General features: G+C 34.1%; 11 protein-coding genes and 1 pseudogene across 29 annotated transcripts; 2 read left to right on the top strand and 10 right to left on the bottom strand.

Moving 5' to 3' along the window:
- Nucleotides 1-7810: 7810 nt before the first annotated feature.
- LOC127811597 (F-box protein SKIP16) lies at nucleotides 7811-17971 on the bottom strand. The gene is made up of 5 exons (XM_052351600.1): nucleotides 17484-17971; nucleotides 12415-13131; nucleotides 9699-9917; nucleotides 8802-8908; nucleotides 7811-8123 (listed from the first exon to the last, which is right to left on the bottom strand). Exons 1-5 carry the CDS (start codon nucleotides 17685-17687, stop codon nucleotides 8045-8047), a joined length of 1326 nt encoding a protein of 441 aa, XP_052207560.1. The 5' UTR covers nucleotides 17688-17971; the 3' UTR covers nucleotides 7811-8044.
- Nucleotides 17972-19461: 1490 nt separating this feature from the next.
- LOC127810874 (flowering time control protein FPA) lies at nucleotides 19462-42944 on the bottom strand. Its single transcript, XM_052350451.1, has 6 exons — nucleotides 42487-42944; nucleotides 35330-35575; nucleotides 34748-34882; nucleotides 33417-34432; nucleotides 31329-32680; nucleotides 19462-19850 (listed from the first exon to the last, which is right to left on the bottom strand). The coding sequence occupies exons 1-5, from the start codon at nucleotides 42751-42753 to the stop codon at nucleotides 31345-31347; spliced, it is 3000 nt and encodes a 999-aa protein (XP_052206411.1). The 5' UTR covers nucleotides 42754-42944; the 3' UTR covers nucleotides 19462-19850; nucleotides 31329-31344.
- Nucleotides 42945-43920: 976 nt separating this feature from the next.
- Nucleotides 43921-55630, bottom strand: LOC127811342 (3beta-hydroxysteroid-dehydrogenase/decarboxylase). 2 transcript variants are annotated; one of them, XM_052351103.1, is made up of 12 exons: nucleotides 55278-55628; nucleotides 53811-53900; nucleotides 53573-53706; nucleotides 53285-53455; nucleotides 52566-52682; nucleotides 52391-52470; nucleotides 51292-51493; nucleotides 48829-48946; nucleotides 46704-46878; nucleotides 46049-46202; nucleotides 44347-44413; nucleotides 43921-44265 (listed from the first exon to the last, which is right to left on the bottom strand). In XM_052351103.1, exons 1-12 carry the CDS (start codon nucleotides 55510-55512, stop codon nucleotides 44066-44068), a joined length of 1743 nt encoding a protein of 580 aa, XP_052207063.1. In that variant the 5' UTR covers nucleotides 55513-55628; the 3' UTR covers nucleotides 43921-44065. The 2 variants fall into 2 exon arrangements, 1 of the variants encoding a protein (XP_052207063.1); XR_008025652.1 differs by lacking the exon at nucleotides 43921-44265 and having other exon boundaries at nucleotides 46049-46231; nucleotides 55278-55630.
- On the bottom strand, nucleotides 47566-48818 carry LOC127811344 (uncharacterized; annotated as a pseudogene).
- A 1454-nt stretch (nucleotides 55631-57084) lies between the features above and the next one.
- LOC127811343 (probable hydroxyacylglutathione hydrolase 2, chloroplastic) lies at nucleotides 57085-65010 on the bottom strand. 2 transcript variants are annotated; one of them, XM_052351104.1, is made up of 8 exons: nucleotides 64764-65007; nucleotides 63957-64139; nucleotides 61900-62103; nucleotides 60239-60362; nucleotides 59889-59989; nucleotides 58209-58283; nucleotides 57998-58096; nucleotides 57085-57530 (listed from the first exon to the last, which is right to left on the bottom strand). In XM_052351104.1, exons 1-8 carry the CDS (start codon nucleotides 64818-64820, stop codon nucleotides 57384-57386), a joined length of 990 nt encoding a protein of 329 aa, XP_052207064.1. In that variant the 5' UTR covers nucleotides 64821-65007; the 3' UTR covers nucleotides 57085-57383. The 2 variants fall into 2 exon arrangements, with proteins under 2 accessions (XP_052207064.1, XP_052207065.1); XM_052351105.1 differs by lacking the exon at nucleotides 63957-64139 and having other exon boundaries at nucleotides 64764-65010.
- A 3027-nt stretch (nucleotides 65011-68037) lies between these two features.
- LOC127811853 (uncharacterized) lies at nucleotides 68038-75871 on the bottom strand. 6 transcript variants are annotated; one of them, XM_052352044.1, is made up of 7 exons: nucleotides 73021-75871; nucleotides 72829-72917; nucleotides 72099-72233; nucleotides 71194-71941; nucleotides 70557-70874; nucleotides 70070-70161; nucleotides 68039-69291 (listed from the first exon to the last, which is right to left on the bottom strand). In XM_052352044.1, the coding sequence occupies exons 3-7, from the start codon at nucleotides 72194-72196 to the stop codon at nucleotides 68439-68441; spliced, it is 2109 nt and encodes a 702-aa protein (XP_052208004.1). In that variant the 5' UTR covers nucleotides 72197-72233; nucleotides 72829-72917; nucleotides 73021-75871; the 3' UTR covers nucleotides 68039-68438. The 6 variants fall into 6 exon arrangements, with proteins under 6 accessions (XP_052208005.1, XP_052208004.1, XP_052208003.1 ...); XM_052352045.1 differs by lacking the exons at nucleotides 72829-72917; nucleotides 73021-75871 and adding an exon at nucleotides 72492-72754 and having other exon boundaries at nucleotides 68038-69291; XM_052352043.1 differs by having other exon boundaries at nucleotides 72829-75871.
- A 156-nt stretch (nucleotides 75872-76027) lies between these two features.
- LOC127811854 (60S ribosomal protein L38-like) lies at nucleotides 76028-78168 on the bottom strand. The gene is made up of 3 exons (XM_052352046.1): nucleotides 78070-78168; nucleotides 76997-77180; nucleotides 76028-76305 (listed from the first exon to the last, which is right to left on the bottom strand). The coding sequence occupies exons 1-3, from the start codon at nucleotides 78070-78072 to the stop codon at nucleotides 76283-76285; spliced, it is 210 nt and encodes a 69-aa protein (XP_052208006.1). The 5' UTR covers nucleotides 78073-78168; the 3' UTR covers nucleotides 76028-76282.
- A 1930-nt stretch (nucleotides 78169-80098) lies between these two features.
- LOC127811285 (protein SHORT-ROOT-like) lies at nucleotides 80099-81723 on the bottom strand. Its single transcript, XM_052351011.1, has one exon. It carries the CDS (start codon nucleotides 81608-81610, stop codon nucleotides 80309-80311), a length of 1302 nt encoding a protein of 433 aa, XP_052206971.1. The 5' UTR covers nucleotides 81611-81723; the 3' UTR covers nucleotides 80099-80308.
- A 5685-nt stretch (nucleotides 81724-87408) lies between these two features.
- Nucleotides 87409-89412, top strand: LOC127811768 (uncharacterized). The gene is made up of 3 exons (XM_052351935.1): nucleotides 87409-87642; nucleotides 87750-87830; nucleotides 89072-89412. Exons 1-3 carry the CDS (start codon nucleotides 87529-87531, stop codon nucleotides 89090-89092), a joined length of 216 nt encoding a protein of 71 aa, XP_052207895.1. The 5' UTR covers nucleotides 87409-87528; the 3' UTR covers nucleotides 89093-89412.
- Nucleotides 89413-92056: 2644 nt separating this feature from the next.
- On the bottom strand, nucleotides 92057-97609 carry LOC127810964 (uncharacterized). Of its 2 annotated transcripts, none has more exons than XM_052350609.1 (11): nucleotides 96927-97609; nucleotides 96258-96394; nucleotides 95788-95921; nucleotides 95479-95678; nucleotides 94652-94933; nucleotides 94514-94572; nucleotides 94134-94170; nucleotides 93977-94048; nucleotides 93676-93826; nucleotides 92979-93110; nucleotides 92057-92768 (listed from the first exon to the last, which is right to left on the bottom strand). In XM_052350609.1, the coding sequence occupies exons 2-11, from the start codon at nucleotides 96385-96387 to the stop codon at nucleotides 92352-92354; spliced, it is 1614 nt and encodes a 537-aa protein (XP_052206569.1). In that variant the 5' UTR covers nucleotides 96388-96394; nucleotides 96927-97609; the 3' UTR covers nucleotides 92057-92351. The 2 variants fall into 2 exon arrangements, with proteins under 2 accessions (XP_052206569.1, XP_052206568.1); XM_052350608.1 differs by lacking the exon at nucleotides 96927-97609 and adding an exon at nucleotides 96569-96658.
- A 13195-nt stretch (nucleotides 97610-110804) lies between these two features.
- Nucleotides 110805-113030, top strand: LOC127811582 (probable peroxidase 26). The gene is made up of 4 exons (XM_052351573.1): nucleotides 110805-111112; nucleotides 111219-111398; nucleotides 111488-111647; nucleotides 112422-113030. The coding sequence occupies exons 1-4, from the start codon at nucleotides 110849-110851 to the stop codon at nucleotides 112841-112843; spliced, it is 1026 nt and encodes a 341-aa protein (XP_052207533.1). The 5' UTR covers nucleotides 110805-110848; the 3' UTR covers nucleotides 112844-113030.
- On the bottom strand, nucleotides 113022-133701 carry LOC127811581 (uncharacterized). Of its 11 annotated transcripts, XM_052351572.1 has the most exons (14): nucleotides 132934-133249; nucleotides 132630-132828; nucleotides 131519-131614; nucleotides 127873-127976; nucleotides 126507-127306; nucleotides 126274-126396; nucleotides 126060-126148; nucleotides 124936-125136; nucleotides 116652-116910; nucleotides 116494-116561; nucleotides 116316-116359; nucleotides 115476-115559; nucleotides 114597-114846; nucleotides 113022-113244 (listed from the first exon to the last, which is right to left on the bottom strand). In XM_052351572.1, exons 2-11 carry the CDS (start codon nucleotides 132762-132764, stop codon nucleotides 116318-116320), a joined length of 1917 nt encoding a protein of 638 aa, XP_052207532.1. In that variant the 5' UTR covers nucleotides 132765-132828; nucleotides 132934-133249; the 3' UTR covers nucleotides 113022-113244; nucleotides 114597-114846; nucleotides 115476-115559; nucleotides 116316-116317. The 11 variants fall into 11 exon arrangements, with proteins under 11 accessions (XP_052207532.1, XP_052207526.1, XP_052207524.1 ...); XM_052351566.1 differs by lacking the exons at nucleotides 116316-116359; nucleotides 132934-133249 and adding exons at nucleotides 133256-133450; nucleotides 133560-133701 and having other exon boundaries at nucleotides 116494-116910; XM_052351564.1 differs by lacking the exons at nucleotides 116316-116359; nucleotides 132934-133249 and adding exons at nucleotides 133256-133450; nucleotides 133560-133701 and having other exon boundaries at nucleotides 116494-116910; nucleotides 132630-132812.
- Between the last annotated feature and the right edge of the window lie 6105 nt (nucleotides 133702-139806).

Here is a 139806-nt window from a genome sequence, read left to right as displayed (position 1 = left end):
TTACAACGGATATGTGGACTTCTAGTAACCAAAAAAGGGGTTTTATGGCTGTTACAGGACATTTCATTGATAAGTCTTGGACATTGCATAGCAAAATTTTGAGGTATGACAAGTATTTTTTAACTTAGTATATTGTTTTATTGTTGTTAAATTTGATAATTGTAGTTCTAAACTTTAAATTTACTAATAATTTATAATTGTATGTCATTTAGGTTTATCTATGTCCCTTGCCCTCATACAAGTGATGTGTTGACCGATGTGTTAATTGATGCTATGCTTGGGTGGAATGTGGACTCAAGATTATCCACAATTACAGTGGATAATTGCTCTACCAATGATAGTATGATTGGTAAGATTGAAGCAAAATTGAATGTTGGATGTCTTTTGAATGGTGGATCTTTATTGCATATGCGTTGTTCTGCCCATATCTTGAATCTTATTGTTAAGATTGGTTTAGATGTGATTAAGCATGCCATTGATAATGTGAGGGAAAGTGTAATTTTTTGGACAGCATCTCCAAAAAGAATAGAAAAGTTTGAGGACGTTTGTCGACAAATGAAAGTGCCTTATACTAAAAGGTTGGGTTTGGATTGTCCTACTAGATGGAACTCTACTTATTTGATGCTTAAAACTGCTTTGGTTTATAAGTCTGTGTTTCCTCGACTTAAATTATTTGAATCACAGTATAAGAATGTGCCAAGTGACGGGGATTGGGAAACTGCAAAAGATGTTTGTGACAGATTAGAGTTGTTTTATAATGTAACTGAGTTATTTTCTGGGACAAAATATCCAACTGCTAATATGTACTTTCCAATAATTTGTAAGGTCAAGTTGACATTGAATGAGTGGGTTAAGTCTCCCAATGAAGTGATTAGTACAATGGCAAAAAGCATGTCAGATAAGTTTAATGCATATTGGAATGTGATTCATAAGTTGATGGGTGTTGCTGCAGTGTTAGATCTTAGGTATAAGATGACTTTTCTTGATTTTTACTCTCCTAAGGTCTATCCTTATGACCATGATGAACAAATTAGTAGCATCAAGTACCTTTGTTATGATTTGATGGAGGAATATCACATTAAAAAGAACAAAGTGAATGATGTGAATAACCAAGAATGTACATTGGATGGGAGCGTCACTCCAAGAGAGAATTTCATTTCTTTTGATGATGAATATCAATCTTTTCTTAAAAAGAGGAAAACTACTAAAGTTACTAGTTTCAGAACTGAATTGGACCTTTACTTGGATGAAGATGTTATAGTAGATAATGGTCAGTTTGAAATTTTACTTTGGTGGAAAGTGAATGGGGTGAAGTATCCTACCTTGCAAACTATTGCAAGAGATATATTAGCCATTCCTGTATCTACTGTTGCTTCGGAGTCGGCATTCAGTTCTAGTGGGAGACTGATGAGTCCTCATCGTAATCAACTTCATCCAAAGATAATAGAAGCATTGATGTGTGCCCAAAGTTGGTTGTCAAATGAAATGAAAAAAGGTGAATTTATTTCATTTACTAGTTATTTTTTATTGTTAAGACTTTAACATTTTCATATTAATTTATTTTCTATATTTATAATTTTGTTAGATGGAGTTGGCTCATTCATTTCAGATGGATATGCATCAATTTATGAAGAAGATATTGATGTTGTTGATGAAGGTATTAACTTTCATAGCTAAATTTTTTTAGCTTAAATTACAATTTAATTATGCAAATATTAATTTATTGATCTTAACAATTGTAGGTTTGGAGATGTGATTTTATATCCAATAAGTTTTGTAACTTTATACAAGAATAAGGTAACTTTATTAGTATTTATCTTTATTTGTTGTGAAATTATCAAAAAATTTATGAATGTTATTTGTCTTTGTTTGTTGGTATGGATTAAACTAAAAAAATCATGATTAAACCGAAACCGAACTGAAACCGAATGGTTTGGTTATGGTTTTAAATTTTTAAAACCAAATGAGTTTTGGTTTGATTTTGGTTTTAGGAATTTAAGTTTGGTTTGGTTATGGTTTTGGCAAAAACCGAAACCGAACCGAACCATTGCCAACCCTACTAGCAACCAACCACTTCTCTGATCAACCATTTTGGTGTGATGGCCATAACCATTTTGGCGTGACGGCAAAACATTCACACCATTTTGGGGAAATTCTATTCGGTTTTACTCCTCGTAGCCTTTCCCCATCAAAATTTTTCATCATTCCTTAAAAATCATATTTTATCATTCTGTCACCCCACCATATCATCTTCCTTCCCATTTTACTCTGCACAGTCACTCTATCTCTTTTTCTCTGTTGTTATACCTATTTTTTTCTCTTTCACACCCATTTCTCAATCTCTCTCTCTCAATAAGCACACACACAAATATGTATATATATATTTACAAACACACACACAGATAATTTATTATAATAAAATAAAATTTAAAAATATAAATAAATAAATTATTTTTAAATATATGTATTTTAAATAATTATAAATTAACTAATTATAAATTTTTTAACTAATTTTAAATTTTAAATTATCGTGAGTTAAATTTTTGATACTCAAAAAAATTTAAAATTAGTTAATTTATCTTATTAAATTACTTAAAGATACATATAATTAATTATTCAATCAACTAATTTAATAAGATATATATCTTTAAAAATTAGTTGAATTTATTTAAAGATATATGTATCTTTCTAAAAATAATTTATTAAATAAATTCAACTAATTTATTTTTAAAAAGAATTAACTAATTTAATTTATTTAAAGATAGATGTATCTTTTTAAAAGAATTAACTAATTTATTTATTAAATAAATTCAACTAATAAGATATATGTATCTTTTTAAAAAGAATTTAGTTATTTATATTTTTTATTTTTTTATTATAATAAAAAATTAATTAAAATAAAAAAAATTCCCCAAAAGCCAACTTTCGGGAAACATTAGGTTCCCCGAAAGCCAGCTTTCGGGGAACAATTTGATAGTCAAAAAAAATTAAAATTAGTTATTTTATTTTATTAAATTACTTAAAAATACATATATTTAAAATTAGTTATTCAATCAACTAATTTAATAAGATATATATCTTTAAAAATTAATTGAATTTATTTAAAGATATATATATCTTTTTTAAAATAATTTATTAAATAAATTCAACTAATTTATTTTTTAAAAAATTAACTAATTTAATTTATTTAAAGATGGATGTATCTTTTTAAAAGAATTAACTAATTTATTTATTAAATAAATTCATTTAAAAAGAATTTATTTATTTGTATTTATTTATTTTATTTTATTATAATAAAAAATAATTAAAATAAAAAAAAACTTCCCTGAAAGCCAGCTTTCGGGAAATCCAGCGTGCCCCAACCTCTAGCTTTCGGGGAACCCAGCGTTCCCCGAAAGTTGGAGGTCGAGAACGCCCCCGAAAGAGCTTTCGGGGAATCCAACGTTCCCCGACCTCTAGCTTTCGGGGAACCCAGCATTCCCCGAAAGCTGGAGGTCGGGGCACACTGGGAAGTTTTGTTTTTTTATATTTTTTTATTATAATAAAATAAAATACAAATAAATAAATTATTTTTAAAAAGACACATATATCTTATTAGTTGGATTTATTTAATAAATAAATTAGTTAATTCTTTTAAAAAGATACATCCATCTTTAAATAAATTCAATTAGTTAATTTTTTTAAAAAGATACATATATCTTTAAATAAATTCAATTAATTTTTAAAAATATATATCTTATTAAATTAGTTGATTGAATAACTAATTTTAAATATATGTATTTTTAAGTAATTTAATAAAATAAAATAACTAATTTTAATTTTTTTTTTACTATCAAAATGTTCCCCGAAAGCGGAACCCAATGTTTCCCGAAAGTTGGCTTTTGGGGAATTTTTTTTTTTAATTAATTTTTTATTATAATAAAATAAAATAAAAAATATAAATAAATAAATTATTTTTAAAAAGATACATATATCTTATTAGTTAAATTTATTTAATAAATAAATTAGTTAATTCTTTTAAAAAGATACATCTATCTTTAAATAAATTAAATTAGTTAATTCTTTTTAAAAATAAATTAGTTGAATTTATTTAATAAATTATTTTTAAAAAGATACATATATCTTTAAATAAATTCAACTAATTTTTAAAGATATATATCTTATTAAATTAGTTGATTGAATAACTAATTTTAAGTATATTTATCTTTAAGTAATTTAATAAGATAAAATAACTAATTTTAAATTTTTTTGAGTATCAAAAATTTAACTCATGATAATTTAAAATTTAAAATTAGTTAAAAAATTTATAATTAGTTAATTTATAATTATTTAAAATACAGATATTTAAAAATAATTTATTTATTTATATATTTTTTTATTTTATTATAATAAATTATCTGTGTGTGTGTGTTTGTATATATATATATATTTGTGTGTGTGCTCATTGGGAGAGAGAGATGGGGAGATGGGTGTGAGAGAGAAAAAAATGGGTATAATGAGAGAGAAAGAGAGATGAAGTGACTGTGCAGAGTAAAAAGGGAAGGAAGATGATATGGTGGGGTGATAGAAGAGTAAAATAGAATTTTTGAAAAATGATAAAAAATTTTGGCGAGAAAGGCTGCGAAGAGTAAAACCCTCGTTGTGAATAGAATTTCCCACCATTTTGGTGTGATGGCCAAATTGCCCCTCTCATTCCCATGTAAAAAAATGTTATCCCTGTTATATCCTCACTTAATTTTGTTTTAATATGTATAATTATTGATTTTGGTCTTAATTTATGTATTTAATTTGACTATTATTTTTAACAACATAATAAATTAAAATTAAGCAACAAATATTATAATTATTTAACAACATAAAATAAATTAAATAATTTTTTAAAATAAAATAATTATTTTGAATTAAAAAAAATAACACTAGTCATTTGATATAAATTTTGGTGTAATTGATTGGAGATGGCTTAATAAGATAGTGTAAAAGTTATACCATTTTAATGCAAAAGTTACACCATTTTGAAGTTTGATATTCTTTGAGTTATAGTTTGGCATACAAAAAGTAATTGGAATGACGAAATTACCCTAATTTAGTTTATAAAATTATAAAATGTCATGTTCTTTCTCTCTTTTCTCATCAACGACCATGATGGTCGCTTCTTTCCTATCTTCCTCCTTCCTATGGTCATCTTCAGCAACTACCTATCATCATCTTTGCCTTATCGCCTTGCACCCTCTGACCTCTTGTGTATCGATTGTTGTTGCATTCTTAGCAATAGTTGAGGTGCGAAAGGTTGGGTGGCACCAGGATAGTAGCGACGAGTGATTTTTAGAGAAAATTATGGAAAAAAAAATGAGAGGAAAGAGGACGTTGGGTGAGAGAAAAAATAAAAAGGCATTTTGCAATGGTAGTTTTTATCATTTTAGTTGTTTTGTGTAACCCAATATGTAGGTTAAAAAGTACAAACAAGATAGTATGATCTTTATTTATTTGATTCTTTTAAGAGTACCAATAGCATTTCCTTCTTTTAATGTTAAAAGCAAAACCATTAGATATTTTTTACGTTTAAGATAATTGTAAGGATTATTCTTAAAGATCGAAAAAAATATATTAAATATTTTAAAATTTTAACGATGTGTTATAATTTTTTTATGCAGGTAGTAAATTTTAATTAAATATTTTTATATAATTAAACATTTTTTATATTTAAAATATGTTTTCTCTCTTATCTCACTTGTTCTTTAACAACCATTTGGTCATGATCATAGCCACCATAGCGGAAAAGTTGTTACCTCTATTATTTTTAGATATTTTCTATCTCTCTATTCTCTTTTTGACTATCGAATAACTATTCCTATTATTATTGTCGTTGAGTTTTTATTTTTCTTCTTATGACCCAATTATATCTACGTTCTTGAATTGAATCTAAATGTAAGAAGATTCAAATTTAGTAGTTGTTGATGGTTGAGACCACTTATTGTTTATATTTTTTTTTAATTTTTCTAAATTTAGATATAAGAGGAAAAAAAAGAGATAATAAAAGGTAAAAATAATTATTTTATAGACAAATAGCAAAAAAGACTTAAAACATTTTTGTGAATTTTCAAATTTATCTACTTGTTTCAATTTTTTCAATTGGTTCAATTGAGTGCAATTTTATCTAACAATTAAATTAATTTAGGAGGCATGTATTATTATTGATGTGACACACAACTTGTCATAAAAATGTGTGGAATTCACATGTATATATATATGAAAAAAATAAAATTATACAAGTAAGTCCCACTCTTATGTATACACATGAGTTCCACTCATATTTTTTATGATAAATGACTTGTCATGTCAATAATGGTACACGTCTTCTAAATTAATTTTAAATGTCAGATAAAATTACACTCAATTGAAATATAATTGACAAAATTAAAACGTTTGAATAAATTTACAAATTCACAAAAATGTTTTGAGTTTTTGTTGTTGTTGTTGTTGTTTGCCCTTATTTTATCTATTTATTTAACAACAATAGATATTATTGTTATTTTTAAAAAATGAGATGTGTTATTTCATAATCTGGCATGTACATAATGAAAACTTCATTCTTGATTTTACAAGAATTTTTATGAAAGCCTTTCATTTGCTTCTCTTTGATGGAAGTTTTATTTTCCCATAATATATCCTATTTTTTGGCCTAATTATTCTTTTAATGATCGATTCAGCATTTGATAAAAAAGATATACCTTGATTATATTTTATCTCTTCAACAAATTTAGTAATGGGCATACCGATCCTATTGTTCCGCTGGAGAGAAGAACCTATGATTAGCTTTTTTGGAAAATTTTCAAACGAACAATTTCAATGAAATCTTTCAATTTCTTATTTTACTATGTTCAACACAATTTCTTATTTTACTATGTTCAACTCTATGTATTCCTCTATCCGTAGAGTACATAGATGGCTATTACAATTTAACCCATTAATTAATGATGTAAAAAACTAATTTAATAGTAAATTTTGATGGGAATGTCAATTTAAAAAACCCTAATTTTTTATGCCAGACAAAATGAACTTCTTTGAAGAATATTTTGTTTGACCGTGTCATGAGATTGTTGCATATTTGATACAAAATTAAAAGTTAATTTATCCTTACTAAGAATAATAATGTGTGTTTATATATATATATATTTAAGTACATTTTGAATCTAAAAGGTGGCAGCTCTACCCAAATTTATTAAGTTGTATTTAATAAAAAAAAATTACATTTTATAATTATCATTGACATTTGACCCAATAAATTTATGCCTTTTTAGTAATAATAGTCGTGTCAAGATTCAACATATTTAGCTTTAATTTTATAAGTTGTATTTACTTGAGTTGATTATCTTACATTTCAAAACGTAACGATAATATCTTATTAGAAGAGGTGATGATACAATGACTACATTTGAATCAAGATAACACATGGGTTATTATATATTAAAAAAATAAGAAAAAAAAAAAAAAAGACTCCACAAGCTAGGCCTATGGGCTTGCTAAGTCAAACCCTTAGTCTAGGCCTCAACACGACACAACCAAGCTTGAACAATACAAACCAAGCTGTTCAAACCACCATGGGCGACAACTCTATGGTTGACTCGCAAGTCTCTCCCCACCTAAACCTTGGTCGCTATGGCATAAGAGCATCCCAACACAGTCGCATCTCCCATCTCGATTCAAACCTACAATCTTGGACTTGAAAAGTGATGAATCCATCTCCTTCTCATCACTAAACTACCACCATTGGTGGCAATTCGACATCTTTCTAAGGGCAACAGTTCAACCATTCCATATCAAAATATGCATTTCATGTCAAAGGCAAGTTTAGTCAGCCTTGAGAAATCACTAATCTTGGCACATCACAAGCTCCCTTCAGGTAAGATTATAAGAAGTTACATAGCCATTGCATGTAGGGAAGACAACGTAGGATGCAAAATAAACACAGAGCAACCAAACATTCAACCAGCTGATGATACTCTAATTTTGACTAAATAGATATTGCAGAACAGTCAGCATCGGATTAGTATATGTAGTCTGGTAACTGGAGGGGAAAATGAGCTACTGCAACACCAAAAGACTCGCCCATTGGATCTGCCAAGCTAGAAAACCAACAAGAACTTATCAGTCAGTAAAACAAGGAATTGCATCAACATGTTGCCTCGATATAAAGAGAAATAATGTAGAAAACTGGTCGAAATGAAAATCTCAAATACAAATAAGTGGAATGTCTAAGCACAGACAAGGCTTGCATTTACAGATTGAGTTTCACAACCATAGTGCATGAGATAAGGCCACCAAACAACCATTCAATCAGAAGAACATACCTTTCGTCTTGTTTCCCTTTTCTTCAGTGGATCACAGTACAAATAAATAACCTATAGAAGAATTCCTAAACAAGGCTAACAAGTCTGATGAACTTTTCTAGGTCACTCTGGTATTAGGTAGTGGCAGAAGGCTTCATCCTTCGGAATAAATAATCAACCAATTGATCAGCAAATCAAAGCACAAAAATTTATAAAAAGGGCAAGTTACTATGACCTGATGTACAAATGTGAATTAAGTATGCTTAGAAAAACAGTAATTTCTTAACGATGAAAATCAGTAATTCTGCTGATAAACAAGAAACTCACATAACCCACATTAGTGCAGTGGTGTAGTAAAAAACAAAGAGAAAACAAGATTATATAGGTGAAATAGTAGAGATAATGCCAGAGTACATCCAGAGTTCTATGATAAAAAACCAGAGTTTTTAGAACTAGCAGGTTTATATACCATACCTGCCAGGGACAAAAGTGAAGGACCCTTCAATGGAGCCTGAAGGGGATGGTGAAAAGGTGCAACTCTCATAGACAAATTCTCCCTCACCCGGACGTAAGAGGGGGAACTGCAAATAAGCAAAAAGGAAACATGTCACAAAATCACACCAACCGTGCTCCCCCATACAAAGATCTCATTTGTGGGGTCTCCTCTGAGAATGATCTATTGTTAAAGCTTTCACACTGAGAAGATAGTGTCTCTTATCATACTACAAGAAACCCATTTCTGCTCTGACATCACAGCATATTATAAAGAGAACTAAAAAAAACGTACTCAACATGCATGTAGCTCAGGGGCATGTGACTAATGGCCACATGTAGAGAAACCATATAAAGTAGCCTAATTAGTAATAATTCACAATCTTCTAGTATTGCTATACCATGCAGATTTCATGACAGAAGTGGACATGTGTAGACTTGATGGGCCTGTTTATTTTAACCACAACCTTTTCTGAATGCACTGCCTCATGGTGCCAACTAACGAATACCCTTGTTAAAGTACATCTAAGGAAAAACATTGCCCTTGCTTGTCCAAACCAGATTGGGTTTATGTACTCAGAAGGACACTGATATATGCTTTCTGAATGATTTCCCAGGCAGCAGAATCTAGAGTAGTCACAACTAAAAGATAGACTTAAGTGTGAAAGCACAAAAATTGTTAAAGGGTGTCCTCACTGCATGAGACTCCAGCACGCTGAGGGTCAAGAGAGGTTATTTTTTCATACAACCTTACTCTTATTTTGCAAAGAGGCTGTTTCCACAACTCAAAACACATGAAAGCACAAATTTTGCTATCATAAAAAACAAAAAGAAAAAAAAAGGGGGGGAGAGAGAGAGAGAGAGAGAGGAGAAGTGTACCTTTCCTATTACTGCTTCTCCATTTGCTTCAGAAATAATGGTATCATTGGCACGGATAGTCCACTGTCTCCGGTACAGTTGGCAAGAGGTAAAGGACAATCCATTAATAATGCATCCTCCCGGCAGAAGGGACATGCGAATTGAATAAGCAAACAAATACTCTCCAGCTACACGTTGAAAAGAACTATGCTCCGGAACGAACACAGCAGAAGCACGAACCTTCAAGTAAATTATCATATCTCAGTTTTGAAATAGCAATATAGCAACAGGAAATTGTTTGTAATGGTAACAAGTAATAACTAAAAGGAGTAGAGAGCACTAACAGCCCTGTCTATTGTGTTGCCATTGCATCTTTTTAACAACTCAGCATATACATAGCAACTAAAAAGATTTGGATCATTAACAAAATAGCTCATGGCAGCATATCAAAATCATATAATAGTGGCTCAGATAAAGTGCTTAAAAGATTCCAGTTGAAGCAGTTGCTTGTAGGCTCAATGAGTTTATCTCTGAGGTGGTGTCACACTCAGAGAATAATTTTATGAAATTGTGAACTAGGCAAGTTTGGAATATAGTACTTATGCTTAATCAATGTCTAGAATACAGACATTGCAGTACGTAATCTGGAGTGATGTGCAAATTAGATATTGAGAAGGCTTATGGCCATGTCAATTGGGAGTTATTCTCCCCATGTGACAATGGATTCCAGTTACAGAAAGAGAAAATGGGCTTCTACTAATTCTCATTGCTGATTGAGGGCTTCAACATGGATCTATTTCATTCTACTCCAGGTCTCAAGTAGAGGGGCCATCTTTATTTTGCTGATGGAAACTTTTGAGCAGGATGCTCGATAGAGGCATACAAAGGGATATTTTAGAAGGTTTTGAGGTGGGCTGAATTGAAGGCAAACATAAATGGCATCCTATCTTATATACCATACATTTTGTTAGCCTTTGGCTCAGCAGTTTGGACAAGTGGTATTTAGGGAGTTTGGCAGAGTCTAAGGAAAGGGTTAGTTTCTAGAAAGTATTTGTAGATGGTAGACCCTCATACTAGAGAAGCTTCCCATCTCTAATTAGACTTGCTAGAGGCAGAAAAGGGAATAATCAATGACTATCACAATATGCATGATTGGCAGGTCCAAACCAGGCAAGATCTCAATGACAGGAAGGCGGGAGAATTTTTGAATTTATTTTGTGTTCACAAAATTCTTACCTGGTTTGAGTGGGGGTAGGATGTTGATTTCTGTGTTAAGAGAAATCTACTTTGGGATAATTTGAAGTACAATCTTTTCAAGCATAAAGTTGGGAAGCCTTTCCTCCGAAAGAAGTTTGGAATACTAAGGTGCCTTCTAAGGTCACCTTTTTTCGCATAAAAAGATCCTGATGCTTGACAATCTCACTAGAAGGAAGGATGTCACTGTTAGCTGGTGTTGCGCATGCAAAACCCATGAACCATCTTCTTGTCCAGTATCTCATTGCCAAGGAGTTACAGATCCTCAAATTTGGCTTGTTAGAGGTAGCTAGGATGTTTCCATGCTGCTGATAGACAATCCTTTGGGCTTGGAGATGTACATTTATTTGCGAAAAACAAGATGAAGAAAACTCTACTTCCATGTTTGGGTTTTATGGAATCTTGAGGAATTGCATTAAGAATCTTTGCATTTTCTGTTTTCTATTGCACAAAGGTTGGTAACTCCTTAGTCCGCTTTTTGAATATATATGCTCTCATTCATCACAAAGGGAAATATGGGTGTGCCTTATTATAATGGAGGTTTTGAATATTATGAGAATAATTACAAGTGAAAGAAAGGAAAAAAGTTCCGTTTTTGATTAACATGATTCTTATAATTCTATGAGTGGACAAAAAATCAGTTAAGAGATGAAATAGAAAAACAATTAAAACTTAATGCTTCCCTGGTCAAGCACCCAACAGTAAAAAGTTCTCCGTAGAGTACTAGTTTCTTGAATACTTCTACACCAGCACCTAGCAGAAAGCAAAGAAAAGGATAACTACCTCAAGTTAATGCTCGTAATTAATGCATCCACAAATTCTTGTGTTCCAAGACTGAACAATTTGAAGCCATCTCAAAACCAGATGTCCCCATCAAATGAACTTCATGTTAGTTCTAGGGTACTTCAGTTGGTTATTTACAAGAAAGGTCACTTGCCAAACATGTATCGCCCTACTTAGGATTGACAATTCAATTACAAATTTAGCTACAAAAGAAAAATCTACTATAATGGCCTTATGAAGCTACCAATGATAATAGAGTTCTAAGTACCACACAGTCAACTAATAATAAAGAACCTTTTTGCTCTTGGGCATGTGTCTGTTGAGACTAAGGCTGCTCTCTTGTGACTGGAAGCTCATAGGTTCAAGTTGTGAAAACAATCTCTTTGCAAAAACAACAAGGGGAAGGCTGCATGCAAATACATCCCTCCCCGACTCTCACAAAATGGCAAGCCTCGTATTTTGAATAACCACAAAGTTAAAGTTGAACTTGAAATTGTACCCAACAACAGAAGAATACAAAATACATAATCAAGTCTCACTTAAGACATCTGACCTGACACAAAAGTAACTTCCAGTTGGCTTATATACTAGCATGCATATGAGCAGCATGCTATGAGAATCAGCCCCAACAACAATGCCCCAATAAACCGTGAGAGACAAAACCAAAGGCTTTTTGAACCAAAGGTAATTGGCGGATTACCTTAACACCGTTTGTTACAGCAGTAGTGCAATTAGGAGCTTCCTCTGGAAATAGATTGATGCTTCTAACTCCTCCTTCTTCACGAACTTTAATAATGCCATCATGCAAGCGGCGACCATGTTCTTCTAGCCATAGTAGCATGCCATCCTGTTGTTGATTGCCTCTTTTAGACAAATTTATAAATGAATTAGGCACACAAGGCATCATTTCCCTGCCCACTGTAAGATTCCGAGTACCAACATATAGTCGACCATTGGCACAATCAAGGAAGAAAATTTTGCCCCTGTATGTGGAAGAAGCTGCCACAACAATAATCTTGGATCTGCTACTAAATCCAAGTTGGTCTATGACATCCCTTGTTTCATTGATTACTTCACGTAAAGGTAACAAATACACATTCACTACGTGGTCATAAAAAGAGTAGCCACCAATAAGGCCAAAGGGACTTCCTGGCATACTTTCACCAAATTCTTCACAATTTACTGCCTGACCATCGCAGAACCGGTACAAAATCCTTGTAGGAAGAGGAAGCTTTACTCTCAAACAATCTTCCAATTCCTTTATTTGGTCCTCAGTTGCACCGTTACGTAGTGTAGCCAAGGCCTCAGGGAAATTAACTGACAACCAGCTTTTAAGTTTGTCCCAACATCTTTTAACTCGTCTAACAAGAGACCAAGGATACATAGCAAAAGTTTCACGCCATATTTGATAGGCTTCCTGTATATATATAGAGACAAGAAGGGAGGGGGCATTGTAGTTAGCAAGTCTTGCATCTAAAAAAAAAACATAAGCTAAAGGATAAATTTCAATAAAAGGATGGAAAAAGCCAAAAAACACAAGCTGATATCAAGTAAATTATCAAATGGAAATGACAAGGTTGAAAAATTAGCTACAACTATAGATGAGAATGTTCATTAAGTTAAGTAATCATATCAACGTTGCAAAATGGTGTTAGTGACAGGTTTAAACACTTTACCATCAAGCTGTTCAACTAGATTAAGAAGAAAACTGTTTAATCTTGACATTAACCCACCAGATACAATACTTTTGATGTTCGATGACAATTCTTTGGCACCATGTTGTCCAGCAAGAATAAGTAGAAAGGTGGCCATATCTTCTTTTAGAAAACCAAGGAGATGTCAGGGTTCCAGGCAATATTAGGCTGATCAACCCAACATATTAATTGTCCATTTGGGACACATATAGTATTGGAGACATGAGCAAAGGTAATGGGCAAATCTCCACCTTACAAGGAATTATGTTTTCTTTTTTCTTTTGAACACACACACAGATGTATTTCTCTACTAGTGAAGACCATCCAGCAATATATATATATATATATATATTCCAAAAAAAAAGAAGACTGATTGTAATGAATATCCATGCAATTCCTAGAACTTGCTAACCCAATTCCATCTGGCAGTTGTATGTTTAGCAACACAAAACTTACTGATTACCATAATAATGCGTCCTAGACTTTAGAGAGCCAGGGGTGCAACCTTACTTTTGCTTTAAAAAGAGGTTGTTTTCTCAAACTTGTGACTTGCTCAACCTCTCTCATAATCTTGAATAATATTAAAAAAATTCCACCAACTCTGTTATCTAAGAAGCACTAGTAAAGTTTTTAGATCACACTATTGGAGAACTCATGGCAACACTAGAACTTTTTTCCCTTGCTAAAAGAGACAGAAGTAACACAAAACCAAAACGTTACTCACCCAAGAACAGAGCCGGCCCTGGGCCAGGGCTACTAGGGCCACAACCCAGGGCCCACAAGTGAGGGGGGCACAATTTTTTTTTTTAAACTTATGTATATATGTGTATAAAAAATTATAAAAAAATAACAAAAGAAGTTGCCACTTGTACCATTTCAAAAGAAGATTTCATTGCTATTTTTATTTTGTTGGTACATGTGATGATTGTTTTTACTTCGATTAATTGTGGAGGATAAAAGTAGGGGGGGCAATGGTTCAGATTTGTCCGGTTCTATAAGAATCCAGTAACCGAACCATTTTTAAAGGTTCCGAAAAAATAAGAACTGTAACCGAACCATTTTTAAAGGTTTCAAAAAAATAAGAACTGTAACCGAACCATTATATATATAAAACCAAGCCATGACCAATCCGTCACACCGGACCGGTTTCGGTTCGATTTCGGTTCTATCCAATTAACATTTAACTTCTCAACATTTTCGCAAAATATGAAATTACAAACAAATTTGTTAATTAAAATAAACCCATAACTTCATTAATGCTTCAAGTCTTGAAGTAAAAGTAGAACAAAATAATTCATAAACTATCTCATCAAATGAGATTACATTGACCATTTAGTATAGCAATAGCGCATAAAAGGTTAGAAATAAAAGAGTTCATGAATATCGCTAGTTTCTTAAGAAGTGATACTATTTATGCATATGTATATATATATATATATACTCAAAAAATTATAATATATATATATATAAGTATAATATCGGTTCCAGTTCAGTTCAAACCATGGTTTGAAAAAAAAAAAATCAGTAACCAAACTAAATATATTGGTTCTTAATTTTTTAGAACTAGAACCTAACCATTGAACCAATCCAAAAGGCATGGTTCGGTCCGATTTGGTCCAGTTCACCGGTTTTTGGATATTTTTTGACAACCCTAAATAAAAGGAAGATTGATCAAATCAAGAAATGTTTACGAAGATTCGGGAGAAAGTATGTAGACTCAAATATGATGTTTTTGTTTTTTAATGCAATATTTACAATGCAAGGTACTATTTTTCCTTCATTTGGGGTTTTGTCCCATTGGATTTTCCCCAAATAATGTTTTAATGAGGCCCCAAATTATTTTCTTATCTTTTGTAAATTCTTATAATTTTAATAAAATTAATTAATTAATAATTTTTATTTTTTATTTAATTTGTATAAAGCGGCACACTTGAAAAAATTTGCCCCGAGCCTCCAAAAACCTAGGACCGGCTCTGCCCAAGAATTCAGGTGTTCCCTAGGGCTTTGCTTGGATATCTAATGTTCCTGAATGATGTTCATTGGTGGTTTTCACCATGGTTTTTGCGTCCACTTAGATGTTGCGATTGAATATCTCTGTCCACTTCAGTAGATTGAATATTGAATAATCAATCAGAACTCCTAGAATGTCAAAACCATGCTCAAACATGATTAATTATCATTACAATGGATGGCCACAATTGCAACCCTGAGTCCCCAAAGTTCTGCAGTTCTCCAATTTATCAACAGGTTGGTTTTCATGTTCTTGGCCATTTTTATCATTGAGTTTGATGTGGGGTCCAAAGTCTTTTGACTGTTTGTCAGAGTGGATAGTTGGCAGTGGGGGTTGCAAATGCAGAAGACACTTTCTCCTGCTCACAAAAACATATGGCACTAAACCATTACCACCAGACTACATCTCTCAAGTGACATCATTATAACTTCCAAGAGAAGAGTACATAAATTAGCTGAGCATTACCAACAGTAAAGGAGCTGTGAAACATAGGCATCCAGAATCCTAAAGCCAAAAAGACTATAAAAAGAAAACAGAAGTTGGAGGCAGAAAACTTTAGCCCATTAAGACATAGAGAAATATATATTTATATATATATATATATAATCATTTCTATATTCACTATGCTCCATTTTGGCTTTCAGAAAATGGCAGGAAAAGAAGATACGGAAAAGATTGAAACTTTAAAGCTTCTGTTGTTACAATCCCAAAAGCATGTATATCAAAATTTCTCACAAATACGAAGTTTATGTAGAACTGTTGCTTACATTCGAGCTTTCAATTCTAAAACCAAAGTTTTGATCTCTTCTTTTCTTTTTTGGCTGAAGGAATGGTCTTGTATTTCCTTTTTTCTTTGTCAATTTTGTTGTTTTTTTTTTTTACTACTCTAAAAAGTTTGCCTACCCTTTACATTTTACCAAAAAGAAAAAGAACTAGGAATTAGATGTTTATTTCATATAAAATCTTCATTATCCCTCAGAATCTAGATTTGTCAGGATAGAGAAAAGGAAGGAAATTGAAGGAAAATTAAAAAATCCAGGAAATTCAGGGTGCCTTTGCTTGCTTTTCTGGTTATAGGAAAAATAAAAATTCATCTGGAAAGTTCTTTCAGTAAACTGCTTTCCAAACACTATTGGGATAGGTAAGAATTTGTTTCCTGAATTTCAAAAAACCTTTCCCGGACAAAAATAAAGATGATAAAAAAGTATGGTATTGTCAAAATAGTCATTTTTAGTTTAGAAAACAAACACCATTACATTTTTTATTCCTAAATGCTCCAAATTTCCAAAACACCAATGAAGCCTCGTTCTTTTTTTTGTCAGACTGAAAAAAGGAAAAGAAAATGACCAGGCCGCTCTCAAAAATCCCTTCTTCATTTGCTCCACATGAAAGGCATAAGGAGTTTCATTTAAGTTTCTTTTCCCTTTCTCCCATTAACACAACGCCTCGAATTAGTGTTGAATAATAAAAATTCAAGACAACCAGGAATATTGGCTTCACTCCCAAATCACAGAATCCAAAGACCCACAAACAAATTCTTCATCAAAATTCAAGAAAAACCAGCGCAGGAAGTCCACATAAAACTCAGAGCCCCTCAAGTAAATTCACCGACCATCAACTACCATTCAACCAATCTTTTTTTCTTTCCTTTCTTAGGTCTAAAAAATCCAAAATTCAGTCATGAACTTCAGCCTTCTCTACATATTGCCACATTTTCCAAGCAACCAAACAACGCAGACACGTTTTTCTACTCAGATTAAGGACACAAATGCTCCCAGGAGGTCGCATATCCGACTTCCCTGAGCAACTTCGCTCTACAATCAGGTGCTCGCAACGAGGTTTAAGAGCAAAGGAATTTTATGATGTTGACCCTAATAAAAATACTGTTTAATTTATTGGATAGCATCGGAATACAGTGGAAGCATAATCTTGTCGATATGCCGACAACCCTGTCGAGGCCTAACTTCGTAGATGGGTAGGGGCTAAAACACGGTCCTTATGCTCTGTGTGTCCCTCGACTTCTAGAAAAAGACAAGAGCAGGAATTAGGGAATCTGGTGAGTACCTTGAAAGTGGAGGTAGGAGTGCCGGAAGGGTCCTGAGGGGAGGAAATTTGTAGCTCGTCGGCGCAGAATTTTGACCAGAGAGAGTCGTCGGCAGCCACGTCCTTGAACTTCTTGCTCACGCACGCCACCGACGCGGTGTCCGCCGGACCCAACTTCGACAGAATCTCGTGAATTGCCAGACTCTCCAATCCATCCAAATTCATCTCTTTCTCTCCCGCTCTTTCCGCCGGTGGCTGCGGTATCCAATTGGTACAGAGTGAGAAGGAAAGGGGAGGAAAATTGACGGCGAGATCGAGTAGAATCGAGCGACTGTTCAATTGGGTCGGAGGTGGATATGATCTGGTGAAATGGGTCGCTGTGATTCTGAGTTGGTGATGTGATCGAGAGAGGGACAGTGGGGCCGGAAAAGCAAGCCGCTTTGCAATGAAAACGCCGGCGAAGCGTAGTGAAACGGAGTGCCACCTAATCAAACACAGGCCAATATGTCTAAGCTTCCCTCACATCCAATTCCAACGCTACATTCTACAATGTAGAGATATTAATATTTTATATATATAAAAAAATTATAATTTATAATATGAATTGTGTATTAATTTATTAAAAGTGTTGTTTATAAAATATAATAATAATTTTTTTTAATGTGAGAGATTATCTCAATCATGATTTATGAGTGATTTGTAAAAAAAAAAAAATTGATTAGGAGCATGGGTGAACTTCCCTTCTAACTTTTTCGATGACTAAGCTATTCTCGTGTCTGAATTATAGAATACAAAAATCAACTAGAGTTATTGTCAGTAACAAATCCATGTGAGTTGTCTTGAGTTGAAGTTCACTGTTAAAAATAATTTTTTAATGTAAATAAATATTTTTTAATAATAATTTAAAAAAATTATAATTTACTCTCAAAATTTGTGATGTGAAACTATACATATAAAAAGAAAAAAATTTAGTCTCCCCCACGAAGATTTCTGAATTCACCCTATCATCTTAATAAAGTAAAGAATATACATTTATTAGAATATGAGTTTCTTATTTATGAGATAAGAGGATTGACAAGAGGGAAAGTTAAAATTTTATATAAAAGTTTTATGAATGATTTTTAATAATTATGATTTAATTTATTTTTTATAAAATTTAAATAAAATAAATTTTAGATGAAATGTCATAATAATAAGATATAAGCTTTACTTATGTAAATATTTAGATGGATGGTCCATGCCATACATGTCTAAAAAAAATTAAAAATCATAAGCTCGTTTATCAAGTGAGATTTGATAGTAATAATTTTTAAAATAAAATAAAATTTGATACAGTCGTAAAATTGTTTAAAAAATCAATTATTGCAAAGAGATCATAAGTTTAAATTTTATTAATAAAAATAATTTTTATTTCCTTAAACAAGATATATATATAATGGTATTTTTAAAAAATAATTTATTAACGCCGACTTCACTTATATAATAATATAGATGGATAATATATTATGCATCATAAATTTTGTATTTCACAAGGTACCATTGAATTTCCCCAAACATCAAAACCGAATAATTTTAAGTTCGTTTGGATAGCATCATTTGACCTATGGTGTTAATTTTTCTCAAATTCACTTTAAATTTGAATTAAAAAATTCATTGAATGACAATTGCCGGTGACACATTATTATTAATAAACTTTATGGTAAAAGCTATATTTACAGTGAGCATTATTATAAAAAAATTATTTTTATACTTCAACTTATAAATGTCTCAATTTACAATAATAAATAATATTAAATAATTAGTCCAAAAATTTACTGAACTCAACTAGAGCTTTCAGACTAATACATTAATAACTAGCTAATAGCTCCAATCGCTCGTTTAATTTGTTACAAAACGATTTTAAAACAAACAAGAATAAGTTTACTATTACCTTCTCTTCTTGTTAACTCTCACATTTGAAAGCATTAAATGACGACAAAAAAAAAAAGAAAGAAAGAAATGAAAACTGCCGATAATTAGAAATTCTTGAGCAGAAATTTGCAAAAGAGGGTGGTTGTTCAATTCATAAACAAAGCAGGAGTCAACCAAATCTTTCAACTATTTGCAAGTCCTAAACCCAGAAGAAGAAGGAGAAAACGATATATATATAAAAAATAAAAAAAAAAAAGGGAAAAGGAAGAACAATGAAAATTTCTTAGTTGCTGCCACTTTCCTGAGAACGCGAGAGAAAACCGTATATAAAAGCCAAAGCCCCCAATCAACCAAACGAAACGAAACGAAACGAAACGATTGCCGCCCAAGATTACGTGAAATTGCCGGAATTTTGCAGTTCAGTTCCCACTGCATTTAAAGCGTGCCCCGCATGTGATACCATATGGTCTTAACTGCCTACAAAGTTCGACAAAAGAAAATAAAATAAAAAAAGCAAAAAATTAGGAGTCAATACATACATTTATATATATGTAAGTATTAAGTATTTACTAATTTGATTTTTTTTTTGAAAAAAAAGAATAACTCCGAATTGTATTTGATTATTTCCCAAGGTCTCGAACCCATATACAAAAAAAAAAAAAAAAAAAAAAAATTACTTAAAACACTTAGTTTGACACTTGAGATAACACTATACATTGATATATTATTTCGGGAAAATCAGGTGATAATGCTTCATTTGGGCAAAATCTAATTTGTCAAGAGAATACTTAACTGGGTACCAAAAAATTAAATGTTTTGCGAGTCAAATTGCTAGTTAACCCAAAAAATAGAAATTAGAATTAACAAACATGAAATGCATTAACGAATCTAAGATAGATCTATAGCGTACCCAATTTGTTCTAATTCCAAGGGAGGAAAAGACAAAAAGTTGAAATCAGGTGATTAGTCTTCAATTAAATTAATGATTTACCTTGCCAAGTTTAACAGATCTGTAAAATAGATAAGAACTTGAAGATTATTATTATTATTATTATTATTATTATTTTTTTTTTTTTTTTTGTTGATTCGATATGATTTATCGCTTACGCATCAGAGTTTGACCCCTATACGCTTCGAATTCATTTTAACTTCTTTCATTTTAACAGTCTCTAAGCCCGTCTATGACCAAGTTGAGAAAACAGTGTAAATCAACAACATATCAAAGTCTTAAACCCAACTAAGTCAATTCGCTAAATGAATTCATGTCAACCCGACCATAGCCAGACCCATGTCCTCTCGGTATACCACCTGACCCTAGCAATCTCCGGTTCAGGCTCTAAACCTACACAGCTTGGCCACCGGCAGCAAAAACTTCAAACTGACGACAAGCAACTTTGCCCCTTCAGAACAACAAAAACGTCAGTTGGCACCAATCGGATTACCACTCTATATCAGCCAAAATCACCGCTAGGTTGCACCAGAAAACACCCACCCAATACTAACAGCTAACTTTCATTCCCAGAACCATTGCCAAGTAATGACAATTGCCATCCCAAGCTACACTACACTAACACAATCTCATTCTCACCTCGAGCACATTTCTGCACCTCCAACTGTTAAAAACAAGAGGCTCGTACAAACAACACAACAGGTTCGTTGATGGGCAAAGTCAAAATACGACATATCAAGGTTAGGATTGCATGCTGAAACGAGAAACCCCATGGATCAAACCTTCTCACATCAATATCCTACTAATCTGTACTGAACCGTCATTACTGTAGTAGTAAAGTTCAAACAAATGTAAAATTAGTAATGTTTTATTCACACCTAGGCCAACGAGTAGGACTCGCAGAGTAGTCTGTTCGTTTATTGTTATCAACGTCATTTAATCACATTTTTGGGCATTGTGGCAGGGGAGTTGTTTCCTGGTTAACGGCGAATACAAGCACAGCATTTTCGCGAGTGATAAATGATAAGAGCGATAAATGATAAGAGCGTATTCTTTTCACTTATGTTATTTTCAGTCTTTCTGTGCAGCAATAATAAGTTGTCCAGTTTTCGCCCCTCAAGTCAACTCTAGTAGAACTCGGCTAAGTTTCCAGCTGCTAATCGGGAGGGGCTCATATAATTGAGAGGAGAAATAATTTGAGAAACTTTCTAACTGTTATATTGAAAAACTAATATGTTTCAGCATTATGGCAACGTAAAATTTTAACTTTGAAGAGTAATTGAGCCCATAATAGAAACAGGTGTGCTTATGACATCTTAGTATTTGTTGCTTCAGGCTGAGTTCAATTCTAAGGACGATCATTAATTTCCATAGATTTATTATTCCATTAGATATCATGGTTCTTCCAAATGAGAAATAAACCCCATTTGGAATACCAAGACAGATAGGATGTTAGCTAAAGAATTCGATATTAATAGTATTGCCGTCTATGACCAAGCATCTAGTTTGCCAGCCATCACCAGGGAACTACACCAAATCCTTGGAACAGTTTTACCTAAATCCACTCTCTCATCATTTAAAACAGTTGAACTGCAAATCTTGTAATCAGAGAACTAAGAGTGATAGTTTTATCAACTTACAGTTTAAACCAATCAAATGTGATAAATCTCAGTTCCTTGAATCAGCATACAAATTAATATCATGCCATATAAAATTATTGTTCTCCACCCAGCTTGAAAGTAAGACTCTTGTGTTCATTCTGAGTACATCCAATATATTTCATCTTATGATTCCCAATAAGTTGACTTCAAAAAAAAGGAAGCGTTCACCAGTTATTGTTATTGTGTATTAATTAGAAAGAAAGATAACATGGTTTGGAAATTTAGGTGGAGGATTAGAACTACAAAAATCTTTAAAATGAGAACAAAAGATTCGGTGTGTCAGGAGCTTAAAGGTCAAGTGGTTTCATTTACCGAGGCTTATTCTGTGAGTATAAAGATTACTAAGCAGATGTATGCATAGATTCACAAGTTTCATTCAGTGTTACCAATAAAGCTAAAAAGTGGTAACCTCATTTAGAGGGAGCCATTTGACAGAGCTTCCAGTTCTCCACTTTCAGTTTTATATTTTATTTTCTTGGGTTCAGTTACTTTTTTTTTGTTAAAAAATGACAGTTGAACCTGTCAAAATACTTCTTTTTTCAAAATTTTGAAAACAACAACTTAAGATGGTGTTTCATACAATTAATATAGAGAAAAATGCCTTGAACCTAAAATATATGAATTTAGTTCTTTTGTCCATTGGTTTGCAAGTTGAAATCCAGATCAGAGTTTGGTCAGCTACTCTGGCGTCACTGAACCAGAGTGAAAAAGAAAGCGTGCATGGAAGAGGATAAAGATGATGAAGAAAAGGTGGGGATCTATCTGCAGTGTTCACTCTGCAGTGAAGAGGTAGATGAAAGGAAGAAAACGTAGTGAGCAGCAGGATTTGCAGGGACACTAGATGAAAATGCAATGATGAAGGCTTAAAAAGTTTTGGTTGGGGGGGGGGGGGGGGGGGGGGGGGAGGGAAAACAAAGAGAAGATGTAGAGTCGTCTGGGGGTCAGGGACAGAAACAAAATGAAATAGCACAAAATACACACACACAAAACACATCTTTGAATGTGTCTTCATTATGTTCCCCAAAACTTAGACCATCCAAATGCTATTCTTCATTTTCATTTCCATAATTTAACAATGAAAAAGAAAATCCTACCAAACTAACCCTGTAAGAGTGGACTTAGCACCTAAAGTTAAACCAATTTTTCTTTCATATTTACAATTTCCTCACGGAGAACCCAACATATAGTAACTTAAATCTACTACTAAAAGTAGAGGTAACAAATAGCTATGTTATCTGTCAACATGACTCAAAAATAATACGATATAAGTGGGTTTGATTTTAGGTTTAATGGGTTAGGATAAAAAATAAGTCAACATAAATTGACACAAAATTAATTTTGCTATTCTTTGACAGACCCCTAACATGAAATTGGCACGCTTAACCCATGCAACTCATGTTAATAAATGTCGAATAATTAAAAAATACTATGAGGCTGTTAATTAATAATTACAAAATATTAATAGCTACATAACCCCCTTTTTTTTGTTTTGTGTGGGGCTGCTTTTCATATTACATTTTGCATTGCTAATGTATTTGTAATTCTTTATGTATTTAATTAAACAAGTAGTTGGATTTAATAGTTTTTATTTTTCATTAATAAATGATTAAACAGCTTAGTTGTGTAAAATCATGTAGATATGAGTTTTTTGTTTGTTTTTTAGGCTAATAGGATATGAGTTATTTGTTAAATGTGGATCGTGTCGATTTACACATATAAAGGGGTCGCTTTCGAGTTTAAATGTCTAGCACGCTTAATTACTTGTGTCATGTTTGGGTTGACCTGTTTTCTCTTATAGTCACAAGTTAACAGCTCACAAACACGAATTGCCACTGCAGACTAAAGTGGGGTTTTGGGAAGTAAATTGTAAAACCACCACTCACTTCAAAAAAAAAAAAAAAAAACAGCAACATTAATTTGCCAAATGTCTAGTTAAAATTGTATTGGTAATATTGTACATTCTCATAGTGTAACTCATACAAATCTACCATTATGATATCACCTTAGAACATTAATATATTAAAGTAAACTGCTCATTTCATGGCTCAAAACAATTTGAGTTTTCAAGTAACATAATTCTCATCTGTCCTAGATTTGTTGGTTGGATGTACAGTTTTAACCTTTCATGTGCAAAATTTCAACTTACTTAAGAGGGATTGCATTTTTTAGTATTACTTATTTTTATTAATTATTCATTGATATTTTTTTGTCATAAGCTCCCTTTGACATCCTTACTGGCTAAATAAGTTAACCAGTCAACTTCACAAAGTAGATGGATTCGATGAGCGTCATTGATGATTGTGTGGATTTTAAATCCTTATAAAACAAATTTCTTTATTGCAGTAATGTTACAGTTGCCACGGGCAGAGACGAAACCTATAGTAAGGGATGCCATAAAACGGATGGGTTTGTGTGTGTCGCAACACAATTTAGACTAGTAACAAGAAGGCAAGGCAGATTTGACCCATTAATACATTTTTTTTACTCCACTAAGGGACCCGTACAGTGGATAAAAAGATTTATAGTCCCTTCATTTTGTAAATTTGATTGGGCAAAACATGCTAATAGGATGCTTTCAACTCAACAAGCAGGAGTCCTTAACTTCAAGGCATAGTGTTCCAGTTGAAAAAGGACTATGGGCGGTTTTTTTTTTTTTTTTTTTTTGCGGGGGAGGGGGACCATTGATGATTGACCTAAAACAATCATCAATCCCGTAGATCACCTAGATCATATAGCTCAAAATGGTGACATCTCTCTTAGAAAAACAACAACGGTTTTCTTCTCAAGAAATTGATTATTCTAGTAAATTACATAAAAAACTTATTATACAAACAATAGATTCCAGAAAGGCGAAGACGCTAAACTAATGTTTTCAACTTTGTAATCCATATTTTAATACTAAAAATAAAGTTGGGAGTTTCAGAATTTTCCAGAAATGATTAGTTGAAAATCGAATTGCTAGAGGAATGCATATGCTGCGCAATTTTTGGAATAGATAAATGATTCCTTGAAAGTCAAAATGCTAGCGGAAAGCATGACATGCAATTCTAACAACAAAAAGGACTTTGTTGTCAAGAAACCCGAGGCAGCATTCTATATTTATTTGCTTCACTCGTATATTTGTTGTTATGCTTATATTCATTTGATATTTTGGTCTTACACACATCCAGTTTCAAGTATTTTATTATTGATGAAGTCAATTCCAGTTGCAATTATCTGATATGAAGCCAACAATTGCCAATATATACTTTTTTTTTTTGACCCGTTAAAAGATCTTGTGCATATATATGAAAATATAATTCACAGTTACAACTTGAAAGGTCTTAGCTCACCATAGACAATTGATAGATAAAAAGACGACTAGATGAAAAGGCTTCAGATTACACAAGTCAGCTATGCAAATCCACATACGGAATAAAAGACTAATCTAGGTTGCAAGCAAAGCATATCAGTAGCGAAGGGAAAACAAACAAAACAACGCAAAAAAGAACAAGATATAGGAAAGGAACATAAAAAGAATTAAACAGAAAGGAATGAACTTGGAAAAAATACTGAAGACACTGCAAACTTACTAAATTAACATATATGCAGCTTCAAGAAACAAACTTTAGAAATAAATAGCAAAACAAATACCCAAAAAATAAAAAAATAAAAAGACTGGTTGATCAGTCAAGTAGGTCTGTGCATCATTGATGACATGGACGGTCAGGTTTCAATAGCATTCAAATACCACAAACAAAGGTACACACAAAACAGAAACAATTTAACCAAGAAACAGCTAAACCTTGGCACCTTATATCTAGAGTGTGGAAACAAACACTTCAGTATTTGATAGATCTCTTAATTGACCTGTAAACATTCTTGCAACAACTACCCACTAACCAAGACTCAGTGAGAATTGCAAGCTCCAGGTAACGTGCAACTGCTGCTCAGTCAATAAATTGGTCTAACCTCGATACAGTTTCATCTATTAAGCAATCCAACAAACTTAGCTCACTAGATCATATATGCTACTGCTGCCCCAAACAATAAGTTAGTACAATCTCGATAAATTTTTTTGTACCAAGAAATCCCACAAACTTACATTCAAACTCCAATAATCTGGCCTCAGATAACAAACACCTAAAGTCCAATGAAACTGACATCTAATTTGACATTGGAAGGTATTCAAATATCCAAAGAACATGCCCATTCACAGTAAAGGCCATCTAGCACTGCTTCAGACCACACTATAAACCAGCTACCTTGGAACAACAGTTTCACTGATTTCACTGCTTAAGTTCTGACTACTTCATACAAGCAGAACATTTCAAATCATGTTAACTATATTGCCTGTTACTATAAAAGAATGACAAGTCACAACCAACAAACGATGCTGAAGCCAGTCTCAAGCAAGCCATGAACACATATAGCCTTGCCAGGCAAACACAATAAACTATAAGACAACAAAAAGGCCTGTTACCTACAGCTTTCCACGTACATCATTTTCCAACCAAATTTGCCTAATTAATAGAATTGTCAACATCCTAATGTGTTACAAAAAGTTAAATGGTTAAATGTCACACAACTGTACAACACCCCCCCCCCCCCCCCCCCCCCCAAAAAAAAAAAAAAAAAAAAAAAAATCATATCATGTCTGGTGTACGGAGAAAAGAATCACCAAATACCAAACACCTCTCACTTTCAACATGCACAAGACCAGACTTAAAATGAATGGAAATAAATATATATGTATGTATTCATGTATTATGCATATCAATACATCCAAAACAAGATGCCTGACCATGATTTTTCCCTATTCACTAATGATATGCACCATCATTGACAGGTTAACAGGAACATTCAGGTGCACCTCTTAAATGATGAGTCAACCACCTCAAGTAAAGCAGCAGGAAATTGACAGCAAACTCATCCAACTAGTCAGGATATTCATTCCATATCTTGCATAGACAGAATGGAGCTTGGAAGAGTCATCAGAACTCAAGACTAGATGGTCAGTCAATCAAGCAATTAACCATGGCCTTAGCACAAGGCTAGGAAATGGACAATCAACTATTGGATTGATGATTGGATGTATGGAGTGCACAAACTCCCTCTTTGTGAGGGTTGAAAGAGGGTCATTGTTTAAGCAGCATTAACCTCGTCTTCTTTCATAAAAGATTTGTGTCCACAACTTGGCCCTGTGACCTTCTAATGGCAAAGGAGCAATCTTAGAATTGTTACCAATGCCCGCCCTCCTAATAACTCTAATTATAAAACAATTTTGGAATTCAAAATTTTTAAATTTAAATTGGTTAAAAGAGTAAGGCCTAATATATATACATATCATCATCCATTGTACCTAATGGGTCATTAGCACAACATTCATAATGCCAATTGACTTATAAGTGTCTTATTAACAATACAAATCCGTGCAACAAAAACGTGGCAAAATTTTATGTTGGAGTTCCATTGTTTAAGCATTGAAGATGCAAGATATCATGATGGGCACACAAATGTCCATTAAGTGCTTATTGTAAAAAATAATAAGAAGAAAAGAAAGGTTAAAAGTTTAATGGAGTTGAACGTAATAAGACACCTTTATAAAAGTATATGTGCTTTCTTAATTTGGAGTTATGGTTATAGAAATCACTTTTTTCTTCATCATATAATGGAAAGAAAATTCTCTACAGCCCCAGTTTGTTTTCCTCTCATCTGGAATAGAAGAATATCATAGTGACTAAAATTTCCTGTTAGAAGACATACACATAATAGCCTGCACATACATGAACAAATTGAATGAACTACTTCCCTAAGTACAAGAATTTTGAAAAGGAAGTATTTTAACTCCAAAAAACAGCCTTACTATTCCTTTAGTAAAGTTGAAAGTTTCCAAGTCTGTTAAAAGATTTTTTCTATAAACTTCAAAAAGTTTCATCATTAATAATAGTAGTGGGATACTCACTATCACATTTACTAGTTCTACAGATTGTTGTTTAAAATTGGTCAAAATGTTGAACCACCAAAGTGGGAATTTTTTTCTTTAGTTTCTTAGTATCCCTGAGCTCGTCACATGCTTATTAACTTTCATATAATTCATTTAGCATTTCAAACTACTCATAAGAGCCCAAAAACAAGGTGAGACACAAGAGATCAATCAAACGTGAAGTTCACTTCAAGACCTCATATTTGCTAAAGGAGTAGACCCTTGGTTTTGCATTATAACGTATCATCGTCAATTTGAAACATGAACACACCCTTCTCACATGCAAGGATAAGATCATGTGCCTGTGTGGACTTATGATGCCCCATTAACTTGTAGCACGGAGCAACAGGCACCAACTTACCCTTACCCTTTGCTCAAACTCTTATTGCTCACGAGTCTGTCATGATAACTTTACAAAATCCTAGTATCTATTAGTAGGAATGTACACATGAAATAATCACTTCAGCAATATTAGATTATTTCAGCAATATTCAGATCTAAGCCTTACATATTTCCATCTCATCATCCCCAAAACCCATAATGTAAAGCCTCATGCACCAAGTTGCTTTTATCATTACTTGAACTCCTGTTGCTCGATGGAGCTTGCCATGATGGCCTTATCAAAGCCTTTATCTATTAGTGCAATGAACACATGGAAAATAATCACTTTTGTGATATTAACATCCAAGTCTTGCCTGCGTGTACATCTACTTCTCCCTAAAAACCTCTAGCATGGAGCCTTATGCTCCAAGTCATAGTTATCTTTGCTTCAATTCATGACAGGCACATGAAAAATTATCACTCTAGTGATAATAACATCCAAGTCATGCCTCGTACATCAAATTCTCCACAAGACTTGTGGCATCGAGCCTCATACACCTAGTTGCTCTTATCATTGCTCAAACTCGTGTTGCTTGATGGTATTTGTCATAATAGCCTTACCGAAGCCTTGAATCTATTAGTAACACATGGATGCATACAAAAAGTTTTCACTTTGGTGATATTTGCATTTAAGTCTTGGATGTTTTAATGACCATAGCCCCCAATGGGATATGAATGGCATTTTACACTGCCCTTCAACAACTCAAAACATGTTATTTAATCAAAAACCAAAAACAGATGAATTAAACTAAGATTGCCAAGCCCCCTTATCATAATTCTCTAATTTGCAACAACTATACTATTCAGAGATACTCAATATCAAACCCATATAAGGGAAGGGGGAAGGTATAGGTCTAAATTTCAAACTAGTACACTTCAAAACATTACTTGTCCTTTGTCATACACCATAGAGGTTGGATGGTTACAAACCAAACAGCCAACATTACATGTAGTCACCTTTACGCTTGAGATGAATTCCTTCATTTTTTCTTATAGTTGCATTCCCAAGGCTAAACAACACAAAATTTCATTATATCAAACAACTACCACCAGTCCACCAACTTCCCCCCCTCTCTCATGCATGTGCTCACATAAGCCAAGTGCTATGCAAGATGTCCATTCTACTCATAGCATACATGACCACCGCACAAACATACTAATATTGAAGTAGCATCTCAATAACTCACCATCCACTTCTACCATTTAATTTTGCCTTTCACATCTTACTTCATTTAGACTTCAGACTCTTACAACGTTAAAAGAGTTTCATCTCAATGAAGGAAACTACAACAAAGGAATGCACTTAGGGAACTTGAACTAACTTCGAGATCTGACTTCATTTATAAAAGTTTCCATTTATACCACAATTACTATACCCGTGATAAAATTTAAGAAGGAAACTACAAGAAAGGAATGAACTTAGGGAACTTGAACTAACTCAGAGATCTAACTTCATTTATAACACGATTATCCATAAGACCTTCCATAGACCATCTTAACCCTCAAACAGCTCCATTCAAGCTACCAAGTTCATTTGAACAAAACGCAATGCTTTGAACAGTGCCCTGTTAAGGATAGATCTATTCATGCTGTCCACATATAAGAAGACGACACGAAAGAAGATGTATTTTACTATTAGCAGTAGGCAGTTTAGTCTCAGTTGCTTAAGTGGCTAGTCAGTTTTAATTCAGTTTCAACAAACAGCAATATTCACTCAGTTTGTTACTACCAGCTGTCAGTAACAGTTAGTTTGTAAGAGATTCTATTGAGCAATATTTAAACTCAGCAAGTCTCATTGTCATTGTGATTCAGATTAAGAGTCTGACATTCAGTCTTTTATCTAAAATTTTCTCTCTATTTTCTCTTCTTCTCTTTCTTTGTCTTCTTTACACGCCCATGCGTCTACAGAGATAAACCAGAAGTCCCAATTAGGTTAGTGATGACAAACACAACACCTATGCAGGAGTCAATGACAACCACAATCACCAAGAGAACAACCAAGTTACTAAGTAATCTTGAACAAATAGCTATATATAGAACAAAAACCAAAAAAATAAATAAAATCAAATATAGAATATGAATTATTAATTTTTGTGTAATAAATAACATCTTTTTCTACTTTTTTTATTTAGTTATCTAACAAGCACTTTTAATTTATAATATTAATTCAATATCAAAATAATTTATTTTAAAATGGCTTATTTAGTATACTGGCCAACCACCCATAGAAAGATAAAGGCTTTATACAACATAGCAATAAAATATTAACCAAAATTTATATACTTGTTTTTAACATCAATAAACACAGCATCATATTCAATTACCAAACATTAACACTACTTCGACAACATAACACAAGAAAGGACGACATAACACAACACAGCAATGCCAAACAGGCCCTAACTAGCAGCAATACAATAACAGAACTTGTGTGAGCTCAAAAAAAAAAAAAAAGTCCTAACCCTACAATTCCAATTGCTACAATGTATTCTTCTAAACCTAGACTGCTCAATTCTTCACAATCTATAAAAATACAACAATAAATCTTAGGAAAATTCATCAAAATTTTAGCCCAATAAACACTCATCCACTTCTATAGACCAATCTTTGTATGCCCAAAACATGTTCTCAATTCTTCAACCTTCCATGCCAAAACTACTTTGATACACAAACCCCTTGTAAGAAATCAAGACATCACTTCTTCTGTCCCCAATCTTATAACATCAGGAAAGTACAAAAACCATGATTGATAATTCATCTTTTATGACCTCTAGAACTCCTTGGCATGAACTCCTGTACTCATATAGGTGAAACTTAATCATCTCATCAACCCCACCTAAAGTTTTCTCCACATCAAATGAACTACATAAACAAGTTGGAGCTATAAGAGGGCACAGAACCACAGAATGTTTAGTCATAAAACCACATTTTAGCAGATATAAGACTGTCCTAGAAAGTCAACTAATCAAATGATAACAACCTGGGGCTAGAGTACTTACCACTTTGAGAGAAATCTCATTGCTGATTAGCAGACCCTTGTCCTCCTTCAGTGCTTGCTTGCTGCTGCTGCTGCTGTTGCTGTAGCTGAAAAAGGAGGTTAGCTGCAAACTGCAGTGTTGACTGGTAGCGTTGATTCTTATCTTCGACCTCTGATGTTCCCTGATTTGCAACATAATTGGTGGACTTAAGTTGCTGAACCTGATTCACAAGTTCAGAATTCCCTTTATCAGCTCCCAGCGGTGTGACAGGGTAGGGCTGAGTAACATCACTGCGAGGAACCTGATTGGACAATGTAACAGAATTTGAAGCTAGCTGATAGGCAGATGGATTGTAAGAACCAAGAGAATCTGCAGAATGTGCCATCCTCGAGCCATTCTGTAACTGATTAACCTGTGGGGGAACTTCAAGCTGTCCACCATCAGAAGGAATTCCATAGTTACTCAATGGCCAAGAAGAAGCTGCATTGTGTTGTGGCAGGTGAGATACAGGATTTTGAATTTGGGAGTCAGCAGTTAACACCAGAGCAGAATTGCTTGATGGGTTTAAGCCAGTAGTGTAAGCTGGAAGTGGAGCAAGTTGTTGTCTTTGTGGATCATATTGATTCTCCACTTGATGCATTGAATGGCCAATCTGTTCAGCGCCTTGACGATCATGTACCCAAACCTGTGGGAGGCTTACTCTATTGGGTTCAATACTAGGCAATGTGGTCTGCATGGAGGATGAGCCCATTGGTGGTTGGGCAGAGTCTGAACCAGAAGATTTTGCATTGGCTAATGAAGCCAGAGTTGCAATCAGCTCAGGGGTCAATGCAACTCCAGCTTGAGGCACTGCTGGAGCTTTTACCAAAGGGGGTGGCTGCATGATAATGGAATCAGTAGTTGAAGGAGCAAGCTGCATAGTGTGAGGCAATGCATCTTCCCTCAAAACCCTACCGTAATCCATCTGTAAAACTTTCTCCTCCCTTTGAGGAATGCCAGTGTACTCATTTTGAGAAGACATCTGCTGTCTATCTATGTAATAAGATTTCAGGGACTGTGGCTGAACAGGTGTGCTACTAGGTTCATGCTGTGGGAACTTCAGAACTACACCATAAAGGCGTTGGGGACCCACAATTTTTAGCACCTTAGAAAGGAAATCTGATGGAGGAACCAAAAATAACATGGTTCCATCATCAAATTTGGCAACCCCAGCCCGCTCTTTTACCCCTAAATACTGTAAGAATTCAGTGTATGAAGCAAAATCGTCTTCACTATCAGGGAGAAAGTAGACAGCACGGTAATCAATAGCATCTGCATAGTGCTTTGTTAACATGTCCAGGCCTGTTCTGGCTGAGCAATTAACCACTTCAGGACTGCAAACAGCAAGGGTTACCATTAGAAATAGAAACGACAAGAAAAATAATCATATCATACATCTATCGTATCACAATTGCAATCTTTTGAATCCAGCAGAAAAAAGAACCAACCACAAAACTCTTTAATAACAATGAGTAAACCTGACATCAAAAAAATAGGAAATACAAGATGGAAGTAACAATCTAGCTAAACTACAGAAAGCCTCTATCCGAACAAGTACAGAAATAAAAAGGTGGATTCTACACATGAATAGAATTTGAGTTCTCCAAACCAATAAGAAACAAATACAAAACCCCATCAAAAAAAAAAAAAAAAATGTAGCACGTACAAGATAACTGTTGCCACTTTGTGATGCTACACCAACTGTGGCTTATCTATGTGACACAGCCAGCTTGAGGAAGACAGTTTATTCACTTACAACTCACAAGCAACAAACAGATAGAGCTACTAAGCAAGTTATTCATATAAAAGTTAACAGTCGCATAATGGCATTTCTAACTGATGTCCATCCACGAAAATTCATGTACAGTACAAACTCCAAATAATTGGACATATCAATGGTAAAAAAAGTAAAAAGAACACAGCAACATAGCTAATTCTAGCAAACATATGGTGCTAAAAGAAGCTTTGATATGAGCTAATCAAGCTATAGTTCCTTTCACTATGAAGCCATCAAACTAAAACTCTCCCTGTAACGGAGGATAATTGCATAAAATGTGAAATAACACTTACATTTCAGACTCTATACCCTCCCCAATAGAGACACAACGAGCACGACAAACCGGTGTTCCACCCTTTGCAATAACACCACGCCATATGTGACCACGATCCAGGTGGCCCTGACCAGCTCCACCAGTAGTCATCCTGAAGTCTGCTGGACTGAAGCGACTTTTCTCTTGAGCATTGGCCAGTGTCCCTGAAATGCCTCCATCAACTTCTGCACCAAGCCCATATAACCGGTCCAAATTACTCAATCCACGATCTTCCATTTGCTTTGAAGAAAAAGGAGACCCATAAGCAGGCAAAACAGTCTCAATCTTTGACCGTTTAGATTCCCTCTCAAGTTGACTTGCATCAAATATATCCCATGCACCAGACATAGGTCTGATTGGTCGCTTTGCACCCTGTGAAGGAGATGGGAGAATCAAAGGTGCAGGAGATGATCTTCTCCAATTTGGACCAGCCACCAGATTGTTGGCACTAGCATCAGGAAATTTGTGAAGTGCATTCAAATCATTGAATTCTGAGCCCAAGAGCAGAGGTTCATAGCCATCTTGAAGACCAAAAGGCCTTGTTAGCATATTAGGCTCAAGACTACCACCAGATGGCAGAGCACCAGAAAGATTATTTGGCATCATTGGGCCACTATGATTAAAAAATTCCACCTGTCGAGGTGGAAACGCAGGTTCATTAAAAAACACATCAGGCCTTGGTCCTTTAACCCCTGGATAGATTCCAGGGTGATCTTTGCCAGTTGCAAGATCACTGTAATACATTATTGAAATCCTCGGATCATTGAAGAGCCGACCTTGCAATCCTTCTTTGGCACGCCTTGCCTCATCAACACTTCTAAATTCAACTAATGAAAAATGCTTTGAAGTAAAACTTTTGATCCCCTCTATCTCACCAAATAATATCATTGCATTATGCAACAGCTGCTCATCAATGTGAACTGTAGGAGGGTAACCAACTCGCAATACATTGCTTAGCTGTTCATCCAGTTTTCGCGGTCCAGAAGATTGGGAATGCTACAGGACATGTAATAGGACGAGTTCAGAATTGTATCAAACTCACTCAACTATAAAGTTAAAGAACAATCTTTAAAAGGAGTAAAATTCACTGCAAATGGTCTGCAGAACTACAAATTTCTATCAAACATTTATTGTCAGTTACGTAAAGGATCTATCTATCAGGATGGTACTCTTTATATGCATAAAGCTTAATGTGCAGAGTGCGCACCATACCAGCATACTTCAAAATTTTCCTTGATTGATGTTCTATTTGAACACTAATGCCAAGTTTTACACTGCCTAGCAAAGTTAATAGTTGATAGTAGAAATTACCAGTAGTCTTTTTGATCCAGAATGCATAGGATCAAAAAGGTTTCTAACTGTCTCTTGTGGCATCCATGGTGAATCAGGACCCATGCTTGCTCTGAGAAACTGTCCTCTTGCATCACCGTGGTCAGGCATGTGTTCCTATTCATTAGAAGAGAAGTGCATTGACAAATTACCAAATGAAATTACAAGAAAGTATAAAAACGAGACAAAAAACAACAGTCAGATGAGCAAAGAAATAGGATTTATCCGGCAATTTTTCAAGAAGTTCCTTATTTTTTTCTATTTTTGTGGGGGTGGACGGAATGGACAAGTAATATTTGCAAAATAAAAGAATTGATTTAATTGCAGTCTTAGAATGATGACCCAAGACTGAACCAAGGACTAGATGCAAAAATATAAAATACACAGTATATGCATATGCATTTATCACAAGAAAAATTAGGAGATAAAATTCAACAGCATCTAGCAAGCCTATCAAATGAGAGTAAACACCTCATTCACTCTTCAGCTCATCCAAGCATAGAGCTTCTGGAAGAAACTAGAGATTCAAAGAGCATAAGAAAAATGATTGATTCATTAACTTACTTTCCTTGAAGTGTGTGACCTGAGGAAATCAACACGTATTTGACTACCACCCATCCGCTTCCCATTCATACTCTTCAACGCTTGAGAAGCATCTTCCAATCGAAAATAGTCAACATATGCAGTGTTACGGTCCCTGAGGAACTTGAACTCCTCAATTTTGCCAAATTTCAAAAGTTCTGCTTCCAGTATTTCCTTTGTAATTGATGGGCTGATTCCACTCACCCACAAACTTTTGCATGGTTTAGCCTGCCAAACGGGGGGGGGGGAAAGAAAGTAATTAGTAAGAAGTCCATGATGATAGAGAAGGAAGAAGATAAATTAAAAACAAAATAAACCCACTGCAGAGAAATAAAAATGCCTGCATCATATGCATGGATGTTCAGAAATTTTCATCCATAAACCTCTTATATCAACAATAATAAAACATGCAATTACAATCTCTCTCCCCCTCTCTCTGCCTACCCCCCCCAATGTGTGCAAGAGAGATGAGAAAGAACAAAATTTTCAATATATAGTTGAGTTCTTGTTCACCCTTCTTTCTAAATAAGCATAATATGAAAGTTAATACCTTACTTTTCAATATATTACTTATTTATAAAGTAAACCAAAAAATAGCATTTCAAAAAAAAAAAAAAGTGATCTTAAAAAAGGTTAATAGTTATATATGCATATCAAACATATACTTATTCTTATGTCCCTAACTTGAGATATCCAAATTCTTTTATAAATTATCATTTTCTTGGTTGTCTAGAATGCATGCCTAGTGTTTATACTTATTCTTAAATAATAGCATTATTTTTAATATCAAAATAATCATTTGCACCAAATCCATTTAAAGACTCTCCTTAGTAATAAAATTTTGGTAAACCTAAATAACACATTTTCATCTACCAAAAAGGAAATACACATTTCCAATCATACACAAGGCAACAACAAAGGATATTCAAGCCTGATTCTTCAGGATTGCCTATTATTTCAGCCTATACTTTAATTTCACAAAGCTGAAGCATTTTTAGACAAGAATTTCAAGATGCAGACACAACTTTGGTAAATAGACAAACAAATATGTCAAGAAACAACAATTTGCCACTTGGCCTAGGTTTATGAAAGAAAAGATCAAAGATGTGTTCCTCATAAAGTAAAACTTCTATCTTATATTTTCTTGCACTATCAGAGATCCTAAATGTATATTTACTTAAAAGTTGCTAAATTGAAATGTGATTTAGACCATGCATCTACAATTGGAGAGATTTCATTGTATATCTATTTACCAAATCCTCTTAAGTAATATATCGAAGAATTCACCTTCTTAAGAATGTACACATTTTGCTCTCCTATCAAAGTTAAGGACAGCATACACACTGACAAACAGCTTCCTTCAATTACACATCACTCTTTATGGTTCACAAATTGTTCTTTAGTTCATGTTCTTCATATTGCAGATTGTGCAAAAGATTATAAGGCTGTGGCACTAATTGCTTCTAGAGACTTTTAACAAATGAGTAGTAACTCAATTTTGCATATGCATGCAGGAGGCAAAATTGATCAATCATATTCTCAGTCATTATAAACTTAAAAGCTTTAGTCTTGGACCTCCTAATTGGATTGTTGAAATTTTCAAGACCCAAACGCGCTTTATACACATGAAGAACATTGCTTCCAAAAAAAATTTAAAGAAAACAACTTCAGATCCAAAGAAAAATACAAATGTTTATGCTGTTGAGCCAACTTGTTATATTATATTTATTTTAAGATTTTGATAATTAACAAAAAAGACCAATTTTGAATTATGTACAAATTGTTAACCCCCAATTTTATTTTCTAATAATTTTTATGGCATTAATTCAAATAAAGTATGCTTATTTATTCAAATCATTTTGCAAATATATTTTGATGGAGAAAACTCATTTTCAGCATTTTTGTTTCATTAGTGGACTATCCATATAGCATTTGTCGACTAAGCAGAGAGCATCTTTGCATAAATGTTTTCTCTCTTGCAGCATTAGTCGACTGGGCCGAGAAGTAATTTTTCATTAATCAACTAAACGTGAGGTAAGTCAACTATTGATTTATATTAGTCGACTAAAGATTCAACAATAGTCGACTAAAGGTTCTGATTAGTCGACTATTCGAGTCTAACGGGCAAAAAAATTTAAAAGGAAAGCAAGTCACCCTAAGGAGTATATAATCATCTTAAGCACGGATTGAAGGCATATGAATCACACTCTGAGCATTCAAAGAGCCGTCAAAAAGAGCCTTCAAAGCTTTCACTGTTTCATTCGAGATCCGCAAGGTTTGCATGCACCAGTGTTCAATCAATATTGAGCCCAAGGCAATCGGACTTTAAAGAGTTGAGAAGAGATCCATTTTCATCTCCATCAACTTATTTTCTTATTGCCTTGTAATATTTTTTTGAGATTTACTTGTGTCCCTGTGAGGATAATCTTTGTAATTGTTAAACTATTGTGTAGATTGTTTCGATTTCCTAGATCCAGTGAAAATCTAGGTGTTTGTGTGTAGTTTTCAAGGTGAACTAAGGGAAAACATTGGCGTTGATTGGTTAGTGGAACCCCAAGAGTGATTGAGATCTTGGGAGAGTGGATTAGGTGTTTGTGATACGCTGAACCACTATATCTCGTTGTGTTCTTTATCGCCTTCATATTTGTGATATTATTTGACACAATATAGGTTCAATATAAGATAAGATTGATTTTAAATAATCATATAAGTAGTTAAATAAGAAAATACTTTTTACTCAATTCACCCCCAACCCCCCTCTTGAGAGGCTATTACCTCAGGGCAGTGTTCTAAAAATCGGGCTAGGCGCCACCTAGCCACTAGACGGCCGCTGGCCGCCCCGAAATTGCCCTAGTCGAGCCTCCTAGGCGCCGGCCCGAGTAAACGTCCGGCTTGGGCGCCCAGGTGGCCCAGGCGGTGCCTAGTCAGCCAATGCGCCTAGGGCTTTTTAGGGCTTTTTTTGCTAAATCATAAATCGAACCTGTTAGCGTCTCCCCCTCTTCACTCTCTTCTCACCTCAACACCGCTAAGCTTCATCGGCCCGCTAGTAGCTCACCGTTGTTGCTACGTCCATCCTCGCCGCCAAGCTTCATCGTCACCGCCTCTTATCTGTCGCGTCCTCCTCGTCCTCGTTGCCTCAGCGTCGTCGCCCCCGTCCTCGCCATCGAGCTCCATCTCCGTCGACTCGTAACCTCTCTCTCTCCCTCTCTCTCTCTTTCTTTGTGGGTTGTGCGTTTGCTGCGTTTCTAGTTTCTTTTTTATGTTTTTTATTTTATTTCATTTTCTTTTCTATTTATATATAATTATTAGATTTATATTTAATTTTTATTATTAATTATATATATTCTATAACATTTGCAAAAAATCTGCTCCTTGCTTATAGTATATTGATGTTTTTATTATTGGTTTATGTTGCATTATTAATGCTTTTCAATTTTGATTTAATTGAAAATAACATTAAATTACATTACAAAATTTAAAAAATAAAAAAAATAGCAGTTTTCTAGGCCCTAGCCTGGCGCCCGACTAGCGCCTAGCGCTTTTTAGAACACTGCCTCAGGGACCAACATATGCAACTAACACCTTTAACTTTAAATGGAAGTTCACACAACTTTACAAAAAGGACAATTACAAACTAGATATTTAGGAAATTTCATCCATACTTATCCCCGTAATATAAAGGCAACCCGTGCACAAGCTTCCAACCACTGGATGGCCAAGGAAGATGCGTACAACCTTATGCAATAGTTTTTTTTGCATTTTAAAACCATAAATACCATGACACACATCAATTGCAGAAGCAACATGTCATGTACCTAATAACTAAGGGGAATACATTCTTGGGTAGAAGGAATGGACAGATGAAAGGTCATTCTTATAGAAAGAAGTTAAATAGTTGCAATATTTTGAAAGCTATAACTTTGAAAAAAGTGGGGGCCCACCCTTTTGGTGCCAAAAGCTAGCTACAATTAGTATATAATTACTGATTGCATTCGGTGTGGAACAATCAAAGAAATTAATAAAAAAAAATCTGATTTCCCTCTCAATTCTCTCTTCTCTCTCAGATTTCTCTCCTCTCTCTCTGTCTTCCCTCCCCCTCTGGAATTCTTCTCATTTCCCTCTAATTTCTCAACCGGATTCTCACCGATTCAGTGAGAACTTCCTGTTAGATTCAAGGATCTGACATTTTGGTATCAAAGCAAGTCCTAAGCTGGCAATCTCGCAAGAATCTTCCCTTCCAATGGCAAAAGGCACCAGAATGAAGTAAATGGAGTAGCAACTGCAGCGGGTGGGTGCAACAACGGCAGAACTGCAGAATCATATGGGATCCATGAAGCGATTCATGGAATCAAGGGTGGAGAAGAAGCTGGACAGTGCAATCGAAAGGTCGAGGAACGATATTGGAAGCCAGATGATGGAACAAAATAACCAAATGTGGGAACACATGCAACAGTTCATGCTAATGTTTGCAAGACAAAACCAGGTAAGTCTCTCTCCCGAATTCCCTCCTAGGGAGAGATTGGAACCAATATTACATGGAAGTGGGGCAATTCAAGGGCCTATTGGGACTTTTGAAACTAAAGAAGAACCAACTAACTGGAAACTTTTGAAGAAAGAAGACAAAGGGTGCAAACTACCCAATTCCAATTGTGTATGCCCTTACCCCTAAAATGGAAATCCCACTATTTGATGAACAGAAACCTAGGTGGCGGGTGTGAAGGTGCGAGAGAATATTTAGTATGTACAACATTTCAGAACAACAACAGGTGACATTGGCCTCTACTTACCTTGATGATGTAGGAGACACCTAGTTTCAAGGTTGGATTCGAGTCAAGGTCGACTGTCAATGGACAGAATTTGCAGAAAACCTTTGCGAAAGATTCGAAGACACATATTTGATGGAGGTTGTCAAATAATTTAACAAGATGAAACAGGAAGAATCGATGTGGGCGTATCAGTCAAAGTTTGAGGAATTAAAATCACTTATGCTAAACCTTGACCCATCTAACTAAAGCATACTTTGTCTCAAGCTTCATCAGCAACTTGAGCAAAGAACTGAGGGGCATGGTTAAAATGTTGAGGCCAAGAAATGTAAAGGAAGTAGCAGAAAATGCTAGGTTACAGGAAATGACAGTAGAGGCTTTAATAAAGAAACAATGACTGCAAGCAAAAGGGACGAGTTCAGAGGCCTTCTAGCAAGGAAACAAGGGATATGGCAAGGAGGCAATCAAATTCAACCTGGGGTTGATAGCAAAATCCACTAATAATCTAGCTCAGGCACAAGGAGGAAGGCCTATGGAACAAAGAAGGCAAGCAAGGCTGTGTTTCTGTTGTAGAGACAAATACACTCCTGGACATCAATGCAGAAAACAACTACTTTGGCTAGGAGGAGAAGAAGTAGTAGAAGAGGAAGAGTCAATGGTTAACCCTACACCAGGATAACAACGCATGAGAATACTTGCCAAACCTACTCCAACAGTTTCCCCAAGCGACCCGACTTCTCTACATTTCTTGAGGACAAGAAAATTTTAAGGGGGGGGGGGGGGGAATTGTCATGTATCTAATAACTAAGGGGAATACAATCTCGCGTAGAAGGAACGGGCAGATGGAAGGTCATTCTTCTAGAAGGAAGTTAGATAGTTGCAATATTTTGAAAGCTATAACTTTGAAAAAAGTGGCAGCTCTTTTGGCGCAAAAAGCTAGCTACAATCAGTATATAATTACTGATTGCATTCAGTGTGGAACAATCAAAGAAATTAATTAAAAAACTTCTGATTTCCCTCTCAATCTCTCCTCTCTCTCTCTAATTTCCCTCATCTCTCTATCTTCCCTCCCCCCTCTAGAATTCTTCTCATTTCTCTCTAATTTCTTAACCAGATTTTCACCAATTCGGTGAGAACTTCCTGTCAGATTCAAGGATCTGACACAACAGTACCTCAATGCTAAAGCTTGTTTTTCAATTCATGAAATTATTTTTTTATAAATTGATATCTTGAATAAAAAATGTTTTCTAATTATAACAAATAATTACAGGTGATTTTGTAATAAGGAAGTAAAAGGAACAATTATTATTTATAAACGTAATTACATTTTCCCAACTCCCAATAATCTATATCGTGTCACATTTGTGTCATGTGGATGATCCATTCCTATTAGGGTCAAGGATTTCTATTTTTCGTATAGATATACACTTGAGGAATATGCAAAAGAAGTCAGATTTCCAGAAAGGAATACAAGGAGACGATTGACTTTTTTTCTATTTGGTTGGGCAATTGAGGCAAGATAAATGAGAAATCCTTATCAATGTATATAAATAATAGCAGTATTGCATCATGTTAAAGAGAAAATGATTTTGTAAAGCTAGCAAGTTGGGGCCAAAAGGATTGATTGAACATGAATAATTGTTTTGAATCTTCTATCTAGCATGATACAAAAGGTAAACTGTATCCTTTAAGCATAGTTTGGCACCATCCCTTGAACGGTGTCATTTGAAGAAAAAGCAACCATTGTGTTAATTCACATTCATATGAAGATATGTATAAACTAATTGCTATCTGTCATTTTTATGCATGTCAAGTTTTCCTCCCATAAACAAAGGGATTTGATTTGAAGGAGTTGGCAGTTGAACACCCCCTAAGCCTAATAAATGCTTCAAACAGAGGTGCAATTACGATGCTAGAAGGTTGGTTAGCATACTAATTTCAGATTACTGTTAAAAACATAACAAGCTTTTTTGTAACAAATAGGATGATTGCAAATTGTGTAATACCATTGGAGCAAGGATTCAACAATGTATTTCCACTCAATTTTAGTATAATCCATCTGAGACTCCATTTGCGGGTGTCAGGGCAACTAAAATCACTTTGATTCATTAAAAATCAAATAATTTAAAATTTAAAATTTCAAAATTCCCAGATCAAGAGCATGAGACATAATTCAGCTTACGCCAACACCATGCCACCAAAACCCAAATTTCTTCGATTTCAGAAGGCATAATTTACCGAAAATACATGCAAATAATGATTTCACCCCTATCACAGAAGCCAATCCATCGAAGGAAAAAACAACAAATGGCACCTAAAATTAAAAATACGCTCAGTAAAACCTAAAGAGTCACAGAGGTGAAGGTGACAACAAACCGGTTTAGCAAACTCGATCTTCAACGAATTCCCACGGAAGGGCGTTCCCCGGAGGGCCTCGCAAGCCGCCTTCGCGTCCTCAACTCGCTTGAAGTGCACAAAGGCGTAGCTTCTGGATGCGTACGACGTGACACTATCAATCGGCCCATACTTTGAGAAGAGATTCATCAAATCAGCATCAGTTACATCAGTTGCCAGGTTTCCTACCCACAGATTGCTCGAAGGCGGTTCCGAGTCCTGTCTGGTCGATTTTCCGATATGCGCCATTGTAGCCGGTCAATCAAAGCCCTAGAGTCCGGAGAGAACCAGATTTCAACGCCGAATCTGAGCGAACTCGCACAACTTTAAGCGTATTCCCGCGCCTGCGGCGATGAATTCGACGTCAAACCCTAGAAATTAGGGCACCGAATATCCAACAATCTAAGTTTCCAGAAAGAGAGAGAAGGGGGAGGGGGAAAGCGTTTTTCCCCCACGTTTCCACAGGCCACATATTTATAGCCGGCAAATAAATGCATATTTAACATATTACCCAAATGTTTTCAAAATTTCTGTATTTCCCCTTCTCTCTTTTTTTTGTGTGTAGATTGCACCAATAATTTGACTCAATTACACTACCCCTCCCGGTTTACAATTTTCACCCCATATAAACCATGTTGAGTTATAATGTATTTAATATATCTTTAAACAAAAAATGCTCAAATAAAGTCGGATTTTTACCAACAAAAGTAATATTTTATTAAATTTTATAAAATTATCACAAACTTTAATCCCGTCAATTAGAATCAATCAATTATATAAATTAAATCTCGTTAATTATTTTTATTTGTAATTATGCATGTTGTAAAATCTTCCTAACTTAAATTATATATAACAATCTGTCACTAAATTTTTAATCAAATTTGAAAACAATGTGAAATTTTAAATAATTTTGTATGTGTCCTAAAAATGGCGTAAATAATAATTATTATGAAACAGGGTACTTTTGAAATTAAAAATTTTGACAAAACTTGGTGTGTAAAATAATTTATTTTATTTTAATAATAATATTTATATATAAATATATAATTAAAAAAATACCAAACATCATTCTTAATCTCACAGCAAAAATTTTAGGGTCAAATGGACAAAATAACAACGGAAAAATGAACATTTACCCATTTTCAGCTCCAAACGTTTGGACCAATATACCATTTGTTAAACTCAAAACAATATACATTTTGCTCACTTGACCCGACATATGAGCTAAAGTATCATTATTCTAAAACTAGGATTCTATCAAATGACCGGAGAAAACAGCGCTCATACAACTATAGGAGGTTAAAAGGTAGAGAAAATTCATGTTCTCATGCATATATTTATAAAGATGCATCTTTGATACCTGTCAATAACAAAGAGGAAACTATGCAATTCACCCTAAAGAAGTGAAGCAAGACATTCATCAAGTAAAATGGAAGTTTAAAAAGCTTGTACAAGAATTTCAACCGGTTCGCACATCGAATATCTACACTTGGAACTAAAATTTTGTCGAAACCCTCCCCTTTGTCTTTAATCCAACCCTGGAGGAGGCCTTTTATTGTCGTTAATCCGACCCTAGAGGAGGCCTTTTATCTGCTTGCCAAGCGTTAGAGTTGTGCGAAAGCGAGGGTACCGAGATGGGTAGATTCTTCACCAAAAGTGTTAGGGCTTCCTTCATAGCATAGAAGAAGAACTTTGCAATTCCATCAATTACCTCTTCGTATTGCTCGTAAACACATAATGCAGTGAATGCCAGGGCCAGCCCTGCATATTAGCAGACAGCCTCAGGTAATGAATAGTAACAAGTCGATCATCATCTCTGAAATAGCTAAACTGAAACTTTACCTATGCCAATTGCTGCTGTTAAGTAGTAGGACACTATCCACTTGAGAATATAGAGGGAACCAGCCACCTGAGATGAAAAGAATGTAAACAGTTACTTAATTAGGCCAAACCTATATTTTTGTTATTGTACTTTCGTCTTTTTTTTTTCGTATGACCATTCGAACTTTTCGTTATTTCGATTATACTCTTATACTTATATTTTGGAGTCAATTTAATTCCTATACTTTGACTTTTTTTCGTTTGGCAACCCAAACTTTTCATTGTTTTGATTACACCCCAAACCTGCTTTTTCAAGTCAGTTTAACCCTTGTATTCTGATGTGAACAGATTGTAACATGTACTTTATTATATCATTTTACCTTCTTTTTTTACACAAAAAAATACAGGAGTTAAATTGACAAAAAAATGCAGGTCCAAAAGTGTAATTGCAACAACGAAATGTTTGAATTGTCACACGAAAAAAATATCAAAGTACAAAAATTAAATTGACTTGAAAATCAGGTTTAAAAGTGTAATTGAAATAACAAAAAATTCAAATGATTACAAGAAAAAAAAAGAAGTGAAAGTACAAGACAAAAATATGAATTTGAACCTTTGAACTAATGCCATGTGAAGACAGAACAAAAATATGAATCTGAACCTTCGAACTAACATCATGTGAAAGTGAAAGTACAGGACAAAAATATGAATTTGAACCTCTGAACTAACATCTTGTGAAGACAGAAGGGTGATGTATCCCAATGGTTTCTATAGGCTATCACCTAACAAAGATGCTTTATTCATGATCTTAGCCAAGTTGGAGGTCAAACCAATACATATTCGAATGAATGCAATAGGACCACTTTGATTATCTAAAATGTGGATGGAATCCACATGTCGTTTCATCAAAATTGTTGCAATCACTTTTTTATCTTCATTTTTTCCGAAAATTACTAAACATCCTTAGACAAGAAATTAAAGATAATATTTTATTAATACTCAAAAAAAAATATTTCACTAGCACCAGAAAAATAAAGACCATATTTTATTAACATCCAAAAATAAAAATAATATTTCGCTAACACCCAAAAAATAAAAATAATATTTACTTGACACTCAAAGAAATAAAAATAATATTTAATTAACACCCAAAGAAATAAAATGAATATTTTATTTTTTGGCCCGAAGACATTTTTTTTCATTCAGTTACTTTTTTGTTTAATTCCATCCAAATTTATCATACCAAACATAATAATGGAAGAAAATGAAATGATCATTTCATTACTAATAGTACCAAATATGACAATGGAATGGAATAGTCGTTTCATTCTATTCCTATTCTTATACCCATGCCCATTATCATTCTCTCTACTTCTATTCCAATGAACCAAATGGACCCTTAGATGACTGTTTGCTATAGCTCAAATATGATTTGATCAATAGAAATCATTATTAGGATCCAATAACTAGTAGAATATTAAAAGGCTCAAACCAAGGAAAGGGCTATATTGAGATTTTGTTTAATTTATTAGACAAACAAAAAATAAATCTTGAATCAGTGGCTTCTAAATGCGAAAATGCTTGGATATACACAAATGTGACTGTTCTTTGGCATGGGCTGGCATTAACCTCCAAAAAGTGGCAAAGCATAATGAATGTAACAAAATTCAAAATCAGACTACCTCAATAGCACGTAGGATGCAAGTTTACAACAGCCATGTACCTTGAAGAAAAGATTCCAGTCCTCTCCTTGGGCCAGTGCTCTTGTGACATGAACCGCTTTGTTCCACATGATTGTTATGGTTTTAACTAAGTTCATCATATCCACTTCTGAGATCTCAAAACAAGATAAAGATATCCTCTGATTGAAACCGAATCTGTTGCAAAGGCATCACAGTCAATAAACCTGAAATAATTTGGAAGAATACATTTTAATCACTAAACACAAATACAAATCAAGAGCTATATCAATATTAAGCATAAAAACCTGAAAAGAGAACTGCATAACTTTTAATGGCAGGATTATGCTTCACTACTACATTAACCATTCTCTATTTAATAGGTATGTGACATGACAAGTTCAGATGATCTTTACACATTACCAATAAAGCAAGGACTCAAATACAATAATCTGTGAGTGTAAAAAAAAAAATCATGAGCAGCCTTAGCATGCACTGGAAACTTACTGTCAGAAAAATAAATGAGCAAAAAAAAATATAAAATCACATCAGAAAGCATGTATTGAGCAAGACCAAGCCAGTATACTGATAACAATAAGCAGTTTGAAGAAAACATTGTTTCTTCAAACTCAGAAATATCCGTTCTCCTGTCTTCATTTGTTTCACCAAAGAGAGAATATTTATGTACCAAATACTCACATATTTGTTGACAAAATTCCATATCCAGATACTGAAACTGTAATGACCAAAAGAAGCAGAGCTGCAGAAGAGACAAATGTTCTTCCAGAAAAGAAAAACCAGTAATACAGCAGAAGCAGAACAAGAAAACACGCAAATGATTTCCTGTCATCCCTCCACAGAAGAATGTCCGCAACTGCAACAATTATAATCACAGGTCATTCTTCAGAAGGAAAGAAAATGATTTACTGTGTTATTTCAGAAAGTCTCATAAAGGAGATCATAATTGCATGCATATTACTGAAACATGAATATTACCTAGAAAATATTTTGAATACACTCATTTATGTCAAAAGGTAGACAAAATTGTCTAAAAGATGTAGCTACCATAGTGGTTTTGACTTGCTTCAGCAGATCTGAAAAAACTGTAGATGCATGCCTATCATGAATTACTGAAGGATGTGGGTCTCAGGAACAATGGTGACAAACAAAACTGTCATTAATGTTCCTTCAATTGCATGTTAAAGCAGACGGCTTTTGCAAAACTCAGGCATCAAGGCCAAACTACAGCTAGCTAGGAATCTGTAGAGTGAGTACCATGATGGCCTAAAATTACATGCTAACCTGTATATATGTTTATTGTTAAAATACATTCACATGAAACCCATAAATTTTAGAGTCCAACACATAATCCAAGCAAAAACCAAAATACAGTTTGGTTAAATTGCTCCCACACTCCCTATGGTTTGGGCCTTTTGCCCAGAAGCACCAGTATTTTCCCTTTATTGCCAGGAAACCCCTCTGTTACATTTTGACAGAAATGATGTTAATTAGATTAAGTTAAAATAACCAACTTCATAATCTCTCTCTATCTAATTAAAGAAATAAAAAAGACATGTTCCTTTGGCCAAAGTTGCCAGCAGTGGCAAAGTCAGGAAGAAGGGCTGCTGGGGGGGAGCTGCAGGAACTGCATTGTGATGGGGTTACAGAACAGTGGTTGAAATTGTTCAACGCCTCCAAACCATGGTCACCACTCCCTCCTTTGAGAACCCCAAGCCCAACAAATACTCTGGCTTTAGCATCAAGGTCTTCTCCACATTAGGCACCAACAACATTGGATCTTACAAATGCCAAAGCCTCCAAATCTTTAAACCACAGTCAACAGCAATCTAGAACTCCCCGTCGGGGGGGGGGGGGGGGGGGGGGGGGGGGGGGGGGGAGCTGATCTCTCATCCTGGAAATGAGCCATGTTGGGCACTTGTTGATTACCTGTCTGGAGCTGTGATTTAGGCTGAGATCATTTTGAGAGGAAGCTAAAGACTGGATTGAGGTCAGATTTGATGTAGAAGGTGAGGATTTTGAGGTAAATGCTGAAGATCGTGCTTACGTCTTGATGGATGCCCTTTGATTTGAGGAAGGAGATGATGGAGTGTAAAGAGGCCGTGTGCAGAGATGGGTTGAGGGACAGGGCTCTGCCTGAATCAAACCCCGTTATTTTGAGGCAGAGGATCTTCTCTTTGATCTCTCCCCCTCCCTCCCTCCCTTGCAGATGCCACCAGCAACTTTGGCCAAAGAACAGTGTGAACAAGAGAGAGACAAAGATATGGAGGGAAAGAGAATATCTGAATTCTCTATTCACAATTAGGTACATATACAGCTCTACAAAACAAACTCACTCACACAAGGTACAACTAAGAGAAACACAGCACGATGTACAACACTACAAAGCTGCATCCTTCTAATGAATAGAATGGAGGTTCTATTCTTTGGTCTTTTAAAAAAAAAAAAAAATCATATAGAGAATTTAATTAAAGGTTGGTTAATTTTAAATTTTTAATTAATTTGATTTCAAATAACGTCGTTTGTGCCGAAATGTAACAGAGAGGGTGTCCTACCAATAAAAGGAGTGTACAGGGATGGCCATGGCAAAAAAAGTGCAGGGACAATTTAACGAAACAGTTTATATGTCAAGACATTGCAAGATCATAGGATTTTAAACCTCAATTAAACACAATCAGGTCAACTCAATGATGATTCCACCCAAATGCAATTTTTCTAAAACAGGTAAAACATAAACTTCAGTTATAAATATAAGAGTGTTATCATTAAACAGCTCAATGTAAATCATCATATTATAAGGCTGTACCTTTCCCACTGCCTAAAAGCTTATCCACTTTTGAAGGTTCATCAAATTCACTGTCCCTTGAAAAGGTTTTGTCACTGGCTAAGTGAGAAAATGATTGGATGGTGAACATGATACCTTCCTGTATATTCAGCAATCACACACAAGAAGAATTCAGGTCTATAATTTCCATAGTTGCAATGACCCTTCAAATGATAACACCTTTCTTTGATGTTTTCTAAAGGCATATAAAAAGACTGGAAACAGCATTTGCATCAGTGAGATCAGCCATCTGCTGGTATTGACCAAATTAATGTACTTCAAAAGTCAAAAATAATTTGTTCAAGCAGATCCATTAGCAACCAATCTAGCAAATATGTTCAAGAGGAAAAGAAAAGGGAACCTTCATGTGACCCAATGGAATCAGCAGAACCACCAGAGAAGCAATGTGATTAAAGAATCTTGAAAATGTGGTTCTATGTTACAGGAACTTTTCCAAATTATTTTTAGTCCTATCCAGATAATAGGCATTTTATTAAGGATGGGGAAATATAAGCCAAATGGAATATATTTAAGTTGCAGACATTGTTATGAGGCTGGTGAACAATGCTCCCATTTATGCATGAAGAGCAATATGTTGGATTGGAACACACCATTTTAAATGAAAAGCTCTAGGCATGTCCTAATGTCACTGGACTTTATAATATCAAGAAACCATTCACACGCATGGGCCTATCACAGCTTGGTGTTTTGGTTTAAAACACAAAACAAGTGAACATGTTCATGTTGACACCCCCCCCCCCCCCCCCCCCCAAAAAAAAAAAAAAACAAACAAAACAAAAAAGAATTTAAAAATTATTTTCAACTTGAAATGGTATGATACATTTTTAGTTTCCATAAAATTGTGCCAAAACAAGAAAACTGAAGACAAAAATATCAGACTGTGCCCAATTCTTCATAAACTCTTACCATCCTTCACCAAGTAAGGCATCTCTAATCAAATAACAGAAGCATTGTGTACTTATGAACAAAATAAAGCGCTACAACATAATTCAATGTGTCCATAGAAAACTACTCCTCAAAATCTTTACTTGTATGATAAGGGAAAGTACTAGTAAATATTTTAGTGATTTTACTATTTTGCCTTTAAATTTTTCATAAAAACCCAATATATTTTGAAAGTGAACAGATATAATTGTCACTTATTTTGATTACTTTATCATCTTGTCTGCTTCCATTCTCTATTCAAACAAAACCCTAACTAAATTTATCCACCTAAATTTAGTCTACAGCCCAGACTATTTAGTGTTCCAACAAGTTAAATTCTTCAATTTCAGACTAAAACCAAACCTTCATTATGTCAAGTAAAAAAACTAATCCTCAAACCAAAATCTAAACAGAAACATTAGTTAAAAGTTAAGTCATATGCCATTATGAGGTTGCATAACCCTTGGAAAGCATGTTATGAACAAGATAATCATTGACTCTAGCAATTGTCAAAAGTAAATAAAGTAAAAAACCATTCTTGCCCTGTGTAATGAAATCCCACCACCTATCCCCAACCAAAAAAAAAAGGGAATTAATAAAGAAAAAAAAGAACTCACTGAAAATTTTATTAAAAAAAAATATCATGTTAAATATATGAGCACAATTGAAATGTGCAGTTAAGGTGGAAATGTGGCCATACAAGAAAAGAAATTAGAAATGATATTATTCATAATAAGGTAGCAGTGACACCTGAAATAAAATGTGTGAGATGTGATTAGGATAATTTAGACGTGTGAAGAAGATTAATAGAAGCACCTGTGAAACAAGTAGATGGAATGGAAGACATTTGTAATAAAAGAGGTGGAGAAAGACCAAAGAATACTTGGTGAAAAATTCTTTGGCATGAGAACATAATGGCCTTACAGAAAAATGGATAGAAATGACTGCACAACCAAGATTCATGCTACCACCCTACTTAGTGGGATTAAAGCTTGTGATAATGATGATGATAATGAGAGTTGCAAAAGCAGGAAATTTAAAAGTTAGTCATAGTCCATTATTATGTGGTTGGAAAACTCTTGGAAAGCATGGTCCCCAAAATATGGTCCGTACTCTAACAATGTGTCAAAAGCAAATAAAGCAATAACTTATCATTTCCCTATGTAATGAAAAAGTCCAATCTCACAATCTGCCCCAACAAAGAAATAGAATGGACCTAGAGAGCGAAGAGAAAAAAAAAAAAAATTCCTTTCAGATTATATTAAAACAGAGTTGCAAAAGCAAAATTCATATTCTGACCAGAAGAGTCATAGCAGGGAAAGCCAACAGAAATGGGTTTATACAAGGCACAAGATAGACTAAAGATCCTAACTGACCACAAAGCAAAGTGTACCACTAACACCTCAGACCTAAATTCCGTCTCTTAAGGGGCTTGGCCACCAGTTTTGTTATAGAAGAGGAGGGTTAAATATCCAAGAACTATCAAACCAGTAAACTTACTTCCAAGGATACGACTGGTGAGTATCCAAGATGTGCTTGAGCTGCAGAGCAGTTAAAAGTTCTTGTGCGCAAGGCTAGTTGAACAAACTTATGAACTAAGGGATACTTCTTAAAAAGCCTTCTGGAGTCCATCCTTGCATCCATCCATTTAATGAACAAAACAACATACCAAACCAATCTTGATGGAATTTTTATCATAGCCCTGTAAGTAGAAGAAAGGGGTTACTCATGTTCAGAAAGCATTGAAATTTCATCACAAACTTATAGATGAAAAATAATCAATATGGATGTCCTTTAGCTTCTATAAAGATTATGAGAGCATTAGGTGTTTAAGGACAGATACAAACAGTTGACAGAGAACATGCCCCATCAAAAGCACAGAAGTAACTAAATTTAAAAATTTGAAACTGCTGGATGTTACAATCAGTCATGCACAAACTTTAAAAGCACTGACATACCTGCAATATAGGCACACATATGAAAATAAGCCCCCACCCCCAATGCTAAAAAGAAAAGAAAATAATAAAGTCAGATGACACAAAACGATTAAAAGAAAGATAGTTCGGATACCACTTCTGCAGTACTGCCAGTACTACAAGTACCAACTGACGAATTAGGCAGAATGGAATTTTTTATTTTTGCATCCTAGTTTTGTTTCAATATAATACGGAGACAATACCCCTCTATCAGCTTACACATTTAGATGAGACAGTGATTCACAATTCAACATTGGAACATAGAAAACAAATGTCCGTAGTTCAAACCCAATATTTTAATAGTTGCACATGTTTGGTCCAATCATATGGTGAAGCCTAGTCACATGTGAGTCTATGAGGTGGCATGTGGAGAGTAAAAATAAAATATAAAAGTTAAAGTACCTCTCTTCCTATGAACTTAGGCTTTAGAACAATTCAACAATTACAAAGATGATGATAAAGGTAATGGCAGATTCAACTATAATATGCATGTTAATGGCAAAAAATGCAAGGGTATCTTGAAAAATAACTGTCATACTGCTAATTCTCTTATCATAGATTTTGAACCCTGGGCCTCCATGGCTGGGAAAACAACATATATTAGAAAACACTATGTTTATTACCTTTGGTAGCCCAAGCCTTCCAATACTAGAGATATAAAGTCCCAGAACTTTATTGAGTCAAGATTTGTGATGAAAAATACCTGCAAATTGTCACAACTTAAGTCTCCACTCATGCAGAATACAATTAAAATTAAATGAGGAGAATTAATTGAAACAAGTCAAAATTTATGGGTACCTTCCCAGACACAGAAACCATTCGAGAACTCAAAGCTTCTTCTGCACAGATAAGAGCATGGGCAACATTCTCCACATAGGTAAAGTCAGACATGTTTTCACCACTTCCTATAATAAACTGAAATGAGAAACTCTATTACTTATTCAAAAATGACTAAGTAAATAATTTCTTTGTGCTTAGACAAGCAAAAAACACAAGGAAATATCCAAAACACAGAAGAGCAGGAAAAAAAAAAAAAAGCAGAGTCCACGAGAAAAGACAGCAATTATAGCAGTTTGGACTTTAGAAAGTGACAGCCATTGTGAGCATATAGTGCCCTTTTCCAAAAGCAATTACTAGAAGAACCAAAAAGCTGCCAATTGATCAAGCCATATGTTTCAATGTTTATTGCCATTGGCACATTGCTATAGGTAAAATAGCATTATACATGATCAGCTAGGAGAGGCAGAATTCCATGTTGAAGGCAACAACAAGCCAGCCATGAAAGTTGAGGGAAGAAACTGATTATGATATTTACTAGGAAGATATAAATTGACCAATTTCAAAACTTAGTCAGTTAGTCCACTGTAAATCCAAAACTAAAAATAAGAAGAAAGAAAGAAACAAGAAAAAGAAAAAGAAAAATAATCCATGACATTCAGCTGGCAAGAAAAGCTTCAAAACACATAATAATACAAGAAACAAAACCAATAAATGAAGTTTGGAAATACTTTTCAAACCTTTGACCAGCCATATTTTGCATGATTCACTATGAAAGGAATAATTTCTGTGTCCCCAGGTCCAAATACATTGCTAGGACGAAGTACACATGTCAGAAGGCCATCAATATCATTTGCAAACAGGATCAGTGCCTCTGCTTGTGCCTTTAGGTCACTCAGCATATCCTCGAACTTTATCATATAACCCATATTAACAGGAGAAAAAAGAGGAATGCACAGTGAGTAAAGAGATCCTAAGAGATATTCTATTAAACATATGAGCAAGAAACCTCCTGAAAAATAACATACTTTCCAAGCATATGGCAAGGACTCATCTCCATTATGTATATCGTGTGAACCATCAAAAACCACATCTGCAGAACTGCTGTATATTAGCCGTTTAACTTTGCATTCTCGGCAAGCATTGATGATGTTTTTTGCACCTAAATAGAAATCTTATAGTAAGTGATCATGATCACCTCATGGAAGCATCTGCAAACAGAATTTCACTTAAACAATCTGAACTACTGGGATTAATAGCATTAACCTTGAACAACAAGTGTGTAGCAAACATAGAAATCCTGTGTGGGTGTGGTAGAAGTCTCCACATGAAAAACAACAGAGGAACCTTCAACAGCTGCAAGGTATATAACAGATGCAGTTACTTTCCAGCAGCAGTTGGATGTTGTGTTGTAAAGAATGTGAAGTTTCATGAAAGAGTTAAATGAAAAAAACAAGAGCACAAGACAAACGAAAGTAAAAACCTCTCACGTCACATTCACTCAGTCACACAAGAAAGGATGGGTGATAGACTATCACCATAAATCTAATGGTGGGATGTCACAGTGACATCAAAGAAGGCATAAAAGTTGATGTGAACGAGCTTATCTTATCAACATCAGTAAAGATGCTATACCATGCCACCATTTAGGAGAAAAATTGATTTGGAAACAAATTCACAGACAAATAGTGAATGGAATACACATATCAATGTTTTGATTATTTTTTATGCTCTAACATAAGTGATATTAGCCAAACTGGGGTTGGGCATGTTTGACAGTAATTAAGATTTTGTGCTCTATACTTTCCTAGCATTGCCCTGGCAACCATATAGGAGCTAAACTACAACTATTATTCTATGTGGAAGAAGAACAAGTACTAGATGTTTCATTGCCACCGCATACATGCTTGTGAAAGACAGAATCCATAGATCCCTGCCTCTCCACTCAGTTTTCTAGATAAAAGGGTGGACAAGAAAAAAGTTCAAACCTTAGAGCAGCAACCCAAAACCAAACACGGTGAGAAGTCATCAGAATCAAGACTGGTTTCTATCTTTTTCTAAGGCAATGAAAAAATTAAGTGACACTCTACATAGACAAAGGACAAGAATCATATATTTGATAATATGCATGTCCGTAGCACGTGTACAAGCCACATTTAACTTGCCAAAAGAAATCAAAGGATCACTACCAATAACAACATACACAAATACAAGTCAAATTCACTTGCCAAAATAAATAAATAAATAAATAAATTTCCCACTTGCTTCCCTTTACATACCAAACAAACACTACGCAGATCAGAAATCAACTTATAAACTGCAAATAGATAAAGAAAAAATATCTCTAGTAGTGAACCAAAATTTCATGTATATGCAATTCTATGCGCGCGAGTGCGCCCCACTGCGGGCACATAGAACTCAATATTCAGTTTCCTTCCCTTCTCTATCATCTTTCACCTATCAAACGAAAACAATCATCGTATTGAACCAATTACGATATGTAAATAAGCAAAACTATCATGCAAGCGCGCACAAATTGAACGCCAGTTCTGATTCCACCCGTCACTTGCATTTCTCCAGCAACCGAACAAAACACGGATCAAAAATCGAGTTACACACTCGACGTAGACGAAGAAGGACGATCATCACATTAAAGAAAATTACGATGAAAATCCATATCCACATATATAACACAGATATACATTGAAACCATCGCATGGCATCGCATCTAACCTCTAATGATTTGATGTTTGTCGCGAACATCGACGTGGAAATAGGAAAGGCGACCGGCAGCGAGGGCTTCGGCTAGGTCGGTGTCCTGGTCGGCGGAGGGATCGAGTTGGAGAGACTGAGCGGAATCAGCGATTCGGACCACCCAATCGCGGACCTTCAGAAGCCTTCCGACGAGGGACCTTCCGACGAAGCCTTTGCCTCCGATCACCACGCAGACTCTCGAGTCTATCGCCATTTCCGGTCGATCGAGCGAGCGAGAGAGAGAGAGAGAGGGGGGGGGGGAGAGACGTATTCGAAGGCGGGGGTGTTTGGGAGGCGAGAAAATGGAATGGAAAGTTGAGGGGTGCTTTGGCGCCTGTACGGAGAAAATATTGCTCATGCAAGTGGGCCCCAGAGATACATACGTGTTTGTATTTGTTTTGTAACTTTATTATGAAGTTTGTTTGTTCAACCATAACGCTTGAGTAGGGATCGGAATTTATTTTACTTAAAAATCAATACAAATATTAATCCATACCAAATTTGTAGGTGGCTTTTCAACTCCGCGTCAAATCCCAGGGCTCAACCACAGGTTTAGGTTCGACCTCAATGAAATAAATAAAATAAAATAATTAATTTAATTAAACATTTTAGTAAGGATGAGTAACATTTGATTTAATCGAATTAAATAGATCAAAATTTATGATTTTGTAAAACAGTTGAGTTCGGTTTAGGGTTTTGAATATTTTAATTAGTATGATTCGATTCAATCCCTGTATTTAAAAAATTTAAAATAACTTAATTAACAAAAAATTATGTCAATTTTTATAAAATTCACTCATTTTTTTACCAAATTAACTCATCAAATTAAAGTACTCGTGCATTGCAGCATTGCCCTTTCCCATTCCTCTTTGATGACCTGACGGTTGTCATCTATCTTTATTTTTATAATTATATTACTTGTACATCATTTTTGTACATTTTGAATTATATAAAAAGGTGTTATGACTAAAATATCTCTTATCGCCATATACTTTTATATGCTTAATGAGAATTTTAAAGTGTAGTATATCAATAATATTTTTCTTGCATTTGATGCTAGGTAGACTAGTCAATTTCTTTGTCAGTTTCCGTTCTAATTTGTCATGGACAGACTCACTGTCTACTTCCAGCTCTGTGCTGACATCTTTTTCAATTATCAATTTTCAATCCTCTAGTCTTGAGTCGGTGTCACCAAGCCGGCGACCTAACCCTTCCCCACCCTCTTTGCCTTTGTGTTTATCTAGCTCGGCCCTTTCCAAGTCTCCAGTCTCCAGCAATCAACTTCCAATCCTCTATAACTTGCAACTCTTTTTCTTTTTCGTCTGCTTTTGTTAATATCTTCTTTGGCTTTTCTCTAAAAGTTTGGATTTTTGATTAACCGACCAACTTGAATTATATTTTGGTTTATTTAGTCACCTGAATAATTTAGTTGGTTTGATTATATTTTAGTTAATTCATTTATTTTATCTATTTTTTCAAAAGTTAATTATTATTTAAAATTTGTTAACATGATTAATTTTTATTTTTCAAGAAAGATATTTAAATAAACACTTTATTAACAGAAAAATTACAAAAATAAGTTTTTAACATTTTTTTGATGTTTTAAAAAACATCAAAATAGCTCCCCCAATACATTTCCATGCATCATTGGTGCACAAATGTCACCAAATGCATCGAAGTGTCTAAATAGCATTTTCATAAATTTTATTATTTTAAACAAAAACAAAAAATAAATATAAGCAAACGAAAATGAAAATAACAAAATAAAAACTCTACAAAACGGTCGTATAAGAACAGTTCTTCAATGGATATCAGGAGTGAGTGAAAAATTATGAAGGGCTGTTGTGAATGATGACATTAATATCTAACTTAAAATACAATCAAAAAGCTCTCTTTTCTCCAGGAGTATGGCATTCCATTGCCGTGACAGATACACAGCTAGATAAGGAGATAGACCCAACTATATAGAACACTTAAGATCTCCAATAAAACCTTGAAAATTAACATACAGATGCTAATAAAGGTGTTCTCTTCTATACATAGAGAGAGAGAGAGAGAGAGAGAGAGGGAGGGGATGCAATTGATCTAAAAGTTATCCTTTGCTTGGCGAATGGCACCCAAAGCTTCAGAATCATCTGCAGTTTCGGGGATGTTCAATGACAGCCGGATTTCTGGGTTCGACGTGCGCAGGAATGGGTTGCATGACTTCTCTTTCTTCAGAGTGGTCGGGATCTGGGACAAAACAGTTGAAAGCAGTTACCCGGTTAAGGGAGATCCGAGTATGAAGAAGCCCGAGCAGGTAAAAGACATGAAAACAACAATGAATACATCCATTCGCGCAATGTTCGTTGTCTGGACTAAAACCATATTCTAAAAGTAATCGCCAAAATAAGGGTCATAATAAGTGTAGAAAAATGTCGACAAGATGTTCCCGATCAAAACCAAATAAACAATTTTTTTCGAATGTAATAGAGTAGACCCCTAACCCTTCTTAATAACTAAAATGTTGATATGTGCTGGCAGAGGGCCAGAGTTCAGAACTGGGAAGTATTGCGCTTTTTTGGCAGTTTCCCGGTAAGATGGAACTTTCAAGTTTCAACTTACGGTTGCAAAAACATTTACAAAATGCAGTCTCACCAATAACAAGTGCACAATATTGGACATTATATATAAAGAAATGAAGATGTTAACAAAATTACTGTTGGCAAGCCCTTGTTACGGAGATGGACTACATGAGCAGCATAGGACTGAAGAGCTTCATTCCTGGGTTCGATGGACAATGCAAACTTTGAATTACCCTGTCAAAACAAGTGGCATCACAATGAGTGTCCCCCATAGGGTTCTGAAGTCAGCAAAATGGAGTAATAACAGGAAAAGACTTGTAAAAAGGATGCCAGAAACAACACTCACTGATGTATATTCATGACCACAGTATATGCTAGTGTCATCTGGCAAAGACATTATCTTTTCAAGAGAAGAATACATCTGGAACAAAGAAATAAGTTTTGTAACACTTGAATTGTGAGAAATAGCATCGCAATCTTTAAAAATATTAACATGTTGAATAGAAAGCTATTCACATATATACATGTTAGAGCTGAATGAAAATGTATCAATCTGATTGCGCATGCTTGATCTTCAACTACTAGGCTATAGAACCAAAATAAACTGACACATGTTGCAACATTGTCAGGCTATATGTTCATTTGAGAAACATGTCATAGTTGTGGGCTTGTACCTGAACAGTTTGGTTCGTGTAATCCTTGATATAATTAATTTGGTCTGGATACTTACGGTTAGTGTCATGTAAAATAAACTGGGAGGAGGTTGAAGGGGGCAGGTTAAGGTGAAGTAAGAACCAACTGAGAGGTCAACTATGTGGAGGAAGGGGACGCAGTTGATGAAGAAAGTTGACTGTAAAGCACCAGAAGGTTTGGAAGTAGGCTGAGATGGGACTACAGTTGACTTTCCATCAGAAAGTCCAGTAGATTTAATTTAGACAAAGAAAGCTAACTCTGAGGCCAACTATCCAAACCAGAGACTAAAGGATCCTCCAAACAAACTGTGGTCTTTACTAATCACGTAACTGCTACTGCATCATCATCTCAACCATCAACGTGAACAAGACTCACAGCAAACTACCCTAATACCTAACAATTTCATAATACAACAACAACATACCAAGCCTTTGTCCCACCACGTGGGTGGCTACATGAATTCTAGCTTCCTATTCATTTCTATCTATGATCTTATTTTCTATAAGGCCCATATAAATGATATCAAACCTAAGTGTCTCCCACCAATTTTTTTATGGTCTTCCTCTACCTCTTTTGCTAAGTACTTGTTTCATTCCATCCACTCACCTCATAAGAGCGTTTATTAGTCTCCTTCTCACATGATCAAACCATCTTAATTGTGTCTCATGCTTCCTATCTTCAATAGGAGGCACTCGATTCTTCGTACAAATGACATCATTTCTAATTTTATTTTTTCTCGTGTGATAACACATCCATCTTAACAATTTCATAATACTTCTAACTGAAATTAAAAAGGGTTTATCTCTACTGCAAAAAATACATGGTGCGTCAATAGTGGTTTTGATGCAGCACTCACCAAGTACTTACAACCCAAGGTGACCTAACTTACCATGAAACCTGACCCAATTTTTAAAAAGCCAGCCAACAAAGAAAAGTGATGGTTTGGCTGAAAACAAGAAAGGCTTCATAGTTATGGGTTAAGTCAGATCAGTTTGAACAGTAAACAGATCAAAATGAGTGGTAACGTGGAAAAAAGGTCACATCTTGTCTAGGGTTTTAATACATTTGGGGCCGGTGTACATAACTCATGTTGACTAATAAACAAAAGTCATTTGAAGATATCTTATTGTGGCAGAATACACTAAGGAAGTCATGTTTGATATGATCAATCAACCTTTTAGCAAGTTACAAAAAGGACCAAATTTCTCAACCCCTTGCAACATGAAGTCATCAACAGATATGTAAATAGTGGACAAATGATACTTCTTTTTTTTCCCTTTCGGGATAATTGCCACAATGCAAATGGATGTTTATAGCCTTAAGTTGAAATTACCTCCTCAGGGGTTCCCTCAAAAAGCTTTCCACATGACAAGCTAAACAAAGTGTCTCCAGTAAAAATTGCTTCTGATCCAGGAAAGTAGAAGCTAATATGCCCTGCTTCCAATTAAGACCAACACAGCCAGTCAGGAAATGGTAGAGACATCTGTTTATCATATTTACTTCTCAAACAAAAGCTAAAAAAATAACATAAAAACATGGAAGAACAGGAACTAAAATGAGCAGAATTTAGAAATCTTGGTTCAGAATTCTCGTGAAGTCATCAATCAAGGACCATTTGGTCTGTTGGACGATCATCTATGATTACAGAAAAAATTAACTGGGATCAAGCAGGGAGAAGCACACCTCGGGTATGTCCAGGAGTTCCAATTACAAACACTTCATGGCCTGCAAACATCCACTTGTCCCCATCATTCAGAACTATATCAATGCCAGGAATTCTATCCCTGTCTATTCCAGACCCAATTACCTACAAGTAAAATGTTCAGAAATTTTAAATAGCTAAAAATTGGACACGTCAATAACAAGGAAAGGATTCTAACTTCAAAAGCATAACAAGTTCCTTTATAAATGAAAACTGGGCCTCCTAGAATAATAATTTGAAGTCTTTAACAAATTTTTCGAGCAAATGCAGAAAGGTTTCTCACTGCAATATAAAACATTTTTCAGTTGTTTACTTCCCAATGAATATTGCTAGATTCAAATGAGGCCCAACAGCCCATAAACTAAGTTATATATATCATTTAAACAAACTCTGGTTTTTAATTTCAGCTGATCCAATTACAGAGTCTCCTGTCCATCCACCACACGCTCGAGGAGACACCGATCAAGCAATACAAACTGGTCAAATGAAATGAGGGAGCAAGTGTTTTTATCCACACTCAAAGATTGTTCTTTATTATCATAAAGCAACACAATATATACATGTCAATATTTAAGAAAAAGTGTTGAAACAGGAAGTGACATGTATAAGGAACATAGAGAAAATATTTTTTGTGCATAAAATGATTAGTTACCAACTCTTGTTTTTGTTACGGTACAGTAAAATGATTGCAGAGGAAAGGTTTCAGTATTGTCAAATTTTTCTTTCTCCAATTGAGAGGCTACTAAAAGATGTAACAAACTCAGTTTAATACACTTTATGCTTCAAGACTTGGCAGCTCCAATTAGGACAAGAGTAAAGCCATTACATTACAACATCAAACCCAAAAGGATGATATTTTCTTAGTCAATAAAGTAGCAGAATCAGTTATTAAGGTCTGAACCACATGTTGTTAGTTACAGCTAATGAAAAGTATGAATAAAAATCTTAGGAAATACTCAGTAAGCAATGTGCTAGCTTATGCAAGATGGCTCAAACCCTCTGCCTCATAAAGTAAGGCAACAGATTCTCAGGAATTTCCAAGGGTTCAAAAGGAGGAGAGCAAAGTCCACAAGAACAAGCTGAAGAAGAAGAAACGATGAAAGCAAAACTAGAATCATACTGCAAGAGCATTTAAACTTGAAGTATGAAAACCTCTAATACTTACAGAACACATTACTTTAGGCCAAAGTTACTCGTGGATCAAGTAAATTTATAGGGAGCACTATTCATACTTTCTATTCCTTTAAATTTATAGGAAGCACCATTTATATATCCAATCCTCTTAAAACAATCTCACACTGCAGTTGAACAATTATGTCGGAACACTTACTTAATCATAGCTCTCCACTAAATAGCGAAGCATCAAGCCCAAACTCCAAAGGAATTCCAAGTTATGCCATTCTTAACAGGCAATTGAAAACAGTTACTTTATTTTACAAACTCTCTTTAGTCCATGAAGTTATTTGAAACAGAAGTCAACGTAAGATAATCTTTAAAGAGGATATCTCATATGCAAGAATATGAGCTATTAGATGATTACTGCATTATGGTTCAATTTGCCAATATGCACATTTAACAAGCAGCAGAGTCTTAGAATAATAAAAACTAGAGCACATCAACTTTTTAGAAAGAATATAAATACCTTTGCACCATACATTTCTTTCAACTGCATATTCCCACCAGTATGATCATAATGGTGATGAGTGTTCAATATGTAAGTCAGATTCCGATTTTTCCTGGTCAATGCATCTATAATGGGTACAGCTTCTGATGGATCAACAACTCCAACTGTGCCAGTATCCACATCGTGTAAAAGATATGCATAGTTGTCCCTGAGACAAGGAACCTGATGATACAAAAGGCAAGAAAAGATCAGCAGTGAGAGCAATTGGCAAAAATATCTATGAATTGATTAAATCATGCAAAAGTAAGGTTATGATCCAGGACCATTATCGCAACCCAAAACTTAGAATTTAACGGAATGTTGTTCCCTTTTTATTTATTTCTTGTTCATTTTATTGGTTTTCTTTTAAACACAACCAAATGGGACCTAAACCCTGAGCTGTGATGGGTCCAATTTGCACCAAACTCAAACTTATAAAATTCACAAAAAACAATGCGTGTTTTTGAATCATACATATAGAGACATATAAGACGATATAATGTGTATATATATAATATACATGATTATTTTAGCTTTGCACCTTTAATAAATATCATATTAGTCCTTTTAGAACTTGTGACAAAAAATATCATATAATAAGAAATCTCTTATATCTATATGTATATAGGTATATAAATAAGTCTTCTTATAGGTGATATTGACATGGTCTATATTAGAAGATAAATGAAAGATATTCCTTCAAAGTCATGTGCAAAACCAAAATATCATTTATTTACATGGACAAAGTGCATATGTGATATAATAATTCATGATTACAAAAATAATTTCCTTTTTAAATAAAAAATTGTAATAAAAATGGTATTGATATTAGTTGAAAATCAAATAAAGGCTCAAAATGAAAGCCCAAATGATGAACAAAAGGTGACAATTGATAATCATTGGCAAACCACCACTGTGCCGACTAATAGGAATTAAAATAAAGCATAGACAAAAGACTCCTTTGATACCTGTTACGGTCATCCAAACATATATATTATATATTTCTTTATATTCTTGTATCTCAAAACTTTTGATCACTAGAGGGAATATAAAATTTACTGTATTTCTTTCCAAACTCATTAAGAAAATATTTGAACTCATAATCAATGACATAATGAAAATAGGAATCCTACAAATGAGAGTTACAACCCATGAATGTTTTACAGACAAATTTGAAAAGTCTCAAGAAAATAAATGAAGAAAAGACATTTTGTCAAGGCCATATGATATGTACATATTCAAGTCCTCAGCCTATGCCTTTTGTTTGGGAATCAAATGTGGCATTACCCGAAAATTCTAACAAACAAATAGAGTGAAATTTTATAAAAACTCAGTTAGATGATATTTAATTATGCACACTTACACATAAGTTTCCTGTACCTTTTTTTTATTCTAATTTATTGTTTATATTTTTCTTATTATTATATTTAATTCTTTATTCATTTCTTTTTCTTTTCTTTTCTTATATATAAATATTATACACACACACACGCACACACATATATATATATATGTTCATATTTTCATTTCACAGAATTTCAGGGTGTTACAACTATAAATCCTCAGAGCCAACGTATAAATGTAAAAAGGTTGGTGTTTGATACTTTGACGCAAAAGTGTGAGCACTAGTTCCATGTAGGCAATTTAGGCATTCGACAAAAAAATCATTTTATAAAGCTAGATACTTTCTCTTTGTCCAGTTGAAGCTGTTAATTGAAGAGCAGAGGGATTACATCAATAAACTATTCATAATGCAGGAACGGGGATTCCGCTTTCTGTCAAAAGCCGTTCACGAATTTCCCTACAAGAAGCTAATTCTGATGCCTTGTAATCTCAAGAAACATCTAGAAATACAAATCAGTGGCCGGGTCACATACCATTCCAAGTGATCCAACTTATGGTATAGTAGAAATAAGTTGAAGAGGCAAAACCAGAGACAACATACAACGGTAAATAAACACTATCCAAGATACCTCCAGAGCAAAAGCAGGACTAAATTTATTTAAATTAAACTATGAATGGACAGCTCGGCTCACCATTTCAATTTGCAGCGTGGAAGACAGTTTGGCAACGCTACACAAGTGAGAAACTCCAAGTGATCGACTGACCCCACGTACAGTTTTGAATGGCATTGATAACAAGTGCATGAATCCATACAATAAATTTTTCCTTAGGCAAAGTTGTCTTGCACCCGGCCATACACAAAGCCCTCTCCTCATCTAATACAAATAATAATTAAAAGAAAAGGGTAATAACAATTAACTCAAATAGTAAGTGAATGGGATCCATCTCAAGAACAAACTCCAAAGTTAAAAAGCAGCAGGTTTTAACAACCAGCTAGTAATATCAATGATGCCAATAATTATACTGAATTAATCCAAGCTCCAATCTTCAAACCGCACAATTCATAGTGGTAACATCAATGAAAAGTGCAATTATCCATACTATATTTCCTCTATATTCTCCCCCCAAATCCCATATGGGTGCTTCGAAACTAGGTTTCAAGTCTACAAGCAAGCAAATCAATTGAAACTTGAAACCCGCTTACAAATGTCATCCAGCAACCCAAATCATACAACACAGAAATAAAAGTACCAGAAGGAAATCATCATCGATGCCTCCTCACTCAAAATTAAACACGCAACACAAAAACGTCCAATCCAAGGTCTGCCAACCAAAATCATCGCGCCAATTTTTTTCTCAAACCAAGTCAAAACCTAGTTCACACTTCAGTCAAATGGACAAAATACACGAGCCCGGATCATCGACTATGATCCAGTCTACGAGAGGCATACATCTACATATATATGTTGTGCAGAAAGAGAGAGAGAGAGAGGACGAACCCCTGAACGAGGGAAGGCTGCCATAGCGGAGTGTGCTCTACACATCATTTGGATCATTTTTCATGTTTTCCTTTTAAATACAGAGAAAAGAGGAGAGAGAATAAGAAGAAGATCTGGGCATGGCACCGGCACAGTTGCCTATATATGTATCGTACTGCAGATACATGTATCAATCTGTATATACATATACATATAGAGAGAGAGAGAGAGAGGAGAGGAGAGAGATGGACTGGCACCACGCGTTGTTTCAATCAGAGAATTTAATTGTCTGGCATGGATGAATTATTGTGAACAGTAAGGAGGATGGACGGACAGCCGGCGTGGATCATTTTCCTGCTCACACGTGTCCTAATTCTACACTCGCTCACAGGGGATCACTGCCCCCCCCCCCATGTTTTTATTTTAATATATTTAATATACTTTATGAAACTCTGGTGCTTTCCAGGGGAGAAGGCAATAAAGGATCCCACCTGTCTTTGCTTTTCTCAAACCCAGTCAACGTGTAAGCAAGTAGAAAGGTAAATATATTTGGGTAATCTTAGTTATGAATGTGTCGTGTTTCATAAGTGATGTGCTATTAAAAGACTAAAAAAAAACTTTTTTATGCTAAATGTGTAATTTTTTCTCTAATTGGGGGTCTCAAATAAAGTATAAATAAAATATTTTTTATTTTTAAAAATTATACAAAAATAATAAATATTATCCATAAATATCCTTAAGTCTAATAGATTTCTTATTTAATTCTAGTGGATATTAAAATATTAAGATAAATATTATCTAAAAAAAATTTAATTTTAAGAGATTTAAGAAAATTATACTTATTTATAAATAAATCAGTCTATATTTTAAAATAGATACATCTTTAATATTAATTTTAATACGATTTTTAAATTTTTAATATTTGATTTATGTATCAAAATATTTATACGAAAATTATTCTGTGTCCTCGGTAACTAAAAGATCATAAATTTTGAGTTATGAAAATAGATTTTTTGTAAAAAAAATAAAAAATTACATATTTTATATACATAGTTATATTACATATTATATATATATATACAGTTATATAGTTATAGTTATGAAGATATGGGGGTATGAATGTTAGGTTGATTCCCCTTTGTCCATACAAGAAGATGAGTGTCAAAAAGAACTTTGTAGATGGGGTTGAGCATTGTTTGATTGACTTTGCTACCTTATTGGATGAGTCTACTTTAACTTTTAATCTCTATGCATCTTTAATACTATTATTATTTAAATTTGTTATTTTGTCTTATTTTTATCGATGCCAAGTAAATATTAATACGAAAGATACAAATATTTAACATGAATAACAGTAACAATTTTAACTATTAATTTTACTAAGCAGCACAGGTTAGTAGCATGAGAAGCCTCTTCCCCATAGTCTCTTCATTAAAAAAAAATAAAAATACCTCACAGATATGGTATAATGATAAAGTAGATAGATTCTTTAGAGTATTGAAAAATCGATTCTTGAGATTTCGATACTACTAGAAGGGGTTAGCCAAATGTGTACAAGTTGTGTCTGTATCCGAATTTAATTGAGAGGTATAATAATAATAACAAAAAAAAAAAAAACTTGATAGATTCAATTGAAAAGATTAAAAAGTCGACCTCTATGATAATTATAAATTAAATATTTGAATTTTTGTTTTAATTATCTTTGTCCATGATTATATTTCATGCACGTTAATTATAATTTGTCTCATATATCTTACTGAGGCGATTTTCTATAATTAAAGGAATATGACTATCGGATTAATCTTGCTATAAGTTTCAAAGTAGAAATTAGGAAAGAATGCCATTTTGCTTTTCATTCACAAATTTTGTTGGGTAATATTGAGTACACAAAGTATAAATGTGGCAGGGAAAGGCAAAGCCTAATACGTAATGGAAGAAGAACTTTGTCCAAATTAGAAGTAAAGAAGGGACACTGAAAGAGACACCCTCTCTTCTGTGGATATAATTGGAGTGATGTCATTGTTTATCTCACCCACCCAAATGGACAGACATAGATGTGTTAGGCACCAATTAAAGCTAATTGAATTTGTAGGTTTTTGGGAGTTGGGAATATTCTTGCAGTCTCATTCCTACTCAAACAAGCATGCTTTCATTGTTCTTATGTCATTTTTATTTTTATCTTGGACTTTAAATGGGCTCAGTCTTAAAGGTTTTAAAAAGTCGTAAATGAAAATGATTAACGAGAGGAGAATTATATAAGTTGATCTGAGTGATGAGATTAAAAGTTTATATATTATTATCATTATTTCATTCAGTGGACTTTAATTTTACCTTTTTCTTTTTGAGGTAGGAGCTTAATAAAAGGTTAAGTCTAGATTTTACAAACCCCTTGTGCAGACAGAGTAAGCTTGGCCATGCCTAATCAATGGCTAAATTCATATTTTTATTTTTTTATTTTTACTTTATTTTTGTGTGAATTGAATTTTTTATTATTTTAATTATATTCATGTAATTGCATTTTTTAAATCAATTTAATCCTAATTTTTTGACCTTTTTTTCCGTATGATAACTCATATTTTTCATTGTTTTGATTATACCCATATATAGTTGTACTTGTATTTTTAAATCAATTTAAGAAAGAAGAGTTAAATTAATTCATCTCACTTTTTTTTTACACATAAAAGTACAAATCTTAAATTGATTAAAAAATGTAAATATAAAGGTGTAATCAAAATAATGAAAAGATCAAGTTGACATATGAAAAAAATGTGAAAGTATATGAATTAAATTGATTTAAAAATATAAATCTAAGAGTGCAATTGAAATAATAAAAAAATCAAATATTCACAAGAAAAAAATTGTAAAAGTATAGGAATAAAGATATGGGTTTGCCCCCACCCATTATGGTAGGCTTTGGTGAGGCCACCTAACTTGCTCTCTTTGTAAGCAAGGGCTATCCTTGGGACTGAGGCATCGTTGGTTTCTTTGTCCCTAAACTCAAGATAATCTCATGGCAGGTGATCGGTTAGGATCCAAATTGAAGGATACTACTTACAGAACTCGAACTCAGAGACCTGGCATCTCACCACACCACACCTTTGACAGGCCTTGTTACATACATCATTCTCCAACAACACTAATAAGCATGCTTCTCCAGAGCAATAGAACAGAAACATCCTTAATTTAGAAGTTCAACAATCAAGTGAATCAGAGAGAAAGCGGTAATCTATACTACCATAACCATCAAGTGTTCTCTAGTTGCAGATCATCAAGAGAAAATTAAGTACACAGAAGAGTTTAGACACTGTATAATCTTTCCCAGAATCATTCACAAATGTATTCAAAGAAAATCTTCACATACAATACAGAATGAACAATAGGCAATCAAGTTGGATATAGTAGAAACATGTACATTGTGAGGGAAAGGCCATTCTGCCCTGGCATATATGCAAATTATTTAAGTTTAGTTCTTCAGGCAAAGGAATCTCTGAAATCTACATCAAATGAATTCATTTCTTCGATCATTAATGACTGTTTCAATCTATTTCTGAATTGCCTACAGGGTTTATATACAAAAATCGAAACAGCAGGCAAGCTCCTTCACCTACTTGGCAGTTGAAGGGCCGAGATGACTGTTGCATATAAGAACAATGCTGAAAACCAACCTCTGTGGAAGCAAGTTGAAGACCCATAGCGTCATCTTCTTGCTTTGGTTTCCATGGCAGGCGATGACTGTGAACCACCGCCAAGTGCAGCTGCAGCAGATTCAACATGCATAAGAAGGAACTCGTAAATTTTTTTCCTTATCCTGTCGATCATCTCTGGTGAGATGTTGGGAGTTTCGCCTTGGTCCTGGTTAGGCCCTATCTCGTCCAACCAATCATTCACTCTTTTAAGTTGTGCTAACATGCCTGCAATTTGACCCTTGTCTGATAAAGCGGCCGTGTCTCCATCTGCATCTAAGAATCTCTCCACAAATCCTAAGAACCATTCCTTTGCCTCCACACGTAACCTTCCAGCCAAGTCAACAACATCATCAAGACCATTGCCACTGGTCCATATCACTGAAGGTCGGGCCAGTGGCTTCTGATTAATTGTGGATCCATCCACTGGCCTGCGTGGAGTTCCCAGTGTGGCTGCCTTAGAACTCACAGACTGGTGGCCTTTGGCTTGAACTTTTTTGACAGCAGCGTTATCTAGGACTACCATCGGTTGGTTTCCAGAAAGAGACTTCGGGCTTTGAGCTGGACTCGAGATTGGATTGGACTTTGAAGTAGTTTGCTTGTTAAATACTGTGAAGGATGATAAATTGGTTGCTAATGCAGCTTGGACCCATGAGATTGCTTGTTTATGTCTTTCGGATGTAATCTTCAGTGCTTCTTCTGAGGGTCTTTCTTCCTGATCTGGAGACAAACCAGCTGGAATAGTTTTGGATAAGCAATCAGCAACACGACTAGCATTATTCAAGTTTGAATGTAGGCTCAAGAACTGCTCCACTGCAGGTTGTGGGCTATCTTCCTTAGCAGAGGAATGTAGCTCAGAATATGTGCTGCCAGAGGAAAATATTTCTGGGTTAGGAAATGTCGTCTGAAACTAAAACGCTTGCACGAAATATGTATGCACAGGGTCCAATACGAAAAAGGCAAAACAAAAGATGGGCAGATTTAGTTAGAAATATACTAGATATGCAACATGGAAACAAGCGAATACAAACATTGCCATTTTATTAAGGGGGAAATGGTGTGCATTGCTTGAGAACTTGCATTAAGCAGTGAATCCAACAGATGATAACTTCCAACAATTTCCACAGAGCAATTGAAATTTTAGTCACAAACTAGTTTACATAACAATAATGATAATGATAACTTCAACCAAAAGCAACACTATCATGATCAATGAAAAACAGAAGTAGCTCTGCCACGAAGTAAAACTGAGATATGACAAGACAAGACAGGAAGACTACATCCTGTCATCCAAACGAAGAGGAGAAACTGGAAGTTTAATTGATTTAAGCGGTGCCAACTTGCTCCATTGCTTTCTAATCAAGTGAAGTTTAATTGATTTCAACTCTCTCACTGTGCTGGTAGACTTCCAAATATTTGATGACAGTACGGGTCACTTGTCAAATTTTTATAGTGTGCCCAATTGAGTGAAGTTATTAATTTCCTCTCTTCGACTGTACTGAGAGGATTTCGAAGTATTTGATAATATATTAATGCATTTTTCTGCCTTATCATAGAAAAGCCTTTGATGTTTGAGTCAGTCAATCAAACAATGGATAGTTCCACATTCACTAGAAATTTTTATTTTTCTGGAGGAGAAACTACCTTAAGCATTGAAGTAAGCTCTCTGCAGTAGAAGCCTCTTGCATTGCCTCTATGGCAGCTGTTTGTGCGGCATCCCTGTGTTTTAAAACTTCCTGCAAATTTACATTATGCAATGTTATCTTTTCATGAAAATCAGAGTAGTGCAGCAATTACTTAAAGTATATTTAAATGTTAATGCCACAAAAGTCTGAACCTGACAAAAGAAAACGTATATCATGCAATGCCATTGTATTATTGGTACGATGGACCAAAATATAAAGAGTAAGAACCTCCTAAAGAGATCAGAGTTATATCCCTTCCACATCACGACTCAATAATGGCTGCATTCCAAAGCATAGTTCCTAAGAGCTGCAATCAACATTTTGATTCTTTTCTCAAGCCATGTAATACTCTAGGCTTATCCCACGACAAATAAGACCTTAACAAAAATGAAGGGCACCGGGATCATAGTAGCCAATCAAACATATCCAGATTCTAAAATTTTTACCTTTCCTAGTTTTGCAAGAGAAGGTGGGAGAGAAGCCCACAAAACACTTCCATCAGCTACTCTCCTATTACTAATCGAAACCTTGACCAAGTTTCCAGGCAGTGCATGAGCAGAAACCTCTCCGGATAGTTTCTTTCCAAGAGAAGTTCTTTGTTTAATTGACTTGTCGACATCATCTGAACGCCCATTTGGAGAGTCCATCTTTCTAGGAGCCTGAACATTATTTCCCTCTCTAGCTGGTTTTGTGACCTTTGCCAATGGCTGGACCTTGTTTTCCTCTTTTGTTGGGAATCTTTCACTTGTTGATTTTCTAGGAGCCTGGGCAATATAATTAGCATGGAAAGATCAGAATCATTCGTCAAAGGGGTAAACAGCAAACATATGGCTTTGATTTATTTAAAACTATCTATATTTGAATACCATTTTGCAAATACTACAAGACAACCACCAATTAAGCAAAACTACAAGGAAAGGAGCAGGGCCATCAAAAGCTAATTAGATCATGGAAAAAGACAATTTCAATGTAAATCTAAAACACAAATCAGAAATCAGGTAATAAATGGGACAGATTTCAAGTAGCTTTCCATATTTAAGAAGTGAAAATTCAAGAAATGACGAAAGATGCAAGAAATCTTACAGAAGTACTACGGGACTCGGTCTTTGGCTCAAGCTTGGACGCCCTTAATTTTAGACTCTCTCTACCCTTCATCTCCATGCTTCCTTCCCAGCTCTTTCTCAAACCCTTAGTCTCTGTATCAACACCCTGAACCACATACTTAAATGGGATTACAGCCGATGTCTTCTTTGCGGTTGGACTTGCCCCACGAACAGAACCTGACTTTTCTACCATACTCACTTTAGCTGTAGCCCTCTCCAACCCCTTGATCTTCGCCTGCTGCTTAAGACTATTTGCAAACTTCTCAAAAGAACTTGGCAATGAGTAACAACTTGTTGGAGACAAGGGGCCAGACTTTGAGTTGGATGACTTCCATTTCACTAAAGATTCCTTCTTCTCTCCCAAATTTGAAACTTGTCTCAATAATTGAGACTTTGATTGAGCCAGTGCTGATATTTTCTTATTTGATTGTTCATCCTTCACACCCCCACCTGATCTCACCGGACTGGACCTCTTATCCCTCACTCCAACATGACTATTATTACCCAATGCCTTCACCGGTGATTTTGATTTATCCAAGGGTTTTGAACATGAATAAGAATTGGAATTGTTTTTGAGGAACCCTGGAGAATGGGCTGCAACTATATCTTCAGGGCTCCCCACACAAGGGTGGCGCCCCGGTACAGGCCTAACTCCCCGGAGGATCGGGACCGGGGAGGCGGCCTCGAGCCTTTCTACATGTAAGAACTGACCCAATTGGATCTTGTCACTGTGAATTAGATCATTATGCTCATCAGGGAGAGAAACATAGGTGGCATGAGATGAGTCTGATACCTTAAGGTAGAACCCTTGGTTTGAGAAGAGTCCCCCACCTGCTAGTGCAGGGACAATGCTAACTACTTGCAATAGGGATGACCTATACTCACCAGCAATCTTCACATCTGTGTTCATGTGCTGTAGAAGCTTTAACAGAACACCAGGGACCAAAGTAGCCATTATTGAATTTAAGGGTTTCAAAATGCATCACTCTGAGGAACCCAGATGGGAATAACCTATATCACCTGTAAGAAACACAAGTAACTGTTGCTAAGAGATTGGGAGGATATGGGTTGTTTGCTTCGAACATTACTCACACCAACAACTAGGACAAATCATAAATCTGACAAAGAGATTGTACTTAATACCCAGATGGGAACTGTTGCCAAAAATGTTCAATCAGGCCAAAACAGGAAGAAAGGCACATTGTCCAACAAACTAGGAAACAAATGTTGAAGCCCTGAGCAATAGGTAAGAGTACAAGCCACCTATCTGAAACCTACCAAAAAATGGGCTGGAAATCAGAACTCTCAGAGAAGGGTTCAGACTGAGAGGTAGAAGCTTTCCAGTTCAGATAATAAAGCATTATCTTTCTGCAAAACCCGGGTGGGAAACCTGTGATCTTTTGCAACTATTGATGGGTTGCAACTGAAAAAGAGAAGGCATGGACATTGATTGCCACAGCAATGTGCATTGGTGGGGTAAAAAGCAACTTTTTCAAGGGCATGATTAGAAGATAAGAGGAGCCTTGACAAGTGTCCAAGGCCTGAACACTATTGTTTGTTTCCGAGAAAATGTGGAAAAAGTAGTAGAAGAATCATTGTACCAGACAGAACTTACATTGAAGGCATCTCTGCAAAATTTGGAAGCTCATCCACCTTCTGAGTATCCCATTGAATTTGAAGTCCCTCAAGCTTCTCAGACTTCCCCTTTCACATATGAAATGAGGCACAAACAAGCAAGGGATCAGGAATTGGAATTGGAATCTGTATAGCCAATAACTTAAAAAACTTAAACACCACACACACACACAAAGAACCGGGCAACTTTGCAGAGGAACTGGCAGGAGAATCTATACAGAGAATTGACACTTGTATTGAATTTTATCTTTATGGGTCAGATGGATTGAGTATTATATTATAAAATGATGAGAAATATTTAAGATGAATGCAAACGGGCGCATGTGCAAGGAAATGGGACTGTCGGTGATGCATCTGATCATCCTTAGAGTTGTTGGCTTTTGGGCTTTCAAGTCAAGATCCCTGGACACACTGGCAGATGGCCCCTCACTCTCCTCCTCCTCCTCCAAAAATTATTGGGAGAGATTTCACTAAATAAAAATGGGTAATACTCACTGTGTTTATACCAAATTATTTTATAAAATAATAATATGAATCTTGCAAGCAACTCTGTGACAGCTGCTTTCATATTGCCACTCCAAGCCCCAAAATTTACAATGAGTAGACATCTTATGTTAAGTTGCTTCCTAAGCACACTAAGGAGTAAGAACCCTTCTTTTTATGGGCACATTATTTCATGTGTTCATACTAGACACAGCTAGTTGATTATGATAATTACACGTCTTAAATGAGTTGATTATAATTCTTTATTCTTCCAAATGATTTTTATTTTATTTTGTTTCTGTTCTTATTTTACTCCAATTAATTTCTTCCTCTTTTCTTAACAAAATTTGAAAGTAAAATACTATACTTGTCAATGAATTAGTTGACGTCTTTGATACATGAAAACACCAATACAGTGTCAGTTTGGTATTTCTAATACATTTTCTATCCTGAACTGTCAAGAAAATACCTAAAAAATACTTCCAGACCATTTCTATAATTTTGAAAAAAAATTGGAGCCATTTGGCGATATTTGAAAAGTATTGGTAACGTATTTCTATTCCGCAACTATGTTAAAAGACAAATTTAACTTCCGTCTTTGCGACCATCTTAGAGATAGAAATAATCTATGTTTATGTTTGTTTGGATGGATGATAAAATTTTTATTTATGTTCAATTAAATAATTATTTTTTATATTAAAAATTATATTGTAAAATGACTCATATTTTTTACTTGTGCGTTTTTTTCACTTTTAAAAAAAATATTGTTTCATTGTTTTCATTTTGTATCGTATATATTTTTCATTTCATATTCATATAACCTAAGTTGATTCTTCATGATAAGTCGGCCAAATTAAAGGACAAAATTAGTGTCAAAATAAATTAAACCTTGGTTGTGGAAAATTTAGAGCCCTTCTGATAAGGACTTGGTAATTTTAAATTTGGTAAAGACTAGACACCATAAGTTTCACTGCTCACACATTTGGTGGTGACAGGTGACTGACTCTTACCTAATGATATATGCTTGCCTTTCCCCACTTTATTGGATCCAATTCCTCAATAAGATTCAAATGTAATCCAATAAATAAAATAAGGGTAGTCTACACCGCAGTGTTACTGTCAAGTCAACTCAGAAATTCACATTCAGAGTATTGTAAATTTTAGTTGTTATGTTTATGTTGTAAATGGTTAAACCCATACATAGATAGCACTTGAACGTAGCTCCATCATGTCAATCTCAAATAAAGTTGCTTCCTATGTCATGAAGCCAAACTTACATTCAGTATATACTTTTATGTTTAAACAGAACAATACATGCATGGCTGTACGTAAATTGGACCAGTTTAAGTTGGTTTGGTCCTACCATTATTCAATCCACTTTTTTTGTCAATTTCAATTATAGTTCAATTTGCACTGATCCTAGTAGAACAAAGTTGGTTATAAACTTACTTGGAGGTATCTACCTTCCATTTCTACGTTGCATAGTCCAAAATGAAAATTTAAAGGGTGAAAGCAAAGTGTATGCATATTTTTGCTTCTATACTCATTTTTTTTGGTGAAGATTTTATTATTTTAATTATACTCATGAATTATATATTTTTGAGTCAATTACATATCTCATCTAAAACATACAACACACTCCAATTGAAATATTCTAATTATCCCTTACTGAATATTCAAATTATCCCTTATGCATTGCAAATTGTCTCTCCACCTACCGTTTCTAAATTGCATAGTCCAAAATGAAAGTTTATGAGGTGAAAGTAACAAGACAACACTTTCCTTTTTGATTGTTGTGTACGTACAACAGTAGTAGTGTATGCATGTAATGTGCGCAGTGCATACATACACTATTGTATGCTAATTGAACCCATCTGATCTGATTTTAACTTGTTTTTTTTGTCTAAATTTTTTGTCAAATTCAATTTCAGTACCAAACCAATTGAACAACCTAGAAGGAAGGTTTATTGGGAACTTACCTTGGAGGGTATCTACCTACCCCACCACATATGATAATAACATTACAACATAGTCCAAACTGAAAATCTATGATGTGAAAGCAATAAGACAACTCTTTCCTTTTCTTCTAGTTCTGATGGTACCAACTCACCCACCCACTCGCCAAAATAATCCATTGTGACTCTGGAGATTTGGGAAAAGACCTTGCTTAGCATCCTTTCTGTAATTGTTGCTTGTGGGTACAAATACTTGCTAGGAGAGTGTGATGTCCTTTGTTTCATAAAAAGACAAAAGCAACGAATGAGAGATGTGAGACTAAAACCAAGAGCCTAGATGTATATGTCAAAACACGAAATTATGAGATGACATTGAATCGTACAACTACCTTAAATGTTATAATTAGAAGTCACAATCTGTCATACAGTTGAAAGAGACATATCACCATGTGATACAAACGGCCATTAATATATCTGTCACTTGTGTGGGTGTGTATATATACACATCTATACAGAGAGAGAGAGAGAGAGAGACACCGACTGCCACTGGTTTTGATTCATTCAGCTCTCTTAGGCCCAACCATTGTGAATAGAAACCACTTGGGTGGGTCTAATTAATGCCCTCACAACACAACAATCAAATTGAAGGACGAGTTGAGCCCACTCTCTTGTGTGACTGATCCTTCTTCACACATTCTGATTCAGAACAATTCTAGATTTCCAATCATTTGTGTAACCTAATAAAAATGTAAACCCCCCTCAATAAGAATCAATTAAAAAACAAATCCGGGCAAGATTAGTCCACGATTCAGGGAAAGGAATCAGTTCTACATGTTTCAGGTCCCACATAAACCCAACAATTTTAATAGTATGAAAACCCAAAACCAATGAGCACCATATGTCCCTTTAGCTAGGAAATTAAAAAGGACAACTCAACCAAAAAAAGGTGCCGAAAAATGGCTGCTCTTTCAACTAACTCGGTCCGGCTTTACATCTTCACAGTTCTTGCACGCTCAAACCTGCACAATTACCAAAAGAATACACAAATTTCACACTGGGGAAGATGTGATAGCAGAACAACAGGAATTAAGAAGCAGCTTGGCAAACAGAAAGGTTAGATAAAAAAAACTCCACTCTTATTTATGGTTTGGGCTGGAGGTGCACTTTCAATCTTTGGGGGCTTAAACCTGGACATTCAACGTTCAGACCAATTTCTTCTTTATTAAAATTTCTTTAGTTTTCATTTTCAGATAAGCACTAGGGAATTTTCCCAGCAGTTGAAACTCTTGTCAGCTGGCTCTATTCAAACAGCATTTAGGCATAATCTATAGCTTGTATAAGTACAACCAGCTTCAATGAGTTTTGAACATGCAATTCAGTTACTTAATATTTTCCCCAATATCAAATTTTTTTGCACATGGTTTCCCTTACATCATCCCATCCACCACAAACTATCCATTCCTAGGAAGATACCCACCAACTTCCCATTGCTAGGTAAAAGCAAATTCTCATTGATTCCTACAATGCCCAATTATGAAATTCATGAGCATTTAACACGAGTAACCACTTTCCCCTCCCCAATAAAAAAGGTAAAAGAAAAGAAAAATCCTTAAAAACTAAAAAATAAAGAAATAGTATGTCAAACTATGACAATCATATCATCTTACCCTGAAAGGAAAACTACTATGTTTGTAAAACACAAATGCTCACCTGGGGGAAGGGACTGCTTCAATTTGTCAGCCTTCTCCGGGTCAAACACACACAGTGTATAGAGATACTTGGAGCAACGAACCTTGAACTTCACAACATCTTTCCTTCTCTTGATCTTCACAGAACGTGCATCCTTCCTTCTGGCAGTTAGAAGGAAGTCCTTGATTTCATGAATTTGCTTAGGCTGTGCATTGAAATGAGGGAAATCAGAATTCAAATAACACAACATCTGCAGATACATAAAACATATTGTACAGCAAATACTTATTAAGGTGAAGATATACAAACACATCTTTAATCTTCCAATCCTTTTTTTCCCTGTCATTTTCTAATCCAACCAAAAGAATAAATAAATATATTTCAAGTCCGTATCTCTGTTTTACATATACTGACCCCCTTGTCTTATGCCCCAGAACCCAGTTCCAGGTGACGGTTAGTGTTCTAGGCTGGCTTCAAAAACGTCAGGTTGACACACTATAACAATTTGCCCCCATCTGGCAGCCTTCTTATTTATATACATTTGCTCATTATACACACACACAAATCATCAATCATCATAACAGTCATCAGGAAACTTCATACATGGACATAGGGTGATCAGATGATTGCAAATCATTGAAATCCACCCTTTCTTTTCTTTTTTTCATTCATCTCGACGCTATGAGCTCGAATAGGTACTGCTTTCAATCGGGCTCGTACGATGAAAAAGATCTTCTTACTCTAGAATATCAACAACTAGTCCTTGTACCGATGCAAAAACTTGCACCTCGCAAGAAAGTATATTTTTTCAAGAGACCAATTCTATTGGAGGAGGGAACACAAACAGCACACTACTAAATGTAATTTACCGACAAAAATTGTCTAATAAACACGTTTCCATCAGACAAACAGCTCAAGTAACTCTAACCCCCCGAACTTGGTACTAAATCAACTACTTTTACACCGAAACACTAAATGCAATCAAGCATTACAGGACTCGATCAAAATATAGCCGATTCATTCGATTCTAAAATTCAGAGAAAGCAAACAATAGATCAAGAAACAGAGATAAGGAACGGATTCATTGAAAATACCATTTTGAGGACGCTTCTTCTGCCGATGAAGCTCGCAAACCCCCGTGTGGCTCTGAGAAACCCTAATGGAGGCGGTAATATATATACTAAAACCCTAGGTTTTTTATTTTGTCTATTGCCTATTATGCCTCTGTTAACCCTTTTATATACGAAATTACCCTTTCAGGTGGATGGGCCAGGTTCAAATGGGCCTATCAATCTCATAGTGTTCGTTGGCCCAGCATGTATGGATATATCTGTGCATTTCGGTTTACAGAATTATATTTCTGATTATTATTTTTACAATTAGTAAAAATAATATATATATATATATATATTTCATTTGAGTGTCTTTGTTTGTAATCTTGTGAGGGCATTACCTAATTTATTTGTGTGTTTGATTTATTTTCAATAAGTAATGTGATAGAACGATCATTAATGAAGATCAAATTAAGATTTTAAAATTATCGTATGCATTTGTGATTTTCGTGGACTAAGAGTCTTATTTTCAAAAGAAGGGTATGGTTAAATATAAGAACTACTCCCCCCCCAATCCTTAAGTGAAGAGTCTCGTGAATTCATAACATTTTTCCTTTTGTTGTAAAATTTCCCACTTAATTTCCAAAGCAATTGCGCCAAGCTAAACCCAGCACATTGAAATAATTAGGGACAGAGGCCACAGGCCCATTGAAAGCCCATGGGCCAAGACAAAGAGTAGCCCAATCCAAAAACTCAACACCCCTAGAACTTGTATCAACCTCTTGGACAACAAGAAATGATAGGGTAGTTGTCCATTTTAGTTTTTAGTAGGGGTGTATAAAAATTTGATTTAATCAAAATAATTGAATCAAATCGATTGAAATTGTTTGTTGGGTTCGGTTTCAGCTAAGGATTAGTTTGGTTCAATTTGATCATCAAATTTGGCAATTTCAGTTTTGTTCGATTTTTTATTAAAAAAAATCAAAATATTCGAACCAACCAAATTTTTTTATTTTTTTACAGTTTTTTTTGGTGTTTTCAGTTTGTTTTTCTTTTTTGGGTTTTTTTGTTTGTTCGATTCAATTTTTCAGTTTTTTTCTATTACTTCAGTGGATTTTTCTATTCGATTTTCTATTACTTTAGTGGATTTTTCTGTTCAATTTTTGATTTTTTTACAAATTTTTGGGGGGTTTTTTCAGTTTGTTTCTTTTTTGGGGGGTTTTTTTTGTTTGTTCGATTCGGTTTTTCAGTTTTTTTCTATTATTTCAGTTGGTTTGGTTTTTTTGGTTTTCAGTTTAATTTTTTTTTGATTTATTTATTTTAATTTTTTACACAACTTCAATCTATTCAATTTTAACACAACATAACGTTATGTGTGAACGCATTTTCACTAATATTATTATCACGATCATATTATTAGTGTGGATAAATTATGAGATAGTAGCCAATCGTAAAGGGAGAAAACGATAAAAGGAAAAACGCGTGGTGAAAGTGGAGTAAAAAAGCACAGGTCTTATCCAAATCCATGAAAGTTGTTTTCCACTAGAAGTTGTTGGGAACTAAAGGCAAATATGCTATTCAAATCAAGGACACAAAGGCAGCCATGGGATTCAGTTGGTACCTTTTGTTTGCCACCAACTTCCCCTCTTGGGACCCTTATCCCTGTCACCGAACAGCTTTCAAATTTATTTATTTTTTCGTGTCTATGGTTGCTGCTTCTTTTCTCAATCATGGCATAAGCTTGCTGGTTGATGAATGGTTGATGCATATAAAGCAAAGTGAACAGATCGCGGCGTATAAATATGACCCTTGTAAAAAGTCAGGAGTCTTGTGTGCTGAAGATGCCTTTCGATCAGAAGTTACATCAACACTGACATGTTTGTTTAGGAATCCGTCTTTCATTTTCACAATTATAGATCCTAACAAGGAAGATCCTATATGTATAGCTCCCATAGAGGTAGATTAATCGAGCAAAAAACAATCAAATTAAATTATGGGGAAAGATTCAAAGTGTGTGAGATAGAGAGGCATAAGAGCAAATTAAACACTTTCAAACAACAACAATGGAAAGAAAGCAAAGAGATCGATATTGTAGCATATAAAGTTCCCTGCATAAAAGCATAGCAAAAGCTGGTCCCATAAAAACAAAAATGGCTTATGCATCAAAAGCTATGATCAATGTTCATAGCTATCGGAAGGAAGAACAATTCATTGGAAGCAATATATATATATATATATATATTGATCGATGATATATATCTAACCATTTAAGTCTAGCTAGCTAGGGTTTCCAAGCTGAAGCCCATACTACTGGTTCCTCCTTCCATGTCAAATAGATCCCTGATGATGAGTCTTCTTCTTGTGGCACCACAAGCCCCCACCCCGCTCGATATCGCCTTAGTAGGGCTTTAACATCATCGACCACATCGTCGCTAAATGCCATAGGGGAGAAGGCCTCCTTGAGCCTCTCACACCATTGGGATCCTTTTTCCCTCGTCTCGCAGTCTCCCACGCCGCTCTCATCATCACATGCCAAAACCTTAAGTATGCTTCTTGAGCATTCCCTCTCCAACATCAATCTCTCATTGCTAGTTGGGACAAAGCTTTCTTCCAACATCTCAAAATACAATGTGTAGAACCTAAGGCATTCTTCGAAGCACTTGACAAAGTCATTTCTAGAGCTTGAAAGATCGGCTTCCTCTTCAACAACTGTCACAACTCGAGGGCGGAGGGATTGAAACATCCGAATCACAGCTCCCCTTTCCTCCACTTCGGCCTTTCTCAATGCTCCAATGCAATTCACTGCTACTGCTTCATCATCTTGAACCCCTAGTCCCTCTTTTGTGAGCTCTCCCAAGTTGTTTAGCCCACTAATCACATTAAATTCGAAAGGCACTCCCATTAGCCTTGCAAACTTCTCCATTCTTTGTGATATCTCCTTCATGACTGATCTCACTATGCTCTCGGAGACCACCACGGTGAGCTTCAATCGCGGTGTCTCATCGTTTCGTGTTGCCAAAGCTTCCAACAAAGTAGGCCATTGAGTGCAAAGAGTGTTGCTTATGTCAATTATGTGAAGTTTGCTCTCTCCTTCAAAGGCTTCCAAGATAGCCCCATTTGATGCAACATGACCAAAAGTCGTCCATGGACTTACCTCTTGGAACTTTAGTATCAACTTCCTAGCCGAATCAAAGGAGTGGCTCTTCTCGGCAACTGAAGTCAGGGTTTTGAAACATCGAAGCCCGGATTGTGTAGCCTTGCAGAAGAGAGCTTGCAAGAAATAAGAAGCTAACTTTTGATCACATTCACCGTAGGGCGAGGCGAGCTCATTTAACATCCATAGAAGGTGGTGGATCTTGCCGGAGTCCTTGTTGGAGATGGCTCTCGCGCACTCCCGCAGAAGCCTCGACGCCCACTTCCCGTCGACACCCGGCTCCCCAGAATCTGATGTCGACAGGCTAGTCGATGTGTGGCTGGTTTGGGGCTGATTGGTGCCATGCATGTCTAGCTGACCATAGATGTGCTGGTTGGGGTATTGCTGCAAGAAGTGCTTCCCGCTTGCAGCATATACGCTTCTTTCCATGGGTTATGGAGCCCCCTTGATTGCTCTAAGGCACCTTTGCAGCCTCAAATTCATTTGATCTCTAGGAGAATGGAAACAACAAATCGATGATTTTTTAAGCGTTGGTATTATATACATACACACACACACATATATATAATAAAATATTATTTGACGATTTTTGATTAGTTAATTAGTACGAAATTTAATTTTTGTGACACCCTAAACTTGTAGTATCGAACCATGAAGAAGACAACAATTACAAGACAAAGAAGGCACTATAAATGTCGCTTTCATCATGTAGAAAATTCATTAAGATAAGCCTTAGCAAGGAATAAAACATTTATACCTAGAGATGGAATAGGAACAATGGAGCCTCCATTATTCAAATGGCAGCTTAAGTTTAATCATTCAAAAGCTGATTAATTAACAAACAAAATGTATCGTTTCAGCTAATCCCAACAAGGAGATGACGATAAACCCAATATTATTCGAGGCAGACAAACTAGTGTGGCTTAGATTGCTAGATTTCGTCTAACTGGATCTGTATATACATCTTCTTTCTTTCTTTCTTTTATCTTTTATCACTTTGTTTCTCCTGTAAACCCTTATGAAGATGAATACACTGCTATCATGGCAATTAATCTCTCTTGGTTTGGTTATCTTTGCTTGCTTAATCCCTACTAAGAAGAATTAGGGACTCTGAACAGATAATTATGTGTCATGAGCAAGTTAATTATTATCCAATGAATACACTGCTATATATCATGGCAGCCATAGAGCATGGCATTAATCTCTCTTGGTTTGGTTATCTTTGCTTGCTTAATCCCTACTAAGAAGAATTAAGGACCCTGAACAGATAATTATATGTCATTAGCAAGTTAATTATTATCCAATGAAAAGGTATCTTATGAGCTTAATCTAGCTGTTATGGTAATTTGGAAATATGCTCTTGAATGTGCCCGTGGAATGGGATTTATGCAGGCCTAGCTTCCATGTCGATTTTGTCCTTTTTCTTGCCGACTGCCACTGAAGTCTATAGTTTTTTGCTGCCACACAACATGAACTGCAATTAGCAATCAGTTCTGCTCGAAGGGCAGAAGCCAGTAGCCATAAGGGTTAATTAGTGACAAAATGAGTTTTTATCGATTTATCTTCGAATTAGCCCTCTTGGCGGCCTATTTGATTAGTTACTTAACCAGGGTTTTTACTCTTCCATTAAGCAAACAACCTGTTTAATTAGAGCATAACCCTATTCAAAAGTGAAGTCTTGGAAGGGTTTGGATAAGCCTAAGCTAAATGGCATCAAATTGTAGCTTATTCTGCACTGAAAATCGGACTAAAAGACAAGCAAAACAATTAGTTTCTGTATCTCCATTCCAATGATTGATCTGTGTCTTTTGCCTCAACTCCCTTTCTCATTAAAGTTGGTCTCTTTGATGATTCCATTCAAGTAGTCCACCATGGCATGGACCACCTTGCCTCTCCATTTCTTGTTTATTTCTAATTAATAAACAGCCCTGATTTAGATCAAAACAAAATTTAACTTAGTTCAGTGTTTTGATTAATTTCAGTTAAGTACTCGTTTGCCAACCATGATGTATGGTTACCTAAATAAGTCGTGATATATGTCTTAATGGTTAGTCACCTATTATTAGCTAACTAATTAATGAACCCTGATTGAGATTAATCGTATGATTAAAAAGACCTACAAAAAGTGCCGGTTGTGATTTATTAGCTTGAGCTTAGCTAATTTTACCCTATAGCAATGCCACTTTTATAGCTCGTTAATTGGTATTTAGATATTACTAACAAATTTTTAAGTTTTTCTGATAGATATTATTCATCATTAAAATTATTTTTCTTTTTTCTTTTTTAATGGTAGTGACAAAATCGTGCTACAAAATTTTTACCCCATGGCAATGCCACTTTTGGCCCATTGGTATAGGTTTTACGATTAGATTTCTGGTTTTACTGATAAATTTTCAAATTTTTCTAAAAGATTTTGTACCTCACTAAAATCTTTTTTTTTTTTTCGTAGTGACAAAACTGATACAAAATTGTACCCGAAAGCGATGTCACTTTTAGCTCGTTAATATAGGTGTTATTATTAGATTTTAGACGTTGTTGATGAATTTTCAAGTTTTTAACAGATTTCATTCATCACTAAAAGTTTTTTTTTTGTCTTGATGGTAGTGACAAAACCCTGCTACAAAAAGTTTACCCTACAGCCACTTTCAGCCAATTGGTATTGGTTTTAAGATTTAAGGTTAAATTTCAGGCTTTGCTGATAGATTTTCAAATTTTTTCTGACAAATTTTGTACATCACTAAAAGTCTTTTTTTTTTTTTTATAGTGACAAAACTGTGCTACAAAAATTGTATCCTGTGGCGATGTCACTTTTAGCTCATTAGTATATGTTTTGTCGTTAGATTTCAATCTTTGTTGACGAATTTTCAAGTTTTTTGATAGATTTTATTCATCATTAAAAGTTTTTTCTTTTTTGTAGTGACAAAATTGTGCTACAAAAATTTTGCCCTATAGCAATGCCACTTTCAACCCATTAGTATAGGTTTTAGGGTTTAAGGTTAAATTTCATATATTTTTAATTTTTTCTGACAAATTTTGTATATCGCTAACATTTGTTTTTTGTAGTAACAAAACTGTGCTACAAAAATTGTACCCTATAGCAATGCCAATCTTAGCTCGTTAGTATACGTTCGATCGTTAGATTTTAGGCTTTGTTGATGAATTTTCAAATTTTTTTGACAATTTTTGTTCATCAATAAAAGTTTTTTTCTTTTTTTTTTAGTGACAATGACAAAACCATGCTACAAAAATTTTACCCTATAACAATGCCACTTTAAAGTTAAATTTCATAGGTTTTTAAATTTTCTTGACAAATTTTGACATCGTTAACGTTTTTTTTTATTTTTTATAATGACAAAACTGTACCACAAAAATTATATCCTATAGCAATGTCATTTTTAGCTTATTAGTATAGATTTTATCGTCAAATTTTAAGTTTTGTTGACGAACTTTCAAGTTTTTACTAACAAATTTTATACATCACTAAAAGTCTTTTTATTCTTCTTTTTTTTTTAATTTTTTTATAATGACAAAGCCGTGTTATTTTGTAGCAAAAACAAAGGAATTTGTGTAAACCAAAGACAACAAGACAATAGATAGATCAATACGACCAAGTGAGGTCGTATCAACCGGCGATGCTCGTGTAATCACTTGCTAGCACTATGATCAAGTTGCTTCTAACTAAGGCTCGATCACTGACCAAAACATCCCCGATAGGTCATATAATTCAAGATAGATTTGATGGGAGTGCCATTATATGGTGATTCGAGTTTGATGCCAACAATTGCAGCCATAAAAGCAAGGTTTGATGTCATTCAAATGAAGAAGACAAGAGGATGCAAACAACATGCTTCAATAGGAATGCACTGGGTGGCACAGTACTGGGATTGACTATTTGGGTACCAAAAGTGCTGGAAACTATACATGTGCACTTGCTACCTAGCATGAATTAGTGCAGCTGTCAGAGTCTCCCTGAATTTCATCTGTCATATAGTCTCAAGCCTATAGTTAGTTCTTATACGGCTCGCGATTCTTTGATTTAGGTGATCGGTAGTGATGTGTGATAAGCAAAAATCCATTAGAAAATAAAGAAGCCCAAAAGCCCAAAGTAACATTTTGAGCTAAAAATGATAATCCAAAATACTTTTGTGAGACTATATTTTTAGAGACCGAAAAAACTTCGGGATATTAAAGTTTTTCAAAGACTGTCCCGAGAGACTCTTATAGTCTTCTGGAGGTTATAATATCCCGAAATTTATCATGTAAATCTTCCTTCTTTTAGAGAAATGTTATGAATGAAGTGTAAATAGAACAATTTTAACATCTAATCATTCTTTTGAGAGATTTGTTAAAAAAATAAATGTTATCAAGAATCGCCTCGTAATGAAGATTTATAAAATTCCTTTTCTAGTAGTAACCAAAAGAACTATAAATAATTGAAGTGAGAAAATGGAGAATGTTTGTTACCAGGAGAGCCCTCATTTATGAGGAGATCAGCCAATGGCCAATCCATTATCCACACGGCAACTGCATACACTGAGTGGCCAACACAAGAGAACAGTGATGGTGATGGATCAATTAATCAAGAGCTTTTCCAAATCTATATACATATATATATATATATATATTTAAAATTTATCGAGAGATTATTGTAGGGAGATGGTGGTTTAAACAAAGGCTAACAAGAAAATTAGGACGAGTAGAATTCGTCACTGACAGTGGAGAGTTTCAAAAGAACTTGCTATAAGAAGTGGCGAGTTATGCTCCCAAATTCTTGGTTGAAACCTGGATTCTAATGTAGATTCTCTATTTAGAAAAGAGTCGTGCTATTGGTACATTATTTATATATATTTTGAGTTACATAATATATACAAATGATAAAAATATATTTCGCGTCTCACTGTGTCTCATCACCTTTAATAAGGGATATTTTAGACATTTTAACATCATTACGTAATTTAAGGTGTACACAATGATGTACCAATAATATTTTTTTTTAGAAAAGTTGGGTAATGCTGATTGTTGCCCTTTTACCAAGTTCTAATAAATGTATCTTATTTTTAGGTAAAATGTATTATTTTGAGTTTTAAAAATCATTTTATTAGTTGATAAAATATTGTTGTTGTAGCCTAACCTTCGAGAAGAAGTTCACCTAGAAGAAGGCATCATTCTCAGGAAAAGAAGTTCTCTTAAAGGAGTTCACAGATAATTCTCTCAATAACCGTTCTCTCAAAGAAATATCTTACATATTACAATCCAATTGGTCGAGCCATCTTCCCAAGGAAGAACAGGGAAAAAAACCTTCTCTTAGACAACAATTTTCTCCATGTTGTCCTGCACAATGTGACCTACTTGAAATAGGTTTTTTTTTCTCTAAGGGACCATTCCTTCAAGGAGTTTCCTCACCAAGGCCTCTTTTGAGCTTAACTTTGAGATAGCACTGCGTGCGACCATGCCAACACCTCTTTCTATGGCCAGGACAACACGACGTCTCTTGTGCACAAGTGCCCTATGTCCTAGTCATGACCAAAGGGTATAAATATCCCTTCCCGGCCCCTCCCTACCCTTTGAGGTGTCTCTCGTGCACAAGTGCCTCATGTTCTAGTCACGACCAAAGGGTATAAATATCCCCTCTGCCCCCACCCTTCAATTTCAAGGGATTTTCTTGACTTTTCACCTTTTAACACTCGCACGACTTTACTTCTCCTAAAAAACTATCTTTCTCCTATAGAACTTATTACATACTTCAACACGATTTTACTTGCATCCAGATTTCACCATGTCATCTTCTAATTTAAGTATCAGAGGGCTTGTGCAGGAGAAATCCTCACATACCTTCTAACTTTGCTTTCAGCTTAAGAGATTATCCTCCTTCAAATAACTAGTTTCTCCTGAACAAGTCTCTTGCATCATGGATCAAGTTTCTCTTGACACTCTCCTAGGCGATCTTATTCTCTGCCAACTTCTTGAGATTTTTCGGATAAATAAATTTTAATTGTTGTATTTAAACAACAACAATTATAAAAACATGATGCATTTATTATTAATTAATAAAATTATTTTAAAATAAAAAATAATATAATTATCTAAAAATAAAATATATTTATTAAAATTTAAAAATTACTATAAGAATAATTAACATTACCTTTTTACTAAATAATTGTAAAATTATATACTATTTAAGAAATATATTTAAAAATTTGAATTTACCATTTAGGGCACAAGGTGTGAGCCTCATCTTGCAAGAAGAATGACAGGGCAGCGCTGCTCTGTGTGATCTCTTCTGCTCGTACATTGCAGTTTGCATCATTCGCACTCTTCAGCGAGAGAACGAACGAAGCAGAGCGAAGATGATGCGAACGAGGTTGGTTTGGTTCACCTTCGGATTCGGATCTTCGGCGGCTGCAATTACTCACTTCATCTTCAAAGATCTCTGGATCGATCGCCAGTCTCTCTCTTCACATGTAACTCAATCTCTCTCCCCAATTCCATCTTCGATGTCATCTTCTAGATATGCGCAAATACGTATATATGTCTGTTCTTAACAATTTTCTTCTTGTTTTATCTGTAGCTGAAGGAGAAGTTTGATGCCCTAGATGCCAGAGTCTCCAATCTCGAACAGGTCGTCAGTTCCAATTCCATGCCGCCTCAGGTAATTTTCGATCTTTGATTTTTTGTGCACTGCATTGCTTGTATTGTCCCCAATTCTTTGATGCTACATTTGGAACGCGGATTTGTATAAGGAAACGAAAATAAAAGAAAAGGAAAGTAAATGTTCGTTTAAGTTTTTGTATGTATATTTCATTTTCTTTTCTCTCAAAAAAAATCCTTGTTCCAAACATGGGGCTAGTGTCTTTGTAGTTGATTCTAGGGGTTTGTTTCCTTCTATGCTTGTTTTAGTTGTTTTGGGTGAAATAGTAACCGAAACGGTTCGAAGAATTCTCTACAATCTTCATTTATGGGTTTTAGTCATCATCAATACTCGTTTTTGAACTACTGGTACATTTTCATATGCATTAGTGTTTTGCAATTAACTTCTAGGTTTGTGCTTCCTGATGTACTTAATCATTGTCAATTTGTTGGTTCTATTGTGTCCTTACCCTAGTATTGGTGATGTAGTGACCGAACATCTGATGAGGATTCTACAAACTTCATTGTGCAATTAATCACCAATAATTGAATTGTCTGCTCCACTTGTAATTTTCCACACCTTTGGAATGTTTGCATTTGTTTTTATGGTTTGTTTCCTCACATGCTTGGCATTTCAGTCTCTTATTTCCCCATCCAATTTCTGCTATAAGGGATTGAACATCCAATAAATTATCTAGCTTAGGGGGAAATATTATAATCATGTCAGGATGCAGTATGTCCGACATACTTCACCAAGATAATGCACTGCTTGAATGGTAATATTTAGCTTGGTTTGTAAGTTAACTTACTGTATTCAAGGCTTATAAATTATCTAGGGGGATGTTGTTATAGAAAGTAAAGATCCATTGTCTAAATAGATATAATAATCTGCATGGGTAATCAGCGAAAGCCATTTCCAAACATGAACATGCAGTTTGATTTTGCTTATTTGCTGTCCCCACTTGATACCATTTCTACAGATTGGTGAGACTTTTGATTTTTGATGGTGATGATGAGAAGATCTGGATATCTTTCTTTTATGAGAGTCCAAGTTAATATTTTTGTCCAATTTATTCTGCAAAACCCCTCATCACAACTGCAGAACTTTTAGTTATTATGGTCAATACCTTTTCATGTTTTCATGATTGTCAAGTCACATTTGATTATAGTAATGCATCCTTAGGCTGTTTTTCTACTCTTAGTTTCGTTCTTCTTTTGATGCTTCAGGATTTCTTCCTTAAGTGGCTTTATATTTTCTTGCAGGACGAAGGAAATTTGGGTTGAAGCACTAATCTTGTGCACTACATTTACGGTTGAAGCATTTTATTTTTCTTAGATCCTGAAGTTCTGCTATGTATCATGTGGATGACCAGAATCTGTTACATTGAGGAATTCAGAATTGTTTCCGGCTTTCCACAGGATCTACCCCTGAGGAGTCATAATAGCTGTGCCATGTAGCTTTTTTTTTTTTTATTTCTTGCAAAGTCTGTAACTTCAAAGATATCACTTCATCTGTACTTATTACAAAAACTTTTGAAGGAAGATTATCTTGTTTTATTACTTGGACTAATTTTTAATAATGCATCATTTCTCCTAACAGATAACCAGGTTTCTCTCATCTGTGTTTGTTTGAGCACACTAAGATGGCTTCATATGTTAAGTAGTTGTGTGACAAACTTGTTCTCAAATGCTCCCAAATTGGTTTCTGAATAACTTCATATCCTGACCTTGAAAGCAAATAGCTAGCAGCTTTATGCTCCTTTCTGGGAGTTGGCCCCCATCACGCATTCAGTGTAAGAGGCTGGTACCGTATTATTGGAAATGTTTGCCCCCGAGGATCTTTAAGGAATTTCCATACCAGGCAGCACCTTCAAAGTTATGAGACACCAATGGGTTAAGAAGCCTCGCTAAATTTAAATAACAACATTGCCGATGCCGAACCACCACCGCCTCCTCCTTTTCCTCCTCCTCCAACGAAACGACTTGCCGCCGCCACCATCCACTCAAGTAACACCATTGTCATTCACCCGAGCACCACCACCTGCACGACATCTCCGATCCTCTCTCTCCCTTTTGATCTCTTATTTTCTCTCACATTTGCAATTGGCACCCACCGTCCTTTGTCACCATCATCGCCACCGTGCATCTCCCTCACCTTCATCACTAGAATTTGAACGCCACTTCATCGTCCACCTCTGCTCTCTCACTCTTGCCATCGCCGTCACCATCGCCAATTGAACCGATTAAACTCCGTCATATTTTTGGCTTGATTTTCTGGTGGATTTGATAAGATTCGGTTATCCATTGTGATGTGCGCTATCCCATCTAACAGGCATGAGGGTAGTTTGGTCTTTTGACAGTTAATAATACCAAGTAATACCTCATTTTCATTTTTACACACAAAAAATAGAATAGTTTATACCTCATTTACTAAACATAGAAAAATACTAAAATCCTATTACTATTTAATCTATGTACCAAACAGTCTGTAAGTGTTTTCTGGAAAAGAATGGCATGTATAGAACCCACAATGTTCATTTTGACAATCCACAGATTTTTGGATGAATTATATGTCTTGATAGGATTGACATAATAGTAGGGTAGTAGTTTTGGGAGATATGAAGAGCCAATGTGATGGATTTGTTCTGCATCCCAACTACTTTAATTGATTGTGAACCCATCCCTCCAGTAATCTAGTTTTTGGCTTTCAGTAGAGATTTGGATTATGATTTATTATGCAAATTATTACCTATAGTGGGTATTTGAATTCTAATTCATTATGCAAATTATATTGGAAGCAATTTCATATCTTACTCTTTTAACAGTAGTTACTAAGAAACTCAAAATAGGCAGCCAAACATGCTTTTTCATAATCTGGTTTTTGGCATGGGTAGGAAACTCGATCAAATCTTTGGGAGAACATTCTGGAAACTTGAAGGGGATGTTTAGGAAGCCTTGAGGAGTCATCTAATGGTTAGAATACCAAAGAGACTCCAGAAAAATTCAAAGATAACTTGTAAAAACTATGAGGATATTATTTGGAAACTTAATTTACTAATTCTTTAGTAACTTTTCTTAAAGTAGCACTTAAAATCTCTATTATGAATTGTAAGGTAATTAGGATATTGTTGTAAGTTTTTAATTAGATTTCTTAAAATTATTATTTAGTATTATAAAAGTTCTCTACTAAGTCTCCCATTCTTAGTTCTTTCCCCATTTCTCCTTCCATTCGCATTTCTTATTAACCAACCCTAAGAAAATAATTATTTTATTAGTTAAACAATAATTATATTTATAATACTGTAATTATTGTTCAGAAATATAATTATCATAATACTATATTTAAATTAATAATATAAAAATATTAAAATAATACAATACTGCGCAATAAAAAATAAAAGCACAATAGTATATAAATGGATGATAAAACCGATTACTGTGTAACATACAGTTCCCTTAAAACAAATTCATTGTCTCACCAAAAGTGTTAAAGGCTAATTGGTGTTTGTTTTGTAGGGTACAACAGTTTACAGACTGAGAAGTTAGCACAAACTTTAGAACCTAATAGGGAACTAGAACAGTAGTTGAACACTATTAACATTAGAAGAGTATGAGAATTTTAAAAAAATAATTTTACTGAGAATTCTCTCAATTTTTTCCAATGGAGGAAGCTCTCTATTTATAGAGGAGAAAGATGAGAAGAGGAAGAAGAAAAAGAAAGAAGAAGAAAAAGAAAAAGAAGGTGGAGGTGACTAATTGAGGGAGAAGCCGAGCAAAGCTATATAATAAAGTAGGTCCCTTTTATATGTATTAATAATTAAAATAGTAACTTGTATAGTATTCTGTATTATTAATTTCAATTAGTTGCCTCACACAATACACGTAGAATACACCCTCATAATTCAACACATAGTGCACATTTTGTATTTTTTTTCTTTTACTTTTATAATAATATAAATAATATATTATAATACACATGCCTGACGCCTCAAACTACTTTTTAATTAATTTTTTATTTACCCATTTATCAATTTGGACATGTGAATACTCAGATATTCCAAATTTTCCAACATTTCCCGCTTCTGTTTCCTATTCCATTTCTCACCTTTGCTTCCTATTCTAGCAATTATGCTCTCAACACCTAACAGAGACATGCATTGATGACTAAAATTGCTATATTGCAGATACGGGACTGCAAATGGGTTATTCCTTTAGCTGTTATAATTGATTTTATATACTTCTGATGGGGAAATCAAAAAGCATGAATTTGTCATTCATTGATAACTATCCTGTCATGCCATTGAGGGGTTTGTCCCCATTTTGGCCTCCTATGGAGTACAAGAAAGAGAGAACTGTATATTCAGTTCAGCTATACAAAACTTGTTGTATCTATAATCATCTCATTTCCTATATGGTGTTTGAATGTTGTAATTCTTCTTTATCTGTCTCCTGTCTTTTTCTTGCTTTGCAAGATTGAATCTTGATCCTTTGCAATGGTTTCCGGAACTCGAGTTTTCCATTTTCTAGCAAATTTATGGGGTATTTAATGGACTAAATTAGGATTTGAATGGTCTGCGGTTGCTTTTGCTACTCCAGCTTCCATCACATTTGCTGTTGTGGAATGAGGTTTCACTGAACCCTCTGAAATATGTTGTTGCTGGTGATGGGCTTCAGCTGTCCATATTAGAACCAAAGGCACCATTATTACTGAGAGAAAAACCATTGCTGCCCACACCATCCGTGTGTTTCTCTTCAATGGTTTGCAGTGTTTGTGAAGTATCTCGGAGAAAGCATCTTTTACTGACTGGCATTCAACCAGATTCTCCATACCCGGATATGCATTTAGGAGATCCTGAATTGAATTTGAGTAAGCCTCCACTGTTTTAAAATCTTTAGTGGAGATGTATATACCTTCACAGGTTCCATTATTTGAATCAGAACAAACAAGCTCCTTCAGTACCTTCAGGCATAAAAAATCAAAAGATTATGCTCATGTACGTCAGCCTTTTTATGCTTGCTTGCAGAATAACTACTTGGGCGTTTGAAACAAGTTTTTATCTTACCATTTTTAATGCATGTGTTCAAACATTTTTAGTTTGCTTCAGTTCTTTTGTATGATACATAATGAGCTCAAAGTTATTTTGTAAGATTGTGCTTTTAATGGGCATACCTGAGGAATGTCGTGGATCTTGATTGTACTGTCTGGACAGTTCTCTGGCTGGTATTGGTACGTCGGTGGTGCTGAGAAAGGATTGCAGACCTGAACAATGCTTGAATATGATACAGATAAGTTCGCATTTACCTGCAAATTTCACAGAAAAAAAATGTAAATTTGATACAGCTAGAATTTGAAAGGATGAGAACTCAATATTGACTAGCAGCATCAGTAAAGGCCAATCCAGGAGGAGGTTCCTTCAAAATCTCAGGTACACATTGTTTGCTGTTTCCATTTAACATCGATATGTTTGAATTTGTTTCTTAAGTTTGTTGTTTCTGCCTGATTTTTACCAACAGTACAAGTTTATTCTTCAATGGAGAAAGGAGGGGTGGAAGGGAAGAGGGGGGGAGGGGGAAGAAACTGCCATTAAATTGAAAGTCTTATTGAGGTCTAAAAACTTTTACTCCTTGATGACATGTTTCTTATTTCAATTATCTAGTTGCATATATTCTTTATTTGTGGAGTCTACATCTAGTAGCAGGGTAGTGGCTCATAAATTATGTGTTTATCAAGTATCAGTTGCTTTACAGCTTAAACAGTGGCCAGGCAAACAATATTACAAAATTGTAGGCAAATGAAAAATATATCTAGTGACTGAAAGCATATGGAACTAGTTTTTTTCTGGGGAAAGAGTTCTCAGTAGATTTACCTCATTCACTAGGTTGTAAATCCCTGCACTAACATCTGATAGGACTGACTTTGCCGAAAGCAGTTCTTCACAGGGGAGAATTGAGCTCAAGCTGCTGTTGTATGGATCTTTTTGGAAGTCTTCAAGAGCAGTGCAGGTGTCTTCCTCAAACCTGAAGTCATTTAATTTTGTTTTCAATTTTAAGTTTAGACTTGTCATTTCTTTTCCTTTTGTTTCTTTTGCATTATTTTTGTGGTAAGCCTACAGATCACTGTGAATTGCCAAAAATAACAGTGGAGAGAAAGGAATGAAGTTGACTTACTTTTCTAAGAAGAAATACAGCCCAAAGAAAAACCAGCACAGAACCGTGAGCAACCAGCAGAGTACAATAAACCTGTATTATTAGAAAAACTATATCAAGACAGAAGTTTCAGAAGTAAGTATCCAACAGTCAAATGTTTTAAGTTTGCTGTGCTTACACATAAAGTGCTCTTCGAAATCTCAGGATTCCAAAAGCTGCAGGACAAGTTTCATTCTCAGTAGAATTACATTTTTGTGTGATAAGCATAATTAAAATTTAGAAAAAGTAACCATGTGGTTGAAATGTTAGAATTCATGTAGCCGACCTCACTAAGTGGCATTAAGGCTTAGGATTATTGTTGTAACCAGTAAATTTTGTATATTTCTTTCTAAGTGCAGAACTAACAGACGCCAAATATATGGAATTTCAACCATTTTGTGTATGGCCTTTCATGTAAGTTTTGACAATATCTATGATTAGAAGCTGGTTTTGGAATTAACTCAATACTGAAAGTTGAAATACGGATGCCAGGGCAGTGCTCTAAAAGTATATACACACCTGACAGGGCAATCACTGCAACCAAGTTGACTGAGATAGTTACTATCGTTATTACATACCTGCAAGAAGAAACAAATAATTATTGTTCTACACATGCTAGCACACACAGAGGGAGGCAAGGAGAGGGGAGGGATTTACACTATCTTCAAATCATAGTCAATTGAATGTCTGTTCTTCTTGGCTTGTCTTTGAATGTCTGCAGCTTCTGAGTTGAGCTTATGGGATGTGGAGTTGAGGAAGCCAACGGCCTTAGTATCTGCGTTAGATACTTCCAGGTTGCTGCCTATGTCTTTCATCGCTCCAGTTGTGTTATATATGGTTTCTGATGCCTCATTCGCCGTATCAATGATAATGTCAACCACGGTTTTTGCTCTTGAATGAAACTTTGCATTCCCCGCAAGAACTAACCCTGTTTGAACCCTGAAAAGATGGCATGGATTGCTGGATGGTTAGAAACTTACAATTGAGTGGTGATGGCACCTAAATGCTTTCACAAACCTTGAAATGTGACTCAAAAGGTAATTTGTTCCGTAACATCTTTATGCAAACTGAATGACTTCACTAAAACTGTGATATATATCCTAGCTTGATCTTACAAGGTCTGCTCTGTACATTTAATGCTTTTTATTTTTTTGGTTTTTGTTTTCTTTTTCTTGAGGATTTCCAAAATGACAATAGTTCTTGCCACATATGCAGTGAAATAAATATGAAATTACTTGTAGGAACGGAACAAGATGTGAAAAGAAAGATAAAAGTAGGTAAACTTGTTGAGAGTGAGGTCTAAGAAAATTTGTTAAAAAGATCATTCTCTTTGTTTGATCACCCATGAAAAATTAAGTACACAATCAATATGCATTTTGCTTTCCTTTTACAAATCTAATTTCTTCCTAAATTGGTGGCTGGAATGGTTTGCTTTTCATTAACTTTCTGGCATTTCATGTTACTGCAGGGGCTGTAAGCCTTACATTGCTATAACTGTAAAGGATGTTCCCAAAATAATTGGCCAGAGACAGCTTTGCTTGTTGCAAGGCTTTCTCTTCCTCAGCTTTCTATCCCTGTTTTTGAAACGGAAAATTGTTGCCAGTAGAAATACTCCATAGACTAATCCACACAAAAGCCACAGCACCCCAATGACATATCCATATTTTCCTGTAAATACAGTTGACTGCACAAAATAGTTGGAAGCAAAATTTAATGTCTCAGAGAGAGTGGAAGCAAAATTTAATGTCTGAGAGAGAGAGAGAGAGAGAGAGAGAGAGAGTTTAAATACTTACACTCCAATAATGTTTATTTGTTATGTCATATCCTCCTCTATATTTCTTGAAGTGATCTAATGGATCCACCCTCACAGTATAATCTTTCTGTTTAATGGGTTCTGAGGCATTTACTGTTTGAAGCAAACTTCTTCCTGGAAAGTCATTAGACCACATATGTCAGTGTGATAATGCTACATTCTTGTTGTTGCAACTCTGCTTTTGTTCTCTAAAAATGAGATCTTAGATTGAGCCCAGAAAAAATAAGAACTGGAATTGCCAGTTCAATCAATTTCCATGCCATAGCCTGAGACTTGATTGAGAAAGTTTCCAAGATGGTCTGAGATTCATAGAATTGAACTAACTTGGTTAGACAGAGGTTGTGTAGTTGCCAGATACATGTCGCACTTGCAGTATGTATCAATTACTCATACTCAGAGGATTTTGTAAATAATCAAAAAGGCTGTTTTATACATCCTTTATATAATTACCTGGTCCAGAGCTTGTGGAAGTGGTTGCTAGTTCTCCTCCTTCAATGTGGTTGAAATTTAAGGCCCAAATGAGCAGTAGCATCAAAGTTAGGGAAGGAGCCAGTTTGTTGATGTGCATGGAGAAGCCCATCTCTAACCTGCCAATGTAAAGTGTATATATAGCAATTGGGATTAGTGACCAAATTAACTTCATGTAATCATATTATAAGCTTTCCCAGCTAACTTCATTAATTACTAGCTAATTGGTAATAAGAACTAACCCAACCCATCAAACAACAAACTAAGAGACAGAGAGAGAGAAAGAACCTAACCCCATTCAAAGAACCAAATCCATTTTGCATGGAAGAGGGGAGAGAATAGTGGTTGATATTTAAGGATCATTCAAAGCTTTTAAAATGCATTAGAATTGCAGAGAAAGAGAATAATATAATATATATATATATATATAATTGATGAGAAACTAAAAGAATTAGTTCAGCCGGGGTGTGAACATGAATTTGGAAAAAATGGTGTCTTTTCTTGAAAGAGAATCAAAGTTGAAAAAGAAAAGCAGCTTGCCTGGGGTGGCCTGACTTTTTGAAAGCTTGAATATTGAAAACTTTGGCAAAGACTAAGCCAAACCAGAAAGGAGAAATCCAAATAACAAAGTAAGAAGCCAAAGAAACTCACCAGAAGCCTCTGATTATTCTCTCCTTTTGTTTTGTTTGGTTCCTTGGATGAACCCAGAAAAAGCCTGTGATTTGATGAATGATCAATCGTTGATACTCTCTGAACAATGAAGCCCTTGGGAGTTTCAAACCCTTCAAATGCTCTACTTATCATGCAAACAAGCACCCTCCCTGTGGTTAGCTAACAGAAGAAACCCATCTGAAACCACCCAACAAACTAACATACACTTCCCTCCCTCCCTCTCTCTCTCTCTCTCTGCTTATATACATATATGTATATGTATAGGGGAGGGGGGGGGGGATTGTGTCTAGAAGGTTAAAAAATTCAAGAACGAATCCTATTTAGAGTCCTCAAAGGCTACGAATGTTGTGAATAAATAGTACGTAATCTAATTAACCAAAAACACTTGCTGCAAACAGAAACTGCATAATCCTAGGACTTCCCAAGTCCTCTTTAACGGTAATATTAATAATCTCCTTCCAACTTATAATAAAGCCCCCATTTTGAATCGCGGATAACCCGTGTCAAAACACTCCATCATACATACATACATATATATATATATATATATAGAGAGAGAGAGAGAGAAGTGGGGGTTTGGTTGGAACCAGCTGATGAATTCCTAGTCATCTGGAACGAATGGAACTAGGAGGAGTTTCCCAGTGGCTGTTTGCTTTATCACCCAGTGGATTAAGTTGCTATATATATATATAAGGAGAGAGAGAGAGAGAGAGAGAGTCAAAAAACAACAGATTAAAGTTGGGTTTTTGGTGGGGGGGGTGGGATGGGATGGGATGAGTCAAGGTTGAGGACTTTGGGAGGCAAAATTGGCCGCCAGATAGAGCTTTTTTCCCACGTCTTTCATAGAATGCATATGCGTGTGAAGACTGCATAACACGCCATTCCTTTAAGGGTATAATAAATATACACGCCATTCTTTAAATAATATATTTTATTTTTAATTATAAATATTTTTATTATTTAACAATAAATATATCATTTTTTGTAATTTTTATTAATTAATAAAAGTGTTCCGTAATTAAAAACAAACAAACTGCATTTATTGAATCTTAATCATTACGACCCTTGTTCTAATTATAACGGTTAACTATTAATTTTAAATATTTTTTATTAATTAATGATAAATATTACTCTAAAATAAATCTAATTGAATTATTTTATTGTTAAAATAAATACACATTTTTTAAAAATAAAATACATTTATTGTTACTTAATAACTCAAATAGCATGAGCATTGATTTACCTAGAAAAAAAATTTAAACTTGTGCATTAAAATATTGTACGTTTACATAAATATGACACATAATATAAAATATTATTTCAAGCATCAAAATTAAATGTCCACCTAATATTTTTTATATAAAAAAGTCTTTTATATGTACAACTTTTAAGTTGGGATTTATTATTTTCTTAATTTCTTTTCAATGAAGGAATATTATTCTTTCCACACTTAGGTTGGTAGACTTTCCAACTTCCATTTTTAATGCACTACAAGAAATTTATTTTTCAAAAGTAAATAATTAAAATTAAACGGAGATAAATATTAATAAGGGCAAATAGTAAAACAAATTAAATCTTTTTTTGAATTTGTAAATTTATCCAAAGGTTTTAATTTTGTTAATTGTATCCCAATTGATTCAATTAAATTTAATTTTATCTAACATTTGAAATCAATTTAAGAGGTATGTGTCATTATTAACGTGACATGCCACCTATTATAAACAGAAATATATAAGCAAAAGCTATATGTATATATATAAAAAAAATAAAAAATAAAATTATATATGTGAGTTCCACTCATATGTGTATAAGTGGATCTCATTTATTTTTTACGATAGATGTTGTGTCACATCAGTATGATACATGCCTTCCAAATTAATTTTAAGTGTTAGATAAAATTACACCTGATTGAGTCAATTGAGATATAATTGTCAAAATTAAAATATTTGAATAAATTTGTAAATTTGCAATAAGATTTGAGTTTTTTTTTCTATTTATCCTATTAATAAATGTCTTTAAATATTTTATTATATATTTCTAAATTATTCAATACCTGTCTTTAATAATAATAATAACCGTGACTAAAAGTACAATTAGAGAAACAAATAAATAAAGCACATAGATAATAAAAGGAAATATATATTTATCTTGTTTTCTCGCATTATTAATTGTTTCTTTAGATATAACTAGTGCATCACCCGTGCAATGCACGGATATTGCAAGAAAAAAAAATAATCTTTAAAACAAAAATTACATAATTCAGAAGTTATAATAAATTAACATCATAATAAAGAAGTATAAAATAAACAAAATAATCATATTACAATCATGATAAATGAACAAACATACAACAAAATTAGTTATTCAATTATTATTAAATATGTATGCCCCTTTTTGTTTGATCTTTTTTTATTTTTTGACATTTTTTATGCTTTTATTATAGTCTTTATACTAACACATATATGTGTCTTTAACAAAAAATTATATCCAACGTCTATAGTATTCGCGACTTGTTAGAGTAAGATTAACGTCTACCATTTTTAACACATTATTTTTATTTTGATGCACGAAACACTAAAAATGTGGCATGTTTTATTCTGAATTCTCAGTAATAAGGTAGTTGATTACTCAGTATAAATGGTGATTTCTTGATTTATTTTATTAATTATTTGATTGAAGATGTTTTTCGTTCGTTATGATTTCAATATTGTGTATGTTATTAAATTATAACTTAATTATTATAAATTCTTGTGCAATATGCTGGAAAAAATAATTTGTGCAGTGAAAAAAAAAAGAATGCAGGTAAGAATGTAGGAACGTTAAATACCCACTATAAATTAGTGGACTAAAAAAAATATACGAATAAATAGAAATGAAAGAACATAAAAAATGAGCAAATACATAAGTGTGAATCAGAAAAAAAAATTAAATAATAAAAGAAAACAAAAAACATGTAAATCAAACAAATTGCCTAGATATAAATCTAGCAACAACAAAAAATATAAAAATAAAAAATTAGCAAACCAAGTTTACCTTGCATAAGAAATTATAACAAAAGCTAACAAATAAAATTTAGTAGCAATTAACAAAACAACCTGAAAAGTTTTATAGGAATAAGTAATAACAAAAAAAAAAACATTTTAATCCGAAATCAATTATATAAACTTTTTTCAGTTATCCTCCTTCTTGATCATCGATTGAATCTTCTTAGTTGCATTAGTCAACAAATCGTCAAGGATAACCCTTTTGGCAAAACATCTTTCATAGTTTTTCAATGTATGTATAACTCACAACCCGACTTTGGTGACGTAGTAACTTCATCATTAGATGAAGAAATATAGAGTATAATGTCATTAATTAATACTTATGTCGTACATATTAGGAACCTCCAAACTTATTTTACAAATATAAATATTAAATTCTGAAAATTGATAAAGTACATTTTCCTCTATAATTTCGGTCTTTTCAATTTTTCAATAAAGAGCAGACTCTTGCTGTTGAGAAATGTGGGTATAACATGTTAGAACATGTTTTAGCACATAGTCATTCTTAACACATTGCAAACTTTAAAACCTTAAATACTATACTAACTTGACTTGCTTCTAGTATACACATGCACTTAGAGATCAAATTAGGGTTAATTACTAACTTTATCACACTAAAAACTTCACTATGTTTACAAATAAAGTTAAAAAATAAAATTATAACATTTAAGCTATATATAAAATTATAACATTTAAAATTATAAAAAATAAATTTAAATTAATTAAGCTATATATAAAATAAAGATAATTTAAATAATCAATTAATTATATAAATAATAATAATCAAATTTTCAAAGTTGATTATCCATATATAACTTCACATATTTCTCCTGTCAATCAATTACCACATTCAAAATAGGTCAATTTTTTAAGAAAGAAACAAAAAAAAATGTTAAAAAATAAAATTATAACATTTAGTTACATATAAAATTATAACATTTAAAATTATAAAACAATAAATTTAAATTAATTAAGCTATATATAAAAAAAGATAATTTAAATAATTAATTAATAATATAAATGATAATAATCAAATTTTCAAAATTGATTATCAATACATGACTTCACATATTCCTCCTAACAATCAATTATCACATTCAAAACATGTCAAATTTTTTAAAATTAACAAAAATAAAGTTAAAAAATAAAATTATAACATTTAAGTTATATATAAAATTATAACATTTAAAATAAAAAAATAAATTTAAATTATATATATAATAAAGATAATTTAAATAATCAATTAATTATATAAATTATAATAATTAAATTTTCAAAATTGATTATCTATACATGATTTCACATCTTGTTCCAGACAATTAATTACCACATCCAAGATAAGTCAAAATTTTTAGAAAATAACAAAAAAAAAATAATAATAATAACTATTAACTGAAAAACTTAACGTTTGGATCACTTCTAAAAAATTAAATTATTACACAAAATCTGTTCACATTAACATGACTTTACATGTTCCTCCCTGTAATCAATCATCATATTCAAGGCAGATCAAGTTTTTAAGAAAGTAAAAAAAAAAAAAAACTATAATATTTAAGCTATATATAAATTTATAACATTTAAAATTATAAAAAAATAAATTTAAATTAATTAAACTATAGATATAAAAAATAAAGATAATTTAAATAATCAATTAATTATATAAATGATAATAATCAAATTTTTAAAATTAATTATCCATATGTCACTTCACATATTTCTCCTGCCAATAATAAAAATATAAAACATAATAAATTTTTCAAAAAAAATATGATAACATATGATAAATATAAATAGCCTATACAAAATATTTTTATTTAAAATTATAAAAAATAAATTTAAATTAATTAAACTATATATATAAAAAATAAAGATAATTTAAATAATCAATTAATTATATAAATGATAATAATCAAATTTTTAAAATTAATTATCCCTATGTGACTTCACATATTTTTCTTATCGATAATAAAAATATAAAACATAATAAATTTTTCAAAAAAAAATATGAAAATATATGATAAATATAAATAGCCTATACAAAATATTAATTTTGTCAAAATAACTTAAACGACTTATTTAAAAAATAAATTTAAATTAATTAATTATATAAATTAAAATAATCAAATTTTCAAAATTGATTATCTATACATGATTTCACATATTTTCCCTGACAATTAATTACCACATTTAAGATAGGTTAAAATTTAAATAAAGTAACAAAAAAATTAAAATTAAAAAATAATAATTAACTGAAAAACTTAATGCTAGGATGACTTTCAAAAAATTAAGTTGTTACACAAAACTTGTTCACATTGGCAAACCAGAAATACGATTAAAATTAATTGATTGAAAATCGAAAACTCGGTTAAACTAATTAAATAAATGATAATAATCAATTAAGTTATATATAAAATTATAACATCTAAAATTAAAAAAAATAAATTAAATTAATTAAACTATATATAAAATAAAGATAATTTAAATAATCAATAAATTATATAAATAATAATAATCAAATTTTCAAAATTGATTATCCATACATGATTTTACATATTTCTCATAGAAAACTTAAAGTTAAAAAATAACTATTAATTGGAAATTTTAATGCTGAGACGACTTCTAAAAAATTAAACTGTTACACAAAATTCCTTTATATTGACAAACCAGAAACACGATTAAAACTAATTGGTTGAAAATAAGAAAATATGGTTAAATTAATTAAATAAATGATAATAATTTATTAAGTTATATATAAAATTATAATAAAATAAATTTAAATTAATTAAAAAAATATAAAATAAAGATAATTTAAATAATTAATTAATTATATAAATGATAATAATCAAATTTTTGAAATTGATTATCCATACATGATTTCATATATTTTTCCTTGCAATCAATTACCACATTCAAGACAAGACTGGTCAAATTTTTAAGAAAACAACCAAAAAAAAAGTTAAAAATAAAATTATAACATTTAAAATTATAAAAAATAAATTTAAATTAATTGAACTATATATAAAATAAAGATAATTTAAATGATCAATTAATTATATAAATGACAATAATAAAATTTTTGAAATTGATTATCCATATATGACTTTACATATTCCTCCCATCAATCAATTATGACATTTAAGATAGGTCAAAATTTTAAGAAAGCAACAAAAAAAAAGTCAAAATAAAATTATAATATTTAAGTTATATATAAAATTATAACATTTAAATTATAAAAATTAAATATAAATTAATTAAACTATATAAAAAAATAAAAATAATTTAAATAATCAATTAATTATATAAATGATAATACTCAAATTTTCAAAATTAATTATCCATAATGACTATACATATTTTTGCTGTCAATAATAAAAATATAAAATATAATAAATTTTTCAAAAAAATATAACAAAATATTATAAATATAAATAGCATATACAAAATATTAATTTTGTCAAAATAACTTAAATGACTTATTTAAAATAATTTAATTTTGCCTAAATAACTAATTTAACATAACCTACTAACTAATTATTTTTCAAAATTAAGTAATAACATAAATATATATAAGATTTGTACTTTTTTTTGCATGGTTTTGAAACTAATTAAGGGTTTTAGAGTTTTGAGTGGTGGCTTTATTGAGAGAGAATGAGAAATAAATTATGGGAAATAAAATAAAAAAATAAATTTATTTTTTTAAAAAATTACTTGGTAATCGATATTCAATGGTATTACTTGATATCTCAAGATTTATCTCGATTTAAAAAAGTTTCATTTTTCTGTAATTTATTTTAATTAAAATTTTATGTTAATATTTAAGAATTAATAATATAGATTAATTCTTGTCTTTTCATATACCATGCTTACACATTCTCCAAGCACTTTACAGCTAAAAAAAAATTATCTACTGATTCCAAGAATTACATGTTTCCCACAAATTTAGACTTAATTAATGATCAACAAAAATTCTATTTTGGGTAAGAAAAAAATAAACAAAACATAATAAAATATCAAAATAGAAACTGAAAATGGGCGGAAAAAAAGATTTGGCAGCTATTTTGTTATAATATATATATATAGATATATATTTTATGTTAATATTTAAGAATTAATAATATAGATTAATTCTTGTCTATTCATATACCATGTTTACACATTCTCCAAGCACTTTACTGTTAAAAAAAATTATCTACAGATTCCAAGAATTACATGTTTTTCATAAATTTGGACTTAATTAATGATCTACAAAAATTCTATTTTGGGTAAGAAATAAAATAAATAAAACATAATAAAATATCAAAATAGAAACTGAAAATGGGCGGGAAAATGATTTGACGGCTATTTTGTTATAATATATATATAGATTTATCATTATTATGACATATGATATTATATTTAAAGATATTTGTTGATTTTAATTTCTAATAATTACATTTAATTGTGATAATTGTGATTTTTAATTCAAATTTAACTATATATATTTTATAAATATTTTTTAATATACGTATATAGATGAGTATTAGGTTTATAAATCGTAGTGATATTTTTTTTTTTTGTCTGTGATTTTTTTAATTTAAATTTTTTATATAAAATTTTTATTTTTATTTACGTGTTTGATAATTTATTTTCGATCCTAAATTCATACATTAACTCAAATATTTTTTTCAATTTAAATATTTTAATTTGATTCTCCACCATTCTCTTTGGTAAAAGCCAAAGTAAAAACAAAATTAAACTAAATAAAAATAAAAATTGAATCTTCAGCTAAAAGACATTCAAACATAGACTCTGAAACTCTGCACAAATTCAGCTTCTTGACAATCAATTTGACTGTTTTCTTCTAAGATTTGGATAAAGTCCACCGCAGACGGTTGAGAATTTGAGTTATCATAAGTTTGACACATTTTTTGTGTGCAATGATCGATAATTTGCATATATTCATAAAATTAGAGTTTGAGTTTTATCCCACTATTCAAGTGGCTATTCGTTTAATATAGGGTGTAATGATAGTAAGTTTTTACCCACCACTTAAAAGTGATTATTCCTTAATCAAGATATGGGGTGGAAAAACTAATATATGGGATATATCTCGAATTTCTATCATTTTCAATATGTTTATTAAGTTATTTGACCATTCTTAAAAAAATTATTAATAATCTCTTATCTTAATTTTTTAAAACATGCATATCTCTCATTCCTTCAAGATAAACATATCTTAGACCCTATATATAAGAAAAAAATAACGTCTGTGTCCTCTAATGCATTCCAAAGAATTTAACAAATAGTTTGATAAAAATCTTAGAATACTTCTCAACTTTATCTTGCTCATTCCATATCTTGGTCGGAAAACCATTTCAATCTTATATACTCCCTTACAGTGGCAGATCTAGGCAAGGACTGACACGGGCTTCAGCCCCAATCAAAACATTATATATATAAATATATATTTATATACACACATAGCCCCTCAAATTGAAGCTCCAGCCCTTCCTTTGGATCCCCCTAGATCCTCCTCTGCTCTTTTATCTTGCTTATTTTAACAAACGTTACTTTAATACAACGTGTGAAGGCTATAAATTTTCAGGAGAGTGGAACACTCTAACACGAAAATTATATGTTGATCGAAAGCCCCTCGTGTTTTCTACATTAAAGAAAAATATTTTTCAAAAAAACCTAATATAATATATAATTGCGGTCAAAAGCCTAATTATATATGATTAGTAAATTTGAATTTGATTGTTACGTAAGCCCTCACACAATCCATAAGGAATTTTCTTCCCACTTTATACGACTTATCGTACGGCTGCTTTAGTTTGTATTCAACTCATGGGAAATCAAAAATAAAATAAAAAAACGTTCAAATAAAGTATAACTAGAATACTAAAGTATGTCTTAATTTTTAGATTTAAATCTGATACCATAATTTAACCTACCAACCCCCTCCGATATAGAACCCTAAGTTGGTAGTTGTTGTAGATATATTCGTTCTTTTTGGCAGTATTTTTAGAAGGTAATTAGGTATATTGGGGATATTTCAAGGTTGTGAAATTTTATATATTGTATGCCTTCAATTTCCTTTATAGTGAAACCGTATTCGTTTATTATTTTCTTGGCATTGTTTTTAATGATATAGAGTTACGGGCTAATGATATTTGGTAGTTTAGGTGAGTTGATATCTCGATTTTAACTTTCATTACTCATTTACTAAATTCTGAATTATATAATTTTAATTACCAAAAAAAGAAAAAGAAATACTATTTCTTACTAGTTTGTAGAATGATTTGGATAAATGGTTTTAAAATAATAATATAATTATTATATTAAGATATTAAAAATTAATGAATTAACTCTTTCACGTAATCTAGGCAAAGTTTAACCATATAATAAGTGACGTCTTATAACAGTTACAATAAACACAAAATACTTCTACAAACCCATCACATAGCGTGACAAGCAAAATGTTGTATCGACCACATATGACGCCCAAGGTCATATGTGACGGTCACAACCTCATAAGAATATAACTAGAAAATGTTTTTCGTATGCTATCAATGAGATTCAAACTTGTATCAAACAACCACAAAATTGTGACAAATACCAACTTGGACAAGCCCAGGAGGCTATGTAACTGAAAACTTGTTGGTGGGCAAAAGGCCCAATAAAATTATGGAATGGCCCAAGACAAATGGGCATGTAAAGGGCTTTAAACATCTATGTAACTTGGAAGAATTACTAAAACTGAAACTGTTCATCAAGAAGCTGGGTTTTAATTATTTTATAATAATTAATGGGAACAAGAATGAAAGGGAACACTGTTAGCCAAATACATATTTTAGTCTTTGTACTTGAACATTTTTTTTATTTATACACTCAACCTTTTGTTATTTCAATTTCACATTTGAATTATATAATTTTGAGTCTATTACACATTTTGACAAATTTGTTAAGAACAATAAATTAAGTATAGTTTAGAGATATAATTAAAATAATAAAAAATTTAGAAGTACAATTGACTCGAAATTGTATAAGTCAAAAGTATAATTGAAACAATAAAAATTCAAGTATCTAAATAAAAAAACGTGCAAATACAAGAGATAAAATATACATTTTGTCCAATACCATTAAAAAAAGAAATAATAAAATTTGACGACAAATGGTAAGTTAATATTACTCTTTTAAAATGGGAAGATCTCGAGTTTGAGCTTGTTGAGATTGTCTTAAATTAACTTTAAATGACTCGACTCAAAGTATGGTACAAATAAAATTTATATATCAAACCTATAACTCCTTTTTAAGTGTAGGATTTTTAACATTTTTAATTTTTTTTTTTTTTTATCATGGGTAGAGTCATATAATGCTATGGTGTATGCTTTTGCAGATAACATAGTGTTGGTGGATGAAATAAAAGAAGGAGTAAACACTAAACTTGAGTTGTAAAAAAATAATTTAGAATATAAGAGATTTAAATTAAGTAGAAGAAAAACAGAATTATGAAATATAAATTTAGTAAGAATGCAAGTGTAGAAGATGTTATAATAAAATTGAAAGACTAAATCTTAGAAAGAAAATACCATTTTCGATATTTAGGATCAGTGGTTCAAAAAAATAGAGAAATTCACGAGGATGTCAAGCATTGAATTAAGGTAGGTTGGCTAAAATGAAAAAATGCATCGAGGATGTTATGTGATGGTAAAATCTTATTAAAACTGAAAGGAAAATTCTATAGAATAGCTATAAGACCAGTTTTGTTATATGGCTCAGAATGTTAAACAATCAAATACCATCATAAGGAAAAAACGAGTATAGTGGAGATGATGATGCTAAGATGGATGTGCAGCCATATAAGAAAAGATATAATTAGGAATGAAGTTATTCATAATAAGGTAAGAATAGTATCAATCAAAGAAAAGATGAGAGAGACTAGACTAAGATAGTCTAGTCATGTGAGAAGAAAACCAAGAGATACTCCTATGAAGAGAGTTGATGAAATTGAACAATTAATCCAAAAAAAAGGTAAAGGTAGAGGCAGACCTAAGAAGATTTTGAGAGAGACATTAAAATTTGATATGAAATATATAAACCTAAATAAAGATATGACAAAAGACAAAAATACATGAAAGTCTATAATTCATATAACCAACCCCATATAATAAGATAAAACCTAGATATATTGTTGTTGTTGTATGGATAGAGTCATACAAGCGATTATCAAATTATAATCTTAAAACAATACCTAATCAATTGTATTAAAACAATACCCATCTAATATAGCTATAGAAGTAGCTTATCTCCGAGAACTAACTTTTAAAACAATTTTATTACTACATCGAAACTCATTTTATTTAAAATTTGGTCTAAAAAATTAAAATTTAAATAATTATTATCAAACATCGTCTAATAAATTTTTACTTATAATTTTTTATTTTTTTACGAATCACCCCTCTAATTTATAATTAAAACGAGAAATTTTGTGTATTAATTATTTTTTTTTATGACAAATGATGCTAAGATCCGTGGTCGGTTGCCACTTGCTAGCATTGCTTCATTAATTAATCTTATATATGCTTAGTGTATTAGACTTGAAGGTTAATTAATCAATGTTGACAAGTTAATTAATCAATATTGCTCCATTAATGTATTTTATTTTTAAATAATATATAAACATTACATTTTATATATTATTTTATTTTGTTTTGTTTTCAACGTTCAAATAATTCTATTAATCAATTAAATAATTCAAAACATAATAAATTTATCATCAATCAATAAAATTAGTTAAATATTAAAAATAAAATATAATAAATACATATTACCTAAAAATAAGATGCGTGTATTAGTACTTAACAATTGTATTCAAAACAACGGTGTTACTTGGACATTCAAAAGTTACACTCTTTTGAGTGTCTTTAAGTAACATTTTCAATACAAAAATATTATATTTATAAATAAATTTAATAAATAATCTTCATAAATTAATTCATAATAGTTCTACCCTAAATTAGCAATAGTTCAACTCAAAATTAATAATTAAACTCTTTATAAATTTGGGTAGAACAATCATTAATTCTAAATAAAATTATTAAAAATTTTGTATATATTAAATTTATTTGTGGGTAGATCACATCTTTGCATGCACATGCTAAATATTAATTGTGAAGAAATGGGTGCCTTGGATCAACAAAGGCATGGAAATTTGAGAATGAGAACACATCTCTAGATTCTTTGTTAATTTTTCTCTTTTCTATATGCAAGTGTGTTGGCAATAATATTAAATTAATTTGCAAACCCAACACATTCCTCGATTCTTCTATTTGTTGTCACTTAGCTGGTAATCTAATTTCTTGATTACATTTGAAGGTTCTATAATCTATAGGATCATAATAGACCAGTTTTATATACATAATAGTAGTTATTTAGTTAGTAATTTTATCGCTCAAATATAGTAATAAATTTATTGATTAGAAATGTAATTGTCAAATTATTTACACTTTGAAAAAAAAAATAATAATTAGAGAACGTAAGAAAATCTCTACACAAACATTCCAATGTTTAAGTTAAAAAATACTTGAAATCGTATTAAAATTAATATTAAAAATATATATTTTTGAAGCAAGAGCTTATCTATTTATAAGAAAGCGTAACATTTTCTCAAATTAACTAGAATTAAAACTATTTTAGATAATATTTACCTTAATATTCTGAAATCTACTAAAATTAAGATTTTTATAAATAATATTTATCTTAATATTATAAAATTTACTAAAATTGAAATTTTTATGAATAATCTCTAGTATTTTCATAAAACTCATAAAAATTTTCAAATATTGAAATTATCCCTTTTTTTTTTCCTGATCTTCATTACACTCTTATCAATTGTTTAATATGAGATATGGATTCTTCGATGTACCACCAATGAATTTGGTGTCACCAAGCAAATTGCATGGTCTTAAGACTTGCAAAAGCATTTACTATTAATTTGGAATCAATTATTTGACATGCATATATATATATATATATGTCGTAATATTGAAGAACCAAAGTTTGAAGTCTTTGTAAGAATTATTCAAGGAGTGAACTTCAAGTTCGTGAGGGGGAAAGAAGGGAAGGGAACAAACATGCCCTTATTAATGTTTGCATAGCAATAGCATTCACACAAAAATTGACTCCAAACCACATAGTTGTGAATAACTCAACAATAATCTCACAAACTTGCACCAAAATGACGTTTTTTTTAATTTCTTATTTTCTAAAATAATAATGCTATTTATATAGAAAACGAGTTCCCCAAGTACTAGTCAGTTACAATATTTGGGTCCCAAGCTAAGCCTAATATTAGGGTGATCGTTCATTTTATGTAAGACTAATAATATGAATTTAGATAAAATTATTATAAATTTATATATATATATATATACACAATATCAAACATGAAGACTATACTATCTTTAAACATTAACCATACATGTTAAAAATTAATTTTTAATTTAATAAGACGAGTTGACATTCCTTTAATGAGCAAAATCCTATTAAAATGTATAAAAAAAAAACACTAAAAATTAATTTGAGAAACCCAGCCACAGGCTTTGCCTTTGACACGCTTCCGTTAGACGTGGCGTCAAGACCACGTTTACGGTCACCATGCACGTGGCGCCCCCTTCCATTCGGGAACTCCAGTTATTAACTGATATTAATTACTGTAAACTTAAGGTTTTCCAGCTCAGCATTGCCGTCAGGCCACGTGGACACCGATCACCCTCTGACCCTATATAAGTACTTCTCTCATCCTCCTCTATTTCCATAATAAAGTCCCCCGCCCAGTGCAGTAGACGAAGACCCTTTGCGCACAATTTGAAGATCATGGGCATGGGCATGGGCAAGGGAGGCTACTTGCTTCTTCTCCCTCTTCTGGCTCTTGCTCTGGCATCTTGGTGGCCGCCGGTTGCCAATGCGGCGGAGCTGCCGCCAGGGAATAAGCCGCTGATCCGACAGTACTACAAGAAGCTCAACACCTGCGCCAACGCGGAGGCGTTTGTTCATCATCAGGTGCAGTCCTTCTGGCAGAAGGATAAGAGCCTCCCTGCCCAGCTTCTCAAGTTGGTCTACGCCGACTGCATGGTCAACGTAAGCAACATTCCGACTCTTCCCTTTTGACATTTGTCGAGCTAGAATACATGTAGCCGAAGCAGCATTAACCCGTTCCATATTGGATTGAACATGATATATATAGGGTTGCGACGCATCGGTTCTCTTGGCGGGTCCAGGTACAGAGAGAACTGCGCCTCAAAATGCAGGGCTCAAGGGATTTGAGGTCATCGACAAGATCAAGATCGTCCTCGAAGATCGTTGTCCCGGCGTGGTCTCTTGTGCGGACATTCTCCATCTCGCAGCAAGAGATGCTGTCCATTTGGTGAGTCTCTCATGTTCTCTACCTCAGTGATGCCTTCTATAAATAGGGTTTTAGACAGGTGTAATGAGTGGTTCTTGGTGAGACCTCAGGCTGGAGCACCATCCTATCCCGTGTATTTGGGCAGAAGAGATGGGTTGGATTCAAAGGCTGGATGGGTGAACCTCCCATCACCGTCCATTTCGTGGGATTCAGCTTTGGCATTCTTCCAATCCAAAGGTTTGAATGTACTCGACATGACTACTCTCTTAGGTAAGATGCAAACCTTAGTCCTCTTAACATTTTATTTAAGAGAAGTCGTAGTCCCAAGTGCACAAGACTACTCATTTTGCGAGAATCAAGAAAGAATCCCCTTGCTTTTTTGCAAAAAGTTGGTTTCCATAACTTAGACCAGTGATCTTTTCTGCTACAAATATTGGCCCTCAAGATGAAACATAAATTCATCCTTGAGTGAGAGAGCCAAGACTACTCTTAACGTTCTATTCAAGAGAAGTCGTCGTCCCCAGTGCACAAAACTACTCTTTTTGTGAGAATGAAGAAAAGAGTCCTCGTTTTTTTTTTTTTTTTTTTTTTTTGCAAATAAGTGGTTTCCATGAGACCCATGACCTTTTCTGCGACCAACGTTGGCCCTCAAGATGAAACATAATTCATCCTTGAGAGAGAGCCGAGACTACTTAACATTTTATTCAAGAGAAGTTGTTGTCCGGTGCACAAGACTACTCGTTTTGTGAGAATCAAGAAAGCGCCCCCTTGCTCTTTTTGCAAAAAGGTGGTTTCCATACCTCGGACCCGTGGCCTTTCTGCTACCAATGTTGGCCCTCGAGATGAAACATAAATTCATCCCTGAGAAAGAGAATCTGTCTCACTTGGTCCAGTTCTGTTTCATGGTTTTCTGAACAAACTAAAGTCTCCAGTGTTTCCATAGAAGTTTGTTCAAGCCAAATAAAAAACAAGCAAAAAGAGAACAGAATCAACCTCTTATATTGCCGTAGGCTCAAAGAAAGAAAAACCTATTTTGCACTGCAGGAGCACATTCACTAGGAAGAGCACACTGCAGATACATCTGGGACCGCCTGTACAACTTCAATAATACAGGAAAGCCAGACCCCAGCATGAAGAAATCCTTCCTGATAACAATGAGAGAGCAGTGTCCACGCCAGCTCAAGAATGGCCAAAGTGATCCACTCATATACCTAGACCCAGACTCCGGTCCCAATTTCCAGTTCAACAATACCTACTACTCCCGAGTACTAAGTGGTGAATCAGTTCTTGGAGTTGATCAGCAGCTACGCTATGGACGTGACACCAAGGAAATAACCCAGGAATTTGCCGGTAATCAGGAAATGTTCCGCAGGGAATTTGCCTTGGCAATGAGCCGTATGGGCCGTATCCAAGTACTGACTGGTACCAGCGGAGAGATACGCCGGGTTTGCAGTCGTAGAAACTAGTAATAAAAGAACCTCAACAACCAACAACTATAAGTCAATTAATCTATAGCCTCTTTGAGGTATATTTGATACTATTAAGGACAAAGGTCAATATGATCATTTGTTTTTCCTTGCTAACAATGAACCAGTTATCTTTTGGATAGAACAAGAGTCCATTTCAGGAAAGAACAGAACCAAGTGGATACAAAGAGAAAAAAGACAAAAAAAATTATCATTTCATCGATTTTGACTATATGGTTTTCTCAAGAGTAACTCATACAGACCAACCAGATGTTCTACATAATTGGGTCTCCAAATATGTATATATAACAATGAAGAATCATATTCCACTAACCTGCAATAAGTTCCGTAACCTGACCTGAGAGGCACAAAGGCAAAGTTTCCACCATGCAGTCCATTCACTGGAATCAGAGAAGAAAATGTGTAAAGATCCAACAATTCAGAGTGTTTCTCAAAGTCGTTACAATTTAAGACCAGAGGACATTAACCCAATATATTAAGAATATAAACGATATCATGTCATCAATCCTAAGTACTTGTCAAAGTCAAGAATCTACAGAAAGCACTCAGATCAGTTTAGAACTTCATTCAAAAACTGCTATATGAATTATCTATGGCACTGCCGAAGTACCAGTTAATCTGAAGGGATCAAGGGTACTGGTAAATGGGTTTTTGATGGGCTTTTTCGTTGATGGCAAGGGTTATGCTAGAAATTTTATTTAACTGCATGACTAAGAAATCTATAGACAATTAACGCCAAAATAGACGGTACATGATAATGCCACAAAGCAGTCAAGTCTCAGGGTCATAGCCTTCAGCATTTAACTGAAGTGGACAATGACGAGAGAATTTTGAGTCAGCAGCAGAAAATTTTCTTGAAGTACTTAATACAGGCAAGTGTGAAGAGAACTGTTCACTAGGGTAAAGAGTTGTCAGATTGAACCAGTATCAATTCACAACAAAGGCTGTTTGTAAAATGAGCATTAGAACCTATGCACTTTATTTTGTTGATCTAGGGGCAGCAACAAAGTAGCACAGTGGTCTTGAGACAGCCCCTCAGAATCTTGGGAGCCTAGCAATTTATAAGTGTGTTTAGGAAGTCGCCTTACATGCACACACTTCATTTAAGCCCATCCATTAAAAAACAGAAAGGATAGGAAACAGTGAAGATTTAAATCAATTTGTATGTTTGTTTATTCAATGACAACAAGAAGCCTCAATCTCACTTGGAGAAGTCGACTGCATGGAGTCTAGGCTTGCCAATCGTCACTATTCATGACTATATCTTTCGTAAGAGTATGCTTGTTTATCAAAAAAAAAAAAAAAATTGAAAAAGGGATTTGCATTTTTTCATAAACTTGAAATACTTACCAAAGAACATCTCTTCACAAACTGTAGTTTTAAAATCAATCTTATTTTGTAGTCAATTATAAAAAATATATTTTTTGTAGAAAATGAATACAGTATCCAAGCTGTCCTCAATAATTTCTCCCATCCATTACACCAGAATACAATTCTTTTTTTTTTTTTCCCTAAATCTCTAGAATACAGTTCTAACATGCTTTCCTTCAGATCTTATTTACACTAATACAACTGCAAATTAATATTGACGGCGGGTGGCCAAATAGGTAACAGGACCACTCCTAAGGTCCTCATTTCTCAAGTTCATTACAATGGCTTAACCACCTATATAATTCAAAATAGCATGGATAGTACTGATAAGGCAAACAAAGCAGAATGTTGCTGTAATTACCTAGCACTGCGGGTGGAAGAGACATTTTCAGTCAAGGACTGGATGAATATCGAACAGCATAAGCACTTTGCCATATGCTCCTCAAACATAAAAGAGCCTAAATAACAAAATTCTCTCGTGCCAGTCAACCTTGAATTACTACTACCAACCCAAAGAGGCATATCCGAGCTTCACTCGTGCAAGTCTCTGAAACCCAAGCAACCTATTCCTCCTGCCGAGCCGGAGCTGCAGGCCTACCATTCTTGATCAACTGGTTCATACAAAATTGAAATCTCAGAAAGGCATCTAAGAAGGTAGAGGAGACAAAAACAATTCGTAGCACAATAAAATATGCATTTCTATAAGAATGGCAGGAAAAAAAAAAAGAACCACCAATTCATCTTCAACACTAATTTGCTTTTATTGGCCCACAACAAAGTTTAATAGTACAGGCAAAGCCTAGTTATACCAAACAGAAGAGAGTTGCGGGAGGATATGACGACTCAAAAGGAAAGGATAATCGTTTTATTGAATCTGACACGGAGAAGCACTGTCATTTCAATCAGTTGAAGGCATCATGCAACATTAGGCAGTAGTAAAGTTGGCTCACAAAGGCTAGTAAAAAAGAAAAGGTAATAAAGGTCATCTCAAATGCATGAGCTCTGCTTTGTGAGGGTTGGGGGAGGGCCGTCTTTATAAGCCTTATCCTTGCTTTGCAAAGAGGCTGTTACCATAACTTGAACCCATGACTTTCCAATCACAAAGGAGCAACCTTGCCGTTGCTCTAAAAAGATAAGGCAAATAAAAACATAATAATTCCTCAAAAAGTGTGCATGAAGACAATGATTATGCAACAAAAAATAAATAAAAGAAAAGATGAATGCAATAAAATCTCACAACCTTATCCAAATACTTTTTCCGAAGCTTCATGGCTGTACGTATACATCTCTTGACCCTGATCTTGAGCATCCTATCATTGAATATCTGCAACAAGGTACACAAAAGAATCCATCTGTCACCATCCAAAAAGTTTCTAATTACTAGTCATTTTTTTTTTTTTTTTGGGGGGGGGGGGGGGCGGGGGAGGAGGGGGTCTCAATGTGTGTATGTTGGGGGAGGGGGGGGGGGAGAAGAACAGTGGCGGCACAGATCCAATACCAAGATACAAGCACTAAAAGAAACTCTGGAACTACAAAATTTTCCAAGCATCCAAGAGATAAGAGGGTTGCTAGTATCATGATCATATAGACTAGAGTTAGAGGAGAACATTGCAACTGAACGGACCTTGTGAAAACCAACAAGGATAATGATGATGAAAAAGCAAAGACCCTAGGTTCACTTATACCCTAATGCATGTCCAAACCTATAGAATTGAGGATAACATCCCACAAAATTGAACACCCGGGGGGGTAGGAATTCCATTATTGGAGCATGTGGTTGCACACCTATCTAAATTTCTGTACATGCAAATACTGATTACTCAAAATTGGACTATAGCAACAAGGAGCTTTCAAAAAGAAAGCCTCCTGGTCCTTAGTGTAAACAAGAAAATGGTTCCTCGTATTAATATTTATCACACACGTGAGGCAGATAACCGTTATGAAAATGTACTTCCCATTAGTCCTTGAACAAGTACTGCAGCAGCCTGTAGCACCTTACACATGATGCCGATAGTACCAAGTGATTGCTATGCATAAAACACTAATCTCAAGTTCAACTGAAAGAGCAGTCAATCCTCACCCTTAACTATGACACCTAATTTGCACTTCACTCCTTGTTGCATGCTGATCAAAGAACATGATAGAGGCATTCAGTGATTGACAGGAACAACCCATGATAAGACAAATTACAATGCATCCATCAAATAGGCGGTTATTGCAAATGTATAGCTTAAATCCAGTGGCAAAAGTGAACCTACCTTTATCAGATCATCAATGGAACTGGTTTCTCGGATGATTTTTTGACGATTTGTTACAAGAATTGCCGCTACACAAAAGACAGGTAAGTCATTGTCACCATTCCTTGTGGATGTGACTACAGTACACATATGCAATTGATCATTTTTTGACCAGAAACCTTTTGCTAATCCACAAAAGGCATGGGTCGATGCTGATGTAATTCCATCGTCATCGTTGTCTTCATCATCAGGGGTGGAGCGTTCTCCATTTCCATGATTTGATTGTAGACCACCTTTTACAATAATGTTGCCATTATCAATGCTTTCTTCTGCCATTTCTGCAACTGATTCCCTAGGAATCTGTATTACCAATGGCTCCAGACAACTCCGCTCTAAATTGTAAACCAGAGATTCATCAAAATCAGCAGCCCACATCATCTGCAGTGTGACAGAAAACAAAATGACATGCTCGCAAATGAAAAAAAAAAAAAAACATGACTATAGTTCAATTTCAGCAACCAACTATTTGGCAATTAAAAAGTAAGGCTGAATCAAATATTCATACACAGTATGCATATTGTATACGTTTTCTGTGGCCCTGATAACAGAAAACAAAATGGCATGCTTGCAAATGAAAAACCATGAGTATAGATCTATTTCAGCAACCAACTATTTGGCAATTAAAAGGTAATGCTGAATCAAATATTTTATCTTTGTTACCTTTTCTTCATAATGAGAAACAATTTGAAAGAACCGAGTTGACCGCTAGAACTACTGGTCTTAGAACCAGAAAAAAAATACGATTCACAACAGGACACAATATGCATGTTGTATACATTTTCTGTGGCCCTAATCCTTTCTCATGCACACAAAACCACACATCTGCCCGGCTGGGGGGAGGGGCTATGTTAATGAACAACTTTACAAACCAAAATCTATACTATGAAAGCAAATAGAGATGATCTGCTCAATGTGAGAAAAGTGCAGACAAATAAATGTGGTCTTTTGTGAGATTGATGGCTGAACATATTGCATGCCTTTTAATTACTCTGTTGAAGTTTTACCCTCATTATTATTTCTCAGTACATACCACAGATGGAATGTAATGAAAAGAGTTCGTTCAGATGACACTGGAAGCAAAAGGCATCACATGAGAAGGCAGGAGATAAACCATCCAATAAACTACATTGCTAATGTAATTTTGTATGCAAGAGCTTAATATTGGATTTTATCCAGTTTTAAAACCCAAAACTCAGAAATGCAGAAACCATTGACAACTTCACTTGGACCTTTTTTTTTTTTTTTTCCAAACAATTACAGGAAAGAATATTTTTGTGACGAGAATCAAAACAGCTTATTCTGAATGACATACAAACTTTCGTAATGACTTTCATCATCATCAACAGCACTTTATCCTAACCAAGTTAGGGTTGGTGTCACAACATCTAAAAGTCAGACCGACAAACAAATTTATGCAAAAGAACAATGTGACAAAATTTTGACACAACCCATTAGCGAGGAACTAACGAGATAAAGTTCCAACACCATCTAATTTATATAGAAAAGCTACATAAGATGGCAGTGAATGAGATAATTGATATGGTCATGCTCCATCACATAGTTAATATTGTTAAACCAACTTGTACAACATGGAAACACAACTCAAACTTTTGTAATGACTTTGATGATCAATTTTTCATAAAAATTACCAAGTCCATGTACGAGTTTTTCCTATGAATTATTTATTTTGAGTGCTCATCAATCTTCTATTCTATGTTTGTAACAACAACATATCAAGCCTTATCCCACTAGGTGGTGACAACTACATGAACTCAAGCTTGATCCTCTATTCTATATTTAAAATATTAAATTGGAGTAAATTGGAAAACCATTTTACAAGGAAAAACAACTATTTTTTGAAATAGAGAAATAGCAATGCACAGCTACTAAAAGTTGTCTACAATATTTCCTTTCCTATTAAGTGAATGTATATTAATTAAATAATTAATTTTTCTTTCAAGGAGTTTCTCCATTTTTCATATCTTTCCATACTTAAGAAACAAAAATAAATTCAAGTACAATATTCATGCAAAGATCCTATGGAACAAATTGGATGCATTTTGCAGAATATCTAGCTGAAAAAAATACAGACCCAGATCTAGAACATGGAATGACATTGTACTATCCAAACTTCAGTGAAATCATGACGATATCTTGGCAATAAAGTCAGCACATCACAGTTAGTTTAATTTCAAGTTTAATCTCATGTTCCCAAAAATCTCCCCTTACATAATTCATTTTCATATCAGTACTGGGTAAAAAATGATAATATAATCACGGAAACTATTATCAATTTTGGCTGCACATGAACATGTCATGTATTAGTGGGATAAAGGCTGGATATGTTGTTGTTGTTATGAACATGTCATGTATGTTTATGCATACAATTTAGTGACTATTAAGCTTACATAACATTTCAGCTATCAGCTGGATACCAATAATCTGCTTCTATCTCATCATGAGCGTGCTAAAAGCATCATAGTGTCACGTACCTAGGGTTTAGCCTAGGGTTTGGATTGGAAATCGGAAGATTCCGATGGGTTAGGACCAAGAATAGAATGATTGGAGGGAAAAATTGGATAGAAATAGGGGAAGATAGGAAATGAGGGGGAGAGTTGCAAATCAAAACACAGAGAGAGAGAGAGAGAGAGAATGGGAGGAACAAATCAGAGAGTTTGCGAGAGACAATAGGATTCAATTATCATTCAACATAATGATCTCATCTATTTGCAGTAGCCTTTTATAGGCATATCTAGCTCCTAACTAAATGCATAACAACACCCATGTACTTCTAACCAATTGTTAAAATATCTCCTAACAACTATTATAAACCTATTACCATATTACCCCTTTATTGCTTCTAGGGTCATGACAATTCCCCCCTCCTTCAGAGAATTCTTGTCCCCAAGAACTTGCAACCAGTAGCCATTGCTCTTCATCCAATCCTTCTCTATTTGGTTTATCCTTCTTTCTTTCTTTCTCCTTCTAGGCCACTTCCTTTTCACTTTTATGTTCTTTCTGTTTTGCCTTTCTTGCCAATGTAGAGTGTATTCTTCAAGAGTCCTTATATAGAGATTATGCCAATGAGTTGTAATAACAAGCAGTCCAGCAGCACCCTTCTCTTCCATCTTCTCCCCAGACCTTGTGGCAATCCTTATGTTCCGTATACTTAAGTTGTTCCTTCCCTGCCAAAACCAACACTGAAGACTGTTTGAGACCTACTTTAACCCAAGTCAAGGACGGCTCAACTTGCTTCGGCACCAAAGTCAAAGGAGCAATATCCTTAGGATCTTCTTTAACTACATGTGGTCCATCACAATCTAGACCCAGCCTAGGATAGATGTTGTAGGTATTGCCACTCTCAGCTCTAGCCTATTTTATAACCAACTTATCCAATGGACCAATGTTTCGTTCCAAAATTGAAGAATTCCAACACCAATATCCATATAGATTGATGGTCCTTCAGCCAGATTTTCCTGATCCAATGCTATTCCATGTCCCACGAACTTCTGATCCAGAACACCACCAAATCTTTCAACCCATGCACTAGCCACCGGGGGCAACAAGTTGGTCTTGGCTTCCTCTGTCACTTCATCAAATGCTTCCCCATTATTCCCTTGCAGCCTTTCAGCAGGAGAATTCCTCCCCAATTCTAGAAATTCCTTGTTGCCTCCTGTTATCCCTGTCATTTGACTGACTGCATCATTCAGCTCTAGTTTTGGACATAGTTCTGAAAGGCGCAAGGCGCAAAGGGTCCTAGAGCCTGAGGTATGAGGCGCACGAGGCGAGGTGCACCTTTTACAAAAAAAACTCAAAATTTTGTAAAATCATTAAAAACTATCAAATTATCAATAATAATACATGCATATCATTAATGATTCATTATCTTCAAATTCTAAACTAACATCATCAAAGTTGATTAATTCATCATGCAAATTCTAAACTAGAAATATCGTCAAAGTTCAAACTTAAAGTCTCAAACTCAAACAAATACCAATCATCATGCAAAGTTCTAAACAAACATATAAACACTACAAGTCCACAATCAAGAAAATGTTTTCATTTTGAAAAATGCTATTTTTCTAAGTCTTGAAGATTAGCGCATTATAAAAAAACATATAAGAAAATGTTTTCATTTTGAAAAACTATCTCTTGGTATTTTGATAGCTAATATTCATTGTTGTTAAAATAATTTTTAATGAATTTTTCAAGAAATAGTAGGTATGTATTTTGGGGGTGGTAAAATCGCTAAATCCCGAGTTTGTACTAAAACCAAAATTCTATTTTCTTATTGTTATGAATTTTGATTTTTTAGGTATTTTTATTGAATCCAAATGGGGGATACTTTCTTATTTACATTTATGTATTAAAGTAAATGGAAAGTAAAATATAAATAAAAGAAAATGTGGACATTTACTTAAACTAAAAAAATGTAAATATGGTGTAATGTATACATGCTGGAACCGAGAAGATAGGAGGAATTGGGCTGCCCAGGTTTTAATTAAAACCTAAGTTTCATGATGCACGCCTCTCGCCTTGGTGCCTCACCGTGCAAGGCGAGGGCCTCGCTGAAATCGTCTCGCCTCAGCCTAGGCGAGGCGCCGAACTGGCACCTAAGCGCGCGCCTAGGCGCGCCTTTAACAACTATGGTTTTGGACTTCCATGATTATTCATTTGAAACATCCTCATCAAGAACTTCTTTTCCAAAGGAATCTGTGTGTTCCTTTAATTCTCCTTTTTCCCACACACCCTGGACCAAACCCCTGAAATTGTTGTTGTTGCTGCCAACACTATCGTTACAATCACCTTTCTTGTCAATTCCGCCTAAACTGATATACTTCTTCCACTCCACATTGAAGGTAAGTAGTGAATTAGTTTCCCACCATAATGACTTCTCCTTCGGCTACTCTATTTTAAGGAATTCTTCTGAGTTAAAACTTTCACAATAATCATCGAAAAATTCAGCGAGAAAGCTGTAGTGATACTTCATAGTAAGTATCATCGCAAACTCCTACAACTACTTGTGTAACATACAACTGAATTCCTCACACGTTTCATGTATCACACTGCTTGTTTGCTTGTGCCTTTAACTGAACTAATTATCAACATTCTTCTGCTACAATTGAGGTTCCAATTGTATCATGCGTGCACTGCTTCTCATGACCTCACGAGTAGGAGATCCCACTGAAAATGCAACATTCTTCTGCTGCAATTGAGGCTCCCATGGCCTCATGCGCACACTGTCTGTCTCAACAGAACTTTCACAGGTGAAACAAGCCACAGGCCAAGAAACCGGAGCTCTTTCCACCCTGCTTCACCTCCCAAATTCAAACATTCGAACCAAAGGCTGCTCTCTCGCTTGGAAGTTAACCATGTCAGCTGGCAATAGCCTAAACGGATCGGAATTCACCTAGCTAGCTTGCTGACGAAGTCCACCACTTGAACTCCAAACCTCAATGCTACAATAGCCATCTATCACCCCAGGCATCGAAATCAATTTCTGAAAATTAATCGTCTCCTATACTACTTCAAGTTGCTTTGGAATTTAAGCAACTCAACTTGGATTCGTCCAGATCCAATTCAATGGCCAAAGATTTAATCGGCTCAGTTCAACCTCCTACAAGTCGCCTCACTCTGATTTGTACTAAGTTGCCCGTCCGATCTACTACTCCTGAAACTCCTACTGCAACTCAATTAGCCTCTCTTGATCTGCAATTTATCACCGATCAAGACTGAAAGCAATCGCAACTCAACAATTTCCTAACCCAAGTCAATCTCTGGAAATCACTGCAGCCGATCACTATGGATCAACTATCACTCAAGATCCGCTTCATTATGGATTAGCGATCTTCAATTCCCCAGCAAAATAAAATGCTAGGCAATGGGTCTAACTCCACCTCCTAGCTCGTTTGATGTAAAAGTCTCCTATACTTGCCTCAAACGCTTTCCAATTCAGAGCGTGAGGTGATCGGAAATTGGCAACCTAAGGTGTCGGATCTCACGAGCGAAATCCATCTCTCCGAACGGAATCTACCTACCACTTCAAGCTGAAACTGCTATGCTCTGTTTCGCCTTTCACTTTCAAACAAGGACGACCAAATTCACTGCGTCGAAACTTAGCAGCGACGGAATGAAGAAATCAACAGCCTAAGAATTGTTGCACTAGCCACCAATCAAGACTTACAACGGCTGCGACCCACCCAATCACCGTCCGATGGTCGCGACCACTGGCTTGGCTTTGGAATTCATTGGGATTGCTTCACCTAATCACCAACGTAAATCATCATTGGAGATCAATAACAGAGGCATATCCTCGCTCGCCTCCAAAAGTCGAACAGCATTCCCAATCACCTTCTTCGAGGGACTCTGTTACTCAATTGGCACCACTCTTAACACATTAAACGACTCTGATGCAACTGACGCCTCTTGAATTTCGCGATCGAGAGTCAACGACCGGCTTTGCCTTCAATACTTAGACTTAGATCTACTTCATGACTCACCGTTGAAGTTTGCTTAAATTAGCTAGCTCGCCGTTGATTTTGCAGCTTCCAATTCACCAAAATTTTGACACTGAGACCACTTCTACAAACCGCCTACCTCTGTCGCTATCTACCATATCTGCTTTGAATCAGGCTTGATTATTTCCGAATTGGATTGAACGCTATTGAATTTCCGAACTCACAGCCAAGGAACGTCAGCTCTGATACCAATTTGTCATGTACCTAGGGTTTATCCTAGGGTTTGGATTGGAAATCGGAAGATTCCGATAGGCTAGGACCAAGAACAAAATGATTGGAGGGGAAAATTGGACAAAAATGGGGAAAGACAACAAATAGAAATGAGGGGGAGAGTTGCATATCAAAACACACACACACACACACACAGAGAACAGGAGAAAGAGAGCAGAGAGTTTGAGAGAGATAATAGGATTCAATTATCATTCAACATAATGATCTCATCCGTTTATAGTAGCCTTTTATAGGCATACCTGGCTTCTAACTGAATGAATAACACCCCCCATGTCTAACCAACTGCTAAAATATCTACTAACAACTATTATAAGCCTATTCAGTGTTCTAAAATGCGCTAGCCACTAGTTGGGTGCCAGACTGGGGCCTAGCGCCGGCGACACCTAGGAAAACTGTTGTTTTTTTTAACTTTTTGATGTAATTTGATCCTACTTCCAGAATAAACCTTTAAGAATCTCAAACAATACTCAATTATTTACACCCAACATAATCCAATTGCAGGTTCAGTTGTGCGCATATCCAACAACTAGCTGCAAACCCTAGAATCCTATCAAAACACAAATTTCTTGAGAAGAGCTGCAAAAATCGAAGCTTCTTGAGAAGAGTTGCAAACATGATGAAAGAAGCTTCAAACCTAGAAAGAGCTAAAAATCGAAGCTTATTAATGAAAGAAGCTAAACAAATGATGAAAGAGTTGAAAATCGAAGCTAGGCCTCGGATCGTATCGAAAGAAGAAGAGCGAGAACCAGTAGGGAGATAGGCAACAAGAACATGGCTGAGAAAGACGATTAGTGGCGACAGCAGCGACGAGAGAGAAAGCAACGAGATGATTGGCGACGGAGTGGCTAAACTGACAGGGAGACAGGCAGCGAGAACGTGGCTAAGAAGAGGACAATTGGCAGTGGCGACAACGAGAGAGAGAAATCAACGAGCCCACCAGAGACGAACCCAAACCACGGCGAGAGGATATAAAAGGGAAAGAAATAGGGAAAATTCAAACGCGTCTGGGCGACCCGAGCGGCATGTCGATTGGGCTCGATTAATCAGGCCTGGTGCCTAAGGGTGCCGATTTGCACGAAATTGCAGTGGTCGCCTAGGCCGCATTTTAGGATACTGAGCCTATTACCATATTACCCCTTTATTACTCCTAGGGTCATGACACATAGTAGCTTCTTAATCTTGCACATGGAAGAATGCAGCACTAAGAGCCACATCCTGAGATGACAGAACATTATATAAAAATTCAAACATTGGCACTCAAATCCCAACCACACAGTAAGTATATGGTCAGCTGAAAAGGTTCATTTTAACAGAAGAAGGCTGGACAGAAATTGAAATTATGGGGAAAAGAGACTGCAAACAATAAATATGGACATGGTAGATCAGAGAATAATTTGCAGAGTCCGGCTCTTTATGCAGTAGGAAGAAAAAGAAAATCAATCCCAATAAAATTGTGCCATAGAAGTACATGCAGCCACCAGACACTGCTACTACCCCATTGCCCAGATTCTAGCTATACCATAATCTAGTAAATATTATGGCCCATATTGAAATTTAGAATGTTTCTGTTTGTTCTTTATCATAAAATAGCGATAAAAGATGCGCACCGCAGCCACCTATTAACCAGTGAGGAAGACCAACTATAAGCACAAACCTCCCACATACAAAGAGCCTCATTGAAGGATAACTCCCGGCGAAAGAGTACTAGCAGCATCCGGAAGGCAAAATGAAGGCTTTCAGCACCTATACGTGAAAGATGAGCAAACATTTCTTTGTCTGTAAGCTTCAAGATATGCCACAGTGATTGCAACTGCTTCATCACGCCAGTTGGTCCTTCCATCTGAAAGTTTTCACGCTGCAGAGGTATGAATAATCTAAGTAAGCAAAAAAACATCAAACTGCTCAAGCAAATTAATGGCCCATTCAATTTCATTGTTGTTTCCAACTTTTTGTGTTCATTTTCAAAATAGAGGGGGGGAAAGAATTCATTTGGTTGCGTTTTTTTTATTTCGAAAAATAAACCCATTTCCAAAGAAAAAATGGCTAAACAGGAAAATACCAAAATTGGGTAAATTACACCCAAGTCCCCTTTGGTTGGAGTCGTTTTTATAGAGACCCCCTATAGTTTAAATTTAGTATTTGAGATCCCTGTGGTTTGCTTTTTGCCCAAACTGCCCCTTCAATTAGGTCAAGCAACTGACATTAAAAAATAGTACAATGAACCTAGACCCCGTAGGGCTTGGGTGGAATTAATCCTATTCCTTTTAATGTCCTTAGTAGCTTGACCTAATGGAAGGCATTCTTTGAAAAAAAAAAAAAGCAAAGAAGAAGAAGAAGCAAGCCACGAGGACCTTAAATGCTAAATTTAAACTAAAGAAGCTGTCCGCAAAAAATGACCCACATCACAGGGGATTTGGGTGGAATTTACCTTTCAAAATATATTTGTGCACAAAGAAGTGCAAAATATTAAGTAAAAAAGTTAATATTATATGAAAAAAAAATTATATTACATCGACTTAGAAAAGTTCTATCTCTGTATTAAGAAAAGAAAATTAACATAAATAGATTTATCAAACTTTTGAAGATGACAACAAAAATCAAATAAGAGATTTAGTTTTCATTTTTCCAACTGAAAACGAAAACTGCACAGACAAATTTGAAAACTGAAGCTGAAAATGAACACATGAAAACTAAGAACAAAATCAAACGGGTGATAAGTGTTCTGACATAGATATATCATATATCTTAAGAAAAATAATTCCCCTCCTTCAGACATACCATTCTTCTTAAAAGCATCTCAAAGCACCAAAAAGCATCAGCATTGTCCTCAAAAAGAACAACAAATGGTGATAGTAAATCACTCATACCTACAATCACATTCTTAGTCAGAACAAGAACAATTGAAGCTCAAATCTGAGATTACAGATTCCCTACTCGTTGCATGAACGCAGTAGTAATAGAAACAATTTGAGTCAAAAGAGATGGGCACAACCTTGGCAGTACCCTGTTGCAGGATCAACCCAGGCATAAACAGCAAGAATATCTGACATTCGAGCTAAATTTTTGGCATCCTCATAGAACTCTAGATGATTATCGGTTCTAACCACATCAACAACTGAAAATAAGCAAGCTTATCAGAATATAATATAACACAATTCAAATATAAGGTCAACAGAAGATAACTGTCATTTTCTCATGGAAGAGATTAATTCATAGCTGATTTACCAATTCTGTGAAGCGTCCAAAGCCATTCCGATACTCTGTCTTCACTAGATGGCCCCATTTGAGATGTCCTTACATCTATGGGCAGTGTTTCTGGCACATCTGATATTCTTAATCTGTTTATTATCTCTTTTTTGTATTCCAGGTCCTTGGAAGGGGATAGAGGTTCGTGGACATCAAGTTGAACCATCTCAATTTCACAGTTAAGAGCATGTGAGACTACATCAGATGGTGAACCACTTGACTCCATAATTAGATCAATGTTGTTATTAATTTGAAAGGTATGCATATGCCCATCTTTGTACTGCAGTTGCATAGAATGCCTATCACCAGGGAACTCATGTTCTTCACTCTCTTTGCCAGTGTTCTCAAACAAATTCGTGACGGGTAATGGAGGAAAATCAAAATAACTCTCTGTTAAATATCGTGATCCATTTGCTTCACTCCCTGGCTTTGGGGAATGGCAATTGCATGGATCTGAACTAGGCATAAAACAAGATGATTCATATGCTGCACTATCCGTGCTCCCCCTAACAGTGACAAGGTCACCTGAATCACTAGAGCTTTCCCTTTTGCATGTTTGTGCTGTATCTGTACAATGATTATCCCAATCACAGCGACTGTCTAATTTGTTCTCGTAGTCTGAGGTGTGCCTATCTTGGGCCTCAGCTTCTCTTCTTCCATTATCTTTGGACATTGTCCTCATATCCATGACTTTTGACCCCACAACATAAGCAAGAGAACCTGTGCCTATGCTGGAGTGCATCATCTGGCATTGCTTGACAAGCTCGCTGTAGCGTTCCCTGTACCATCATTTTGATAAAGCTGTTAAAGTAAAATTACAAGATAGTACAAAGTACCAAGCAGCAACCAGATGTTCAATAAAGAATTTTATTCCCCAAGTCCCTCAATTTACTTCTTTTTTTTTCTGCTTGAATTACTTCATCTATTTCCTAAAAGAATTCTCAATGAAATGTTTATTGTAATACACACATCACAATCAAGAAAATGCTGAAAGACGAGTATTTCCATCCTACAGGATAAATAGTACAAAAAACAAAAACATTCACATACACACAAAATCTCTGGAACCACTCATTCCATGTGAAGGAAAATGATTCTTGTCAGTTCAGTTCATGATTGAAACAGAAAAAAGGTGCAGTAGTCTATAGACAGAAAAAGAGTAATGGAGAATCGTATATTCTCCAGAATGATTAGACATCAAAGAAACCCTACACTTTTTACAAAATCACCAAATATTATCATTTTGAGTATCATTTTCCAAGTTGTCTAGGTCTTATGGTCTTATCACAAAGTTTATAGGAATTTATCTGCAACATGGTGCAGTAGGAAATGTAAGGGCCTATACCTTCGAGCAGTTCTCAATTGCCTCCTGTAGTCTGCAGTGCTGCTCAAGTTGTAACATCCCAAAAGAAATTCCCAAACTTCCGGCCTTATTGATGGATCCACGCCCTAAAAATTGAGACACAGCAGTTAATGACAAAGAAGAACAATTGTTTCTTAGAATTCTATCTCCAGTGGATACATATGATAGTTAAGATGATTGAAACAACTAAACAGCACCATATAAGGTGAAACTTAGCACTCCAAAAGAAACTACTCAAACCAAACTACTGATTGCAAGCAGCTAAAATCAAATATCAATCAAATGAAACATATTGCCTTTTTTTTTCTAGATTTAAAGTGGGAAATATACCAGATCTAGGGAATGGTAAAAGGAGAAAGATAAGGTCCCATCTTAATACAAGAACCAGGAAAGGGAAATACACAAGAGCAGCTAAATGAGACAAAGGCAACAAATGGTCAGAATCCACACTTAGAAACCCACAGTGGAAGCTCCATTTTTAGCTAGTGATTCCACTTTATCATGTCTCTTAGCACCAGTGTTCTAAAAGCCGGCCGATGCTAGGAGGCCTTAGGCCGTCGCGATTCTGGCCAAATCGGCACCCCTAGGCGCCGGGCCCGATCGGCGCCTAGTCGCTTGGGTCACGCGAGGCATGGGCCAATTATCATTCCCTCTCTCTCTCTCTCTCGTCATTACTCTGTCTCGCCGCTTTCCCGTTCACTCTCTCTCATCGGACTTGTCACCACCACCGATCTCGTCGTTTCTCTCTCTTGCTGCCGATCGGGCCGTTCTCTCCCTGTCAGTTCTCACTCTTCTTCCTCCAGTACATATGGCCATCTTCCTCCTTGCTCCTTGCTACTTGTTGCGCCATCTTTGTCCTTGCTCCTTGCTGCAAGTCTTCCTCCTTGCTAAAATTTAAAAAACAACAACATTTTTTCTTAAGTGCCCTAGGTGCTAAGCCCCTGTCTGGCGCCCAACTAGCGCCTAACGTGTTTTAGAACACTGCTTAGCACCCTAAATAAAACTATTTCCAAGGAATGAGATAAGACAACATTTCCTTAATCAAATTCCATGAGACCATTACTTTATTGGAAGCAATTATGATACAAATAAGGGATCCCACAAGAGAACCCTTGTGAACGGGCTATATATGAAGCAAAACCAAATCTCATCCTCAATTGTAACTTTACCAGTCTCATATCCAATCGCCAAAAACCCATATAGAGATCATGATAAACTTCATGGACTGTTAAGTTAACAAGCAAGGCCGAACCTTCCATGAGGCGACTGCCTCAGGGCCCATGGAAATTTCACAATTTAGGGGCCCATAAATTGAAAGTGGCCCATACAAATTTCACAACTTAGGGGCCCATGGAAATTTCACAACTTAGGGCCCCATGCATTTTTTGCCGGCCCACCCCCTTCTCGCGACCCTTCTCCCTCCCTCTCTTTTGCTCGCTGCCCTAGCCCTACCTCTCTGGCTCCATCGCGCCTCGCCCTCGCTCTCGCCTCTCACTGCTGCTCCGTCGCCGGTAGCTCGCTGCCTCTCTCTCCTCTTGCTGCTCCTCGCCATCGCTTTCTCGCCTCTCGCTGCTCGATCGACGATCGCTCGTCCTCACCGACTTGCCTCGCCCTCGTGGCCGGTGGCTCGCTACTCAGGCGCTCGCCCAGCAAGCATCGCCTTTCGCTGCTCTGCTCGGTCGCTGGCTCGCCATCGCCCTTGTGGGTTGTAACCAGTGGCTCGCTGCCTCTCAATTGCCGATTGGGTCATCAGATTCATTCTTTCAGATCTGCTTCTCAGATGCTCTAACTCTAGATCTGCTTCAACTTTCAGCGGTTAGTTGCTCCTTCATTTCGTTTCATTTATGGTAGTATCCTTCATTTTGTTTCGTTGTTTATGGTAGTTTTTAATTGATAATTTTAAAAAAAAAAATTAATTTTATTCTTATGGTATAAATATTTATTTTTTTTTATATATTTTATTATAAAAAAAATAAAATTTGAATGTACTATACAATTTGGGGCCCATTTTCACATCTGGGCCCCAAAAACTCAGGTCCGACACTATTAACAAGACAAGTGGTGAAGTGAAAGATAATTGAGCCAAAATTTTCAGTTGTGAGGTGGAAGATCACAAGAAAAATACAAATTGATCCTCATAATATGAATGCTTATACTCAAGATATGGATCAAATTTAAGTTTTTTGGATTCAATCAGAATTTTCAATCATAAACCAGAATAAAAGCCATAATGATGACCAGTTACTAGTATGTATCAAGCTAAAAAAGAGTTGCTTGTTGTATGTACGCATTTGCAACTTATTGGCCTTTCCACATGACATAATGCTCATTAGACAACTTAGGTCAGCAATAGCTGAATAAAAGAAAAGGAACATTTGAGGAAGAGGTGAGAAGCTTGTGCTAACAATGATCCAGCATAAATAAACAGATAATTTTAAGAGGGAAAACGGCCAGATTGGCCCCTCAACTTTTTATTTTTGGCCAGATTAACCACTGGACCTTTTTGGGCCCAAATTCACCCTTGAACTTTTCAAAATGGTTCTTTTTGCCCCCTAAAATGATAGTTTTTGGTTCACTTTGCCCCTGAAATTCTAGTTTTCTGGCTCAAATTCACCCTCAAATTAAACCATTTGAAAAGTGAAAGGGTGAATTTGAGCCAGAAATAAGTTCAGGGGCTAAATTGACCAAAATCAAAAAGTTCATGGGCCTCTTGATGACAGACACAGACAGAGAAAATTGCACTATAGAATGATGAATAAGCAGTCATACCAGAAGGGGAAAAAAAAAAAAATTAGACTAACCTTTTAATCCAAAGAGGATAAAATGTCTTCCCACGATCTGATACTAACACAACAGAACTTGGTAAAGACTAAATGCATTTTGCTTGTTTGAGACCCAAAATGCGTCTCCAAATACAGCAGGTAAAACACATGATTAAATGACCACCTGAAACATGAAGATAACTAGATCCCTCTCTTGTGGTAGTAAAACAATCTCTAGGTCATTATTAACAAAACAGCATTCATGCATCACTCAACTACTTACGGTGTAGCTTCTATGTGCATTTACAACGTTAGCAAGGTTACAATTTTTTTCTATTATCATTATCGCACCTCTCTTGCACTGATTTTGTTCATAACATTTCTAAAAGAAGTTATCAAAATTGTGACATCCAAATCAAAACAAAGGTTAAAGTTCACAGCAAGCTTAAACACACAAACCAATTGAACTAATTCCTGTCATATCCACAGAATGCTTGAATGACAGAAATAATTGATTGAGATGTGGGGACTGCTGATACAGAAACCATTAACAACTAAGTCATTGCTACTTGCAGACGTAAACAGAGACAATCTAGAAGTTTGGAACCCCATTAAAACATTGATAGGCTGTTGCACGCAAAATGTGTCGTTTCTAGTCTATCTCTTTATATGGAAAGTTTAAAAATCATCATATAATAATCCAGAAATTGCAATAGAAAAGAAAAAGGGGGGTTTGTGATGATTTTTAAATCTTTTCTACTAGGTAATCTAGTATTATTGAGTTCATGAGATGGAAACATATAATTATACTGGCCAAGCAAGCATTTGTGGAAATTCATAAAATTGATAATAACAGCACAACTCACCCCAAGAATAATTGATTTCAAAGCTTTACGGAAACCAAGAATCTTTCCATCACCATCAAAGGTGGCCTGCCACTTCTCTGGCCTAAGCATTTTACTCTGCACCACCACAAACAAGGAGATCAAACACTACAACACATTCAAGGAGGGAGAAAGAGGAAAGGGAAAAACAAAATTACCCAAAACTAAAAGAAAAATATTCCAGTAGTGGTGAATTATAAGCCATGAAGGGGCCAATGCAAGTTTGTTGAGCCAATGAGAACTACGGCTCCAAATAGACAAGAAGATAAACAACCTGCATTGGGGAAACTGAAAGACAAAGAACATCTTTCCCAAGAACAATACTTGTTCTTCTCAAGTAATTTGACGTCCTCCTTGCAATTATGTTCTTGAAATCATGGATGGTTGTAGTTAACCCACAATGTTTGCCTATATTTTGATACGATCAATTTATTTTGTTCTAAATGCAATGACCATGTAATTCACCTTTCATAATGATCCCTCATTTAGATGTTCTTTGCACCAACCCCTCTACATACCACCCAGAAGTTGTCTCATCTCTTCTTCCAACTCAACTTACAGTGCATCTATACTGACAATAATCAAAACCTCATCTCCTAAAATAATTTTAACCATGATCCATTTTACCATCTACAATGTGGAGAAATTTCAACTTTGTTTAGATTGATGCATGATTATCTACTTAAGAGAAGGAATGATCTGTGGGAGTGGAGGACAGCTGGGGAAAAGGACCTTTTATTTTTCTTTTTTTTAATTAAGTAGAAGGATCTTTTTACTTAAGGTGATCCTTAAATCGAAAAGGATGTCAGACATTGAAGAGCACTTTAGTGCCTATTTACAAGAATAAAGAAGATGTTCCAAGTTGTATCTCCTATCGGGTTTTCTGAAAGGGAACTGTCTTCATTTAAAATAACTCAACAAAGCAGTTGAACCTTGCTTGGGGAGTTCCAAACTCTCAGCCAATTACCAAAGTCCCACAGAATACTCAGAGCAGAAGTAGTAAATACAGAACACTCTCTGGTTATGTAGAAGCACATTTCATAAACAATGAAATGATTAATGATTAAAAAAAACTATAGTTCGTCATTCTTACTCCAATAGCAACCTTTATAACTGTCTGATGAAGACAAGGCTCCCCAATGTCACGAACAATAGAACTGACCAGGTTTAGACTCACAATCCCAGTTTTTCCACAAATCCATTGCTTGCTGTCACCGTCAAAAGACATCAGCTGACAGCAACTAGAACTCCCTCTGTCTCTGTCTACCTCTTACCTCTGAAATTGTCACCCTCTAAAATCACCAACAAATCACTCAAACGGCATAAAGAACAAAAACAAAAAAACTGCACAACTTATCATCTGGTCAGAAAATTGAATAACTAATGAAACACGTTACCAGAGCAATTACCATAATCTGGGCGCTTATCAACTCGTCACCCTCCACGGTTACCATAAAATCAATTAATCAAATATTTTGCGAAGAAAACAAGAAAAAGAACACTCTTAATCAATTAATCAAATATTTTGCGAAGAAAACAAGAAAAAGAACATACTTCAGAGCTCCAAAATCCGATCAACAAAATACAATAATGAATAAAACCCAAAATCAGATAAACCCCCAAGAATCAAACCCTGAAATTAGATTGCGAAAATAATCAGACATAATATCAGAAAAATTGCGAAAGCCTGGTGGTGAAGTCACCAATATATCACCTCACCTCTCTAAAAATTCTCCCTCTCCTGAATGCCGAACAATTAATCCCGACTATCCTCTACTGTCTATGAACGATCAACAGATCTAAAAGCCCCCAAATTGTACTCTGGAAGTCCCAATCGATTGTCCGGCCAGCCATGATCTCAACGCAAAACGAATTTTCCAAATCACATAGAAACTATCACATTTATACGAAAACCTACATTCATCTTCCACGACATACAGAAATTGTAAAAGTTGCACGTCCCAACATAAATACATACATACATACATACATACATTCATGAAAAATAAGAGAGGGAAATGACCTGAAGGTCGGCGATTGAGATGAAATTGGATAGAGATCTCTGAAACTCAGAGATCGATCGATTGGGTCCGTCGCCATTTATCAAACACCAAGGACCGTTTCTTCTCCTTCGCTTTCGACTCTTCTTCTTCGCCTGGAACTCGCCAAATGCACATAATATGATAGTTTCATTAATTATAGTTAAATTTTGTGGGAAGCTACGGGAATGTTCCTCTGCGGCCGGCTCGTCTTTCCATCCGTGCCCTCGTTTCAGGGATTTCATCTCGCCCGTACATCCAATGTCTGTGGTTTGGTGGTTTGATGGTTTGATGGCCCTTGATTATGGAACCCACTAACCCCAACCAAACCAACTTGAATTGGTCTTGCATCCCAAGTCAACTTGGTTTTGGGTTTCCACTCATTGCTTTTTTAGGGAATAATTTACCATCAGTAATAATTAAAATGTTTTGTTTAATTAAGTGCAATTATTGTTGCTAATTATGAGCTTGCTTTGAATTTTGAAATTCAGGAAAAAATATTCTTTAGGTGTATAAAAATATATATATTGCTATTTTTATATAGTGTTTTGATTAAAGGTGAACAAAATTTCAATTAAATTGAAATAATTGAATGAAATCGGCTAAAATTGACAATTTAATTTAATTGGATTTAATTTGTAATTTGGTTCAAATTGATTTTAAAATTTAAATTTTTTTATTTTTTCAGTTTAGTTCGATTTTCTTATTAAAAAATATATTAAAATAATCGAACCGACTAAAATATCAAAAATGATATTATTTTTTATCAAAATTGGCCAGTTCAATTTGGTTCTTTAATTTAACCGAAATTTTGCTGATCCCTAATTACTTCAATCTACTTGCACTTTGTTTATTTTTTATTTTTTTATTTTCTTTTGTTTGAGCAATTATTTGGTTTGTTCGGTTCGTGTTTTGAAAAATGTTCGATTTATTCGATTGGAGCAATTTAGTTAGTTCGACAACCAAACCGATCAAATGCTCATTAGTAGTTTTAACACTCACAAAATTATTTTTTAATGTGTATAAATAAGTACTTATAATTTTGTGAGTATCAAACATAGTATTAAAATATTGTGTATACATAGCATTATTATAAAAATATCTATCAATAATTTTGTCATTTTCCTTTCACTTATCCATTTCGCATTAAGTAAGAAAAAATGTAAAATATATATATGGATAATTTTAAAATGTGGAAAACCTGAGAGGTCCCTCCATCACAATTAATCTTCGCCCCAAACATATCTCACCATCTCTAAACCTCACATACTACCTGTTCCACAATGTTAGGTGAACAAATAGATCTATTACGAGTCAAAACTCGAGAGTCCGATCTCTTGAATAAATACAGTCAATTATATAGTCTTACACTAAAGCAAAAAACAATTTTAAGTAAAAGTTTATTGAATATAATTTGATATTAATTGTTTAAATTTTAATTTTTTTAGATAAAAAATTAAATGAATTTAATATTGGTATAGTGGTAAAATTGTTTTAGAAGTTAGTTATTATTTAAAGATCATAAATTTAAATTTTGTTAACATAAATAATTTTGATTTTTTTAAGCAATATACATAAATAATATTTTTAAAAAATATATTTTTTTAACGTAGAAAACACAAGGGATCTCGGATCAATGCACAGCTTCGACCGTAACCAATCCAAAAATCTACGACCTTTACACTCTAAGATGGACAGACAAACAGTGAATCGCAAGTTAAAATCTAAATTCTGACCCCAATTAATATATGAAGAAAATACTTTATCAATAAATATTCATAACACTATAGATATACGAAGAAAATACTTAATTACAGTGATTTAAATTTAATTTTATATATAATTTGAATCAGCTCAATTCATAAACACCCATGCAATGCAATGGTTGAGAGTTTCTTATTGAATCTTTAGAAATATTTAAAATAATAAGAAAGTGAAGAATTTTAAATTCAGACAGCCCTAAAGTCAATGTAACAAGTATTGATTTGGTCATGGAAGTGTCACTTAGTCATACTATTTATCTTGCATGTAATGGTATGGTTAGCAGCCAGCTGAGCTCTTCTGCAACCTCTTTCCTTAATTTGAATAAAAAAACCATAGCTTCCCATTTCAAACATCTAGAAAATTCTAGACACAGCGTTAGGTTTGGGTTTTCGTTTTTGTTTATTTTTACAAGAAAATTATTCAGATACTCAATTATGATATCTTTGATCATAATTATGTATTGATGTGTTATATTTTTGCTATATTGGTGCCTCAAAAGTGTTACAATTCATTGTCCAAATAGCATTTTTATTATTTTTAAGGGTTTTGCTTGCAAGTTTATTTGGATACCCAAGTTTTTATATATATATATAATTTTGATATCCTAAATAACATTACTTACTTTATATTAAGTAAATTCTAATATAGCAATTCAAATATACAGACATATTTAATTATTTTAATACAGCAACTTAATAGGGCATATATATATCTATATCTATATATATATTTTGTAAGGTAAAAAACTCGAGGGGTCCTTCGATCACAATCAACATTCGCCTTGGACCTATCTCACAATCTTTAATACTCACAATCCGCTTGCTCCATGGCCCTACGTATCACTGGTATGTGTGTTTTTTCATTAAAGTGCATGTTTTTGGGTGTTCTTTTGTTTCTAGGTGTGTTCTTTTATGTTTCTGGTTTTAATTTGTTTGAAATTGAGTCCAATCCATGATTTAAGTTTAATTTTACAAATATTATGTCTATTGTGGTTTAAAACTAAGATTTGATATTTGTCCAATTTGTATTTATATTCTTCTATGAAATTGAATGCTAATATCCAATTGATTTTCATTCAACTAACACTTGAAAATTTATTTGGGTTCATGTTAGGATTCAATTGATTTGATCATCATTGAGGAAAATCACTTGAAGAGTCTAATTTGAATTTTGAAAAAAAATGGAATTGTTATATACTTGGAGTTTACAAGACTTTTCAGGTGATACCTTTCTTTTTACTCAATTATTTAATTTTTATTGTCAAGTTAATATGTCTAATAAAAATTATCCATCAGGATATGAAAAACTTAAGAAAAAGAGAATAATAAATAGTTTGATTCAATCTTAAAAATGAGCTCTTGAAAAATTTATCATGAGTAATAAGAGAGATCAAAATAGTTAAAGTAATGAAACAACTAAACACACAACTTTAAATGAAATAAGAGATAATGAGATGATGGTAGATCAAATTATAGAAAATTATAATGATGAAAATTGCGATAATAATATGGTTGGTGAAGAATGTCAAGAAAATACAGAATAATAGGAAATTAATGTGAAAACTAAGGATATTGATAATAACCCGAGTAATATTTCTATCAATATCTATGATCCAGGAAGATGGGAAAATATTGATATTAAGTTAAGAGACTTGATAGTTGAAAAATGTCAAATTAGATAAAGTGATTTAGATTTTTTGAATGATAAAACTTCTAGGCATTTCTCTACTTTTTATTATACGAGGAGGCTATCAAATGGGGAAACTCGTGATAGAAGATAGTTGGTATATTCAAATGATTTTGACAAAGTTTATTGTTTTTGTTGCAAATTGTTTGGTACAAGATCTAGTGGAAGCCAATTTGGCAACGAAGGAACAAAATATTGGAAAAATCTTAGTATTAAATTGAGAAGTCATGAAACAAGTAAAGAACACTTACTTAATATAAATGTTTGGTTTGATTTAAAATTGAGATTTTCTAAAAGTAAATAAATTGATAGGGATGTGCAAGTAAGAATTAGTAAAGAAAAAGAACATTGGAGAAATGTTTTAAAAATAATTATTGTTATGGTAAAAGCTTTAGCTAAAAATAATTTAGCATTTCATGAAACTAATGAAAAAATCTATTATGTGAATAATGGAAATCTTTTAAGTCTTATTGAGATGATAGCTGAATTTGATCCAGTATTACAAGAACATGTTCGACGTATTCAAAATGGTGAAATTCATAATCATTACTTAGGACATAAAATTCAAAATGAATTGACACATATGTGAGCACATGAAATAAAGAATATGATTTTGAAGAAAATTAAAGAGGCAAAATATTTTTCCATTATATTTGATTGTACTCCAAATTTAAATTACCAAGAACAAATGTCTCTCGTATTAAGATGTGTAGATATTTTAACTGGTCCAATAATAATTGAATAATACTTGTAGGATTTTTAAAAGTGGATGACACTTGTGGAAAATGCCTCTTTAGTGAACTTATAAAAGAAATTGAAAATTTGAATATTGATATCAATGATATAAAATGGCAAGGATATGATAATGGGCCTAACATGAATGGAAAGCAACAAAGCGTGCAAAAAAGACTATTAGAGATAAATTCTAAAGCATTATATACACCATGCGGTTGTCATAGTCATAATTTAGTAATTTCTAATGTTGTCTTCCCTTATGTTAGAGCTGTATCATTTTTAGGAGTTTTATAACACATATATTTATTATTCTCTTCTTTACCAAAGAGATGAAAAATATTAAAGAATAACATATCTAATTTAACTATCAAATCATTGTCACAAACTCGTTGGGAAAGTCGTATTGAAAGTGTCAAGGCAATTAGATTTCAAGTTTCAAAAATACGTGGTGCTTTGTTTGAATTAGTAGAAAATAGTGATGATCCTAAAATAAAAAGTGAAGCTAGATGTCTTGCAATGTATGAATTGGAGAATTTTGAATTTTTGTTGGGTATGACTATTTGGTATGATATTTTGTATACGGTTAATTCAGTTAGTAAGAGCTTTCAAAGTGAAGATATGCATATTAATGTTGCTATAAATCAATTAAAATGTTTTCTTTCTTTTTTTGAAACTTATAGAGAAAATGAATTTGAATCCGTTATGATTTCTTCCAAAGAACTTGCAAATGAAATGGAAGTAGAACCCATATTTCATGAAAAACGTGTGATTCGTATGAAAAAACAATTTGATGAAAACATCGATGATGATAAAACACAATTTGCTAAAGAATCATTTAGAGTTTATTATTTTATATACATGATTGATCAAGTCATTTATTCACTTAGAAATAGGTTTGAGCAATTTGGAATATATGAAAAAAAATGAATTTCTATACAATTTCAAAAAATTAAAATCAATGGATAAAGATATTTTAAAAGAGTATTGTTTGAATCTTGAAATCGTCTTAAATTTGATGAACTTTATGATATAGATGGTTTAGATTTATTTTTAGAATTAAGAGTGTTACATAAACTTTTCAAAGGGAAAAAAATAGTCTAATGGAAATTCTTCATTATACAAAAGAGTCAATTCTTTTTCGAATGCATATATTGCTTACAGAATATTATTTACAATTCTAGTTTCAGTCACTTCTGCAGAAAGAAGTTTTTCAAAATTAAAGTTAATAAAATCATATATGAGGTCAACTATGTCTCAAGAACGATTGAATGGATTAGTTATATTATCTATTGAACATGATTTATTAAATAAACTTAATTATGAAGATTTAATAAGTAATTTTACATCTCAAAAGACAAGAAAAATTGATTTTACATAAAACTGAATATAGTTTAACACATGTTTGTGAAATGAAAAGTTGCTCATTATTGGTAAATTTTATATTTTTAATGTTATCAGTTTAATATTTTGTTTTATTTTCTTCTACAGGAGAATCAGGAATGTATAGTTTTTTGCTTAACTTATATCGATCTTCTTAGAGTTTTAATAAAAATTAGTTTTGCTTTTCTTTATTTATTGTAGTAGATTGTTTAGTTTTTTTTTTTTTTCTGAAACATTATATTTTAGTTAAAAATTCATTATCATTTAAGAGATTATTGTATTTTGTAGTTGATTAAATTTTATTTTTTTTTAATTTAGTAAAATGATGATTTTTTTTAAAAATGTGTATTATTTATTTTTTTATAAAAATAAATTAATACTTCGAGAAAGTCTAAATAAATTTTTTCAGGACCCCTATACTCGGGCGGGTTCTGGCTAAATCAAACCATAATTTCAATTAGGGCCACTCCTCCTGCCTTGGCCGGCGGGATTGTCGGACCGGACAACCATGCTACAAGAAAAATGTTAAAATGAATTGGGGCTCAAATCTGTACGTCATTGTACAAACCTTAATATCTCATAACTATCCAATTGGCCCAGTTCATTTAAGGCCTTACAAAAGGTAGGCCCATTGGTCCACAATATTTTCTTTTCTGTCTTTTATCT

The sequence above is a fragment of the Diospyros lotus genome, chromosome 10, assembly GCF_014633365.1.
Source record: "Diospyros lotus cultivar Yz01 chromosome 10, ASM1463336v1, whole genome shotgun sequence".
Classification (NCBI taxonomy): domain Eukaryota; kingdom Viridiplantae; phylum Streptophyta; class Magnoliopsida; order Ericales; family Ebenaceae; genus Diospyros; species Diospyros lotus.
The sequence above is the reverse complement of the archived record's forward strand: the minus strand, read 5'-3'. Positions and strand labels throughout refer to the sequence as shown.

Coding starts and splice junctions, on each gene's coding strand:
- LOC127810874 (XM_052350451.1), bottom strand. CDS start 42,753: ATGGCGCATATCGGAAAATCGACCAGACAGGACTCGGAACCGCCTTCG. Junction 34,433..34,747: donor CTGGATCAAAAAGACTACTG/GTAATTTCTACT, acceptor CATGTCCTGTAG/CATTCCCAATCTTCTGGACC. Junction 32,681..33,416: donor GAGGGTATAGAGTCTGAAAT/GTAAGTGTTATT, acceptor TGCTGTTTGCAG/TCCTGAAGTGGTTAATTGCT.
- LOC127811597 (XM_052351600.1), bottom strand. CDS start 17,687: ATGAATTTGGATGGATTGGAGAGTCTGGCAATTCACGAGATTCTGTCG. Junction 9,918..12,414: donor CTGTAACAAACGGTGTTAAG/GTAATCCGCCAA, acceptor ATTTACTTGAAG/GTTCGTGCTTCTGCTGTGTT. Junction 8,124..8,801: donor TTCACTTTTGTCCCTGGCAG/GTATGGTATATA, acceptor TTGGTTTTCTAG/CTTGGCAGATCCAATGGGCG.
- LOC127811582 (XM_052351573.1), top strand. CDS start 110,849: ATGGGCATGGGCATGGGCAAGGGAGGCTACTTGCTTCTTCTCCCTCTT. Junction 111,399..111,487: donor CAAGAGATGCTGTCCATTTG/GTGAGTCTCTCA, acceptor GTGAGACCTCAG/GCTGGAGCACCATCCTATCC. Junction 111,648..112,421: donor CGACATGACTACTCTCTTAG/GTAAGATGCAAA, acceptor TTTGCACTGCAG/GAGCACATTCACTAGGAAGA.
- LOC127811853 (XM_052352041.1), bottom strand. CDS start 72,168: ATGGCTACTTTGGTCCCTGGTGTTCTGTTAAAGCTTCTACAGCACATG. Junction 70,162..70,556: donor CTCTTGCAAAACTAGGAAAG/GTAAAAATTTTA, acceptor GTAAATTTGCAG/GAAGTTTTAAAACACAGGGA. Junction 69,292..70,069: donor AGCTTACTTCAATGCTTAAG/GTAGTTTCTCCT, acceptor TTCCTCTGGCAG/CACATATTCTGAGCTACATT.
- LOC127811581 (XM_052351566.1), bottom strand. CDS start 132,764: ATGTCTTTTGACGGTGACAGCAAGCAATGGATTTGTGGAAAAACTGGG. Junction 127,977..131,518: donor TGAAATCAATTATTCTTGGG/GTGAGTTGTGCT, acceptor CTCAATTTTTAG/GGCGTGGATCCATCAATAAG. Junction 116,911..124,935: donor AGGCTCTTTGTATGTGGGAG/GTTTGTGCTTAT, acceptor GTCACACTGCAG/ATGATGTGGGCTGCTGATTT.
- LOC127811343 (XM_052351104.1), bottom strand. CDS start 64,820: ATGATCCAAATGATGTGTAGAGCACACTCCGCTATGGCAGCCTTCCCT. Junction 64,140..64,763: donor CAGCCTTCCCTCGTTCAGGG/GTTCGTCCTCTC, acceptor TATTTGTATTAG/ATGAGGAGAGGGCTTTGTGT. Junction 60,363..61,899: donor AAGAAATGTATGGTGCAAAG/GTATTTATATTC, acceptor TTTTACTTGTAG/GTAATTGGGTCTGGAATAGA.
- LOC127811768 (XM_052351935.1), top strand. CDS start 87,529: ATGATGCGAACGAGGTTGGTTTGGTTCACCTTCGGATTCGGATCTTCG. Junction 87,643..87,749: donor GCCAGTCTCTCTCTTCACAT/GTAACTCAATCT, acceptor TTTTATCTGTAG/CTGAAGGAGAAGTTTGATGC. Junction 87,831..89,071: donor CCAATTCCATGCCGCCTCAG/GTAATTTTCGAT, acceptor ATTTTCTTGCAG/GACGAAGGAAATTTGGGTTG.
- LOC127811854 (XM_052352046.1), bottom strand. Junction 76,306..76,996: donor GAAGCAGTCCCTTCCCCCAG/GTGAGCATTTGT, acceptor GTAATTGTGCAG/GTTTGAGCGTGCAAGAACTG.
- LOC127811342 (XM_052351103.1), bottom strand. CDS start 55,512: ATGGCGATAGACTCGAGAGTCTGCGTGGTGATCGGAGGCAAAGGCTTC. Junction 53,901..55,277: donor CAAACATCAAATCATTAGAG/GTTAGATGCGAT, acceptor TATACCTTGCAG/CTGTTGAAGGTTCCTCTGTT. Junction 46,879..48,828: donor GCTTTTAGGCAGTGGGAAAG/GTACAGCCTTAT, acceptor TAATTGTTGCAG/TTGCGGACATTCTTCTGTGG.
- LOC127810964 (XM_052350608.1), bottom strand. Junction 95,922..96,257: donor TTCCACAAGCTCTGGACCAG/GTAATTATATAA, acceptor ATGACTTTCCAG/GAAGAAGTTTGCTTCAAACA. Junction 93,111..93,675: donor TTTACAACCTAGTGAATGAG/GTAAATCTACTG, acceptor TGAAATTTGCAG/GTAAATGCGAACTTATCTGT.
- LOC127811285 (XM_052351011.1), bottom strand. CDS start 81,610: ATGGAAAGAAGCGTATATGCTGCAAGCGGGAAGCACTTCTTGCAGCAA.